At 38.9% G+C, this 107,529-nt stretch overlaps 3 protein-coding genes across 4 annotated transcripts; 1 reads left to right on the top strand and 2 right to left on the bottom strand.

Annotated features, from left to right (window-relative positions):
• Positions 1-2,314: 2,314 nt before the first annotated feature.
• LOC137282448 (NFX1-type zinc finger-containing protein 1-like) lies at positions 2,315-15,683 on the bottom strand. Its single transcript, XM_067814197.1, has 5 exons — positions 15,620-15,683; positions 12,643-12,703; positions 6,977-12,182; positions 5,362-6,817; positions 2,315-2,546 (listed from the first exon to the last, which is right to left on the bottom strand). Exons 2-5 carry the CDS (start codon positions 12,678-12,680, stop codon positions 2,449-2,451), a joined length of 6,798 nt encoding a protein of 2,265 aa, XP_067670298.1. The 5' UTR covers positions 12,681-12,703; positions 15,620-15,683; the 3' UTR covers positions 2,315-2,448.
• Positions 15,684-21,944: 6,261 nt separating this feature from the next.
• LOC137281494 (NFX1-type zinc finger-containing protein 1-like) lies at positions 21,945-31,235 on the bottom strand. 2 transcript variants are annotated; one of them, XM_067812753.1, is made up of 5 exons: positions 31,131-31,226; positions 29,155-29,216; positions 28,231-28,295; positions 22,499-27,993; positions 21,945-22,294 (listed from the first exon to the last, which is right to left on the bottom strand). In XM_067812753.1, the coding sequence occupies exons 3-5, from the start codon at positions 28,272-28,274 to the stop codon at positions 22,191-22,193; spliced, it is 5,643 nt and encodes a 1,880-aa protein (XP_067668854.1). In that variant the 5' UTR covers positions 28,275-28,295; positions 29,155-29,216; positions 31,131-31,226; the 3' UTR covers positions 21,945-22,190. The 2 variants fall into 2 exon arrangements, with proteins under 2 accessions (XP_067668854.1, XP_067668853.1); XM_067812752.1 differs by lacking the exon at positions 29,155-29,216 and having other exon boundaries at positions 31,131-31,235.
• A 5,941-nt stretch (positions 31,236-37,176) lies between these two features.
• Positions 37,177-97,914, top strand: LOC137281493 (LHFPL tetraspan subfamily member 6 protein-like). The gene is made up of 3 exons (XM_067812751.1): positions 37,177-38,211; positions 93,316-93,414; positions 94,883-97,914. Exons 1-3 carry the CDS (start codon positions 37,821-37,823, stop codon positions 95,008-95,010), a joined length of 618 nt encoding a protein of 205 aa, XP_067668852.1. The 5' UTR covers positions 37,177-37,820; the 3' UTR covers positions 95,011-97,914.
• The last annotated feature ends 9,615 nt before the right edge of the window (positions 97,915-107,529 follow it).

Below are 107,529 nucleotides of genomic sequence, written 5' to 3'. Positions count from 1 at the left end.
ATAATATATAATATATACGTAATATACATAATATACCTTTTGGTGTCAAAATCAGTGCAAATATACACATAGCAACATATTGTTTTAAGTGTGCAAGTAAGTTAAAATGTTACATTGTGTCGACAATATTACGGCAATGTAGCGACGAAAATTAGATAATGATTCAAAAATTATCTGTTGACAGAAGACAGTAACACAGGTGGGTATATCACAGTTCCAAAATAAAACCAAACAGACCATATTTAAAACATGAAGACAGTAGGTTCAACAGATTCATTCTTACCAATTAAAACCAGGCTACTAGCAAAAAGTTTGACCTCCTTACAGAGGATGAGGGGGACGTATTTAAGTGTGTGATAGCCAACATAAATCTCTCTATGTACATTAACAAATACAATAAACATTTATCCTAAAAGCACATCCTAAAATACATCAAACTATTTGTCAGAACGTGTAACGAGGCGTATGCTGAATGTGTTCAAGTATAATGAATTTGAAATTACTGGTTTGAAAAATATCCAATCAAAATATGGGACATGAACTAAGATAATGAGGCATATATGTTACGAAAATAACCTAATTACATCTGTTGTATGAAGACTCAGTGTCCTAATGAACACTACTTTCCACAAATATTACCTATGTTATTGGTTTCAATTACATATCCACAGTCACGGGGATTGTAGCACTAACTTTTCCCAAGGAGGCTAGGGAACATAAATGTACCCTATCTCACTGTCCTCAGATTGAGATATTCATGATAACACTGAGTAGGCTCTATGTTATAAACGAATATATTATATGGGCTCGGAACTTTTCCCAAGGAGGCTAGGGAACATAAATGTACCCTATCTCACTGATAAACAGTCCTCACACTGAGATATTCATGATAACATTGAGTAGGCTCTGTGCTATATACGAATAGATTATATGGGCTCGGAAAGTGATTCAGATTCTCGTCGCAGACGTTTATTACTTTCGTGAAATCCACTGGCTTGACAGTGGTGGCAAACCCAGAAGAAAGTCCATGTTCAACCGCCATAACATACATGTACACAGAGGACAAAACAATGTTGTTACACATCTTGTGTGAACTCGAGAAGGCTATCCAGATGAAAATACAACAGGGTGCATGATTTCAGTCAGTCTTGTCCTCTGATCAAAACAGCTACATTTTAGAGATCAGGGAGCTTTACATGAACATTAAAGGTCACATGCAACCAAAAACTCAAACATAATTAAAACACAATTATTACTTATTCATGGTATATAACATACATTGCTGTATGTAAAAATTCAAATAAACAAAATTATAAGCGTACAATCTCGATTCAAAAGTGCAATATTTTGTACTTGGGCTTACTTCCCTCGAAAAGAAGCCAGTGGGAGACCGAACCCAGTCACAGCGGGTGGATGGGCACTCAAGTGTAACGATGGCTTCCGATTGGCTGGTTCATTTGCCGATACGCTGAGGGCTCATTGTGTGTACAGAAAGATGATCTGTTTGAGGGGCATTTTAGAATTATGGCGAGTCACAAGAGCGTAATATTCTTTACGGATAACAACTTCATTTATTGTACTTGATTCACCGTTTCAGTATGGATTCATATACAGTTGTCAAACAAAATCATGTAACTAGAAGAAGGTGTTATCCATAAAGAATGTATATAGAGATTTTGGGTTTTGTAAGTACATGGTCTCTGAATTTCCGTTCGATCCAATCAAAAATCATATCAGTAGAGATGGTGAACTCTTTACTGGAAACTGTCACTGTCCAAGTAAAAACAGGACTTGAAATTGACAAAAGTTTGCACCAGTTTCCATCCGATCTAGTCATTGGAGAAAAATGGATGTAGTTTGTTTGCACACTACAGACATAAAACATGTCATGTGTATAAGTATCACACCTGCCTAATTGCATAATGTGGCAGAGACAGGACTCGGATGCAGGAGTCAAAAATCAATTTATTTTGTTTATGGCGTATAGTTCAAATACCATGTGGTCAGTGATTGAAGCCGTGTATGTTGTCTTAGCAGACAGCAGGCAGACACATAGGTGTCAATAAACCAGACACTGAGCTTTCTCTGTGACACAGACTGCTTACCACAATCAACAAGTTGTTTTTACGTGACGACTAGATTATTTAAACAACCAAGATTAGACTGCTGCTCAAGACCTCATACTCCGGGCATACATACTGTTTCAAGTTCCGTGAAACTATTCACTGCGCATGCGTTATGGGCGCAGCGTAGCACAGCTGTTGAAACCACTGCACATACAGAGTCGGTACCTCTCCATCTCTGTTCTCTCGCCAGTTCTTGCAACATCACATAGGAACTGCCACGTGCAAGTGAAGTAGAAAACAGTTCCATATTCACAACACGTATGTTGATGTTTGGTTTCGCACCAGCCTCTTCATAGTATAAGTCACATAATGATAATAATAATCAATTCATCTTCAAAATATTCTGTGATGCCTTCTGATTACACCGGGGGCAGAAACGCTTGGAGCCATACCGACTTTCACCTATTGAATAGACATGCCCTGTAATTGCAAGAATAGTCACTGAATAATAAAACATGACTCCATACTACTCTATGAAAACATCTACCCTTGTAGAACAGTGCAATGCACTGACATTCCAGAAAATAATATATCCAGTAGAACGTTTCTCGTCCTACGAGACTATATGACCTAAAGGACAAGGTATGATAAGGGTGGTTTTTGGCCCACTAACAGAATTGGCTGAAAACATGTTATTTGTTTAGAGACAAGTTAGCTTTGCATAAAAATGCTATATTTTATATGTTCTGAGGTGTAATTTTACTGCAGTGGGGGCCCAGAATGGGTTTTATCAGTTCCCATGAAAAATAACACAAAGTCTGAAATATCAGTGTGCCATAATGGCTTATTTACAACTGTCATTTTATTTACATACAAATTACCGCAGTTTTACGACAGGTAGTCATGCTGAAAAACATATCAATGTCAATCATACTGTTTTAACCACAAGGGGCCCAATTAGGGTTGCAAAACACTGTTAATTCAATTACTTGCCAATTGTGTCCCCAAAACTCAGTCATTATTCACAGCATTCTTTGCAAATGTAATCCATGGGTTCATTGTACAACATGTAAGCATGATGACAAACATGTTGTACTAAGAATCACAGGGGCCTGATTTGGGTAAAGCTACATTTTGGGCACAGTTTCATTCCAGCTAGTAAGTGTTACAAGTCAGCATTTACAACCAGTTTTAGCAAATATACAGTTATCATCTCAATCATCATATGTTAATACAATAGCCAACCATGTTGCACTAAAAATCACAGGTCTTGACCTCAAAGGGGACCATTTCAGGTGAAATTTCATTGTAAGTGCAGGTTCATATCAACACCATGCAAGTGTTAAAGTCAGTATTCAAAAGACTTCACAGAGTAATTATTCACTACTTATCCACTTTAAAGATAAAAAACATCCACTATTACTTTTCATTCACACAGTCATCAATCTCAGTATGTGATTCACTCTCAAGAACTGCAGTATTCAAAAGTGTATAAACCTAAAGTAGATCAAAATATCTAAAATATGAATTTAAAATATTGGGAACAAAGGCAACTAGACTGACTTGAAAAGGTGAATGGTCAGTGTGTCTCAAGAAAAGATTTACATGATGTTAATTAAAGCTTATTTCACCAGTGTTGTAACATAGATTACCAAACTTATGAAAACAAATTACAATATTTGGATTTGATGCGAAACAGTTTAATTAAACATTGTAGACTTGATAAACAAACTTTGAAAAAAAGAAAGAAAAGTTACATGGATTTGAACTTGCATGTCTGATAACAAAAAAGTCCACTGTTGCAACCATTAGGCTACATAATCCTTTGCCTCCCAGTGTGAATTTAAGCTTAGATATTACACTTTACAACTATGTATGACTTGACGTCTGCTTGTGTTCATCATCTGCTAGACCTTGATACAGTGTTCTTATTCTAGCTAAAAAATCCTTTTCATACAGTTAAGTGTAGTCATTTTGGTTAAATCTAATATGTCATTGAAAACATCAAGGTACATAAGGTCTTGGAAAATCCATATGTTTATATATGGCAATCCTGTTGAATGACAGTGTTATTTTGACAGTAACAGGGGACTCAAAGGTGTTTGATACACAGATGATAGAAAAACTATGATCAAATTCTTACATAATAACAAAGATTCTCACCTTTACAGTACTGCTTGATCATATTTTGAAAATCTTCATACATCTTCTTACTTTTCTAGCACAGACCAACAACCCAAAACCAATGTTTACCTCTCATAAACCAGCCTTGTGAGTGCCTTATGATATTGAAAATTTTAATAAAGATGTTTGATATGTGTATTTTAGATAACAAAACCATTCAAAATATAATGCATCATGGCACAGATGTGTAAATGTGATGGATTGTTTTTAAAGATGTTAGTTTATGTCAATGTTTATTTTTTGAGATGTTGTATGGGGCAATTTCATAAACCGCAAAAATGTACTTTTTTAAAGATTTTGATGTGAGCAAAAGCGTGACCCACCACAATTTTTTAGGTGTGCATTCTAATTTACTCTCTTCATATGTGGTGAAAAAATTGGGATGGGTCACGCTTTTGCTCACACTTTTCTACCACTCTGAAAATCAGAAAATGTAGGTTTCTAGAAGATATTGTAAAATATGTTAACTTTGAGGTCTTCAAAGAGGAAAACTAACAACACTAAAAACATAAAAATGCAATTGGAGGTAACTTCAACAATTAGTTTAGCTCCTTTTATGCTAAAATTATTGTGTTGTAAAATTTTGATAATCATGACATGTTGTGGGCCAATAATGGCCTCTATCATACCTTGTCCTTTAGTTGATGTTTCTCGAACAGATACATAATATTAGTCATGCATGTTCAATTTTCATCGACTTTACATCATTTGCCTTCATACTATAGATGATGCTTTTACCAACAAGCAAACAAGAACATATAATCTAAGATCACTAACGTAAACTATGATCAGTGGACACCAATCATGACCTGTTTGATTATGTGTCATAATATCTAACATGGTTCCAGGTTCTGGGTGACTAATTGTAGATCCATGCAATAAAGACCAAACATCATTCCTGCTCTCCCCCTCATCTGTTCAAAACAAAATGGAGATGTCCAGGCGCGTTATAAAAGCTACGGAAGCAATCTCGTATATAATAACGCAAATGGAATGATATGCATGGGTAATTTGTTACAGAAATATCAAGGTGTAATTAACAGAAAATCAGTTGTTATGAAAAAAAAACAATTTACTTATTTCGTTTTAAGATCTCAAACTTTATACTTACCATGGCAACAGGACAGCCAGTGACCAGATGCAATTCCAGTTGTTGGCGTAATCATCACCTTTGTGTTGTCAATCTCCTCTGAGAAGTTGATGTTTACGATACCCCAAAGTCTGTCAAATATTCTTTCAACCCTGAGTTGTTTTTCACCTGAGTACGATTTGCCAGAAACAAGGATGTCTTTCAGAATCAGCATGTAACCATGTATGTCACTGTCTTTAGATTTGGCACCGAGAAGAAATTCTAAGTCCAACATGTGAATAATCATTTTGTGTCTAAGCAGTTCTTTCTGAGCATCTGATTCCTCTTGCCTGCTGAAGGCTTGTCTTCGTATCAACAGCCATTTGCGGAATAGTTCAGTCTCCTTAATGGTCAGATCGATACAGTCAGCCACGCCTTCTAAACCGACAAAACGATCATATTCATCGGTAATCTTTGTAAGCTCATCTAAGAGAGTAAACTGGTTTTGTAGTGCAGTGAGACCTGCCACAGTGTTGGTAAATCCTTGACGCAGCATCATTTCTTTTGTATTTCCCTCGCATTCTTCATCCTTCAGCACTTCAATCATCATCCTTTCTTCTGTGTCCAGAACCATTTCTGCCTGTCCATTGCACTGCCTTTTGACAACATCCACTTTTCTGAGTATGGAATTGATTACATTGCCATACCTCATATTGTATCTGATTACTGTCTTACATTGCGGGCATTCCTTCAGTTTGATTTGGTCTGATGTAGATTCCATAAGCCTGTCTAGGCTAGTAATTTCCACAATATGCCCGCAGTCTTCCAGGAAAATGAATCTTGCATTCGGCTTTCCGCTCACACTGCTTACTACAGCAGCGTTGCAAAATCTGCACTGTTTTGGGCATGGTTCGCCACACAAGCCAATACACTGGTGTTCACAGGGTAGTTTCTTCTTGCATGGTTCATTGCAGGGTGGTCTGTTACAAGGCTCATAGCAGAGCGAAGTGCATTTGAAATGTTCACATTTCCATTCACAGGGAGCACTGCATGGTTCACAAATTTCACCACAAAATTTAGGACACCTTTTGTGAGGACAGCGATTTTCACATGCCATCCTACAAGGAGGACAGTGTGAACACTTAGAGCCACAATCATGGCCACAGATCAGTATTTCCTTGCACATCTTCTGGCATGGTACATGAAGCCTTCCTTCATGACACCTGTAGCAGTTACCTTCACAACTGTGTCCACAGTCAAGGGTCTCACCACATCTGACGTTACATTCTTCCGTGTCTTTGTTAATGCATAAGACCTCCTTCTCATGTCCACATCTAAATGTCTTCTTAATTGTTGTTGTGCACCGATGTGCTTTCCCACAAGCTTCTCCACATATGTGCCCACAGTCAAGACGCGTTTCGCAATTTGCATGACACGGGAATTCTTGTGGATCCTGGAAACATGGGACGGTCTGCTCGTGGCCACAAGATGGGATGATCTTTTGAACAGGCACCACACATGGTTCACACTTTTCGTGACACAGTCGTGGACATGGATGACCTTTGCTGCACAGTTTCTCACAGTCATTCTTACACGAGAATGTGCTCGGATCCTGGAAACATGGAACTATCTGTTCATGGCCACAAGATGGGATGACCTTTTGAACAGGCACCACACATGGTTCACATTTCTCATGACACAGTCGAGGACATGAATGACCTTTGCTGCACAGTTTCTCACAAACATTTATACAGGAGAATGTGTTTGGATCCTGGAAACATGGGACGATCTGCTCGTGGCCACAAGACGGGACGATCTTTTGAAGTGGCACCACACATGGTCCACATTTCTCGTGGCATGGTTGTGGGCATGGATGCCCTTTACTGCAAAGTATCTTAGTACAAGACCTCATACAAAGGTATTCCTTGTGTTCAGGGTCATAGGGATGGCAATATTTTGAACAAACATGACCACATTTAAGTTTAAACGCACATGGCTTAAGGCAACCTCCATCAGGAGCCTTTTTAAAATCGTTTGGACATTTAACCCTGATTCCGGTTCCTCCCTGATGGTTTTGGCAATACAAGTGCAAGATAGGTCCAACCTGCTTCTTTTTGTTCAAATCTTCCAAGATATCTTTCCAGAGTAAACTCTGCGTAGCAAGCATCTCAAAGTTGCCTATAACAAAGAGCCCCATTCTTGCGCGAGACAAAGCTACACAGATGCGGTTTTCGATTTTCAGAAATCCCACACTTCCTTCAGGATTGCTTCTGACAAGAGACAACAGAACTATATCATTTTCTTCACCTTGGTAGTTGTCAACAACTGTCAGCTTCACATCTGGGAAATTACCCTTCCTCATTAACTTCCTTATTTTGTGCTGCTGTCCTGCATATGTTGTAAGGACGGTGATTTGTGAATGGTCATATCCTTGCTTTAACAGGTAACTACACAAAGCAACAACATAGACTGCTTCATATTCATTGGAATGGCTAATCATATGTTCATCAGTCTCTTCTTGATTTCTGTGATCTATGAAGAACATGTTGGTAGAAATACCCTTCACGTTTTCGTAATCAAACACAGATGGATGATCCTCAAGTTTGGGATAAATGTGGCGCAACAATGATGATATCTCTGGTCTCATTCTGTGTTGAAGAGAGAGAGTGTCACAGTGAATCCCATTTGACACCATCCTCTCAAACAAGGACAAATCAAGGTGGTACCGTTTTGCCAAGTTGTAAACGGTTGGGTTTGGCCTCAGTTGTTTGTGGTCTCCAATGAGTATCAGATGTTCACACTTCTTGCTCAAAGTACTGATGATGTGTCCCTCAAGAACCTCAGCTGCTTCCTCTACTATGATGATTCTAGGCCCAATCTTGGCAAGCATTCGTCGATGCCGAGCTGCTGCTGTTGTTGTCATGCCAATCACTGAGGCATCTTGCAATAACTGGCTGTCCTCCTCCTCTTGTAATTCCTTTAACTCTGTCAAATCATTGTTGTACCACTCTTCATAGATCCGAATTCTTCTTTCGAGCCTTTCGCAAAATGTGAACACCCAATATCTGTACAGTCGCCACCTGTCACGCATAGACAGACTCCATGGTTCACCAGTTCGTTCTGCTTCATCTTCTGCCATTCGCTCAGATGACCTAAGTTGTCCTAGGATGCGTTGTTTCACATTTTTTCTTTTGCATTTGAGAAACTGGAAGCCATAGATGGTCACATTCGAAGCAGACGAACTTTTACGTTCTGACGTACCAAAAGGAACATTGTTGTCTTTTTGATGATTATCCTTTGAACTCTCTTCAAAGGATGGCCCAATATTTGCAAAACCACCGGTTTCATATATTTCTGTCTTCTCTGTCTCATCTGCTGCGTTCCCATCTTCTGACACGTCTTTTTTGTCCATTTTTCCTTCAGCTGAAAATACATCATGGGGCAAATGTGCAGTAGCTTCAATTTTTCCCACTCCAAGCCATTCTTGCATAACACATGCAGGTAATTCCACTTCATGGCCAAGTTCCAATTCAAGGTCTGTGAGTTTGCTCTTCATCCCATTCAGCAACTTGTCATAAGACATATGCATGTATGGACAAAGAATGTCCTCATGTAATACTGTCTCTCTTGCATTCTTCAGTTTCACATATGCATCCTCTAGCACTACTTGAAACCATTCTATGGCTTTTCTGCGTTCCCATCTGACACGCTTCATGTTTTTGCTTCGTTCTTTCAACCTTATAACGTTTAGTGAGTAGTCTTCAAGGCATTCTTTTGAAATCCTACTGCCAACTCTGATGACCCCTTCTCTTTGAAAGCTAATGATTCCTTCAAGGAATTGATCCAAAGCATGATTTGTATAGCACACAATCAACATGGGCTTCTTCCATTGATGGCTATTACGGAGCAGAGCTTTGGCAATCTTCAGACCTATAAAAGTTTTGCCTGTTCCTGGTGGACCTTGTATGATTGAAAATTCTTTGGTCAAGGCTTTCCTCAAAGATTCATACTGTGGCGGATTCAAAAGGAGAGTGTCTGCAGTAGGCCAATCTTCGTCTTTCAAAATGTTCACAACTGTAGCAGATTCATAAGGAAAATTGTCCATATGTTCAGACAAAGCTTTTACTCTCAGTGATTGCAAGTCATATAATGATGATCCAGTACATCTTGTTAGGTGTCTTGGCGAATCCTGACTGGTGTCACAGTGAATTATATACTTTTCAAAAGGAAGTTCCCCCTCTTGAATCTCTTGCAAAGCTTTGAGCACATGGCGATAGGCTTCGAAGAAAGCAGTTGTTTCAACCATGGTATATTTCTTGTCATATCCTATTTGACCAAATTCAATTGATACATCTACGATCCCTGATCTTAGAAGTTTGGAATCTCTGTCAGTAATAGTGGCAAGGATAAATGTCTCAAAGTTATCTGGCAGCAGGCACACTAACGAACCATAGATGAGATTCTTGGAGTCTTCCCACACCATCTCCTGCAGACCGTTTACATCAAAGTGCAGTCTGTGCAATATTCCACTGGCTGAATAAACTTTGCTACAAATTTGTACGCCATGATATGCTCGGACGTCATTTATCCTCTGTCCTTGTTTTAACTTGGTGTTTCCAGCAACAGCCCCAATACCATCCCTCAATGGACCGACAAAATCTTCTTTGAGGAGTCGAAACTGGACATCCAGATAATGGTCAAGATTCTTGTAACCACCAATGGTTTTGTTCTTTCTAAGGAATATTTCCTCCTTACCATAGATATCACTGGTACTTGGTAGAATGGATAAAGCTCTAAAATCATCAGGCGGTTCTCTCTCTATATCCTCTTTTTTAACTGTCACTGATTTCTGAAGAGCTGAATATTTCATTTTCTGGAGTTCACTCAAGTTAGAAACAATTTCGTCATCAACGATATTGGATTTTCCTTGCAGCTTTTGGGTTACCAATATCAACTGTTCTTCCAAGCCAAGTACCTTTACTTTCATAAAGGCATGTGGCAGTCGAATGTACAATTCACAAAGAATGGTTGTCAGATCCTTTAGGAAGCATCGACTTTTGTCTTCTTCTGTTAGATGTGTATCAAGTAGCACCAAAATATGTGAAACATGTTCATAGAAGTTAGACTCGTGTACAGCTAGTAGCAGTTTACTGACATTGCTGGACTCAGTTCTGCATTGGATGCCCTGTGCTATGAGACTTACAAATGTATACACAGCATCAGGTTGAAGAGTAGGTCGATCCATCAAACTATGTATTCTTGAATTCAATAACAACAGAATAGTAGAAGGATCCTTATCTGTCAGTTCTTTGAGCTGGGACAAAACCAGACCAGCGGAGTTTTCATATCTTTGGATACTTGTTCCTTTTACATTTTTTTCACGCTGTCCTTTTTCTCTGTCTGTGGGAATTTCCCCTTTCATATCTACTCCCTCAGAACATCGATCTCTCCCATTGCCTGTTCTTGTAGACCCAGGTGTGTATTGTCTTGCTTGTCCGCATGAGTGTACTTCCCGTGCTTTGAAGCCAATATGCTGTTTGATATTTGGTCCCTCAGGACACCGATCCCTCCAATTTCGTGTTCTTGCCGAATCGACTGGGCCTTGTTGGCTATGTCCATCTGAGTTTGTTTCCCGGGGCTCAAAGCCAATATGCTGTTGGTTATTTGGTCGGCCAGGACACCGATCCCTCCAGTTGTCTGTACTTGTAGCATCAACTGGGCCTTGTTGGCTATTTCCATCTGAATTTCCTTCCCGAGTTTTAAAGCCTATATGCTGCTTGTTATTTGGTCCGCCAGGACACCGATCCCTCCAGTTGTCTGTACTTGTAGCATCAGCTGGGCCTTGTTGGCTATTTCCATCTGAATTTGCTTCCCGAGTTTTAAAGCCTATGTGCTTCTTGTTATTAGGTCCGCCAGGACACCGATCCCTCCAGTTGTCTGTACTTGTAGCATCAACTGGGCCTTGTTGGCTATTTCCATCTGAATTTGCTTCCCGAGTTTTAAAGCCTATATGCTTCTTGTTATTAGGTCCGCCAGGACACCGATCCCTCCAGTTGTCTGTACTTGTAGCATCAGCTGGGCCTTGTTGGCTATTTCCATCTGAATTTGCTTCCCGGGTTTTAAAGCCTATGTGCTTCTTGTTATTAGGTCCGCCAGGACACCGATTCCTCCAGTTGTCTGTACTTGTAGCATCAACTGGGCCTTGTTGGCTATTTCCATCTGAATTTGCTTCCCGGGTTTTAAAGCCTATATGCTTCTTGTTATTTAGACCGCCAGGACACCGATTCCTCCAGTTGTCTGTACTTGTAGCATCAACTGGGCCTTGTTGGCTATTTCCATCTGAATTTACTTCCCGGGTTTTAAAGCCTATATGCTGCATCTTATTTGGTCCGCCAGGACACCGATCCCTCCAGTTGTCTGTACTTGTAGAATCAACTGTGCCTTGGTTTCCATCTGTGGGTCTGTCAAGCTTTTTGAAACCCACATCTTGTTCAGTATCTGCTCCCTGGTATTGTCGAACTCTCCAATTGTTTGCCCTTACGTAGTTGCCTCCAACTTTCCCTGTGTTTCCGTCTAAAGGTGTTTTCTTGAAACCATTCTGATTGCTGTGTGGACTACGAGAATCTCTGTCTCTCCAATCGCTTAGACTCTTGCATTCTGTATTCCCCCGACCCGTGTGGTTATCTCTGTGCAATTCCAAGTCTTTGAAACCGGCATGACGTTGGATACCTGCTTCACCGCTCCAAGTGCCTGTTCTATCAAACTGTCTGCCTCTTTCGTTCAAATCTCCTTCTGCTCTTCTGACACTCTGATTTTTATCTTCACATGTTCCCCCTCCTTTATCTGGTTGTGCTGCGACACACCTAATTGTTAAAAAGGGACATATGTAAACGTATTTCTGGAAAATGGCGTTTAGAATATTGTGTAATGGCGTATTTCGGCTATGTCAGGACGGACTGAATCTTGATCAATAATCCATGGGGTGATGTGAAGACACGGAGGTCAGAAACAAAGTGATTTTTATGCTGCTTTTGGCAATAGTCCAGCAATAGCATGGCGGAGAACACCAGATATGGACTTCAAACATCGAACCAGGGGTTTCAGCATTAACGGTTAAAACACCTGCAGTCCCCATCCCATTAATAAACATCAACTGGGTGTGTTAGGCCTGTTAAAACACATTTTTCAAACGTTTTCGAAAATTTGCACCGGGGTAATTCCATGAGATCCAAACACATCAGTTAAGCTGAAATACTTTTTATACGTAAATACAGGCAATACACAAATTCAGAAATGCTTTACAGAAAACGCTTTTTATTTTACCTTCCATCAGTTATCGCATCCCCAGTCTCCCTTTCCATCACTTTCCGTTCCTCCTGTGAATCTAGTGTATAAAGGATATGTATATTATGTTTGTATCAGATAATTATAGTCAGTCTGAAACGTGTCACATTTCCCTAAGACAAATCGAGAAAACAAAGAATGATAACTATAAAACAAAACCACCCATTTTCCACATTTCGTATTAACTACAATCAAACCATAAACCTACCTTATCAATTATTTTAACGTCTTCTTGAGCAGAGACATATGCTAGTTTACATTGTAGCATAACGTGGTGACAGCTTTACAAACAAAAGTATGAATTACTAGCGTATCGTTGGAATTTGTTTCTTTTCAATGTCATACATTCTTAAAAGATAGTATTTTTTCAAAACAAATAGAAACAGAGGAAAACACCAGCTTCGGTCGCCAAATCTGAAAGACAGCAGATGTTTCAGAGTCTTATCCATGATGTCAAATACCATTGATATATATGACCTAGTACCTGGTACTAGTTATGATAAAGCATAAAACCATCGATGGTTACAGGAATCTTGACCAATATCTGGATCTCCAAATCTGAAATACAACTGATGGTTTTAGAGATCTATCCGTAATACCAAATGCCATTGACATATATGCTAAAGGACATGTTCCTGAGGAAGAACAAAACCATCGGTGGTTGCAAGAACCTTGACAATTTCCTGGATGTACAGTTTCCACTCCTCAAAGAAGAGGACAACAGCTTTGACCATCATTTGTTTAGCAAGAGTTTGAAGTTCCCTTTTCTTTTATGTCTAGGTCGCCACCATATCGCAGAGAGATTTAAGTTATGAGAAGGTATACGAAACTTAATAATATAATATTCACCAACTAAGCTACATGCGTATTATTCACAGTTGGATCAATACGATACAACCCATCCATAACTGGTAATGCTCTCGCATGGCAACGATATCAAAGGACATAACAATGGGCGATCGTTTGGTTGCGAGTCGGTGGACTCTCCTTTTAAAATGACGGTTCAACGTCTCGTTTCCGGTCTGGTTCCCGACTCAATGTGCGCTGCGACAACTTGATACATGTAAAGACAGAACCCAGCTTACGCGTTGCCTTGGTCACCTTCACTAACAAAAAATATCTTTTACGACGAAAAGCCACTAACTTACACGTTTTGCTCTGCTTTTTGTTGAGAAAAGCATCGTTCGTTTAAATTTCCAAATGCTGAACGAATTGACAGGATAGAAGATAACGGGGAAAACGACATGAAAAATTAGTATATTATCACCGAATTTCCGACGACAGAACACGAAGCCGTGCCAGTCTCGGGTGCCGTGACATCTATGAAATAATGAAAATTCTTACGAATAGTTCCTATACTACCACCGATCTTAATATAAAATAATTCGGAGATGCACCTCCATCGCATGAGTATCCCCTGAAAGTTCTTTATCGAGAATTTTTTTATTATTACAAATCCCTGACAACTGAAGAAATTCCGTATAGAATGCAAAAGTTAGTAAGAAACACATAAATTTGGTTTAGAGCATCAGTTCCTCACTCATCTGAATCCATTTTGGTTTTAAATTTCGGTTCTGACACTGCCGCACATTTTTATGTATACGTATACAAGTGCCATACACGTAAGCAAGTAGTCGGTTGCATCAGAAACACCAGTCATCATAGCTTGAAATAAAATATTTACCCCTTGTGAAATATGTCCATCAGTCAGTGTTGTGAGTCATTTTATATATGTCAATTTATTGATTCATTTCTTACAAGAGTTTTCATCACTTAAAGCTCTTAATATAACTAGTCATTTACAGAGACTTAAAAATTCCGGCCATGTGTATGGTAGAATTACATTACATATGTGTTTCTTGATTTGATAACATTAAATGGACAAAATTTATTTCCCATGACAGATCATGTACCATCTAACTTTACTTATCTAACTTTCTGATTTTCATTCAACAGTCCTTAAAGAAAACTTTATATTATGTCTGTTTGTTAGGAATTAACCCAGAAAATGTTTCCGATGACATACATTTAAATTAAATCCCACAAACTATTCTATGAAGTTATGTTTATGAATTTATTCATATTGTTACAAATTTAACACATAATATGTACAATGACTGAATAAAGTCGTTTATTACTATAAGGGTAACGCTATTTTTCAGGGCATTATCATTTGCAGAAGCCCGAGGTGTTTCATTAACTGCCCGAGGAGCTAAAATGAATAAAAACAGCGGCATCGGTTTAGAAGCATTTACTGCCAACAACAAAACGACGGAGGTCACTGACACACATTTTACAAATATAGACATGTCATAGAACAACACAGATGACGTCACTATTGTGAGTGACGACATTTGACCTTGACCTTTGCTCATACTACCAGCCGCCATTGTTTTCAGTGATCAACAACGTAAGACTTCAAGTCGATATTTTCATTGCTGTATGTTGTCATTTATGGTACAATTGTTATGGCTGGCACAGGCCCCCACAATGTAGCCGCAGTTTCTATCAATTTGTGTTGGAAGTAATAAACAGAATACAAAAGTCGCTTCCATGAAATACCAGTTTCATTAAACTCATGAAAGATTTTGTATCGAACTTGCTTACGCTCGTGTGATACCAAATCATTTACACGTTTAACAAAAATGGTATTACACGGAGGGACGTATCGTATGTGTAATGTAACATGCACCAACATACCACTAACTGATAGAATTACAACATTACAGTGCATATTTAATATAAAGCAGGAAAAGCTATTGGCGAGCGGACGCTTTAACCACCAGATTACGCAGGGTCTATCTGGCTGTAGTAGCCTATACACTAACTCACAGATTCAAAATCAGAATCAGGAAGCTTGCAGTGACACTAGCTTTGTTATTTAGAAACTAGCACAAGCAAAGCGAGGACAAATAAAAGTGATATACACGGTTAAGTCTGCGACCAGTCCACATACCTGTTTCACAACATGTTCTATTCTGTTGCTCTTGTCAACAGACTTTTGACACCACTCTTGTTATCAGGGTAAATTTCCTGGAATTCCTATGACGTCATCTCACTATCCAGGAATTACAGCTACTTTCTGTTTAAGTCAAGCAATCTGTGTTTTCTTCAGGGGCGGTGCAGGAGCCTAGTGGTTAAAGCGTTGGAGACTTGGGTTCGATTCTCCACATGGGTACAGCGTGTGAAGTCCACGATATTTCTGGAATTTTGCTAAGAACGGTTTAAAACCAAACTCATTCGCTGACTATCCTGCATAATGCATCGTGTTTCCAAAAATAGAAACAGAAACTGCAGCCTGTTTTCGAGGACTTCGTGTGAGCGTCTTGTGAAGTGAGTGAGTGAGTGAGTGTTGGCAATATCACTGCCATGTAGACCTTCACGGAAATAGCAAGAGTAACAGTGCCATATAAGCATCATCCAAAGTCATTCGTTTAGTGTTTAGAGTATGCTTTTACAATGTTTAGCTATATTCGCGCAACATCACGCGGGGGCGGGGGCACCAAAATGGGCACTACACACTGCACCCATCTGGAGGATCGAAATCGTGGCTACTGCTTGACGAGCGAGCGATTTACCCACTAGCACGCCCCATTGCCTCGCCCTACAGCTAAACAGCTTCACAGGACAACGGTACAATGTGAATGGATTTGCTGTAAGCCGCACAGTTATCATGAGAAGAAAAAGCAAAGGCAGTCTGCTTTCATGTCGTCTTTGTGTCAGTCATAGCCGGATAATGCAATAAATATGTATTGGAGGAATCTAACAGTGAGAGGGAAATCGAATCGAAAGTGAATCAAGACTGAGACTTGACTGACACGGTGGAATCTGTCTAATCCGGCACTCACCGGGACTGAAGAAATCATCCGTTTCAGACAATGTGCTGGATTGTAGAGCTGATGTTAAATGTACAAGTCAGGGAAGGGACTTAGATTTTGTGCCGGTTTAGACAACCTGCTGGAAAAGACGGATGCCGGTGTTGACAGCTTCCACTGTACTGGGTTAATGAGTGGTTTCATTTTACGGATCTTCGAAAGGTGTTCCTGTATAAGAATCTTCATTACAACGACAAATATGTACGCCATGAAAAATGGGAAAGCTATTTCGATGAAACGTGTGTAACATTACTACTGTCATTCAGATTGCGTCTCCAGTTGTAATAAAACAAATCAAATAAAACCTTTTTTGAACTAGGCCCCGCAAGACATAAAACTCGGAATTACCACTTACCGAATATAGTTCAGTATGCTTTTTAATGAACAGTAGAATCGCCCTTAACCCGTTATATATCTATTCGTCGCTGTCCTTCTTGTAACTTATGTTAAATATGGACATTCTATTTGTCCAGAAATACGGATAAATTGACATATTCTGGCGACTTGTATTAATCATAGTGTGACTGTGCAATATACGCACATGTATATGTATGCTACTTGTGTTTGAAAGCTCTCTCTCTCTCTCTCTCTCTCTCTCGAGAGAGAGAGAGAGAGAGAGAGAGAGAGAGAGAGAGTGTTTTTATATTGTACCGTTACATATGATGATCTAGTTTATCGCTGCATACTACTTTCTGTGATACATCTGTTATTTTACAGTCCTTTGATCACTGGTTGATAAATTTACATGATGATGTAAGAATACAGCATATGCAAAAGGTTTGAAGGCAAGGTATGCCTCAGATTTTGCCGCTGTGACTCTCACTCAAATTTGAAACACAGATATGCATGGAAGCGTACCAGTACTACATATTATTGTTATATGTACGCAACAGAAACGTTCAGTACTAAAATCCGCACACACCAGTTTGGATTAAGCAAATTTGAACCGCTGGTTACGATGTGGCATCTATATGAAAGTGATCTGGTTTGGCATACCCAACGACTCCGCCCCTCTATCCCCCATTCCTCATGCCCCCTGTTGTTACAAGCTACTACTTAATGCCTCTGGTGTCGTACCGGGAAGGTTAAAATTTATTTTTCAGATGTCCCTGTAAGGCTAAAATGTATAGTTCGGTTTCCTGGGAGAGGTAATTAGGGATGTACCACCAAAGCTGTCTGTCTGGCTGTTCTGTCAGCTGTACCCACTCCCCTGTAGCTGCATGAACTGTTTCTATTAATGAACTCATTTTGCCAGGTATTGGTTATGAATAGCTGACTACCGGTACTTGGTATAGATAACAGAGTATCGCGGATTAGTGATAATTTTTTATCAGAAGATGATCAGTGTTGCTAATAAATGACAAATCAAATATGAATCTGCTCTACTTCAAAATTTCTCACCCCCTGTTCAGCGAACTATCATTCTCTCTTATTGCCCGAAATACCGGTAGTCTCCAATCAAATCGCAGCGGACCACTAAAAAGGACACATAAGCGGCATAAAGTAATGGCATGAATCTTTGCACAAATAGGTGACCATAGTTATATGTTCACTTAATTTATTCACAACTACTCTGATAATTGCAGATAAAAAAAGCAAATAAATGTTTTAGACTAAAATTCGACAAACTGTTGACCTTTCACAAAGTACAGTTTTTCACAATCTTGTATCTACGTCTGTAAACAAGCGTGAAGTAATCAGAAAGGGTTAAAAAGAAGACATCTTGCAGTATTAACACCAGTGACATTTCTTTGTCTTAACAATAGAATTCTAAATGTAAAAACACGTTTATCATCATGGTTTTGAAGAGTGCAAAATTGTCAACCTGACCTCTGCCATTACAAACAATTGCATTAAAACACTGTTATTCGTACATAGGTTTTGTGAGTATTCCTTTGTGTAGGTTTCTCACGTAGAAGAAAACACGCCCTAAGTATAACTTCTTTAAGTGGCATTTTAGAAGTTGGTATGATGAGGATGAAGACTTTTATGGATAATCAACTTCTTTCTAGCAGTGGATGTGACGTTTCAGTGTAGATTCTAACACCGTTATCTTTTGCTTGATAACGGTGTTAGAATCTACACTGAAACGCTCGATAACGGTGTTAGCATCTACACTGAAACGCTCGATAGCGGTGTTAGCATGTTCATTAAACGCTTGATAACGGTGCTGGCATCTACACAGAAACGTTTGATAAGGGTGTTAGCATCTTCACTGAAACGCTTGATAACGGTGTTAGCATCTACACTGAAACGCTCGATAACAGTGTTAGCATCTACACTGAAACGCTCGATAACGGTGTTCGCATCTACACTGAAACGCTCGATAACGGTGTTAGCATCTACACTGAAACGCTTGACAACGGTGTTAGCATCTACACTGAAACGCTCGATAACAGTGTTAGCATCTACACTGAAACGCTCGATAACGGTGTTAGCATCTACACTGAAACGCTTGATAACAGTGTTAGCATCTACACTGAAACGCTCGATAACGGTGTTAGCATCTACACTGAAACGCTTGATAACGGTGTTAGCATCTTCACTGAAACGCTTGATAACAGTGTTAGCATCTACACTGAAACGCTTGATAACAGTGTTAGCATCTTCACTGAAACGCTCGATAACGGTGTTAGCATCTACACTGAAACGCTTGATAACGGTGTTAGCATCTTCACTGAAACGCTCAATAACAGTGTTAGCATCTACACTGAAACGCTCGATAACGGTGTTAGCATCTACACTGAAACGCTTGATAACAGTGTTAGCATCTACACTGAAACGCTCGATAGCGGTGTTAGCATCTACACTGAAACGCTTGATAACGGTGTTAGCATCTTCACTGAAACGCTTGATAATGGTGTTAGCATCTACACTGAAACGCTTGATAACAGTGTTAGCATCTACACTGAAATGCTTGATAACGGTGCTAGCATCTACACTGAAACGCTTGATAACGGTGTTAGCATCTTCACTGAAACGCTTGATAACAGTGTTAGCATCTACACTGAAACGCTCGATAACGGTGTTAGCATCTACACTGAAACGCTCGATAACGGTGTTAGCATCTTCACTGAAACGCTCGATAACGGCGTTAGCATCTGCACTGAAACGCTTGATAACAGTGTTAGCATCTTCACTGAAACGCTTGATAATGGTGTTAGCATCTACACTGAAACGCTTGATAACGGTGTTAGCATCTACACTGAAACGCTCGATAACGGTGTTAGCATCTACACTGAAACGCTTGATAACGGTGTTAGCATCTTCACTGAAACGCTTGATAACGGTGTTAGCATCTACACTGAAACGCTTGATAACAGTGTTAGCATCTACACTGAAATGCTCGATAACGGTGTTAGCATCTACACTGAAACGCTTGATAACGGTGTTAGCATCTTCACTGAAACGCTGGATAACAGTGTTAGCATCTACACTGAAACGCTCGATAACGGTGTTAGCATCTACACTGAAACGCTTGATAACGGTGTTAGCATCTACACTGAAACGCTCGATAACGACGTTAGCATCTACACTGAAACACTTGATAACGGTGTTAGCATCTTCACTGAAACGCTTGATAATGGTGTTAGCATCTACACTGAAACGCTTGATAACGGTGTTAGCATCTACACTGAAACGCTTGATAACGGTGTTAGCATCTACACTGAAACGCTCGATAACAGTGTTAGCATCTACACTGAAACGCTTGATAACGGTGTTAGCATCTACACTGAAACGCTTGATAACAGTGTTAGCATCTACACTGAAACGCTTGATAACAGCGTTAGCATCTACACTGAAACGCTTGATAACGGTGTTAGCATCTACACTGAAACGCTCGATAACGGTGTTAGCATCTACACTGAAACGCTCGATAACGGTGCTGGCATCTACACAGAAACGTTTGATAACGGTGTTAGCATCTACACTGAAACGCTCGATAATGGTGTAAGCATCTTCACTGAACGCTTGATAACGGTGCTGGCATCTACACAGAAACGTTTGATAACGGTGTTAGCATCTACACTGAAACGCTCGATAACGGTGTTGGCATCTTCACTGAAACGCTTGATAACGGTGTTAGCATCTTCACTGAAACGATTGATAACGGTGCTGGCATCTACACTGAAACGTTTGATAAAGGTGTTAGCATCTACATTGAAACGCTCGATAACGGTGTTAGCATCTACACTGAAACGCTTGATAACGGTGTTAGCATCTTCACTGAAACGATTGATAACGGTGTTAGCATCTACACTGAAACGCTTGATAACGGTGTTAGCATCTACACTGAAACGCTTGATAACAGTGTTAGCATCTACACTGAAACGCTTGATAACGGTGCTGGCATCTACACTGAAACGATTGATAACGGTGTTAGCATCTACACTGAAACGCTTGATAACAGTGTTAGCATCTACACTGAAACGCTTGATAACGGTGTTAGCATCTACACCGAAACGTCTCATCCTCTGCAGGAAAGAAGTTGTCTATCCATATAAGTCTTCATCCAGGTCCATTGTATGTCTGTTAATGTAATGGTTGAATTCCACTATAGACAAAACTAACATGACAGTCTTTCTTCAACCAGTTTTCTCAGTCATTATAACAATAGTAAGACTATTTTAAACACAGCAAAGTATATCAGTATGCTGGATGTTAAAATGCGTCTTGGAGCACTAGCTAAATTATACAAAATAGTACCAGTGCATAATGACAATAAAATAGCATTTATAAAGTGAGATCAGATTAATAATGTATTTCGTACATTCCAAGAACTGCTTCATTGAACGCACCTACACATGTACAGGCACTTTGCTACACATTGAAAGTGTAAGCAAGACATCATAAAAATACCATACATATTAAAGCACAAATAAGGAAATACATACTTGTGTTTCTTCGAGACCTAAATGAGATCATGTTAGTATTTTGTTGTAAACTTTCTAATACCATACTCATTGAATGCTCTGACACACTTCAAATATACGGGCATGTGGGTCAACATATCTGAGAGTACATAGCACATCTGATTAAAGTGTAAATAATAAAGTAAATATCTGCCTAAACCATCTAAAATTAAAGTTCTAAGCAATATCATGTAAATCATTTGTTTAAAAGAATACAATACTCTGAAATTTCAAGCACTGGCAATGTCCAAATACACAATTAAGTGGGTAAACATAAACATTAAAGTGTGTATATTACATCCAGAATGGGCATACGCATGTATTAAAAACGAACAATATACTTGTTTCAGTCTAAGACAAAATGAACAGTGGACACACAGCCACTGAATATTTCTTTCTACAGTCAAATAATGACGATGATAGTTATGTATTGTATATACACGAACACAGTAAACGTGAATTAGATTCATAGAGTTGAAATGTTTATCTTTCCTTTTCTTCATGCACAATCCAGTCTTTCGACAACAGCATTCTGAAAATGCTGCAGTACAATGTTCATCACAGTAGCAACGGAACACAGGTTCACACATTGTTTGTAACGGTGTTCATAACGTAGATGGCAGTGTAGTAAAGTCCTTAATAGTGGATCCATTCGTAATGTCTAGGTAGCATGTATCAGGACGCGCCATCAGCGTACGTGTGCTACTCATAACAAAGTTCTTCGTCATGCTGATGCTGATTATTTTCCCAGTGGAGTCATCATAAACATTCGCCGCTGTTTAATGTCTTTCATGGTCTTGCAGTCTGGACATACAGACTGATCTCCATTTGAATACACATGACCTAAACAGACATGAAAATAACTAAATAGGTCACGAAATTCCATATATGTCTGAAATGTAGTTATATGGATGCGGTTACTATTACGTAAATGTCAATATAGTCTTATATATAATAATGAGATTCTTAAAATCCAAAGATGTCAACCTGTACCGATATGGTGATGCTGATACCTTGCAAAATAAGGTCAATAAAGATAGTACACACCTTTCTTGCAGGAAAACCATTTTCCAGATGCTGGTCCTACATTGCCTACCAGCTTCACCTTTGTATGTGTCATCTGGTCTACCTTATCACTTGGCACGGCATCCCCCAGGATTTGAAACCGAGTTTTAACTCTGGTCTGCTTCTCCTCTGTGTACGGCTTTCCTGACAACAGAATGGCTTTTAGCATTGGCAAATAGATTCGCATCAATGCAGTCTGTCTTTCTTGGCCACAGGCAAGATATACCAAAAGTGCTCTGTGTCTGAGGAGTTCATTTATGGCATCGTATTGCTCTTGTTCACTGAAGACTTGTCTTGGGGTTATCAGCCATTTATAGAACATATCTGCCTCCTGTGAACCTGATTCATGGTCATTCATAAATGTGGTCCCTGTATATTTTTCGTATTCAGCAGAAACCTCTTTCAGTAAATCTAGTAGATGAAACTGGTTTTCCAGCGCAGAGAGACCCGCCACCGTGTTGGTGTAAGCTCGACTGAACATGACTGTCTTGATGCCATTCTCGTCGTTTCTTTCCTCATTCCCCACTTTGACCATGAGTCTTTGTTTCGTGTGTGGAACCTGGTCTTTGTTCTCATTGCAGATTTTTTTAACTACTTCAATATTTTTCAAAGTCTTCTTGATCACAGAACCATATCTCATATTGTGCCTGATCACTGTCTTGCAATGTGGGCAGACTTTCAGTTTGATCTCCGCTGAGTCTCGGTTCATATAGCGGTCAAGCACTGACACTTCTTCAATGTGACCACAGTCCTCAAGGAATACAAATCTTGCACCAGGCCTTGGATTTACTTTCATGATTTCATCTTTGTTGCAAATGCCACATTGTTTGGGGCATGGTTCTCCACACAAACCTATGCATGGGTGTTTACAAGGTAGTTTCTCCTTGCATGGCTCATTGCAAGGTGGTCTGTCACAAGGCTCGCTGCAGGACAGTGTACATCTGTAATGTTCACATTCCCATGTGCATTGCTGACTGCATGGATCACAGGGCTCCCCACAATATTTCGTGCATGTTGCGTGCTGACAGCGATTTTCACATGCTTTTCTGCATGGATTACATTGAGAACACCCAGATACACAGGTATGTTCACAGATCAGAGTACCTTTACACATCTTGCGGCATGGTATGTGCAGCCTTCCTTCATGGCATCGTGTACAGTCACCCTCACATTTATGTCCACATTTCAGAAGTTCAGGACATTTGGCCTCGCATTGTGCTAATGTTTTCCTCGCACAAAGGACGTCGCCTGTGTGCCCGCATCCGAATGTTTTTTTCACGACTGCTGTACACCCATGTTTCATGGAACAGGGGTTTCCACATGTGTGTCCACAATCAAGGGTTGTGTTACATTCGGCCTGGCAAGAAAATGTACTGGGATCCTTGAAACATGGAACCATCTGTTTGTGTTGACATTTTGGAATAATCTTTTCAACACGTATCATGCAATTTCCACATTCTTCGTGGCAGTACCGTGGGCACTGGTGACCATTCTTGCAGTGTTTTGTACATTGTTTCCGGCAAATATAATCTTTGTGTTCAGGGTCATAAGGATGACAAAGCAATGTGCACACGTGCCCACATTCAAGTCTGAACACACAAGGCTTCAGACAGCCTCCTTCTGGAGCTTTCTTGAAATCATCTGGGCTTTGAACACAGATTCCTGTTTCTGAGGGGTGGTTTTGACAATATAGGTTCAAGGCTGGGCCCACTTTACCATTCTTCCTCAGGTCTGCCAAGATGTCCTTCCATAATAAACTCTGTTGGGAAAGAAGATTAAAGTTGCCAATGACAAAGAGTCCAATTTTAGCTCTTGACAAAGCAACACATATACGGTTCTCTATTTTCAGAAACCCAACACTTCCTTCAGCGTTGCTTCTCACAAGAGATAAAAGGATAATGTCATTCTCTTCACCTTGGTAATTGTCAACAACTGTCAGTCTCAATCCTTGGAACTCCTGTTTTGGCATCAACTTCTTCAGTTTAAGCAGCTGACCCGAATAGGTTGTAAGGACAGTGATTCGTGATTTGTCATATCCCTGCTTCAGGAGATAACTGCAGAGAGCAACTATGTATGTTGCTTCATATGTATTAGAATGACTCATCATATCTGCATCATGCTCCTCTTGGTTGCTGTGATCTATGAAGAACATGTTGGCAGATATTCCCTTGACGTTCTCGTAGTGAAACACAGATGGGTGATCCTGAAGTTTTGGATATATATGGCGCATCACTGTGGATATTTCTGGCCTCATCCTGTGTTGAAGGGCGAGGGTATCACAATGGATTCCATTGTCGATCATTCTTTCGAACAATGATAAATCCAGGTTAAACTTTTTGGCCAGATTATACACCGTTGGGTTTGGCTTCAGTTGTTTGTGATCTCCAATGAGAATCAGTTGTTCACACTTCTTGCTTAAAGTGCTGATGATGTGTCCTTCGAGAACCTCAGCTGCTTCTTCTACCACAATGATACGTGGGCCAATTTCTGTAAGAGCTTGTTGATACCGTGCTGCTGCAGTAGTTGTCATGCCAATAACAGTTGCTTCTCGTAGAATCTGCATGTCTTCATTCACTTGCAGTTCTTTGTATTCTGCCACAACTTCTTTGTAGCTCTGTTCTCTTAGATGTATGTCCTTCTGTAACCTTTCACAAAATTTGTACACCCAGTGTCTGTAAAGCCTCCATCTGTCTTCCATGGTCAGCATCCATGGATCTCTAACACGACGTGCTTCCATTTCATGCATTCTCTGTGTGGATTTTAACTGCTTTAACATTCGACGTTTGATGTTTTTTCTTGCCTTTTTTGTGTATTGAAATCCTGTACCTGTTCCTACAGGCATTTGGTTTTTGTCAAACGAGGCAACATCTAACGCCACATACTGATTTCTTTGATTCTGGAGACCTCGGATCTTCTTTTGTTTAATTTCAAATTCATTGGTGGGGAAATCATCAGTATCCATGTCATAAACCTTGCGCTGTGCTTGAACAATCCCTGCCTCTTCTTGAACGTCAATCTCATCACCTTCTTCATCATCATATTCCAGTTGAAATACATCTTGCCTCTGATCTCCAAACGTTTCCATTGTAGCCTCCATGCTTCCAACTCCAAGCCATTCTACTATGAAGGACCTTGGAAACGGCAACTTCTGACGGGATTCAAATTCTTGTTGTCTGTGCATTCTCTTCATCATTGCTAATATTGTGTCATAATGACTTTTCATATATGGTTTCAATACGTCTTCATGCAAAACTGTCTTTTCAGCAGCCTCCAACTTCATTCCAACTTCCTCAATCTGATACTGAAGGTCAAGCATTCTGTTTTTTGTCTCCCACCGCCTTTTTCCAACATTTTTCATATCTCGATCCTTGTCCCTGTCTTTTCTCATCTTTTGTCTATGGGTCCTCAACGAGTAGCGTTCAAGTTCCTCGTTTGAAATTCTGCTGCCTACCCTGATGACACCGCCCTTGTAGAAACGAATTATCCCCTCTAGAAACTGATCCAAGGCATGGTTTGTGTAGCACACGACCAACATAGGTGTGGATTGTTGCTTTTTCCACATCTGGTCATTATGAAGAAGGGCTTTGACAATTTTCAACCCAACATAAGTCTTTCCAGTGCCCGGCGGTCCTTGTATGATCGAAAACTCTTTTGTCAAAGCTGTTTTCAGGGCCTGGAACTGTGACATATCAACATGGAGTGTCTCTGGAGAGGGCCAGTCCCTGTCTTCCAAGACATGAACACTTCTTCCACATCTTGCATCATGACTGAAGAAATAGCTCACTTCACGCCCTTGAGTACGTAGGTGTTTGTCTTCACGCAAATCAATTTTGTCATCTATCAGTGGGCGCAAATCAAACTTTGGTGATTTTCCCAGTATGTTTGCCTCACTGAGATACTTTGGAGGATTGACTGCATTTTCGCAAGCAACAATGTACTTTTCAAAAGGTAGGTCTCCCTCCTTTATGTTTTGTAATCCTCGTAGGACATGACGATAAGCTTCAAAGAAAGCTGTTGTTTCCACCATGACAAACTTTGTGTCAAAGTGTCTCTTGTCAAGATCTTCAGATGCTTCAAAAAGTACATCTACACATCCTTCTTTCAGCAGTTTAGGATCTCGTTCAGTGATGGTTGCAAACAAAAGCGTTTTAAAATTATCCTTTGATAGACAAAGTAAGGATCCATAAATGAGTCTCTTCGAATTTTCCCACCTAACACGTTGAAGGTTACTCACATCAAAGGATAATCTGTGAAGTAGACCATTGTTTGAGCACAAAGTTCTAACAATGTGCACATCGTGATACACTCTGATATCCTTCAAACGCTGCCCACGTTTGCCAGGTGCTTCTGCAACAAGATAGGCTTCTATGCCTTCTCTCAGGGGACAAATAAAATCCTCCCTCAGAAGTCGGAATTGTACATCAAGATAATGGTCTAGATCCCTGTAGCCGCCAACTGATTTGTTTTTTCTGAGGAATGGTTTCTCACTTGGATGGATGTCATCAGCATTTGGAAATATAGATACATCTCTGAAGTCATCAGGTGGGCCACCCTCTTTGTGGTCATCTCTCTCTGCCGCCCTGCTTCTTGATTGATCAAGCACAGTTTTCTTTAGTTCCTGGAGCGCGGTAATGTTCGACAGAATGTTGCGTGGAATGTCGTCAGATGTACTTTGCATTTTGTGAATTTCTTTTGTCAAGAGATCTTCAAAACCGAGAACTCTCATCTCCATGGCCGAGTGAGGTAGCCGAATGTAGAGTTTCTTCATAAATATTGCCAGGTCTCCAAGAAAGTTTTTTTTCTCTTCTTCCGTTACTGAAAACCCGCGAGCACCACTTCTCAAGACACCAGAAACATGTTCATAAAACTGAGACTCTCGAATAGAAAGTAAAATTCTATTGAAACTTTCAGGAGCAGTTGTGCAACGACATGCCTTGGCTAAAACACTCACAAAGGCATACACCTCACGTTGATTAAGCGATTCCCGTTTCAAGAAAAGGTCAATTCCTGAGTCCAATCCTAGCGTCATTACAATGGTTGAAGGGTCTTTTTCCCTGAGTTCTTCAAGTAGGGTTAAGTTCAGGCCATCTCTTCTGCCTCCTCGTCCTCTTCCTCTATAACCCCTGTTATGATGTCCTCTCTCTCCATCTCCAAAGATTCCTCTTCCTCTGAATCCCCCTCTCTGACGCCCTCGCTCTCCTCCTAAATGTGCTCCTCTTCCTCTAAAACCTCCACTGCTGTGACCTGTGCCTCTGTCATCATAGTATCTACCTCCTCTGCTGGATCCACCTCTTCCTCCTCCCTGCCTTGTTTCACTACTGACTGATCTGTTTGTTGACCATGCTCTGACTGGCCCTCTGTCCCTTTCGTCTTCATGTCTTTCTAGGACGTTATCGCTATCATCCCACGTCCGACATGGTTCTCGACGTGCGTGTTCTGTGTAATCTCGACGTTCGTCTCGACTTCTGGCAGAGTGTCTGAAAGATCACATTTTAATCCACTGTGGGTTGTATCTGAACTGCTTTTGTGCATTTTACATTCGGGTTTCAGTTACAGATAACCAATCATAACATGTAACGACAACACTTAGTGGATAACTTTTAAAGTGCCTGATATCAACGTTATTTTACACCATTTAACATAAAAAATTTAATTGATTTACTCGGAGTTTCAAGAATGATATAGTGGTGACAAAGTTAAAAATTAAATCTTACTCTGAGTTGTACAGAAATCCCGGTGTTGAGGAACGCCTGAACATAGCTTTGGGTTATTCCATCTCCTGGAAAACCAAGAGCAATTTACACTGCAGGCTTTGAACACACGAATATAAATTTATCAGTATTTTTTCTATTAAATACCTCCCACCAAGAGTTTAGATTCACTTAAAACGCCCATTATGTGTTACATCGTAGATGAACTTCTCCCTAACTTGGGGGAACTACTGCAAACCTTATACAGATGAACTTCTCCCTAACTTGGGGGAACTACTGCAAACCTTATACAGATGAATTGCATCGAACTGTGCTGAAAAGCATGTGCAAAATTAATATCGTGCGTGTGAACAGCTGCGTTATAGTGTAAGGATTTGTTACGAAGTCGCTAAATTAAACGGGTGCTGGGTGTCAAATAGACGGTTAACACCTGAGCCCTGAAAGGGTTCCAGGTCGTTTCACCTCAAGTAGTTTCACCCGGGTTATTTCAACCCATTTCCAATCTACGTCAATTCATCTCATATTCTGGGTTGTTTCACAGAACTCATTAATACATGGAGAATATAATTATTTTTTAATGTGATAATTATGATAAGGCAGTCGTTTTGCAACAATAAGAGAAGATGCTACCCTGTTTTTGTTGAGATGGCACATATGACTTGAGCTTATATATCATCTAATCTCATCTCATCGCGCTTTAAGCTTAAACGAACTTTAGAATAAGTCGACAGTGAGTTAGACATTACACTTGCATTTCTGGCGACTGCATGTCTGCAGATCTGCCTCAGTTGTCTCTGTCTGTCTACGCGCTAGTACACAGTGCTTTTATAGACCAATCCCTTATGTACTTCATGCTCATTAATAAATAATGTTTGATTGATATATTTATATATTTATTATATTTTGAGTAAATCTGTAAACTCTTACTATTCATTGAACTGACAATTACTTGTCTTTAGTGCTTGTACAGGACTTCACCCGATCCAGCACTGAAACAATTATTTAAACAATCTGAATAAATATAATGACAACCTCTAAATGAGGTGAAACTGAATGGGGTGAAAAAAAACCCGCGTGAAATAGCCTGCGGTGAAACTGTGCTGGGGTGAACGTGTTTGGAGTCGAAAACTCCATTACCTGTCCTCAATATTCCAAGAAATATGGATCTGCTTTCGTGAAAACAGTGTATGACTGGGTGTGATATTACGTCGATATTAGCAATATTACAGCTATATCACCAGGGAGGATCCCGGAAATTGTATCCTTGTGGGGAATCGAACCACGGTCTTCAGCGAGACGATCGGACGCTTTAACCATTAGGCTACCCAGCCGCACCTCCTTGAGCCCCAGAATCAGATCAGTACCACAGGAATATCGTTCTCCCACCATAACGTGATATTTATATTTATAGTTATCGTCGTAAGAGTGTGTGTGCTGGGTGAGTGAGTTCAGATTTACGCCTCAGCAGTATTCCAGTTATATGGCCTGTAAATAATCGAGTCTGGACAAGACAATCCAGTGATCAACAGCATGAGCATCCATCTGCGCAATTGGGAACGATGACATGTGTCAAGCAAGTCAGCGAGCCTGACCACCCGATCCCGTTAATCCTATTTTAAGCATGGGGTACTGAAGATCAATTCTAATCCGGAATATCACGGGTCACCTTCGTCAGAAAAAAAATCAGACAAGAAGGACCGATCTAAGGGTGTTCCTTGTGAACGTATGGCAAAATACGTCGAGTCCAAACTTGATTGTTCAACACACACATTTTAGCAGGGAAACAGGTCGAACAGTGACGGTAAATCTGCAGCATTTCATGATGAGGCAATTTCAGACAAAGGGGGAAATGGTTTCCTCTCGGAACCCTCGTACGTTTTAAAAATCATTCTGTGCGTAAGAACATAAGTCTATTTTTTCGTTTTTGTTTTTGTTTTTGTACAAAGTCTAAAACTACCATAAACCCTAAATCTGACCTCGAAATAATTCTAATGAATAAAATGCATTTCAACCCAGTGAATGGCCATTAAGGTTATAAATGACATTATTAATATCTTAAGATGAATTGATCAAATTCTGATTTGTCAGTAGCCAAGGCATACGAAACCATGAGGGCGGATTTGTTAGGGTGTACGAAAAGTAATTCTGATCTTCACCTGTCCTTTAACACAAACTCAACTGCTATCATTTTATCATTAAGTCATCACGAGTTATGTCCCTTTATAACACTGTTGACTTTGATCAAACATACTCTAAAGAGTGTCGGTTTGGTTAAGTTCAATGGAATCATGTTTTGTTTTTCAAAGATATAAGCCAAATAAAGAGCAATTACTATCATCACTGGAAGCCATTTTTTACCCACCCATGTAATCTCTTGTAACAAAAAGACAAAATTTACAACAAAAAAATATCTGCATCATTTCAGACGCATCTATCAAAATACATCCTACAGATCCCTACATGTATCAAAATACATCCTACAGATCCCTACATGTATCAAAATACATCCTACAGATCCCTATACCTATCAAAATACATCCTACAGATCCCTATACCTATCAAAATACATCCTACAGATCCCTACATGTATCAAAATACATCCTACAGATTCCTATACCTATCAAAATACATCTTACATATTCCTACATCTATCAAAATACATCCTGCATATTCCTACATCTATCACATTTTGTCAGAAAAGAATGTTGATAAGTTGTTTTCTGCTATGCTGAATTCGTATTTGTAAATGAGAATAAAGAACTGAATTGAACATCCGACATGACACCAGGCGTTTGTAAGACGGGTGACCATCTCTCTCCAGCAGAACAAGACTATTCTAGCCCGATGTGAAATGAACAGTGAAGTTCTATGTTGGATAGTATTTTGTACACCTTAGTACCTACCTGCAACGCGTCCGACTAGACTTGTCCCCAGAGAGTGAAACGATTAAACATCCTGCTCACCCTTATCAATACCACTGCCTGTCTGCGAGAACTGACGGTGCTTCTGGGAAATTAAACTGACGTAATGTAAAAAGTGAAGTGTGCAAAACTAGCTACTTTCGGTTTTGCTTTGCCAGTTGTACAGCTTTAAATAAGTCGGGTTTTCATTGTGGTGTTTGATGGGTGTATGACGTGTGGGTGTATGGACTTTTATAAGGCGTGGGACTTGTTAGAAGCTGTAAGAGATGATACATGTGGGTCGTCGCAACCCAGAGACAGAATCTCAAGACTTTTGTCGCAACAACATTTAGAGTTGCACAATAAAATACAACACACAGTAGACCTCACGACACAAAACAACACACAGTACACTACGACTGCTTTGTTCTCGGGTGTAGTATAACCAACCAAAATATTGGTTATACTACGGGACTTCTTTCTTCTGTTCGTCTGCTTCTTAAAGAGACACGGACATGCAGAAGTTCAAATTAACCTTTATTTCGGAAATTACAATTATGCAACCTTGACATTGACCGTAACTTCCAAAGACTCGGCGTCACACGTGGTCGTCGTGGACGTCGCCCTCGCACAGCCTTGATGACCCGTTTACTTCCATTGCTCAGAATGTTGCTCACCAGCTCATCTTGTTGCTCGTCAACACTTTTATACTCCCCGACTGTATCGCTTAGAACTGTGACCAGTGGTTTGTGCGGTCAACTGCTCATCCACCCTGTTGTCTAGAGAAGAAAGAAAATACATTTAGAAAATGTACGTTATCAACTACATATTAGCAGAAATATTGAAAGAATTAATTTCAACTTTATTTTGTATCTTTTCGCTACAAATCCAATAAATACTGTTGAAAATACTAGAACGAATTTTTCGCTACGCTTAAAATAACTGGATTACTGTGGTGGTGGTGGTGGTGGTGGTGGTGGTGGTGGTGCTTGCACGGGGTTCAGCAAATTTGTTAAAGTCTTCCGCTAATATAGTGGTGGTGTCATCGCTTTTGAACATATCCTGCAGGATGGTCGCTTACAAAATGTACATGCTTCTGTATAAAACCCACCACCACCCTACGAGCCATAAATGTATGAACGGTCCCTACGGCTATTGAAGTACGGGGAAATGTTCCGGATAATTGTTGTCCATTATTATTAATTAACACATTTCACATATATTATTTACCTAGACATCTATCGGGCTTGAGTGCAATCTTCATAATCATATTGTCATCTTCACAGTCGGCAGAATCGACAACATCGTCGCCATCTGATGATCATGCCAACGTGGTCGACTGCACACGAGCCACACGACTAATGCTGATGCTCACGCACGTGATAATTGTGCACGGACGATAGGTTCGGCACGTGACTACGTGTCTGTGCCGTATTACCTCTGGTGTGCCACCATGCAAAACACGAAACATAGCAGAAACTAAATCCCACACTGGCGCTGAATAACAAGAAGGACACACAACATTACATACTGTTGTAATATGATGAGGACGAAACTCCTATACTTAGATTTTATTTTAAGTCAAAACAAAGAAATTCAGAGAACACCTCCGAGACATATTATCATGTGTTTAATATAGAAACTACGGTTCATTTAACACCTGCGCAAGCATTGTGACAAAAATGAGTACGTATTAACATTAACTTTCATTGCTATTTTTCACCTTCACGATGTGTTATTTCTTCATTGTCGTAGTGTAAGTTATACGACTCGTATGTGCAGTTTAATCCACGAACTGGTTGGTTATACTACGAGCCGCGAAGCGTAGTATAACCAACCAGTTCGTGGATTAAACTGCACATAGGAGTCGTATAGCCTATACCCTCATCTCAGTACGCAACACTACACGTCACTACACACACACTACCCACCACTACACAACACACACTAACCCTCATAAAACAACTAGCATTGTGTCAATCTTTATTTCAGAATGAAACTCCACAGGCCTGTAGAACAATAATTATTCGTGTATGGGTAATATAACATTCTTTTCTGAGAATACAAACTTTGTGAATACACGTGGACAAACCTTCTAAATGTACAGTACTGGTACTGGAATTGTTCAGCAACGATATAAACTTTTGTGTTTCATAATTACATTTCTTCATGTATGCTGGGCAATGTGCGTGCGTGCGAGCGAGCGCGCGCGCGCGCGCGCGCGTGTGTGTGTGTGTGTGTGTGTGTGCGCGCGTGCGCGTGCGCGTGTGTAACCAGTGGGATTGAATACGTGCAGTTTGTGGCCGGAGCTCACACATGGCATCTTCCCTTATGACAGACCGCTTAAAACAAAACATTTTATGGTTGACTGCACACGTTTTAATTGATAATAATAATGCTATGTACCCAGAGAAAAAAAGGAAAATATTAGGTATTAACTATAGTTTTATTAATTCCTGTAATGAACAATGATATCTGAAATCAAGACATATATTTATCAACAAATATATAGTCTGGTTCATAATTATTGAGAATTTTTCTTCTTACTTTGAGCTATCCTAATACCTCAACTGATTCACTGATACTTAAAACTAAGTAATGGTATAAGGGAGGTAACTCATCTTGGCCTACTGAGTATAGTACAATTAGAGTTACCTCCCCTGAATTTGTAGCAGACGTCATTTTCCTCAGCACTGTCAACAATGTCTGCTGAAGATAAAAGAAGGTTGATTTTTGAGTTGTGTAATCAAGGAATTGATGATGTAAATACATTGGCAGAGAGAACAGGAACTCCTCTTTCTACTGTGTATAGGATTAGGAAGAATTTTAAAGAGGAAAAGGATTTGGGGCACCAGAAAGGAGCAGGGAGACCCAGAAAATTGGACTTCTCAGATCGCGTCCGGCTGGGAATTTTAGCGTCTAAAAAGCAAAGGGCAAGCATCTCCAACATCAGGTATGAAATGATAGAAAGGGGATCAACAGTTGTATCAAAATCTACAGTTAGAAGAAATTTGATTGATCTTGGATGGGAGAAAGAGACTAGAATTCCTTCTCCTCTCATGAAACAAGAACATAAAGACAGGCGTGTTGAGTGGTGTTTGGCACATGAAATCTTTGACTGGGAAAATGTGATTTTTACTGATGAAAGCTCAATATGGGTATATCCCAATAATGTGAAAATATGGACAAAGTCTGCGTCAGCACCGTTGTATCAACGACCTAAATACAGCCCAAAGTTTCATGTATGGGGAGGGATATCCTTATTAGGAACGACCCCGCTGTGTGTGTTCGAGGGAAATCTGACAAGTCAACGCTACACTAACATATTAGATAATTTTCTCCTTCCAAGTGCACATGTGTTTTATGGAAATGACTGGATTTTGCAGCAAGATAATGATCCTAAACACACCGCAAAACATGCCAAGCAGTGGTTTCAGGAGAAAAATGTGACTGCATTACCATTTCCTGCATATAGTCCTGACTTAAATCCCATTGAGAACATTTGGGGGATGATGAAGGAATGTGTGAATCAAAAGGGGTTGACAAAAATTGAAGACATGAAGAGAGAAGTGGTCCGATACTGGGACAGCATAACTCACGAGACACTAACCTCTCTGATAGGAAGTATGCCTACCCGTCTTAGACTGTGCCGTGAAGCTCAAGGAGACTTGATAAAATATTAAATTGTTACCTACACAACATGAAAAGGTCAGTTCACTTTCACAATACATTCAATTTTATCTGATTTGTTCTCGTTTAATAATATGAAATGCTTTAGCTATTCTCAATAATTTTGAACCATACTGTATGTACATGGTCAAAATATGCGAAACTTATTTCTGCTGCGATATTGCGGAATTATTGCTAAAGCGACTTAATACTAAACTCTTTCCCTCACTCACTGACTTAATGGGACGGAATGCGTGCAGTCTGTGACTAGAGCACACATAATTACACCTCCAGGTCAAGAGAAAACATCTATTTCCGACCCGCTATGTCAAGTCGTGTCAAAATGACCTGGTACGTTGCAAGTAGCTCCAGTCACTTGACCTTGTGGCTAGGGGTGTATTTCAGGTCAGGTTAGCTTGTTTGCCCACAAATCATCGCAATTTAATTAATTAAAATGTTGACAGATTGGTTTCGTTGCTTTTATTTGGTTGGTTGGTTGGTTGGTTTGTTGGTCGGTCGTTCGGTTGGTTCATTCATCCATTCATTCAATCATTGATTCGTTCATCAATTCTAAGCTTTAAAAAATCCTTGACATTTCTTGTAAATGTCAGATTTTAGCGCTATTTCGTAATGACCAACCCAAAGACTAAACACCAAGGAGTGCCCTGTAGATTCATTCATTCATTCATTCAATCAATCAATCAATCAATAGTCTGGCCATGGCTGTACTGAAGGCTAAGCCCATGGATGTATACACATTCTATTCGGTAGAGAGACAAGACATTAGTGTAGATAAGAGAACAGCACAATATTAAAACACTAGTCTCTTAGAGAGACAGTGAGTTAATTTTATTAAAATTTATAAGACATTACCTTTACATCAATTATTTATTGTCTTAGAGGCTTATGCAAGTCTAGGAGTAGCTTATCCTGTCTTTTATTGCAGTATATACAAATATGACCATTGAATTTCAGTAGAGAGAGAAACACTCCTCTCCACGAGAGCCTGATGGCCAATCTGAAGCTGCGGTTCAGGGGAGCTAATGCAGTCATTACTGAACTCCACAGCGACGAGGGGTTCAGAGAGTCACTCTCTCTTTGAGCTGGCGTTATCAGCTGTGATCGGCTTCGTCGGTATAAACAAAGAGTAATAAAATGAAAAACGGATACTTGCACGAGCGGAAGTTAATTAATCAGCATGATATACACTAAACAAATGTCCATTTACAGAAATAGTCACTATGATATATGCACAATGATATCTCTGAAATAATCGATATACATGTACAAAGCTCCAGCTTCAAATTCTGGACAGAAAAAAATGCTCAATGCTGGAAAAGAAATACGATATTCAATTAAAGTCATAATGTCATGCAAGAAGCTTTCAATGTCCGCTGTGCAGACAGAATGTATAATTAATGAAGCTGACCGACTTAACTAAAGGCATGGTTATGGGCAATTACTAATGCAAATGCGACCTTTTTATGACATCCTCAACCTCGTGACATCCATACCCACCCACCCCCCCACCCCCCCCCCCCCCCCCCCCCCGTGTCGCTTCCTTCAAATGTCAGGTCAATGTGCACATTGGACCTACCATGTCATATTATCGGGTCGGACGAGAACTTACTTACTTACTTACTTTATTTATTTGTTTGTTTGTTTGTTTGTTTGTTTGTTTGTTTGTTTGTTTGTTTGTTTATTTATTTATTTATTTATTTATTTATTTATTTATTTATTTAGTGTGTAACTGCTTTGGGAGTCTCGCTGTTTGGACTGACACATTTCATCGTGTTCCATCTAAGTAGTTCGAATCTCACGAATTTCGGGGTGTCATTCACTGGATTGTCTGGTCCAGACTCGATTATTTACAGACAGCTGTTAGAATTTGTTTTGTGCAGCGTAGAGACATCGGATTTGTTCGTAAATGCTTTATCTCAATCATCTATTTCGAACATTAAACAGAAATATTTCTTTAAAAATAAACTTTCAGCCTCGCAAACACACATACTCTCATCTGCCAATTTGTACAATCATATATCTATCTATTACCCTTGCAATCTTGTAATATACGGAGCACTTTTATTATGTTCAATATCTTCTTAATGTATGATTCAGTATCAGGTTATCAAAAAAGATTTGAAAGAAAATTAATGTTTGCAACTATCATTTACACCGTTGACATGTGATTGTCCTTTTCTATAAAAGCCAGATTTTCAAGACGAGTGTCTTAGGCCCGTCATTATATCCTGCAAAGAGAAGACCCGCTTCAGACAAGCCAAGCAAGCGCTTGCTCCACGTGTGTCTGTTTACAAACTGACTTATTAATAGATCCAGCGTTGCGATTGGTCAATAGCTTAACCTCCTTCCTGGATGCGGTAGTTGTATGCTCGATTGGGGCAAGCGAGGTGAATGAGAAGCGGTGGTTGTGTTTGCGTGTGGAGCGACACAACGACCTACAGCAGTCACGCTTCTGTATCTGCTGTGAGTGTTGACAGTTACCCTGGAAGAACGTGGACTCTGGACATATTTATCATCACGTTATTTACATTTTGCATGGGAATCACTATGTGCATGCGCAAAGGAGCCTACGCACGTTCAGATGACTGCAGCCTGGGAGACATCGGACAACTCTAGTATAACGGTAAAATAATAGTCTTTGGTTATTCCGTCGTCACCGAGAAAACACGCCGTTTGTGTTACTAAGAAATCTATTTGTGGTTGAATTTCTTTAAATTGGAAGCTGGAAAATCGCATCGATCAACATTTTTGCCGTTCCGGAAAATTGCCAAGGAATTTCTTTCAAGACGTTGTGACAGGCAATACAACTAAGTGTGAAATGTTCCTTTTTTTCTGACCGAATTTCAAATATTCGCACTCTGTTCGTAATGTGGGAAAAGTCACATCCTTGAGTGCTTAGAATTCCAATCTGCTTACAGAAACTGGAGGCTTGGCAGTCAGACAGCAGAGGAAAACATCTAAGAAAACGAAGTTTATAATTTTATTTAAACCCGTAGAAGAAGCATGTCCAAATTATCGGGTTTGTCGTGTGTGGGTATATTCTGGGCGGTTCTGTCACTCCTGGCCACCGTGGCTGCAAGTGTGGGATTCTACATGCCGTACTGGCTTCATGGAGCTTTCAGTGATTCCACGCCTATATATTTTGGAGTATTTCGCAGATGCAACTATCCTAAACTGGACGATGGCGGTCATCTGGTGATTGTGCGAGAGTGTGGCAGATACACAACTTTCTGGGATATACCGAGTGTGTTTTGGCAAATCGCCACCGTTTCGGTGGGCGTGGGGTGCGGTCTGGGGCTCCTGGTCTCCATGACCGGGGTGATGTCGGTGTGCGTCAGGGACGTCATCACCCCCGTGGTCGGCAAGGTGGCTTCGGCGATGCAGCTCTGTGCAGGTGAGACTTGTAGCCTGTTAACACGATTACTCATATCTTATTCATTGAATGATAATGGTATGTTGTATTCTAAACGTTTCCGTGATTAGGGTGTTGTTGCTGGCAGTGTAAACACATCCGAAGGAAAACGTTGATGATGATGATGATGATGATGATGATGATGTTGATGATGATGATGTTGATGATGATGATGCGTATGGATCTGCCCATTACCAGTTTCAATAATCATAGTTATGATCATGACAAATATGGTTCTTTACAGGTTCAGGTTTGTACTTATTATTTTCTGTACTAGTTCATAAGTATCATAACAAAAACATTACAAAGTTCAGTTTTATTATACTCTATCACTGCATCATACAGCTAAGTTCCTGCTTGGGTGTTAAGCACAATGTCAACATCTGCCCTTCCATGTTGCTATGAATGAATAGAGATATTCCCATGGTGCAATAATTCACTGCAACATTGTGTTTATTTATCCACCCTTCCCCATGGGATATAAGCAAATCTCAACACAATCAGCTGGCAGCCTCACAGAATATCACAGATAACTGCAATATAGATAAACTGTTAAGTAGTAAGTCCTTGCATTGAAAATCCCTGTAGCCTCAAGCCATTCTCACAACTGATAATTAAGCTTATTTCACATCACAGCCTTACCCTTCAGCTTAATACAGTCTTTGTAATCTGGTGTCACTGATACACTAGACATAACAAACAGTTTAATTAAGCTGAGGTGTAATTTAGAGTCTGTCCCCTAGCTACATCACCCCACTCCCCTCCTGGACAGAACCTTACATAACACAGCCAAGATGCTGTACAAAACAGTTATGGTTGCAGAGACTGTTGTCTCTTCATTATGCTGGCGTGTATCCACAGAGTGATGATTGTAAACAAGACTAAGACATTGTCAATTTGCATGAAGCCATGACTCACAAAGACAGCAGCTGACATATGGCCTTGCCTTGAAATGGGAGATCAAGAACATTATAGTGTGTTGTTGTGACATTGTCAATTTCAGGTTTTACTCAGTTGTGAAATTAACAACACTGAAATTGATTTGCTATGACCACATTTTGATGTGGATATGCATGTTTAGTATTCAAAAACTGTAATTAATTTACAATGTTTGTGGGTTTTTTTATTTATGTATATTTAAAAGATTTCTTTACATTAGCAATAAAGTTGGTAATTTAATAGGGTGCATATTTACTCTGTAGTAAATATATGATAAATATTTACACTTCCAAATTTTCTGACAATGTTTGTAAATTAATTCAAGTCAAGACTACTTGTCTTGAGTTTTCAAATGTAAGATGCAATTTGTTAAATCAAGAAGTTGAATCACTCTGACTCATTTCATTTTGATTGAAATTGATGTTATTAGAAGTGAACACTAAACAAATTTCTTATTGATTTCGTAACCTAGCAACCAAATAAATTATCCATGGAGTGCAAGGCTTTGTTTTTTTTGCATTGGTCTAGAATTCCAATTTCTTCTGGCACCATTTCCAGGAAGAGTATGTGCACTAAAATAGAAAAAAATATAATTGAAGTCAGTAGGAAGTGAATAAGCTTTTTGAGAACTTTGGATCATGAATAATGAATTATATACTGAAAACTGGTTCAGCCCTTTTTGAAATTCAAAGCTGACATGTTTTGCATGTGTTGTAGACAAGATAATGATTTAACATGCAACTACTACTTATTCTCCTTTCTGATACACCTGTCCATTTTTTTTTTAAAATGAAACAACCAACAACAAAAATAACATGTTTAAAAAAGTTAAGATTTGAAATAATTACGAAAATACCAATCATAACTAATAAGACAATGCAAGTATTCCAGTTGAATATTGTTGTTCACTGTCTTCATATCCTTTTTTCTGGAGCTTTTTCATAACTATCAGTTGCCTGAATCATGAAATGCTACAGATTTTGAAATAATCTGTTATTCTGTGGAATAAGTTTTAAATGTAATATCTTATAAATTCTCTCTCTCTCTCATAGCCCCCCCCCCCCCCCCCCCCCACATATGTGCTATATGGAGTAAACATGCATAGTCATTGGGTCTGTGGTCAGCTGTTAGACTAACTATTAACCAGTAAGCTGTCCTTCATTTTGACAGCTGTCACGCTGATCTTTCAATCAGCTGATTATGTACATGACATAATGTATTCCTGAATGCAGTCACTTACCAACAAGTGCTTGTTACATAATAGATGTCAATGACTGCTTGTTACAGTGCTGCCACTCGGTGGTGACCTAATCATGAAATGTACATGGTGCTAGGTGAAATTTACATAGATATATAGGATATGCTCAGCACAAAACATAAGAAAATATTGCAGAACCAAAGCTTGGAGTCTAACAAAGATAATAACCAAACCATTCAATATTTCATGCACTACAACCTCTGGCATATTTCCAAATTTGAAGTTCATTCAAATTTAATTAAGTGACACTATCTCTCCCTCCAAATTACCATATGTTTAGATAAAACATTTAATGCCTGGTGGGTCTGTGTGGAAAAGATGCATTATGCGTAAAAGCACAGATAATCTCAAAACATATTACTTTACATATCAAAATTTAATGATACAAAATTGTGACACATGAAAATCTAAGGTTTACAAAATATTTATAGCGTCAATTCAATATTGCAGGTGTGTGTCAGATGTACCTTTTAAGTAGTAACTTAGTTTTATAAGAAAGTGTAACATTGTTTATTATTACATACATCAGGTATGCAACTGTTTTAACAAACAATCCCTTAATTCAGGTGAAGAAATAGAGCTTTTCTCTAATATATATATGGATTCCAATTATAGACAAAAGTACAAAATAGGGTAACATCTGAAATTGACAATGGCCCTCTATACATATCAGGTATGAGATCTTTGTAACAAACAGTTCCTAATTTTAGGTGAAGAATTAAAGCTCTCTCTTGCAAAATATGTTGTCTCCAATAGTGTCTGGCAGACTAAGGAAATAATGCATATATCACGTCTATATATCCTGTCAAATGTCACTGAGACGACTAGGCTGTGCTATCAACATGATCTATACTCAAGGACTTGTAGGCTGGATCTTGTATCACCAGCAATTGACAATGTCCTGGTCATATCACGGTTTATCTTGTCAGGTCTGGGTGGATGGGTGTCGTCAATGAACCAGTTCACTCAGTGACACTGAAATATAGCCAAAATTGATTTGAAATGTACGACACAGGACCTCAGTGTTTCACAAGATTCTGCCTGCATATATCATCATGTGGTTAATATCCCTGATCTATTGATTGCTGTGTTGATATTAGCATTGCAGTGGTAAGAAAGCCTTGAAGATATATGGGACTGGCTGATAGATGTCAAAGTGTCACCAGTGATATTGACATGAAATAGACATGATATTTACCAAATACACACCAGACAATGTGCAATAAGGACTTATGATAAGCTTCTTATTATCAGTCTCCCTTCCATTGGGGATTAGGTTGAGATCTTAGCAGATAAAATATGACATATATCCGCCAAGTTTCCTTTCGTGTTTCCAAGAATTTGAAACATGCATTTGAAATCCATGTGAGACAGAATACTGGCAATCCGTGACATGTCAAAATAGATGATAAACTTGTGAGGGTTAAAGGCCAGTCCAGGGCCAGTAAGCGGGGCTGTCCTTCTTTATATAGACTGACTCAAGTGGAAATAGATCACACCAGCTGATCCGGAGCTAAGCATCACCATGTCAATCTGCGGGGATGTCAATTTTCTAGCTGATGTGATGTTTGCAATGTGAAATATGTACACTCTGTGTGTCACCCTTCACCTGTCAGGCACGGAAACATACACCAAAATGTACACAATGTACATGCTACAGGCTAGATCTTTTGTTACAGTAAATGAAATTGATATGATGGTTATCAAAATATACTCACTTTTACTATTTAGTGCATACTTTACCTAAACTTTGTCTGCAGTTATACAATTTAGAACGTGTCAAAGTTGCTAAAGTAAAGCCCTCAGATCATATGTCAAACATGCTTTTGTAATTCCAGTTGAACACTGTTGAGTCAAATGCTGTTTAATTCAAATCCTGACCTTGATGTTTCAAACTCTCTTAGTGCTAAGATAGGTATAAGTTAAAGTTAATGTATAGCACTTAGCACTAAGAGAGCGTCTATAATCTAGGCCCAGGTCCTTGCAACATGATGATTTAGTCCCAGTTATTGGTAGTGTAATAGCAAGGGTAAGTGGTCCCTTAATCCATTAGATAGTCTGCTTCACAGTCTCTGAACCACATTATTTTCCCTAAATGAATAGCCCTCCTAATCTGTCTCACAGTCTTTAAACCACATTATTTTCTCTACTGTCTAGCCCTGCTAGTCTGTCTCACAGTCTCTGAACCACATTATTTTCCCAACTTACTAACACCTTCTAATCTCTCTCACAGCCTTTGAACAACATTATTTTCTCTACTGTTTAGCCCTCCTAGTCTGCTTCACCGGCTCTGAACCAGATTATTTTCCTTACTACTTAGTCCTCCTAATCTGTCTCGCAGTCTCTGAACCACATTATTTTCTCTACTGTCTAGCCCTTCTAGTCTGTTTCACAGTCTCTGAACCACATTATTTTCCCTACTGCCAACTCCTTCTAATTTGACTCACAGTCCCTGAGCCACTTTATTTTTCCTCTATTTTTTTGTAGCCCTGCTAGTCTGTCTCACAGTCTCTGAACCACATTATTTTGCCAACTTACTAACCCTTCTAATCTCTCTCACAGCCTTTGAACAGCATTATTTTCTCTACTGTTTAGCCCTCCTAGTCTGCTTCACCGACTCTGAACCACATTATATTTTCCTTACTACTTAGTCCTCCTAATCTGTCTCACTGTCTCTGAACCACATTATTTTCCCTACTGCCAACTCCTTCTAATTTGACTCACAGTCCCTGAGCCACTTTATTTTTCCTCTATTTTTTGTAGCCATGTTAGTATGTCTCATGGTCTCTGAACTACATCAGTTTCCTAACTGTCTATCCCTCTCTCCAATACTTAAAAGCTTGATATGAAACGAGTCTATAGATTCCCTCAGGTTCGGAATTTCCCATCTGACGGGGGCTCCTTTTCAATTTAAATGAGTTTATTTGTTGCCAACAATATATATTTTCAGAGACTAAACATTAGTCTATCTGTATTATAATAAACAAAGTCCATACTCTGGTGCATTATTCATTTCATGGAAAATGACAGGTCAAATGTTTTTGATGCGATGGTATTTAAGTTGAAGGGTGTGTGACATGTATTGTCGGTCGTATCTGATAACGGTTGCTTCCTTCTGTGGAACGTGTCATAACCTAACTTTTGAAAAATGACCACGAAATGTAGATATCTCTATCCCTTGTACTAATAGAACATAAGTGCAACCCTTTGTAATTCTCCTTGAAATGTAAAGATGTTTCTATTCCTTGTACTAACAGAACATATGTACAACCCTTTGTAACTCTCCTTGAAATGTGAAGCTCAACTGAAGACTGTGTATTCACATGAAACATAAGAAATGCTAGATCCTACTTTTAGTTTTAACCCTGAAAAACATCAGTGAAAATGTACTTTTCCATGAAAATTATTCTGCCATTTTTCTTGCTTTCATGAGACAGTGTGAAATAAAATGTTCACGAAATCGACTTGCACAGATTCTAATTTGTTTGCAATTCAGACCAAAGCGTTAAGCTTTTCATCCCAATAAATCAATCCAAGGTCACTTTATTGTGCAAAAAGTGTCATGCAGTCATCTGATTAGCGTGGAACTGTTAAAGAACATTTTACCACCTTTGTGCTTCTGTGAAATCAAATTTGGGACATTTTACTCAGGAACATTTTCCTTCATTTTTAAGTCACGTTTTATCTTCATTTTGTATTAAGCCAGTCAAACTGTTTCTTTGATCTTCTGCTAAAGCATGGACATTCCATTCACTTTCAAGGAATTAAACTTCTCAACTGTCAACAAGAAGACATGTCACGCCATTTATTTCCCGCCTTTTTTTGTATAAAATACAAAACCAAGCCCATTCCTGCCAGTCATGATGTGGGCGTGAGAAAACCTTGTCTGAAAAATGTTTAAATAAATGTTTCAGCCAAAATGTTTTATAATTAAAAGATATGCTTGTGTTTGTTTTTGAAGGGTTTGTTTCAAAATCTTAACTTTCACTGGGGATAGGCAGTGTGACAGTATCTTGTAATGTCTTTTTGATTTGTCCTGTGGGATCCCAGACAGGTTCTCTGTATACAGTTCCAACAACTAATATGCCTAGCCAGGAAGATATCATTCTAAGAGAGTATCACAGAGGTGGGCGATGCAGATGTGACCTGTGGAAAATATATACACTTGCTTAAATTCCTGATAAAGCATAATAACTCAAGTGTTGTTTTGTTTGTTAGTTGTTTAGAACTGCACACAGCAAATATTCCAGCAAGGTGGTTAATGTCTATAAATAATCGAGTCTGTTACAGACAATCCAGTGATCAACAGTATGAGCATTGATCTACACAATTGTGATCAGGTATCATGTGTCAACCGACCAACCAAGTTCTTTAGACACCTCTTACGACAAATATGGGTTGGCAGAGACTATTAAAACAGAATCACTGTGAGATGAGAGGTTCTGAAGCTAAAGAAAATGTAGGGTGTTGGGGCTTCTGTATTAGTAGGGATGGGAGTATGTTAGAAGGGAGGGATGTCAGAAATATGGGTCAGAGATTTCACACTCAGACAGACAGAATATGGACCTACCAAAGAAAACATTCCCACTGTGCAGAAAAAAGCTGAATATTCCAAATTAATCGTGGAAATAGCATCATCATCATGTTATGTCAGTACTGAAATAGTGAAAAAGGTAACTATAAATTGCTAAAACTAAATAAGAAACAAAGAGCTTGCAACTTCAGTTTTACACATGGGCAGTCGAAGAGGAAGTCTCGAACGCATGTTGACATGTTACATTCCCTTTTTGAAGTATTTCTGTTGTGTCGTTTGGCTTTTGTCATCATACTTGTGCACAGACTTGTTTAGTTTACTTTCCAGTGGCAGGAAATGATTGACAGAAATCAACATGAGGCAATTAATGTGCATGTACAGTAGAGGTCAAAGTTTACTGATATAAAAATGCTGCAGTTTGAAAGTCTTTCATTACTGTTTTTACTGTTTCTTAACGAGGTAAAATGTTTATGTTGCTATTTTATGATTAATATTGACCTGTCTGCATTTTTCTGTGCAGTGAGAAAGTTTTCTTTGGTTGAAATAGGTAGAACTGAATTTGATAAGGCTCACTGACAGATCATCCACTGTTTCAAATCTCCATAGACCTTATTGCCACTATGAGTTCTTAAGGAAGCGAGGTGGCATCTCATTCCCTCCAGGCTCTGACTTTCTACAGAGTTTATCTTGCTCTAGAGGACAATAATATGGAGAATTCTTTCCATTAGAATGGAGATTTGATGCACTGAATAATAGAGGATTCAGTATATACATAGCTGGTTATAAATCAGTATATAGAAGGTGTGGGGTGGCATCTAGCTGAATGTGTGTCATTGTTTATGACTATGTAGAATCTGGTGTGTGTTCTACCATATATTAGAAAAAAATTGGTATCAATGCTGATTACATGCATATATGTGAGATATGATACAGACTGATATTTATGATAATGATGATTATGGTATTTCATATATGGAAGATATCTTCAGCGTATTTCACTGCAGTGAGTTAGTATTTAGTGTTTATTTATTAATAATTCATGATAAACAGTTCATACATTAAAGTTGAGTAAATTTATAACATATAAACTTAGAGTGTGTCACACAAATCATTCTATACTGGGAGGGTGTTACACAAATCATTCTATACTGGGAGGGTGTTACACAAATCATTCTACACTGGGAGGGTGTCACACAAATCATTCTATATTGGGAGGTTGTCACACAAATCATTCTATACTGTGAGGGTGTTACACAAATCTTTCTATACTGGGAGGGTGTCATGGAAATCATTCTGTTCTACGAGGGTGTCACAGAACTCATTCTGTTCTAAGAAGGTTTCGCAGAAATCATTCTATACTACGAGGGTGTCACGGAAATCATTTTGTTATTGTCTGTATTACTATATATGTTATAATGAAAATATCGAACAGCAGTATATGAAAAGAGGTTGTAGATTACAAGCCGCTGAAGATAGGGCATCATGCTATTGTCCATTGGGACTTTGTTACTTTTGCTACCTGGATAGACCCAAGTTGAATTTAGATAACTACTTCAGGTGTTTTTTCGATTTTTGTGCAAATCGGCTATACATTAAAAGAATATATATTCTATGATTAAGATCACAGAGAATGAAATGGTACTTGTGTTGTAGCCTTATGCGAAAAGTGCTTATTGATCAAATGAAAACTTTTAAAAGGCTGCTGGGTGGTACTGAATCCAGTCTGACTGGCAATACAGCTGAACTAAGGCAATAGGCTGTGTTGTGTTTAAAATTTTTAAGCAATCTCAATATCCTTGAGGTCATTGTTAGGGGATAATTAAATGATGCGTCTCTATTTCAACTCTTATTTTAAACGCCCAAGCATCAGCTATTTGAGTCTTTTTGTGTGGAAAATGAACTATTTCTTCATCATAAAGTCTTTTTCAAGAGATGACAAGGCGGCTATTTTTCAGAATCTGAATATTTTAGTTCAAACCAAGTTAATATGTCGTTTTATATTTTCTTTGTCTTGACTTCAAGCTTAGAGGTAGAAATAAACCTTTGAAAATACCACATACAGGCACACCTATTTTAAATGACGTCAATTTGCATTGTTCTGTCCAAAATTATGAATAACATGAAGATGATGATACTGTGACAAAAAATGACTTTCAGTCAAACATCATTTTCATGTTTTTTCTACTTTTTCAATGACAAGTATTTGGCGATCCAATGAAAAGAGAAACTATAATGCCAATTATAACAGTCATTTGATCGAGTGCCGAGAAGGCAATGTGTAATGATTAGAGGTCTGACAATGCAGAAAATTCACGATACGATACATATCGCGATGTCTTGGAAAGATACGATACGATTCAATACACATCACATTATGTTATCTTCAGTTATTTTCTTTAGAAATGTACATTTTGATATCAAGTAACAGTGTAAATACTGACATGACCGTCAATTTCTAGTGAGGTCAATGATCCATATCACGATGCACAAAAAGTATTGATATATTTATCGTTCGATAAAGTATCATGATTATCGATACTACGATATATCGTCACAGCTCTAGTAATGATATACTTTGTGCCTTAATGAAAAGACTATTAGCCTTTCTGTTTTTTTCTCTAAGGTAATACTGTTACAAAGAAGATAATGTGAAACATACAATATTCCAATGTAATTCAAGCAACAATAGTTATGTTACAGTCATTTCTGACACATAACATTTGTCTGATGACCATCTTAATGTAACCTGCTTCTTTTTAAATTTGAATCATTCAGCTAGTTTCAAGTGATTATTTGCAGTGTGAGGTGTATTGTTGAAATCTGAAGTGAATTTTTTAAGTTCGAGTTGAGCTACTTGTACTGTTTAATGGAGAGAGTTAGAATGGCTTTATGATGCTTTAGCAATATTCCAGCAATATCAAGGGTGGGGGCACCAGACATAGGCTTTACACATTGTACCCATGTGATGAATCGAGCACCCGGTCTTTGGTTACTCCTCCACCTCCAACTCGGCAGTATGTGACTGAAGGTGATACAGTGTATCACTACATGCAGACCACGGTCCACTGACCCGATAATATCTTCCTTTGACATCACATATTTCTGCTACATCTGGCTCTCCCATACTCTGTCATTATTCCCCTTTCATATCTTACCTTTCACATCAACTCTCCAAACCGGGCACGCCCTCTGCTACATAATGCTATGGTTTCCTTGTTCATGTACCATTATTCTTTAAAGTCTTTGTCAAGTCAACATTATTCTGCTGTGGACTGAGGTAGAATAGGTCTTCAGTAACTTTAGCTCGTCAAAAAGGTGACTTACGCTTGTTGTAAGAGGTGACTAATGGGATTGGAGGGTACACATGACACATGATGTTCATGCTTTTAATCACTGGAATGCTTGGACTCGATTATTTACTGACCACTGCAATTTAGCTGGAATATTGCTGAGAGCAGCATAAAATTGGTTTGCTAGAATGCCAAACAATTTGGTCTTTCTTTAGTGCGATTCCATATGATGACGTCAGTTATCAAGGTGTTAAAAGTCTGTCCACAAAGTTTGGTATCTCTTCTAACACAAGGGGTGATGGAATACCCTTGTGGTTAAGGGTGTTCGTTCATCACGTTGAAGACTTGGGTTCGATTCCCCAAAGCGTTAAGTCTATTTCTGGTGTTCCCCTGCTGTGATATTGCTGAAATATTTCTAAAGGCCACCTGAAACTAAACTCACCTATTCACACATGAAGATGGTTTATAATATAAACACATGTTAGTAGCGTGTCACATTTTGTTGCATTTTGATATTGATATTTAATAGGGCCAGTGAAGTATAGTATGGCTAGAAACATTTTTGCTTAACTATCCCTATCAGACACTGGTATGCAAAACAGGATCGTTTTCATCGCTTAATCATACATGCATACAAACTTCATATTGCTATGTGTACTGTTGATACCTACAGGATTAAGTAAAGGTTACATATATATTCTGCCAGGTATAATGTTTTTTTGTTAATTTCAGTAGATTTCACAGTTGACTGATCAGCTGTCAAAGCAGTCACCTGGTTGATGGCTCACAATACAACTGAACATCATTCATAAATGTAGTACTAGTGAATAGCATCTGTATGTGAACTGAGATTGAGTTTGTAGATGGGTTTGCCCTACGTAGGTATGAGGTTAGCAGGTACAACTAGTTAAATAGGAACATTTATAATAGCTACCAAATGTTGATACCTTGTTGCCATGGCTATACAGTTTCGAATAATTTTTGTTATGAAAATACAATTACTTAACTCTGGAAGTATATGAGTTGGATTCCAAAATAATGCACTTGTAAATGCCTTGGCACTGGCATTGAGTTTGATATTTTGATTCCATTGGTCTTATTTGAGTTTGAGACAATGATACTTTTTCAAACTGATATTTTAATTTCATCGGTTCTATTTGAGTTTGAGACAATGATATTTTTTCAAACTGATATTTTAATTTCATCGGTTCTATTTGAGTTTGAGACAATGATACTTTTTCAAACTGATATTTTAATTTCATCGGTTCTATTTGAGTTTGAGACAATGATACTTTTTCAAACTGATATTTTAATTTCATCGGTTCTATTTGAGTTTGAGACAATGATACTTTTTCAAACTGATATTTTGATTTCATCGGTTTTTATTTGAGTTTGAGACAATGATACTTTTTCAAAGTGATATTTTGATTTCGTAGGTTTTATTTTCATAATTTCAGATTTGAACATTGGATTGTAAAGTGGCATATAATGCAGCAATTTGTTTTAAGTATTTACTGTTTTTGTTCTTTGTATATCCAGTTGTCAGTATCAGCTTAGGCAGTCTAGTGGTTGATGATGATATTAACATCCATACTTAGATATGGTAAAACACAATGACCTGAGTGATCAATACTCACCACCCCAAATCACAGCGTTTAACCTAGCTCCTGGAGTCCTGGGAACTCAGGTGAAAGTGTTTGGTGGCATTGATTTCCAAAATTGAAAGTTCATCAATCTGCATGAAGTCAGTGATCATGGATGCTTTTCATTTGATAATGATTATACTTCAATATGTGTTACTATCAATGTCATTAGAATAATGATTGTAAACCGATAATATTTATATTTTAATATTGGATATCATTACGAAATCATAACGTTCCTTCCCAGAAAAATTACATTGCATACCCAAAGATGCACTGGATTTTAGCTTGGGATACTTCATCCAATTTCTGCATCCTGTAAAACCCTGCTTACAAACAGCAAAGGATGCTGGAAACCCATTCTAACCTGGAAAATCAATGGGGTCAGATACCAGAAGGTTCTGTAGAACCTAATTTTGGTATATCCTACTGTTTCTGTTGAATATTGCTCCAAGCAGCATAAAGCCTTAAGCTCACTCTTTGATAAGGTGATCTCTACACCGAATCCATCCAAATAGACTTGCACAAGTCTTTAAGGTAATAGTTAATAGTCTGAATGATAATTTCTAAAAAATATAAGCATCCCTCAAACAGACTGCTTAGCAGCCTTTATAGTACTGTCCACTTATATAAACGTATAGAATTACTATACAGTAATACACCCACACCAGTTACTAGCTTTAAGTACCACATTGGAACAAGGGTCCAGTCCAAAGTGCCCTTCCTATCCTTACTCCTTACTATTCAATCATGAGCTTTGGGTCATTTTCATCAGGCGTCGTTCAACTACTTTTATCTGTCCGTTATTGATTCCATTGTCATAAAATTGAACAAACAGATAGCCACTTCTTAAATGACAATCAATTCAATTACAGAAACTATGTCATCCTATTTTAAAACTGATATAAAACTTTATGTGAGAAATGAAATAGTTTGTAATGTGTTCAGTTCCCTTGTGTGCTTCTGGATGGATTCCAGGCTAGCTGTGTGTTGATTGACATGATATTGACGCAACAAAATTTACAAACACAGCAGGGGAACTGTCATTAATGATGCAGAAAACAATGCTCTTGTCAATAACTGAATGCATTCTATTCATTTTATTGAAAGCTCACTGTAACCAGCAGTCTGAGATGGGATGTGCCCATGAAACTTTAATGTCGTCCATTTCCGTATTGAAATTGACATGCAATGTACATCAGGGACTGTCAAATGCTCCTATCATAGCTTCCACAATGTGTACAAACTTGCTGATCATGCTGATGAGGAGCATTCAAGCCTGGACACGGCTTATAGGCCAACCATATCATTAATGACATATCAGCTTGATAACATGATATCATTAATATTTACTTTGATGTGCAATCGTTAGTGATTACATTGATGCACTGATATGAACAAGGTTTGATTAGATTGATATTGGCGTCTCTGCTGCAACAGAGAAATTTATGTATTGACAGATTTTCTCTTTGAATATGAACCATAATCCTCTTAATACTTGCCTGTGGCTCTGCGGAGGATAAGCCATGCCTTCATGATTAGTTTGTTTAGACTGATTTGCTGTTTCTGTAGGCTCTAAATAATACAGAGGTTTTGATAGTTGCGGACAACAAGAATGAGTGTCATTTCTTCTCTTTGTCACTCATATCCTGTTATTTGAATATGGCATTCTTTTTCACTTTGACTTCATATGGGTGCAATTAGACATGGTCCTGAATCACATGTTCACCCTACAACTATGTGGATCATTAAGTATTTTTGGAATAATTGTTGAGAAAATGAGTTTAGTCTTCACTGCAAAAGCATGTGTGAAATATTTTCTATTTATTTTCTATTGATTAGCATATTATTTCTTACTACAAGGTCAGATTCCAGAATTTTGAAAGTAGGGAGTAGGAGTTGGGGAATCAGGGGTTCAGGGATTCAAATGCACACAATAAAAATATTCAATGTGGTTCTTTTCCCTCACTCCATCGTAAGTCACACCCATGTACGAATATTTCGCTAAACTGGACTTGCTCTGAAGTATGTTATGTCCTTTGAACATCCTTTCAAAGTGAGTGAGTGACTGAGTTTGGTTTTACTCCGCTTTTTGCAATAATCGGGCAAAATCATGGCAGAGGACACCAGAAGTGAGCTTCACATATTGTACCCATGTAGGGAATCGAACCTGGGTCTTCAGTGTGACGAACGAACACTTTAACCACTAGTCTACGACACCGTCCCTCTTTTTGAAGTGATACACATAATATGTGAAAATGTTTCGACTTCATCATGAACTTCATTTTTGGTAATATGTGGTACACATTGTTTTGGAGTATATTCTTACTAGCATACTGATAATGCTGATAAAGGGAAAATACTGATGAACATCTTGTTCCTTAAATGTCACAGCTCCAGAGAAGTGTGCCATCCAAACATTTTCCCTTATAAAGTGTAAGTCGCCAATCTGATTTAATTTACACATTCTGAAATATTTTTGAGAATTATTTTGTGTCTAAGACTTTATGTAACAGTTCTTTCGACAAAAGTGACAAGTTTTGCTTTGTAACCATGGTGACTCATTGCCATATGTGACATAATTAGCTTGGGACATTATGAAGGAGTTAATGATGTGTTATATGTTTAAGACATAGAATAGTAACCAGTTAAGAGGCTGCAGCCAGAGGATTTATACACATACCCCATGACACACATCCCATTCCCACTCACTCACTCACTCACTCACTCACTCACTCACTCACTCACTCACTCACTCACTCGGTTCATTATGTGTATTTGCCTGAGATTTTTGTCTCACCGTATCTAATTCTGATTAACTGATTCTGATTAGTAATGAGACTGGACTGATCAGTGAACACTGTCCATTGTTTAACCATGATTACATGAAGATTTAAGCCATTCAAACTGATCCACAACAAGCAGTCATTCTATAGTCAGGCGCTATAATTCCGATCAACCATGATTGTTTCCTAGAGGCATTCTCTCTCCATAAACATGTGGTATACAGAGTAATCCCTGATGGTGGAACACGACCTCTTGACCACTGGTCAGTCTATGGACAAAAGGTTAGCAGGAAACAAGAAAAGGACCTGTGAGGGAGCCTGAGGTTAATGGTTAATAGTCAGGATTAGCTGTGTTACTGGGCAGGGATTCTGTCAGGTTTCAGGTTCCTATAGCCTAGTCCTGACTATGCAGAGAGAGAGAGAGAGAGAGAGAGAGAGAGAGAGAGAGAGAGAGAGAGAGAGAGAGAGAGAGAGAGAGAGAGAGAGAGAGAGAGAGAGAGAGAGAGAGAGAGAGAGAGAGAGAGAGAGAGAGAGAGAGAGAGAGAGAGAGAGAGAGAGAGAGAGAGAGAGAGAGAGCACACAAGGGTTACACGAATATACAGTATGAGGAATCTCAAGTCGCAAGGCACCTAAAGCTGAGGTGGGATAAGAATGAAGAGGGCATGATTGCTTAATTAAATATTTACTCTGGGGTCTGTCAGCGAACATGCAAGGTGTAATAACATTGATGGTAGGTGTTCTGTTAGTTGAGGGGAGTTGGAGTAGCCTAGTGGTTAAAGTGTTCGCTCATCACACTGAAGACCTGGGTTCGATCTATCACATAGGTACAATGAAGGAAGCCCATTTCTGGTGCCCCATGCTTTGGTATTGCTGAAATATTGCTCATTAAGTTATGTCATTTTCATGATCAGAACTGTCACACTGTTCTGAATGCCTTTTACTGAAGAATTGAGCATACAGAGTAACAAATATTTTGCGATGCACAGTACCATTTACAATAAGTTGAAGGACAATAACTCTCTCCAGTGTAAATTTTGTGTTGGAGAAAAGTACCTTACCCAGTTTAAGGTACTGGGTACATTTTCGTATGTTGACTTTGTTTTTGAGTACGTTTATTTGTGCAGAAACGTACCAGGGTACATGTCTATAAACCCCTTCAGCATCATTCAGAGATGTACTCAAAGCCCTTCCAGGACACAATCTCTGAGCCCCATGGGTCTGATATAGACATCTCAGCAGTGACAGTTCTATCAGTAAGAGATAGGGTCTTTGCTGGAGTCTCTGTTTGAGTGACAGCTATGAACAAGCATCCTGATTACCACACAACCACAGTCTGAGTCAATAGCCCTTGGTCATCTCAGAGATAGCAGGCTTTTGGTACCAATGTCTATGTCATTCCCTGAACCACATTATTTTCCATTCTGCTGAACCTGTCTGCAGTGCTAAAACTTAAATGAAGCAAGTTGAAATTTTCTCAGGTTCAAGCTCCCATGACACTGGGGCTGCCTTTTAATTAAAAGGATTCTTTTTGTTTCTATCAAACTTATATATATATATTCAGCAACTAAGTTAGTTTAGGTTTATGCACTCTCTTCCCACAGAGGTAATGAAAGTCGTATCGTACCATATAACCTCGGTTCTAATATGGCCTAATGGTGCGAGTGCATGATTCGTGATTGATTGCAATCTGATTTAAATTAGTTGTGAGATCAGCAACTTTGTTTCAAAAGTGATCGTTTGCAACGTCTCAGTAATTTCCGAATGCCTAGGGAAAAATACAGCCTCTTGCGTAAACATTTCTTTACAGACAGAACCCACTGACAATGGACAAGCTAGCCACTAATTATAAAAGTCTTGTGTGTCACTTCAAAATAAGTCATTGGGAGAAGAGAGATATTTGTGGCCCCACTTTCTAATTGTTAGTTTCTGATTTTCAGTTAAACATGAAATACCATATCTGTGCTTCACATATTGATCAACTAACTCCAAGGCAGCTGCCACGTTGGATCTAAGTTGAAGTAACACATGCTCTGAGGGAAGAGAAAGAAGGGAGATAACTTGTGTTTTGATTTTTTTTTTTTTTATGGCCATATCAGACCAAAGGTCAGATGGGAAGATATGACTTATGTAAACTCTGTGGGAAGAGAATGAATGAGAGAGTGAACAAGTTGAGTTTTACACAGCACTCAGCAATATTCCAGCTATTTGACGGTGGTCTGTAAATAATCAAGTCTCAAGTCCAGTGATCAACGACATGAGCATCAACCTGCACAATTGGGAACTGATGACATGTGTCAACCAAGTCAGTGAGTCTGACAACCCGATCCCGTTACTAGCCTCTTACGAAGAGCATAGTTGCCTTTTATGGCAAGCATAGGTTACTGAAGATCAGTTGTATAACTTGGCTCTGCACAGGTCAGATGAGAACGCTGCTTTAAGCAATATTCCAGCTATATCATGGTGGACCTCACACACTGTACCCGTGTGAAGAATCGAACCTTCGAGTGACAACCTTAACCACAAAGTGATTGAGTGAGTTGAGTTTCACACTGCACTCAGCAATAACCACTCCTCAGACACTAACCAAGTCTGTCCCACAGTCCCTGAACCACATTATTTTGCCTAATGCCAAGTCTTCTCTGCAGTGCTAAAGCCTTAAATGAAGCAAGTCTAGATTTCTTTAGGTCTCCTGAATTTCTGGTCTCTCTGGGTGGCTTTTTCAGTTAAAACGGGTTGTTTGTTATTATTAAAATTATATATATTCAGAGACTAAGCCTTAGTCTATGACTAACCATTATTTGAAAACCATGTACATGCTCTAAAAGGCATATGTGACTGTTCTACCTGAGTTACTGCTACCTCATACAACCACCTGTAAATGATTGAAATGAACATGCTAAATACCTGTTCCTATTACAGCTACTCAGGCTGTCCCAGTGATGTCTGTGTTCAGGCTATTGAAAGTGACATGCTAAGTACACAACATTACAACCTTACTTTCATCCGACTCTGAGTCATGGCTGCAGACTCCTCAAACATCTCTTATTGCAATAGACATGCTAAGTGCACCACCTGTCAATTTCCCAGTCCATCTCTGTGGGTCATCACAGTCTCCGAATAGTTGATATTGACATGCTAAGTACATTGTACAGCAATTATGGAACCAGCTACCACAAGCCCTCTTTGAGATCCCTCTGGCATTGGTTGATATGAACATGCTAAGTACATCACACATCACTGTCAGCACTCAACCACCAGGGAGCTTTGAGATGTAGTTAGTACATTCATTACAGTCAGAGAAAAGAAATCAACGAGACCAGTGGTAATGCATTTGATATTAACATGCTGGTCAGAATAAAAAGGTATGTGTTGGACAAGTGTCTGGTACAGACTGTTCTTTTGTCCCAGAAATAAAATAATATGTTTTTTCAGAATGTATTTATCTGAGTTGAACTTGAAGAGATGAAATATGTTCTTAAGATAGTAGTGTAATTTCATTTTTAAGTGTTTTAAGAGATATATCAGCATCAATCCATGTTGATATGATAATTATGAATGTTTTGAGAGTGATTCACACCACTTGCACATCCATATCACCTGGATCATGCTTGTTTGGACAGCAGTTGCTCTTGAAAGATTATTGGTGTATGGTATGAAATTTGCCTGTGTACAATTTTGATTTTCAAACAAAACAAAATGGCTTACAAACAAACACAAATAACTGCAAGATGATTGTCTAACTTTATGACCAACAGTGATTTATCACCCATGTTAAAAACCGTCAGAATCAAGAATGAACAATGCAAATGTATCATGTGCTATTTTCCTGTGCATGTGCATCCCATGCATTGTGTTTGGGGTGTTGATAAAGAGAAATGGTGGTGCATTCATGTGATGTCAATTAATTATTCTAGATATTATCTGTACTCCTGTTTTGCTGTATTCCCTTGGGTGATTGAGACAATGTTACAGTAAGTCACTTGTGTCTGTTATCTTGAGTTCGTATAATCAGCTGTATATCTTGTGTTACAGTTAGCATACATGCTGTCTCACGCTGATGATGTTAATCATGAATCTGAAATAATACGCATTCACTCACATGTTCCTGCATTTTCTCGAGAAATCGGGGCCTGATCTCAACAGTATTGAGACAAAGGGGCAAGGAATAGCCCAGAAACATTGTGAAAGCAATAAAGAAGCAGTTGACATCCACAACATTTTGTCATATATTAGAATACCAACTTCTAAATGTCTCTCAAGAACCTCAACAGCATTGAGGTCAAGACCATTATCAGATATCAGAACCTGCTTCACATATACAGAACAAATTAGCAGATGCATTGAAATTTAGCAGTACCAATCTACTAAGTCTACAGTTCTACTACTAAAACAGACACATCTTTGGGTGGTCTCTTATCAAGTTTGTTAGGCATCCTTTACTCCAAGAGTAGTTAAATAACCCTCCCTGTACTGATGAAAAGGCAGGTACTGTATTCCATTTCAGTGCTGACTGATAAAGACATTGCATGTCAATTTCATCCCCTCTAATTGGACATAGCTCCAGGCTGCCTGCAGTGATATGCGCAACACTTCTTGCTCATATATTTCACAGGATAATCTTTAACCTCTGGGTTTCAGACTACAGACCTTTCACAGATTGCATTATCAGGGAGGTTCCAATTGTGTTTACTGATCAACACAAGAGTGATTGTCAGGGTGTTCGTTTCAAAAATGCATAGCTGCGGAGGAAGATATTTCAAGATGTGTGTGTGGGAAAGTGTGGTTTTTTTTAACACAGGAACAGAGGGCATGTTGTGTGTGAGACACTTGAACTATGCCAAGAAAGCTATTTATTAGTTTTATCAAGAATGAAACATGTGAGGTCAACATTTTGCAATCGACACCATAACAAATCTGTAACAATGTCCTTAATATCAAGGAAAATGCACACACATGTCAAGGGAAGATATTTGTTGTTTTGTAAATGTTGTGGTTCCCACACCTCTTTACAGTTTAGGGTAGGTAGGAATTTTTTTGTTTTTGTACATATTTGCTAAACTCAAAAATCACACTGATAACACATTTATCTATGTGTAACTGTTTATTCAATCAAAGCAATGATGCAGTCATCATATCAACTGTCTCTATCAGAATGACCGATATCAGTTGGTGCCGGATGGGTGGGGGGAAATAGTGGTATCTGAAAGCATATTTTATTCATTCCACTTAAAAGAAATAGGGTCAGCTCCAGAATTCAAGGGTCTGTCGGGTGACCAGAACCACAACATATTTTAGGCCTGAGTGGTAATGAAATCAAGTTTATGTTCACTCTAACACACATCCTAGCTCTTTGAGATATATTGAAAACTTCATAGTCATATTGAAACCAACAATACAATAAAAGAATATATACCTTAACAACTCCCCGACAACATAGCTGACTGAGATATATTGGAGACTTTCTAGCCAGATTGCAATGAACAATACAGTTATCAACAAATATATGTCTTGACAATATCATAGCTCACCGAGATGTCTTGGAGATGTCATTGTAAATACTGACATGAACAATACAATTATAAAAAAAAGAAAAAAATATTTACCTTAACAGCAAACAAACATCATTGTTCACTGAAATATACTGGCGATTTCACTGTCCTACTGAAGGGAAGAATACCATTATAAAAAAGAACATATATATATATATATGAACACCTATCGAACACCACAGGTTACTGAGATCTGTGACAGACTTATCTGAACATGTACATTTACTACTTGACATTCAACAAACTTTGCGAGTCACTGAGATCTTTTGCAGACTCAGTTGTCACAGTGAAATGAACAAGTTTTGTACTTACAAACAAGTACATGTGCACCAAAACACAACATAAATGTCACACTTCACTGAGATCTGTGACATAATTAGAATCATGAAATGAACAGTGCCATGAGTGGAGAGTACATGTACACTCTAACAAATATCCCAGCTCACTGAGATCTGTTAGATGCTTAACGGTTATGGTGAAATTATCAAGGTTCACTTCAAAGTACTGAGAAATGTACACCTCTTTTCTAACAGGTCCTAGAGACAGACTGGAAACTTGTCCTGAAATTAACAAGTTTCACTGGCATGTACAGAGAAATATATAGGCAGTTTGGACATATATCACTGGAAGCTTTATTTTGAAACTGTAATGAATACGTTTTGTTTTGCCGGTAAGTAAGTGAGCTCTACACAAGCAAGTATCAGAGCTTTAATTGGCCCATTCATGGTGCTGGTGACAAGGGTTGAAAGGTCACCTGTGCTGTCAACATCGATAAAAGATTACCTATCCACATTCAGGGCCCTAGTTGAAATGAATGGGCACTCCAGTCAGCTGATCAGAAGCTGTCATTTCCTTTTGAGTGCTTTCACAATGTTGTTGCTAACTACATCAGATTTATAATGATGAATGTTTCAGTAAGTAAAGAAAAAAGACAATCAACAGGTTTAGCAACCACATTAAAAGGAGCTGTAAGAAAAGATTCACACCGTGGTGACTCAGGACTGTTTGTAGATCTGAATGAATCATACCATTCAATGTGGGAGACATTGTTTGGAGACATAATCGTCTTGTAATGTCTCCTAATGGTACTTTTATTGAAGCAAGTTGTCCCTGAACACAATGTCCTGTGTTATTGTGTCTGTTATGGCATTGCATATATGTAGACACCTATTCTGCATTCACTAAACAAGGTACAAAATATCCTTGACCTGAGAAGCCAGTTTGTGGGACCTGTTTAGAAAGGTACAGATAGTATTTTAGCTGTGCAACTAGTGTATGAGCCCAAACGTGATACAAAACATTTATTTATTTATCCGTTTGTTTGTTTGTCTGTCCGTCTGTCTGTCGTGGTAAGTGAGAGGGTGAGTGACTGAGTCTTGTTTTATGTCACATTCAGCAATATTCCACCCACGCATTCATTCACTCACTCACTCTGTAATATCATGAATTCATGTGTTAGTGAGCGAATAAGTTTTTGCACTTTTAGCAATATTCCTGCAATATTAAGGGATATATTTCTGCAAGGGACACCAGAAATGAGCTTCGCACATTGTAACAATGTGCGTAATCAAACGTGAGTAACTGGTGTGACAAGTAATCGCTACCCTTACCTCTCTAAAAACAGGCACAGACAAAATGCACCATCTTCTGCTTGAGACAAAAAGGTGTGGTGCATTTCTTTAGTTTATGAGTATAGGTAATCTCTCTCAGGTCATTCTTCTGGTGATCACCTCAGTAACACGATTCACCTTTCTTCTGGTGTTCCCATCACATGTCAGATAATGTCGCCCCTGGTTCAGAGCAGGATGCGTTCCAGGATCAGCACCTACTGAGATGCAGAACACAGAACCATACTTAAAAAGAATCAAGATCTCCATATGCCCCTGTAATCTCTTATACTGCTTGATAAGGAAAGTGGAAGTCATTTGCCATTTCCAAAATGTCACTTTTTCCGAGGATGGCGCTGATATGCAGTAAGTCAAGTGCTGCAATTTTCAACAAATTGATATCATTACAAGCATTTTTTTGTGATCACCAGCCGACCATCTAAGTCCAAGTGCTGGTTGGATTGTTAAATTTCTGTCTAGATGTGTCAAGATTTAGTAGCAAAATGTATGACATATGTTGCCAGTGAATTTCTAGTACAAAAGACCATTTATCATTAATTAAATTAATATACTTTGTTGACGTATTTTCTGGAAACTATCGCTATGGTCATGTGTGAAAGGGCCTGGTGGGGTAGCCTAATGGTTAAGGTATTAGCTTATCCAGTAGAAGCCACAGGTTTGATTCCTCACATGGGTACAGTTAGTGACACCTATTTCTGGTGTCCAATATTGCTAAGCCTCGTGGTGTAAAACTAAACGCGACTCACCCATCTATGAATGAGAGATGTTAAACTGATGTCGTTGTTTTGATGAAGTTAATGTGCATATGTAATGTAAGTGCTGTTTAGTCACGGCTGACAGACGATTCTCGTTTGTTAAATGCTGGGAGTAGCAGCAGTCAGTGTACCCGATGAATCCTGGCGCCGAACTGCAGGTTATTTAAGTGTGGAAATCAAGTACAGGGCTGATACTCAAGAGATAAGTTTTCCACTGCGCCAAATAAATCCAAATACAGATATCTGTATCCTAAAAAAATGTTTTGATTCACAATCATGCAGAATTAACATTAATTATTTTGAGTTGAAGTTTCCTGAAGAACTGGCCTCTGTGCATTTACACTTCAGCCCAAATGCTCCTTAAAGCATCACTCTTGCCTCTCATTGGCAGGGAAGTCTAGCTGAGGATATTTCTTGTTTTCCTTGAGATTCATGTGCAAGCCAGCGTTTGTTTTAAATAAATAAATCTCTCCATCTCTATCTTTCCCTCTTCATATCCAAACTTTGTGGGCCTTCATTCTCATTTGGAAGTTCTTGTCCCACCGGAAAATATGACATGGTCGATCCAATGTGCAGATTGACCTGACATTTGAAGGTAGAAAGGGGGGTTATGCATGTCACGAGGCTGAGGGTGTCATAAAAAAACACACACATATATTGAGTGTGTTTTTATAGACAAAGACACATAGCTTAACACATCTTGTCACATTTTGATGCTTCATGCCAATGTCAGGTTACACTGCTCTGTCTAGCCTGTTCAGTGTTTACACTGGACTGTCAAAATAACCCACCTAAATTTAAAATAGGCTATTATCAATATGGGCAGGATTTAAAATTTGTTTAGTATTCTTTTAAACATCATTCCATGTGTACTGTAACCATGATAGAAATGCCATTAAAAAAGCATGCAGATTTCCAGTAACCCTTGTTCTTGTTACAGGATCAGATGGTAAAGCTTGCTGACTTGGTTGGCACATGTCATCATATCTAGTTGTGTAGACTGATGCATATTCTCTTGGTCACTGGATTGTCTGGTCCACATTTGATTATTTACAGATTGCTGAAATAGTGCAGAGTAAAACTATCCTCACTCACACACTCTTACATAAAGGGCCATTCCTAACTGAAAAGAAAGAAATTCGATTCAAAACTGTGATTTGGAGGTATTAGAATGTTATTCATGTATGCAATATGTTTTCATTGAATACATTTTTTGAGAAGCTGGTCTAATTTATGTTAAGTGCTCTTATTTTACATGACTGCATTATAGTTTTAATGGGCTACTGTCAGTATATGAAACTCTTAGGTGAGTGCATGAATATTGTATTTTTATGCCAGCATCAGCACTATTTTAGTGTATGGTCGAAGTAACCTGTCAACATTCATTCCTTGCCTGCCGATCAAAGGATTGACCGTACAAGTAATTCTCTGAATCTGATGCTTCATCAGAACTAGCCTGGGTCTTCTGATTGCTCATAAAGAGCATCTCAAGATCAAAAAGTTCAGAATTGTCTTGCGAGCATTGGATTCTTGGGTCCTCTTTTGAGTCGGAATCACCGCTGAGTACATATGCACTTAAATAGAAGTATTTCCATCGCTTCGTCCAATTGGAACTGGAATTAGTGGTTTGAGGTTTCTATGAAGAGCAAGATCACTGCACAGTGTCAAATCCTCAATTTAGATGACAAAACTGTAATCATTTAATCCTTTGAATACATTAACTGTTATTTATTGCTTGACCTTATTCCAGTTTGGATGATAAATATTCAAAATACGATGGAAAACATTACAGCATGTAAAACACTTGAATTTTATCAAATCAAATGCTTTGATAAAAACAACAGTTTGGATTAGAATTTAAAAAAATCTTTGACAAATGGCCAGAAATACCTTTTTATTTAGATCCGTAATTTTGAAGGATAAGAAAAACGAATTTGAATTAGAAATGCAATGATTTTATTGGTATTATCTGGAGAGCAGCGCTGGTAAGCCCACCCTTATTCCCAGATGTCAGACTGCTGATGAAAAAAAATACTTCCTATTTAGAAGATATTGATTTTAGGTCTACTCGCCATCAGTTTGAAATGGACATGACGTGAATTGTGTCTTTGAAGGGTAAAATCACCTCCAGTTATATGTGAAGTAATTAATGGCATTACTAGCCCACAAAGACGACTCCAACCCAAAACCATGGGTTTGTTCTTCAAATTGGCAGAATCAAGTTGCAGGATTCTATAAGTTGAAAAATGCTTTTTAGCACTTTTGATGTGCGATTTCTTTCAGGATCATTCGAGAAAAAATGGGACAATTGAGGTGAAGAGAGGCTGAGCTTATGGGTTGTCTCTTTGCAAGGCCTCCAGGGTTTGATTGATTTTTTTAAAAAGTTGAAATTCATTTGATGAGATTTGGGCAATTATCGGCATCACTGGTTTATTCATATCTGTCATCCAGCATTGAAGTGAATCGTCTTTGTTACTCCATCTGTGAAGTGGAATTGGGTATGGAATTTGGTGCAGTGTCCAAGGTTACGTCTGGTCAATCCCAGCATCCTCAGGAGAGATAGAGAGCTATTTGAGATATTATTTGATAGGCATTCCTTTGGATTTGATAGGTGACATAATTTACAGATAACAGCTGGAATTAAAGGAGTCATTATTGATAAAATTTGGGTACTTCATAGGAAGGACCTTTTTTAATATATTTTCTAAGGGACAAGGTATTAAGAAAACCACATTAGGTTTGGAATAGTCACAGGTCTGAAAATAAACTCTGATGTAAGTAAACAGTTGTGTGATAATGGTCGGTTTGATGAGCACAGATTTATCCACTAGGCTAATTCATCCCCTTTCAGAATAGTGGAATGAAGATAAAACACGATGATGATGATGATGATGATGATGATGATGATGATGGCGACAAGGAGGAGGAGGATCATAGGATCATGTTATGATGAGAAAAAAATGAAATGAATTTCTTGCCATGAATTTTTTGGTGGATGAGCTGTGTAAGACTTCAGGCTAAGCCAGCGAGCTTGGATGAGCCAGGATTGAGCCCACTTGGGAATGGGTGTAAAAACCTTACAGTCAACTTTGTGTGCAGATTCTTTCCATGTTGTCACAACCCCTAGTGTACCGTACACATCCCTATGCACTTAAAAGTACCCACAAATTTGTTTTTAAGTTACCAGATGTTGGCCACTTGAATACGCACAAACACCTAGTTGTAGCAACTAAGACAATGTGCTGTAACTATGTATGGGGACCTCAAAAGGAGGGCTGAGTTGTAAGCTCCCCACTGAAATATGGTGCGCCGCTGAGGTTGACATTAAGTGCCTTGAGCATGCATGAAGGTGGAAGGGACTATAGTTAGGAGATAAACATCATGTGTTGGCCGGAGGTTTCAAATGAAATATTCCCGTGCTTCAAATACTCAATAACACCCGGAAATTGGCCAACACATGATGTTTATGGACATTGTAAACAAAAAAGTAAACCAAAGGGGTTTTACTGTCTGCACTCATTTACATGGAGTAGGGGTACAGCAATGAAGTGTCATCAGCTGGCCGTATCAGCTGGTTCCCATGGTAGCATCTTTACGTCACAATATGATTTGAATTACATCACCGCTGTTGATGACACAACAAAACAATTGTTTGCGTGTCAATACGCAGTGAATAGTCTTGCAGTTTCCGGGAATCTAATACTATTTGATCATGTTTTTCAACCAATCAGATTACAGAACACAGTAACTTTTGGTTTACAATGCCTTATTAATACCCATATGATAATTAAAAAAAATGGGACAAATGGGGTCAGGTGTGCTGACTTGTTTGAGTCATTGTATCCCAGTTGCATAGATCAATGTTCATACTATTGATCACTGGATTGTCTGCTCCAGACTCAATTATGTACGAACCGCCACCCATATAGCTGTAATATTGCTAAGTGTGGCGTAAAACTAAACTCACTCACTCACTTGCTCGCAAACTCCAGTTTCACCAAGGAGTGAATATACATGGAGACAAAGCAGCACCATAGAGAAGCGAAACTTTCTCTCCCATCAGATCCCAGCCTGCGTCCTGGAACCATTACTTGTTCATATCCACATGTACATCTGTAGTGGTGCTTGGCACATTACCACATTCCTGGAGGCTCAGATGGCCATCAGTCCAGTAATTGTGTAAATTTCACACGTCACAAACTGAAATATGCATCTCTCTCCTTTGGGACATCAAGTAGGTGTCTTTTTCTCTTTTGTGCACTCCAGGAATGGGGGTTGGCACATTTCCATGAATTTTTGTGGTAAATGACATTCACTGAACTGAAGTTCTTTTCATTATGTTCTATTTTTTAATTATTTTTAATTTATTTTTTTTATTAGAATTTTAGCAGGAGACCCCTTGTTAATTCAGTATTTCAAAATGTTGACAATTTCCATCAAGTACATGTTTCACATGTGTGTGATACATAGCATGTACATTTCATGGATGACAGTGTCAGAAAGCAGTAATGCATTAAGGTTTGAAGATGTACATCTAGGTCATTTTATATCCCTGAAAGATTCATTATGAGACATTTCTAAGAGATAATTCTATTATAAGAGGTAATGAATGACCAGCATATTTCACATTTCATATTTTTTCCTATCAATTTGCACACTTTTCCCATAACATTTGACATGTTGCAGAGGGCCATGTTTCATAACCTTCCTTCATCCGATTTAATAACCATCAATATTTAATCAGCTGTTCTCTTTATTCAATATTTCATGCACGCAATTGTGAAACAGGGGACAAATTAATCTCGAATATCAGGAAATGAAACCAGTTAGCATTGGCAAAATGGTATTCAATGGCAGTTAATTATCCAAGCTAGATAGACAGACATATTTATGTGATATTCTTGCATATTTTTTGGGAGCACCTGATACATAATACTGGTTATGTCATGCCTGTTAGCCTGCCTTGCAGTTCGGCCAAAGCAAATTGAAGCAAACACTATTAGTCATAGAAAAATCAATAGCTTTATCCCCAGAGAAACACAGAGTAACTGGTTCCAGGCAGGGCTGAGGTGAAGCTACTGTAGTCTCTCTAATAAATTTCACAGTTTTTAGAAAAAAAATATATGTCATATTTTGAAACCGTGAAACAGCTGATGTAAAGAAGAATACTTTAATAGAAGGTGATTAATATTGATGACATCTTCTAGTTTATTGTACGCCACAGTGTTTCTGGGCTAGTCCTCGCCCTTAGTAATGATTCTCAAGGAATAACTCTAAAACGTGACATACAATAAACAAGCAGTTTTAATCCATACTATTTGGTTTTCACTTCAGTACCAACTTCAAAATGCCTCTCTAGAACCCAAGGAATACTTTATAGGGACCATTATCTGTAACACCATTATCTGTGTAGAGCCTAACACCATTCTCTATATAGAGCTTAACACTATTATTGGTGTAGAGCCTAGCATCATTATCAAGTAAATAGCTAGGATCTACACCTAAATATCATGTCTACTGCAATAAAGAAGTTGTCTGTGTTCCTCTTTTTAAAAAGAGTTGGTCTTCATCATGCCAGCTTCTATATGCCACTGAAAGAAGTTATAATGCAGTCAACATTAACACTGCATAAATTTATAATAAGATGTCAGGGGTTCTCTTGAAATGAATTGTTTACACCATTGTTTACCAATATTTAAAGTTTATTATCTCATATAGGAAATGAATATCCATGAATTCAGTGACTGGAAATGAACATATTGCATGTTGTATGCATACAAATTCAGAACTAATGCAAATGGTGTTCACTGGGTTACAAGCTGTGGGATATAAAACATGGACAGACTCATATGAAATGCAAAAAGGTATTGCCGTTTCTTGTGACTAGCATTTTATCTCAACTAAGGATGATAACTGAACTCTATTGATTTTCTTAAAACCCTGTGCGTAAGAGGCTTAAAGCTGATGATAATGCGTACTGTCATAGCCTGAAAACCAATATGAATGTCATATTTTACCCCTCCTAACACCTCCAACCCCCACCTCCCCTAAAAACTTGAATGAGTATTTTTTTTTACAAAACTGTTCCTGAGAATCTACATGAAACCGATTCTCTGTGAATGTGTTTGTTTCTGTTTTATTTGTTTGTTTGTTTGTTTGTTTGTTTGTTCAACAAAAGGTTATGAAATTCAAGCTTATGAAATAACAGCTAATTCTCAGCAGCATAGAAGTAATCCAGTGTGAACCAGACAAATGATTGATATCCTGAGCACCTTCCCAGACCTTCACTATTTTAATGCAAGCATCAAATCATGTTCTACTGCAGGATCAGATATTACGGGTTGTATGGTAGGAACTCCACCAATGAGGACCCAGTTATCAGATACAGACAATACTCTTCCATAATACTCCTACTCCACATTGACAGATCTGTGGCCTCAGAACCTTATGTAATAACAGTAAGTTAACTCTGTTCTCGCTGTAAATAGCCAAATAGACGGCGCCACTATCGATCTCCTTCCACTCAAGTTTGATTATTGACTTAGCGAAAGCTTCTGTGTGTGTACAATGTCTAAGACACCATTAGGAGATTAATAATTTTCAACTTTTTCCATTTGTTTCATGGCAGTTGTTTTTGGTTAGAATTGTGGGTATTTGTGTTATTTCTTATTCTGTTAAAGGTCACATAGGAATATATGCAGGCTATGTGTCATAAAGAGGGTTTATTTTGAAAAGTTTTACTGTCTAAAAATATATTAACTCATTTCTTTATGAGATTGAACTCCACATTTCCTGTGTTGACATTCTTAGCAAGGGCAGACAATTTTACCACAATTCATTACGTGCATAAATAGAGCTTTTAAACTGAGCATTAGATTGTGGTCTCATTATTAAAAATGTATGTTTTTTGACCTCTATTTAAAATTAGTTAATAATTTGGTGAAAATAATTGTCTTTATCAAATGTTAGCCAGGTTGACCACATTTTGACCTTTACGTAGTGTGTATAGTTGTTATATGTATCTCTAATTGATCAAATGTAGATGTATATTAGCTTAACTTTTGAAAATGAAATGAATTAAAGTGAAATAAAATAAAAAATTAAAAAAATGACCACATTTGTTCAGCGACTGTATTTTTTTAATAAGTGTGAATAATCATGAAATCAATATAGAAGGTGTTTTGTTTTAATAAATAGTATTAGAGGTCAGTTCCTTTACATGTATATTATTTTATCCGAAGAATTCTGTCTGTCTAACAAAGACAAAAGTCATCCAATAAATCCATTATCAAGGCACCTAACATTGTGATATTTCAGTGTTTGGAATGGAATTACTCTTGTGTATTGATTCGTTTCATCTTCAGCCTTGACTGGAGTGCAGTCAGCGTAAAAATAGTTATTCTTCCCGTTGTCAATTGACCCCATGCGGAGAGTAAATATTAGCAAAGGTCATTGTTAGCCGGAATCTGTAGAGGATAATTGACCATTGGTCAATGGAGTCATGGGGCTCATTTACCCCTTCTTCAAAGGCATTGTTGGACATGTGCTCCTCAAGTGGTCAGCTGGAGTGGAAGCGCTTGCCAGGTGGATCTAGAGACTGAATAAACATTTGGTGTGTCCTGAGCTGCATTATGTCCTGGCACACAGAGAGATCATAAGTTTTTGTAAATTACAGGGGTAGATTTAGCGGTGTGTACCCTCTGCTCGTTAAATTTCTGCATAGGTAGTTTATTGTATTGTGGCGAGGACAGTCAGAGATTGTGCACCACTACATCCCATCCCTCCCTCCCCCCCACCTCTCTAAACGTTCTTTAGATTGATGTGAACATGCTTAGAAAATTTGTTGAAATATTTACAAAAATATTAATTCCACATTCATGGAGCAGGGCAAGCAAAACATTAGTTTTGTGAGGAGAGTCCAGATAGGGACTGAATCATCAGATTGTTGGGAGAAGTTTTCAGACAGATAGCAGTTAATATTGCCTTGGAACTTACCCATTTCAGCATCATCAATATCGAAAAATGTATAGGTTAGTTGTCCTTGATCCTGGAGACATCTAGGCTTTATTCATTTAGGGCCTTGGCGTTGCTGCTGGGCTAGGCTATACATAAAGGTATCTGGTTCAGGGGCTTTGAGACAGACTTATAGCTGCAGGTTTGTTAGTACATGGAATTTCTCAGTATCCCCTGTATAAGTTCAGAAAATGCTCCACAGTATTATGAGAATAGAAATTTATTTACCATTTTACTTTTGTGTCATACCAAAATTTTGAAATGTATCATTTTCATAGCAGGGGGTGACTTGTCTGTGTAATTTGGAAGTTGTTAAATTGATGGTGGGTACATGTATAAGAAGACACATGAAGTATGTCAACTGATGGATCTGGACTACACAAGATTGATCTTCCTGCTTATCCTTGGACTCAGCCATCAATGTGACACTGATGAAGCTGTTGCCAGTCAGTTTGTTCCTCAGTGTTCAAGCTGGACACATTCCAGATTACAGTTCCTTGCATCTGATGGCTTGGCAGAAAAGATCTGGTACTGATCTGATGTTGAATGTCTCTGACTGCTGGAGAGTTGAGTCAACCATGCTGTGGCCATGACAACCAATGCTGAATTGGAGAGCAGGAAAGTTTTAGTGAGCTTCATCATGCTGCTTTAATATAACGTCATGGTTTGTTGACTCTGATGGTGTCATGATAAGACTCTGATATATTTTATTGTTGTTTAACACCAAACTCAGCAACATTCCAGCCATATGTCATCTGTCTGGACCAGGCAATCCAGTGTTCAATAGCATGAGTACTGATCTAATAATTTGGGATATGATAATACACAGCAAGCCTGCTGGCTGCTTCTTATGACAAGCATGGGATGCTCTGGGACGATTCTAATCCAGATCCTCATGGGTGATAATGATATTAGAAAGTATTTATGTTTCATTTCACACAGACTGAACAAACTAGCTTAATTTCCTTTCACATCCAAGGTTCCAAATTAATGCTTTGAGGAAGCACATAGACAATTTAAAATCCTTCTTAGCTACCTTAAAGGAAACCACAGTAGCAACAACTTGCTACCTGGTATTTTTTTTTAATGAATCCTGACTTACGTTCATCGATTAGCCGTCATTTTCAATGGATAGATCTCCACTTGACTGAGATGTATACTGCAGACAGATATGCTTGAAGATTTGATGAAAATCAAACTTGCAGACCCACAGACTCTTAGAGAATTTGATCCAACAGACCACTAGTAAACATGTGGTTGGGGAGTAGAGAGAGGATCAGGAGACCTAATACACTTCCAGGTGGCTAAAGACAGTAATGGGACTGGGAGGGAGGGGTTAACAGCAATAGGAAAGAATGCTGCTACCAGGAAAGGGATTTTGTTACCTATTTTTATACCAGATAGCAAGTACTTGCTGCAATCTAAAAAAGTTGATGTTGAACTGACATCTATTCTTTATGAATAAGAACTGATGGCTTGGAAGCTACTACTGCGACGTCACACATATGGTCAAGACCATGTAAAAATCAGCACTCATGTTTATTGAAAAATACAAAATCAAGAAAAGCCTTTAAGATGGCGGCTGAGTAAATTAAGAAATTTAGTGACAAGAATGTGAGATGATATGGGGGAGTGAGGCTGATTTCAAGACATCACAAAGATCATACGTCCGACTTGCTTCTATGGGAGAGCAGTACTCACATCACAAATATGGTAGTGTCATCTCCAGAATATGACATTTCATATGAAAGATCTTTGTCATGTCTAATGGTGTCTGGAAATGAAGTACTAGTGACGGTCAGTGGAAACATGGTCCTACATAGGGCCAGCGCCTGCATGCATGGGTTTGTACAGTGATTACTAAGATGCTCAGCACTAAAGGTAAAGTTACTGAGCACCCCTCTCGAACCGATTCCAGGAAACCAGTCAGGTTCTTCACTAACTGCCAGGAAAAGCTAATGGATGCTACTGAAATGGAATGGATTTTCTGATTCTGCAATTTGAAATTGTGCACTGAACTTGTACAAGTGTGCTCTGTTATGTGTAAAATTGTTTGGACTTGAAAGAGTATCGGTGTATCAACACTTTTGATCAGTAAAACACTCTGTTTAAAAAACAAATGTGTTTTAAATTCGTCTGAGATTTATGGAAAACTGGATATCCACATTAACTGTGAAGAAAAGCAGGGCAATTAATTTGGAATAACCACATTGTCGTGTAGTTCCTAATTTGCTACAGCTATGAAACATCATGATTTGCTACATTGAGAGACAAATTCAGCCTGGCTGAAAGGTTGTGCCTCCAACGAACAAAGTCAAAGCATCAGACTACTATGATTCCTCCACAGCAGAAATGTTCTGTAGAACTATAGATCGGTTCCATATTCCTGTTGGATTCCAGTATTTCCTTTACATGATAACACGATACAGTAATATTGACCCCTTCATCAGAGAAGTTTCATATAGCCTGTTACTAAATTAGTTCATCCTAGAGACAGGGTTATGTACAGGGTAAGCCTCATCTGAAAGCCTGCTCAGTATGTACTTGCTCCAATACTGGTCAGCAGGTCACTGTACGTGCAGAGAGAGGCAATTAAGGCTGAAGAATCTTCATCCAGGCCTGACTGGCAGGTGTATACTAAGAAATCTCAGATTGTAGGGCTGGGTAAATGGCCATTCTGTGAGGGCACGTGTAGTCGTTATTAATAATAATAATAACAATAACAATTGTTAACATTTATGTTTATGTCCAACCACTAAATAAAAAAGGTTCTTCATTTTCAATGATTTTAGCTATGTAATGTGGACTTGAACCTTTTAACCCTTCAGTACAAAAAACATTATTGATGAACCATCCTAGTGATCAATAGCATTGATCTGTGCAATCGGATACAGTGACATGGTCAACCAAGTCAGCGAACCTGATCATCTGATCCCGTCTAGTCACATCCCACAAGCATACTTTGCTGAACACCAATTCCAGGTTTGCATTAAATATTTATGTACCATCAAAGCGGCATTTGAGTAAGCACTCGCTAACTTATCAGTGTTCAGATGGTAGTCAAGTACATTACTCATTAACGTATTAAAATTGTTATCATGTGTAGAACTCATTAAAGTTCCATGATCGCAGCTGATAAGAAAGCACATCCCAACATGGCTAGAGCTAAAGATTTCGGAAAATATATGTTACGCATTGTCCTGATTACCTATCAGAGCCTTGTGTGAATCAATAGTGGAACTGCCTTGAGTTTCAATTGATCAGGACTTCTCTAGATGCCTAACAGTTTCGTAAACTGATGGCGCAGTTCGTTGGGGCATCATCAGTGAAACAGTAGTACCCTGACTGCAGACTGTGAAATCATTAAATTTGATCCTGTGGCTATAAATAAAGGGTATCTTCCCTCTGATTTTAATCTTTACTTTTAATATGGTTTTATGTGTGTTTTATTATACATTAGTGAAAGATGTATTAGGTATACAACGTTCTTGATGCACAGGGGTTTTGTCAGCTGCTGGTTCTGGGCCCTAGGGACCCTGATCAGAACTGACTGCTGAGGTCTATGCTTATATCTCTGTTCCAGTTTAGACCAGTTCTAGGAACTGTTCTTTCTACATATTAATTCTAGTATTCAATGATCTGAGATGATTTGTTTTCCCTATGAACTGCCATGTAAATTGATCATAAGATTATATTGCTAATCTTTCAAAATGAATTGCCTCTTGAACAATACTAAATACCTCATGTAACGTTTTTAGCTGGGATGAATTTCAGAAATGAATGGCGCTCAGAACCCAATGCTTTTCTTCTCTGCATAAATTTCTGTGAATGATGATTCCAGTGATTTTCTTGCTCAGTGTGAATGTCATTGTACAATGGGCCAAAAAAACACATGCCTCTCCTTCTCTTCAAATTTCCGAGTAGGATGACCCATAGAAATTTGTGTTGTTGACTCTTTTCCATGGTAGAATGGTTGGTAATTGACCCTGTGTGCTTTCTCAGTTTTTGTTTCCTCATAGAACTCCAGGATAAAAAGTCACCAAAATCCTTTGCCTTTGTCAATGCTATTTAGTTGTTGTGCCATTTTGTTATTGTGTGATGATGCAAGCATATGCTCATGGTGTTAATCACTGGTTTCGCAAAGGCATTTGCTTGTTTACAATGAATGTTACATTTTGATAATATTGCTGACTGTATCTGACGCTTGGGTGTTTGCACACTGTGAAACATTTTATGATGACGAGCTTACAGATGTTCTGGAACAACTTTACTCAGGATGGGGATGGGCCTGTAGTGAAAGCATTAGCTTGTTCCACCAAAGACCTGGGTTTGATTTCCCATATCATGGTACCATTGTATGTGTGCATGCCATATTACTCTGTCCCACCCAAAAAAGAAATGAACAAACAAGCAAAGTGCTTGCATAGTGTTATTGATATTTGTCCATGTTGAATGATATTCATTTAGAATTAAAGAACCTGTAAAGTGTGCACCTTTAATTCATCCACACAGCTCGTCATGAACATTTCGAAAGTACAAGTAAGTTCTCAAATCAACACAAAGATAACATCAGAATAGTTATTCTGGAAGTCAGCCAATACTTACCACAAGACGAACGCTGTTCGTTCATCCAGGATTTTGTTATGAATTTATCATAGTTAAAAGGAAGGAAGATGGGATTGTACTGCAATTGAAATAATATTGCATCATTAATCACATGGTATGGATCAGAGAGTAGGTTAAGGAAACAACATTCTGCATGTGTGTTAATAGTTAATGTACAATCACCAAGTATAGTGGCTTTCCTGCACCAGATTTAGACATTACAAGATAATGCCATTAGTGTCTTGTGTTTGCTCAAGGCCTATACATTTCTGTTGCTGTAGATCTGAGGGTCATGAATCTTCATGAGTGATAACCCACTGTGTGATCACATTGTTGACTTGGTTTGAAAGATTTAGTAATGGTCTGGTAGGGTAGGTGACATTCTGAAATGCTTTTTCTGAAGAGTGCTCTCATTCATGTAACTGAGCCTTTTTCATTAAGGGTGGTTATGTTTGGATAGAGTGATATCATTCTCAAGAAGGGGTAATATTCTGTGGTAGTACTGTAACACTGAACTGTAGGTACCCATGTCTAATGGAGCTGGCAACATTGACATAGAGATGATTGTTTCATATTAGGGTTTGCAGTGTGGCAGGGATGGGTGCTTTGTGATAGGGTTGCAATGTTGCAGGGATGGTTGCCTTGTAGGAGTTGCAGTTTTGCAGGGATGGTTACCTTGTAGGAGTTGCAGTTTTGCAGGGATGGTTGCCTTGTAGGAGTTGCAAGGTTGGAAGATGGTTGTCTTGTTGTAAAAGGTGCAATGTTGTAGGGATTTCTGCTTTCTGTTAGGGGTTGCTCTGTTGCAACGATGTCGCGGTGGTTGAGCGGGCTAGGCGGCTGACTTTGTGTGCTGGCAGTTAGGTGTCTGACTCTGAGGTTGTGGGTTAGAATCCCGGAGAGGACTCAACCCAAAAAAGTATTAGAATTTTTACTTTACTAAGAAAGTGAAATCCTAAATATGACATATGTTGCAATTACCACAGAGCAAAAAACCTTGTCTAATGATTCAGCAAGAGATGCAGCTGGACAATGATGGTTCTTCAGGGACCAGAGAAGCAATGAGTGTGAGCTTACATTCCAGGCCACTGATGTTGATATTGGTCCCAAGGCTTGTTGACAAATGCCTGTCCACTTCTCATGACAACCATGACCAGTGACTAAGTGTCACTGTTGAATCATCAGTCACTGGGTCAAGGTGAAACTGACATGGCGTGACATCTGTAGATTGACATGGCTGTTATGTTTCGTCTGTGTGTAAGGTCACAATATACTGATGATATATTTTACACAGGTGAAAACCTGGTGGGACTGCCCTACACTCAGTGGTGTAGACAGTAGGGTAGGACTGGCATTTGAATCACCAGTTGGGTTGGACAAACTGTGTTTGAAGATTGTGTTTTACCTCACTTGCGTAGCATTTGGAAGCTCATTTGGAAGCCAGTGTCATATGTTGAAATTAGTGTTTACTGAATAGGGTGTTATTACATAATGGTGTAATGTACAAAGAAATACAGTAGGTACGATCCCTAGTCTCATACAAAACAATTTTTGAAGATTGTCCTTTAAGGTATTAAGGCACTGAAACGAGAATTGATCAGCTAGAAGTTATTGTCAAAATTAGTGTAGCATGCTGAGTGGAGTGACTGTATGGTCGGAGTTGTATAGAATGACTAGGTTTGATCTCTAGTGTCAGACAAAAAAATAGTCAAAGACTTCTTACCCACACTTGTGAGGCATTAAGCCACTGAATCGAGAACCTGTCAGTTTGAGTTGGTGTAATGTGTCGGAATTATTCAGAGTATCACCTTCATTTTGAACCTATGCATTAAAAAATATTGAAGTTTTTCCAAGGTTGAAGCTGACTGGCAGGTCATGACCTATTTGTGAGATTGGTCATAGTCTCTGTGCACTTTTTACTGAAGTATTGATTTCATGTCTGATTGATCTAGAATTGATCACAAAAAGTTAGCAAACAGAAAAAGTTTTGTGTCTACAATATGAGTCATGCAGCTTGGTTCCACACTGGTTAAAACCATGGAAGGTGGTAGGAGGCGGCGTGGGGGGTGGGGGTTAGTGGTAGGAAAGTGGTGAGATCTTGCTTAACTGATTTTTGGAACAGGTGTGTCCTTTATGACTCAACCAGACTAAATTATGAAAAAGTGAGTTGAGCCAGCTCTAGTCAACTATTTGCAGTAGGACTATAGTAATTGAGGAAACATGTGGCATAATAAAAGATTGCACGATAAGTTAGTCTACTGATGCATGTTGTGGTGGTGGCATAGGTCAGTGGTAAAGCGTTCTTTTGTCAACCTTATGACTTTGGTTTGAATCCCACTGTGTGGCAAGTACGTTTCTGGGATATTGTTGGAATGTTGATACAAGCAGCATGAAACCGTTTGGCCCTGCTCACTGACTCAAACTTTCACTGACTGACTGACTGAATAGCCTAAAGTGACGGCTAAAGTGCTGGCTTGTCACAAACTTAAAAGTCTTAAGTGCTATTCCCCACCTTGGTACAACTTGAGAAAGCCCATTTCTGCTGCTCCTTGCCATCATATATCAGGGCCAGTGCTGGAAGAGGTGTAGAAACTCACTCACTCACTCACTCACTCACTCACTCACTCACTCACTCACTCACTCACTCACTCACTCACTCACTCACTCACTCATTTGTATCTGTCTGTACCAACAGTCACTGACCCACCAAGACAGTGATCCGACTTTGATCAGTGAATGGTCAACCACAAGCTGACCACCCAACTGGCTGACCTCACATGACCATTGTTGAGAGGCTGAGGCAGGTGACCACCCTAAACTAACAACTAGGAATTGTCCAGTGCCAGGCCCTTGTCCACCTGAGGCCACACTTGATGAGGGTTAATGATTGACAGACCCATTGCAGTTGTCACTGACCACTTGACCTGTGTATACATGTATTGCTCGGATTGTAATGACTGGATTAGAAACTAACACTAGTCAGATAACCTGTGTCAGTCTATCCTCTGTGCAGTCAGTTTTGGGTTTCTGTGAGATTCCACACTACATGTATTTGGAGGAGAGGGTTGGCTGGTTTGATCATTTGATCCTTTGTTGGTTTGTTGTTTAACTCTGCTCTCAGCAATATATGGCATCTGTCTGTAGATAATAGAGTCTGGACCAGACAATCCAGTGATCAACAGCATGAACATCAATCTACACAAATGGGACACAATGACATGTGTCAACCAGATCAGCAGGCATTAAACAAAGAACCGGCCAAGCGTATCCGCAAATGAACCAGTGGCCAATGAAAAGGCTTCCTTACACTTGAGTGCACACCCACCGGGTCGGTACAGTATCGCGACTGCTTCGTTTCAAGGGTGGTAAATCCAAGTACAAAATATTGCACTTTTGATTTGTGATATAATTTTGTTTATTTGTTTTGTCAACAGTGGATTTTATATGTCATCAATACATGATAAGTGTGTTTTAAGGATGTTGATTTTTTTGGTTGCATGTGGCCTTTAACAGTAAAAGATAAGACGAATCACAACTATTTGTGATATTTTGTATACAATCATACATTACTGAAACAAAAAGGGGATCATATATATTCAGTAACTGGGCATTAGTCACAAGATCAAAATCAAACCAAAATATGAATTACTAAAATGAAATGCTTTGTTTTGAAACAAGAAACACCTGAGGCATTCAACACAAAATACTTAAGAAATACAGCCACTGGCTTGGGATATACATTTGTAAATATTGAATGTTTGTAATGGGAACAGTATCTACTGTTAGTTCTAATGTTCAAGTGTAGCACAGGTGTTTGGTGAATTAAAGCCTGTAAGTATCATGTGACAAGCCATGTCTATTGATCTTGATCAAGACTATTGTACACAGCATTGATATCACCTTACACAGAATACTGTGTTGTCAAACTATTGCAGCAACAGTGTAGCTAAGATAGCTGAATGTTGACCTGGAGACATTGTTTGGTGGACTGACGGTGGTGACTCATTGACTCGAGTTGTTGAAGATGACTTGGTTTGTATTATAAAGATAATAATGCTCACAATGACAACAGGAACAGTAATAACGATATGTAAAGTAGTAATTACGGATATTATGTTTAGTGGCACTGTTTATGGTGCACATTGTATATCAATGTAGCAGTAAATATTCTTAGACACACCAAATGTGACAAATGTGGGGTTGTAGGGCATTTGACAATGGAATAATCGGGCAGTGGATTGTTGGACAATGGACAGTGGGGCAATGGACTGTGTGGCTATGAATTGTGGTTCAGTGGACTGTGGGCAATGGACTGTTGGCAATGGACTGTGTGGCTATGAATTGTGGTTCAGTGGACTGTGGGGCAATGGATTATTGGGCAATGGACTGTTGGCAATGGACTGTGCTGCAGTGGACTGTGGGGCAATGGACTGTGTAGCTATGGATTGTGGGGCAATGGACTACTGGGTAGTGGGCTGTGGGGCAGTGAACCGTGGGGCAAGGGACTATTGGGCAATGGACTGTTGGCAAATTGGACAGTGCTGCAATGGGCTGTAGGGCAATGGACTGTGTAGCTATGGATTGTGGGGCAAGGGATTATTTGTCAAGGGACTGTAGGTTAATCATGACAATGGACTGTGTGGCTATAGACTTTTTGGGCAATGGACTGTAGGGTATTGGACAGTGGGGCAATGGGCTACTGGGTTGTGGGCTGTGAGGCAGTGAACTGTGGGGCAAGGGACTATTGGGCAATGGACTGTGTGGCTATAGACTTTTTGGGCAATGGACTGTAGGGTATTGGACAGTGGGGCAATGGGCTACTGGGTTGTGGGCTGTGGGGCAGTGAACTGTGGGACAAGGGACTATTGGGCAATGGACTGTGTGGCTATAGAGTAGTAAAGTAGTAATTACGGATATTATGTTTAGTGGCACTGTTTATGGTACACATTGTATATCAATGTAGCAGTAGATATTCTTAGACACACCAAATGTGACAAATGTGGGGTTGTAGGGCATTTGACAATGGAATAATCGGGCAGTGGATTGTTGGACAATGGACAGTGGGGCAATGGACTGTGTGGCTATGAATTGTGGTTCAGTGGACTGTGGGCAATGGACTGTTGGCAAATTGGACTGTGCTGCAATGGGCTGTGGGGCAGTGGACTGTGTAGCTATGGATTGTGGGGCAATGGACTATTTGTCAAGGGACTGTAGGTTAATCATGACAGTGGGGCAATGGACTACTGGGTAGTGGGCTGTGGGGCAGTGAACTGTGGTGCAAGGGACTATTGGGCAAGGGACTGTGTGGCTATAGACTTTTGGGCAATGGACTGTAGGGTATTGGACAGTGGGGCAATGGACTATGTGGCAATTGACATTTGGGCAGTGGACATTGTGGGGAAATGGACTGTGTGGCTATGGAGTGGGGGGCAATTGATTATTGCACAGTGGACAGTGGGGCAATGGACAGTGGTTTTATGGACTGTGTGGTGACAGACTATTGGGCAGTGGACTGTGGGGCAATGGACTGTGTGGCTATGGACTGTATGGCTATGAACTGTTCGGCAACGGACTGTGGGGCAATGGACTATGTGGCTATGGACTGTGTGGTTATGAACTATTCGGCATTGGACTATGGGGCAATGGACTGTGTGGCTATGGACTGTGTGGTTATGAACTATTCGGCATCGGACTATGGGGCAATGGACTGTGTGGCTATGGACTGTGTGGTTATGAACTATTCGGCATCGGACTATGGGGCAATGGACTGTGTGGCTATGGACTGTTGGGCAATAGACTGAGGTAACTGAAGTGTGGGGTAATGGACTGTTGGGCAAAAAACTGTACAGTAATTGACTGTGGTGTATGACAACAGAGTGTAGGCAACAGACTCTGGAGTTCTGATAATGGAGCAACACACTCTGAGGAAATGGATTCTGGGGCATTGTTTTAACTGAATTCAACCAACTCCATTTCAAGAGAGAAAAAATGATAGATAATTCAGTTAGTATTCTTCAGAAAAAGTCTATTTGATTAAAATTCCTAAAAAAATCTAATAGATCACATTGTATCTGAGATTGATGAGAAAAGTAAGCAAGCTGATTAAATGTCTGCATTTTTGCATGTTGCAACTTTGCACTGGAGGTTAAGTGAATAAACCAGTTAACATTATCAGTTTAATTTAGTTAGCCCAGGGAAGTGGCTCTGTTGCCAGAACCCCTGTCAATGAAGCAGAACATCATTCAATCTGACTCACTTGAAATACGATAAGTGGATTTGCAAGTCCCCTCTACCTGATTAGAGTTGACTTGAAAATCTAACAGTCCGTTGCGGAGTTAAAAACTCACATACTTCCCAAATAATAAAGTAGATCTAACAGAACAAATTAATGAGACTTGTTTGAGGACTTTCTTTTTTTGAAAATTCACATTTAAAACATGATCAGTTATGGTTTTGTTTTTGTAGAAAAAAATGTATTTGAAAGCAATGTTTGAAGTGCAGTTGTACGCTTGCAGATAGTTTTCATTTCTGTGTCTCATACCACACTTTTCTGAAAATAAATTGTGCATTTCTCAAAATAATCCTATCATCCCTCAGGGAAGATTTATTCCCAAATAAATTATGTATTTAGTTTACAATATTGAATTATAAAGTTTGGATGAATCAATGCAACCTTGCATTAAATCGACTCTTGTGCCCTCTACTAGGCGAACATTATTTTAAGCAAACACCATGATAGTTAGTTATATCCCTTGGAGTGATTGAAACCAGTTTGTCAAACTCCGACAGCATCGTGTAGAACTGAGTTTTCAATGTACAGAGCAATTGTTTCCTTTCATTATATTGAAAGCTGTTCGCCTCATCATTTCAATTATCAATTTTAAGCAGATAATAAGGTCTTTATTTCAACAGTAGGAAGTTAAAGCATAAGCCCGAACATATTTAATACTGGCTAAATATTGTTAAAAATGTTAGATTTTGTGATTAAAATGCAAAATGCAACTCTTTGACTGTCTGTTTTTTTGTTAAGATTTTGTTAATACATGTTTTTACATATAAACTTTTACATATAACTATTCCCGAACAAACTATCAATGTTGATATCTGTCAAGTAAAAACTGGTTAGTGACAACATTAGTGATGTCATGGCTTGCAGTTTGCCATTATGCTCAGATCTTTGTCATGACATAAATAAAAGCAGTCAACCTGTAACAGACTTGATTAAAAACTGATCTTCCCAACATATGGTGATGTAAAACATGAATCGTCAATAACAAGAAATAAGTAATCAATTGAACATGAACATAAATATTGACATTATTGATCACAGAGAGCCTTTTGTTGTAAGTTCCCCAAAAGTATTTTACATGTACTGCAGAAAATACCAACCCAAACCCCAAATATGTCCTTAATTACCCTCTTTAGGGGAATTGATAAGTTAATCTGAAAACCTACCCCCATCTTGTGTGGCCTTTTGAAGTGTTTATAAATACACAGCCAGGTTGGTGGTGGTCGCATTGGGTCATGGAGATTTGGTTTAAGTGGAAGAATGTTTATAGATCTCAAGGAGAGAAGCTGTATACAGAATAGATAGCTGAAAGTGTCCTTCTGAGTACACATGCTTGATCTGTAAATATCACCCAGACCAGTTTTTCAAGAGTTGTCCTTATACACTTGTCCAGTGATGAAATAATAATAATATATGCTATATTGAAGACTATGGCTTGACCAAAGAAAATTTCAAAAGTTAGTGATCAAAGTGTGGCCTGAAATGTGAAATCAAAGAGTTAACTCCATTCAGATTTAAAATCAAAGTTTTATTTCAGTGTAGATGTATTGTAAGGGAAACATATTTTATATTTTTTATTGTAGTCAGTATTGTCCAGACATTCACAGCGCCATAATACGAGGGCTGGTCAAAAAGTTCTAAACCTAACACAGAGAACAAATGGTTTGGTCAGATTTTAGTATTTTATTTTTCGACATAATCACCCTTGATTGCAATGGACCTCCCATATCGGTGTTTCAGTGGCTCAATTCCATGTGCATAGAACTCTTCTGGAAGTCCTGTCAAACACTCGTTTACAGCAGAATAGAGCTTGTCATTACTGGCAGAGTGTTTTCCACGAAGATGTTCCTTCAATATTGGACCAGGTCAGGTGAATATGGAGGGTGAGGAAGTTCTTCAAAGCCACGTTGATGTACTGAAGACTTTGGCAGTCGAGAAGTGTGAGACGAAGCATTGTCATGTAAAACCAGAACTCTTGCCCTCAACAAACCACAGTGCTTTTCTTTGGTAGATGCTCTGAATCTGTGGAGTAGATCAGCATAGTAGGCACCAGCGATAGTCTTGTGACTCTCCAGGTAGTCAATATGGATAATTCCCTTCGCTTCCCAGAACACTGACCTTGAAGACTTGAACTTCTTGGGTGGAAGAGAAGTGGGGTGGTGCCACTCAATGGATTGACGTTTTGACTCCGGATCATAACGATGAATCCATGTTTCATCCCCTGTTACTTTTAAAATTTTGAAAATCATGCTCCACCACTTCAAGATTTTCCTTTGCAATATCACTTCCTGTTTTCTTCAAATCAGCATTGAGAAACTTTGGGACTCATGACGCAGATACTTTGTTCATGCCCAAATGATCATGGATAATAGTTTGCATGGATCCATGGCTTAGACCCATTTCTCATTCAACTTCAGCGATAGTCACATGTCTGTCTGCAAGAATACATTTCTCCACAGCTTCTACTGTTTCTTCATTAATGGCTGTAGAGGGACGTCCACACCGTGGCTCACCATCCAGACTTGTTCTACCAGACTTGAACAAAGCAGCCCATCTCTTAATTGTGGTGTATGAATGACAGTCATCTCCATACACCTTCAACATACATGCATGCACTTCTGATGGCTGAATGCCTTCCAGTGTCAAAAACTTTATAACAGCACATTGTTCCATCTCTCACGTGGAAGCAGTTATGTATATCCCAGGCTTCAAGGACATGTTGCTTTCAAACTAGTTGATCTATTTGAGTAAAATAACTGGAAATGCTGATGAAGAACATTCTCCAACAGCACTCCCAAGATCAGTTGGTGTCACCAGTCTAGAAGTTCTGTAGGCTTAGAATGTTTTCACCAGCCCTCATTAGGATGTTTTTGACTCAATAAAGATGACAGCTTACACTTGAATGGGTAGTGGGTTCACTCAATGCCTGACCTCACCATCTGATCTCCTTGTTTTTTCTTTCTTTCCTTGTTTTTCTCCATGAGCCAATCATGGAGATGTTTGCATGATAGATGAACTGTTTCCTAATCAGAATATAGAAAAAAAATTGTCCCAGAAAAACAGTCGAAGACAACTCTGTCGTCTGGCATTAACTATGATGAAATGTAGCTTTGAGAAGTGTTTTCTCATATGAAACACAGGCCTGCAGCATATAGATGCAGTAAAAAGTTCTCCTGTATTGTATTGTTTTATTGTTTTTAGTACAAAATTGTAAGTGGTAACTTCCTGGTATCAATGACATTAAACATTATTAGACAAATATGAACAAGTGATAAGCATTAAGATACAACATCAAGTAATTTCACAAGAAATTGTGAAAATATATTTCTTTCAATAAAACTCCTGATTACCTTTAAACCTTTAAACAACAAGTAACCTGGCTTGCACTTATCCAATATACACAGATCTTTCACATTATGTAAATGAAAGGTGACCTGGCTCAGATTTCTACACGTCTGACTGAAGTACTGGTGTGAATTAAAACATGAAACTTCAATAACCAGAAATGACTAAACTATGTTTGAATGATATTATATGTCAAAACCCCACAATATTCTCTGTGAACAGTACGTGAACACCATATTGGCATTATTGATGAAGAAATAACCTACTTCTCGTCACAGTATTTTGTTGTAAGTTCCTAAGTATCATACATTTCCACATCAACAAAAGTATGGTTTCCTAACAACACATTTTATGTGATAAGTCAGGCTGATAAGTACTTTGCAAACAAACACCTCCACCCCCAAATCAGTGTAGCTATCTTACTGACCTTTGCTGGAAAGTTGAGTTTACATAGTGATCTTGTAAATGACCAATGTTTATTTCACATGTGTTTTCCTGGCCCTGTGATGATGGTGCTTGATTTCACTGATAAACATGTACATTTCATGCCCTGAACACATCCTCTACCCAGTCCCCAAGGCAGGCTCTGATGTGGACCATGTGCTTCCGGTTGTGTAGCCATTGTTCATTTCACCTCAGGGTCAGGTACAGGCTGTAATATACATCACATGAAATAAACAACACCATGCTGGCAATTTGCAACAGTATGTGGGAAATGTACACACAGTTTAATGCTAGATTGCCAACATTGCTAGTGTGTATAGTGTGACTTTGCTGTGTGAAAATGGTCATTCCATGCATGCACTTCAAAATTTATTTGCATATTTTGTTTGTGAAAAAATATGTATTAGAACAGATTACAGGGATTTGTGTTATGTACATAAAAAATATGTATTAGAACAAATTACGGGGATTTGCATTAAGTGCATTATAAGGAAGTTGATGTTGAACATGACACTATTCATCATTGTTCTAAGTAGAGAGTATGAAATGTACATCACGTCATGAATCTGTACATCACATGGAATGAAATGAACATGATACTGATACCAAAGGAGTTATCCGAAGTGAAATTGAAAAATTAGAAGCAGTTTTAAATGACATTTTTGAAAATGACATAAATATCACTGAACCAATTTTGAAATTATCTTTGGTTAATGTAAATGCAACATGATACTTGATATTAGTGATTAGATGTAAGATAAATGTAGGACCTTTTTCCTGGTTGGCGTTGTTGTGATCTTTGATTGGCACTTGCTCTTTGACCTTTGCTGCTTCCCTTTGATTTTGTCTGGCATACTAATTGAGTGTCAGATGGACTTTGTATGAAAGGTCATCATGATAGATACAGTGGGTTAAATTGCAGGAAAAAATGTTAACATACTATAATATTGAAATTGGCCCAAATCATAAACATTTGATTGACAGATGTAAGTTATATGTGATGGATATTGTCATGGTGAAAGAAGAATGAGTGGCAGCTGACAGTTAACTGCTGTCATATAGATTTCAAGACCTTTTAACATGTTTGTTCATATTACTATTGTTGTCAAGTCATTAAGTTTAAAATGCTAATTTTGCAGTGATTTTTTATGTTTATGATATGATTCCTTGGAAGTGTTTAAGTCTCATTACTGAACATACCACCTTTTGGAGGATTCAGTTTCACATTTTTTTCTGGTTGTGATCATTGGTTAAAGTTCGTCACCATCATCACTGACATGGATTTCATTGCCCATACCTCCTTATGGGTTTCATTGCTGATACCTGCCCATGGGTTTCATTGCTGATACCTGCCCATGGGTTTCATTGCTGATACCCACTCATGGGTTTCATTGCTGATACCCGCTCATGGGTTTCATTGCTGATACCTGCTCATGGATTTCATTGCCGATAAATACTGATGAGTTTCATTGCTGAAACCTACTCATGGGTTTCATTGCTGTTACCTGCCTATGGGTTTCAATGCTGATACCTGCTCATGGGTTTCATTGCCAATACCTAAATGATGAGTTTCATTGTTGATACCTGCCCATGGGTTTCACTGTTGATACCTGCTCATCAATGCCCCTATATATACTGCAAAAAATTGCTGATAGCTCCTTATGGGTTTCATTGCTGATACCTGCTCATGGGTTTCATTGCCAATACCTGCCCATGGGTTTCATTGCTGATAGCTGCCCATGGGTTTCATTGCTGACAGCTGCCCATGGGTTTCATTGCTGTTACCTGCCCATGGGTTTCATTGCTGACAGCTGCTCAATTATTGGGTTTCATTGCTGTTACCTGCCTATGGGTTTCATTGCTGACAGCTGCTCATGGGTTTCATTGCTGTTACCTGCCTATGGGTTTCATTGCTGACAGCTGCTCAATTATTGGGTTTCATTGCTGTTACCTGCCTATGGGTTTCATTGCTGACAGCTGCCCATGGGTTTCATTGCTGTTACCTGCCTATGGGTTTCATTGCTGACAGCTGCTCAATTATTGGGTTTCATTGCTGTTACCTGCCTATGGGTTTCATTGCTGACAGCTGCTCATGGGTTTCATTGCTGTTACCTGCCTATGGATTTCATTGCTGATAGCTGCTCATGAGTTTCATTGCTGATACCTGCTTATGGGTTTCATTGTTGATATCTGCCATGGGTTTCATTGCCGCTACCTACTCATGAGTTTCATAGTTGATACCTGCTCATCAATTCCACCATCTATCTCCAAAAACGTTTTCACTGCCTATACCTGCATAATGTGTAACTCTCAGAGTTCATATGACTGATATTAAATGCTAGCAAGCGTTGATTAGATTCCAGTTTTCTTCTGGAACCACCACTCTGTATGGATACATTTCTGAAGCAGTGGAGTTTTCCTCAATGGTAAATGCATGAAAAAGACTGACCAAATAATACATTGAATCCTGCAAATTCTTTCTGACCAATGTTAATCACTAATTCTTTGGTTTGGTTTCATTTTCCTGTCCATATTTTGCCATCTGGACGCATTCAGTTGTGGAGACATATTTAACATACATGATAACATCATTCCTGTAGATGTAATTGAGAGTAACGTGATAATGATGCATATGTTGGTATTTTACATTGTCAGTTAGACTGTTGGTTTTCTGATCTGTGTTAGACACTGGGCAGTGTTCAAATAATATTCTTGCTTTGAAGCATTGTATGATATAAAAAGGTCAGAAAACACATTAAAATTTTACATCAAAGTCACCCACTTACTCCACTTATTTTTAAGAATAGGCTGAAAATTGGTGAAATGAAAAATATAAAAAGACAACAGAAAATGGGATTTAGTGTGTAAATCTTGCTGAGGTCACATTCAGGTTCTAATGGCAGAAGTACTGACAGATAAACCAAAGATTAAAAGAATTCCTGCAAATGTTTGTCTTTGTTGCAAAGAAAAGAAATACAAGCTTGCAGATAGCATTTGCCCCAGAGACAAAGCAAAGCTACACAAAACCAGTACTGAAATGTATCAGTGTCTTGTAGGCATCAATCAAGTCTGGCTGACATAAACAACATGTTCATATCAGTCAGCTGTCTCTCCAGGCAATGTACATAAATTCACACATTCCACAAGAGTTGATGCTGATCTGGACGACTGATGCTGATCTGGAGGACGCAAAAAGTGCAATTAAGTAGCAATAACAAAAAAATCAACCACAGTCAGGTAGTCTGGCTCACAGTCACTCACTCCTATTAGTTCTTCTTGTTCCTAGCCCTTTGTGCAATACTAAAGCCCTAAATGAAGGCTTTCCTCGGATTTTTGTTCTGAATGAACCTGGTCACTTAGGCTCCTTTTCAAATTAAAAGAAACTGTTTCGTTCTGCCAAAATTATATATATTCAGAGGTGATATCATAGATGCATCTAAATGCTTAATATGTCTTTTCAATCGCCCTGAAAATAGATTTTTATTACAATAGGACTTTTGTACCTTTTTTCTGGTACTTTTTACTTGGACTTTCTTCCAAAATTTTTTTCCTACAATCCTGAGCATTAGCCTAACAGTCAGCAGACGTTATTCAGGACACTTCTTATGACAAGTTGTAATATGGAATGTTCTGTTAATATTCAAACTAAAAGTTCTCTACCAGTGAGTCAAGACTCATCTTCAGAAGAAACAGTGTCTTTAGTCTGTGAAAAGACACAGACTCTACTAATTCAATTACTGAAGCCAGTCACAGGTACTTTGTGTATGATGAATGTGACCTGTCCCATGTGGCTGTCATGTTAATCACAGGCAGCCTTTGATGTCTGGGTTGAGTGACAGCTATGTGCATGTGATTGACATGGTCAATATCAGTGTAGAGGGTTATAGGAGAAGGAATGTTGATAGCTCACCAACACATGTGGTCTGCTTACTTCTATTTACTGTGGTATTCTCCCATGTCAATAGCCTGTGTCAACTATGTCATACTTGACATGGTCATACAGTGGATGACAGGTCATGTATGACTGGTGTATGAGGGAAAGGAGAGGTGTTGGTTACAGTTACTGTCACCAGATGGTCATCTGCAGATTCTTGAGCGTCATCATTTATTTGACCTCTCACATAAACATCAATGTCTTTATTGGCTGAGCCCACTTTCAGTATTTTCAGTGCACCCCATGTACTAGTGTGTCGTACAGACCCTGAAGTATATATATCCAAGAAAGCCCACGCAAGTCTAGAAAATGTGGCAAGTCTAGAGGAAGAAAGTCTCAGGGCTCCATTTCATTATAATATTTTTTTCACTATGAACGTTTTTTCCGTAAAATATGTTAATTTCAGAAACTAGCTGTTAGTCTACCCATGTAGGTGTATTGTAATACATCCTGCTGCCAATAGCAATTCATTTGGTACTTCAAGGTAGTTATCTTAAATAACATTGCATGATGCATGGAAATTACCGTTGTTTTACGAATGGAAGGGAGATATCTCTAAATCTGTTTTTCTTGTGTAGTCCGCTATATCAAACGTTTAAGTGTAATCCCTGTAAATATTAAGAAGTGGAATTACATCGCGGTTACTTTACTAAGACAGTACCTGTGGGAAAAATCACCAAGATGCGAGATTCGATTTGTTTGATTCACACATTGGCTGAAGTGTATGAGCCGATACCCAAACTTCAAACACTTCAAAATTAACTTTGTTTATGTTCCCTGAGCCTCAACCCATGGTCCCCTCGAGACCAGTGATCAATTCATAGTCAATAAGTTTAGTCTTGGTTCATGAACAAAAACTTTATGAAGTAAAACACAACTTCATAACGTGTAAAATAACTTTATGCAGTTGACAAAGCCTTCAGCAGTCTGTAAATAATTTAGTCTGGACCAAACAATCCAGTGATGAAGGATTTAGTGCAAGGAACTCTTGTGTGACCAGTGTACCCTCAGATAAGGTACTAGTTGACAAAGCCTTCAGCAGTCTGTAAATAATTTAGTCTGGACCAAACAATCCAGTGATGAAGGATTTAGTGCAAGGAACTCTTGTGTGACCAGTGTACCCTCAGATAAGGTACTAGTTGACAAAGCCTTCAGCAGTCTGTAAATAATTTAGTCTGGACCAAACAATCCAGTGATGAAGGATTTAGTGCAAGGAACTCTTGTGTGACCAGTGTACCCTCAGATAAGGTACTAGTTGACAAAGCCTTCAGCAGTCTGTAAATAATTTAGTCTGGACCAAACAATCCAGTGATGAAGGATTTAGTGCCAGGAACTCTTGTGTGACCAGTGTACCCTCAGATAAGGTACTAGTTGACAAAGCCATCAGCAGTCTGTAAATAATTTAGTCTGGACCAAACAATCCAGTGATGAAGGATTTAGTGCCAGGAACTCTTGTGTGACCAGTGTACCCTCAGATAAGGTACTAGTTGACAAAGCCTTCAGCAGTCTGTAAATAATTTAGTCTGGACCAAACAATCCAGTGATGAAGGATTTAGTGCAAGGAACTCTTGTGTGACCAGTGTACCCTCAGATAAGGTACTAGTTGACAAAGCCATCAGCAGTCTGTAAATAATTTAGTCTGGACCAAACAATCCAGTGATGAAGGATTTAGTGCCAGGAACTCTTGTGTGACCAGTGTACCCTCAGATAAGGTACTAGTTGACAAAGCCATCAGCAGTCTGTAAATAATTTAGTCTGGACCAAACAATCCAGTGATGAAGGATTTAGTGCCAGGAACTCTTGTGTGACCAGTGTACCCTCAGATAAGGTACTAGTTGACAAAGCCTTCAGCAGTCTGTAAATAATTTAGTCTGGACCAAACAATCCAGTGATGAAGGATTTAGTGCAAGGAACTCTTGTGTGACCAGTGTACCCTCAGATAAGGTACTAGTTGACAAAGCCTTCAGCAGTCTGTAAATAATTTAGTCTGGACCAAACAATCCAGTGATGAAGGATTTAGTGCCAGGAACTCTTGTGTGACCAGTGTACCCTCAGATAAGGTACTAGTTGACAAAGCCTTCAGCAGTCTGTAAATAATTTAGTCTGGACCAAACAATCCAGTGATGAAGGATTTAGTGCAAGGAACTCTTGTGTGACCAGTGTACCCTCAGATAAGGTACTAGTTGACAAAGCCTTCAGCAGTCTGTAAATAATTTAGTCTGGACCAAACAATCCAGTGATGAAGGATTTAGTGCAAGGAACTCTTGTGTGACCAGTGTACCCTCAGATAAGGTACTAGTTGACAAAGCCTTCAGCAGTCTGTAAATAATTTAGTCTGGACCAAACAATCCAGTGATGAAGGATTTAGTGCAAGGAACTCTTGTGTGACCAGTGTACCCTCAGATAAGGTACTAGTTGACAAAGCCTTCAGCAGTCTGTAAATAATTTAGTCTGGACCAAACAATCCAGTGATGAAGGATTTAGTGCCAGGAACTCTTGTGTGACCAGTGTACCCTCAGATAAGGTACTAGTTGACAAAGCCTTCAGCAGTCTGTAAATAATTTAGTCTGGACCAAACAATCCAGTGATGAAGGATTTAGTGCAAGGAACTCTTGTGTGACCAGTGTACCCTCAGATAAGGTACTAGTTGACAAAGCCTTCAGCAGTCTGTAAATAATTTAGTCTGGACCAAACAATCCAGTGATGAAGGATTTAGTGCCAGGAACTCTTGTGTGACCAGTGTACCCTCAGATAAGGTTACAATAACTGGCACTGCCCGGTTATCAGTGTGATGCACGGAGTTCTGGCATGTTCGGATTAAAAACTGTAAGACACTTCCGGTTTGATAAATGGCTGACAGCCGAACCTCGCTATCTCTCTCTTCCTTTCTTCGTGGGCTTTACACCCCCACGCTATATTGAAACACTAGTTGACAAAGCATGCTATGTTAATGCAAGACTGACTTTTTGCCTGTTTCTAAAAAAATCGGTAACACCATTTCTGTGAACTACTTAGCAGCCAGCACAGGATGGGGGTTACATCCAGAGTTATCTCCCTTGAGATATGCTTGATTTAGTCGGTTAAGCTGTGTTTGATAGCTGATCAGAATTAAGATACCGACTAGACTAAATACAGTGGATTGAGAAATCATTCAGGCACAGGTCTATATAAACACTCACAAACTCACTTGAGTTTGTATTTGGTGATGCCTCAGGTTAAATTGAGTGGATTCAGGGATCGCCTAGATACAGCTCTCAGTAGAACACTTTGTCTTCCTAGCTTATGTTTGTCTGTGTATCTGGTGATGAGGATGAATCCAATGGATTCAAGGATGACACTGATACCGGTGTCTACAGGGAAGGCACGCTCAGGGATATTTATATCTGTCTAGACTTAGTGATGGAAACCTGTATAAGAAAACCAATGCCATGTCACCCATTAAGTGGCCATGACACAAATGCTGCCCTATGCCACCCTTTAACAACAGGAACCTACAAAAAGGTCAAGATGCCATTACACATTTTTTGGACTTGATTTGCGGGTTAAATATCTTAAAGCAATGATAATTCAAATTCATTTTTGCCTTTAACATTTATGAAAAGAAACAGTTGCCTGTGAGATATTAGCGGGGTTACTGACTACATGTTACAAATTTGCAGTAATGCTTTTCCATGAAAAGCTTTATAAACACTTAAAATAATGCTGATTCTATAATACTTGTGACTTGAAATCAAGGAATCAATCATGTCAGTGAAAATGGACTTTTTCCTTAAATATATTAACTGTACATGGAATAGAAATAGTTTAGTCTTACACCACTTTTAGCAATATTCCAGCAACATCATGGCTGGGAATGCCAGACATGGGCTTCACACATTGCAACCCATGTGGGAATCAAACTCAGGTCTTCAGCATGACAAGCAAACGCTTTAACTACCAGGCCACCCCACAGCCCTTTTGTCAAAAGAAAGAGAACTGGTTATAAAATTGCTTATGAGTTGAGATTGCCATGGAAAGCAACTGGTGTGCTCAGTAAAAGTGTATGTCTGTTCTATACTTATGTTTAAATCTCATAAATCAGTGTTAGGTGAAATACATTATCCAGATATTCCTACATTTTGTGGTTATCTGCTCTGATAACACTATCAGCTGTTTTGGTTTTATGGATGTATTATCTAAAAGCCTGGCTGTCTGTTTAGAAACAGCTAGATAACTGATGCTGGTATTTAAAAACAAGAATTCCTGTTCACAGGTGCACTGAATAATTAATGCTGCTAAACTTACAGGTATTAAAATTTTTGGTAGTTAATAATTGTTATCATCAGGCGTGTTGGGTAGTCCAATGTTGAAAGTATCTACTTGTCATGCCACAGACCCAGGTTCGATTCCCCACATGGGTACAAAATGTGAAGCCCATTTCTTGTGTCCCCCGCTGTGGTATTGCTGAAATATTGCTGCAAGTGGTGTAAAACCACACTCAGTCATTCCCTGCAATCATCAACATCATCATCATGATCATCATCATCATCATTGAGTCCTGTGGTAAATATATGGGATAAATGTCTGTATTGATGAAGACACATTATTTTGATAAGAAAGAGCTTCCCAGTGCATGTTCAGCAATATACATTTTAGTCTTTACTTTGGGTCTTTTTCCGTCATCTTTTTCCATGTTTGACTATTTTAAGAACAATAGTTTTTCCCAGTCTAAGTAAACTTCGCCCCAGTGTATTTCGTTACACTCCACCACTAAGTCTAACAAAACCTAGTAGAAGGTCGCGTCAAGTAACCTTTGAGCAACCAATGATGGTCCAATCAAATGCCAGACGGTTAAATAGATTTAACCAATCAGACAACGGCTACTATTTAGGGATCGGAGGTACTTTCAAAATATTCAGGTCACCGACACAAATCTCTCCACAAACAAAAATCAGCATATAACACAGTTATTTGACCTGCAGTATATACGCTTTGGGATTTCTGTTGACATGGTTACCATTAGCTAATATTTCTGCAAGAAAACATCCTTGAATATTGTCAAAAACACTATTTTCAGTGACTGTTTACTCACCGTTGTCATTGCAGTACATACCCCGTGTGCATCACCCAGAAGCATTCGTACGCTAAATAGCATTCGGAATCGTTCGGTAATGAACGTTTTCGAGATAAAAAGTTCACAAGGGATGTGCAAATGTGCACTTTCGTGATTTGGTAAGCTGTCTTCTGATTGGTCAATCTCAAAGGTTACCTGACGCCACCTCCCATAATGTTTTGTTAGACTCAGTGGTGGAGTGTAACGAAAAGTACTGAGGATAAGTTTACTTAGACTGTAGTTTTTCCAGAATTGATGTCAGTGTTTTCTTCCTGCAAAGCAGGACCAGCTAGCAGTATTTCATATACCTAAACCAACTCATAATTATTTCCTTGGGTTAGTAATGGGATATTTTCCTGTTATGTAAATCCATGAGCCTAAAATAAGATTTAAAACCTTATCGTTTAGAGTGACATCCCTTTGCAAAAGCACATGGCAAACTTCAGTATGTGTTATGTTTGTTGTGCATGTTGGTAGTGCAGTTACTGTGTAGAAATTTCATGTTTACATGGAGTTCTACTAGAGGTAAGATACTCAATACCCATACAGGCAATCTAAATCCATAGGACTAACACCTTGTCACAATAAAATAGGACAACATAGGACATAAACGGAACAGTAAGGTATGTAAATGTGAACAAGGGGGACAGTCATTCAAGTTAAGGTCTAAGACAGTTCTTGAATGATTGTCTGAAGTCCAGCTGTTTTGTATTATTCTGTTTATATGAATGTTCATTCCATTTTATCATGTCTCAGAATCACTTTCTTTAGTTACAAGCATTTCTTGACTTTAAGCCCAGGGCTTGATTATGGGTTTTTTATTTGTGATCGAGGAGGGTCATTTTCCATTATTAAGCCCAGGGGTTAAGTACAAAACATCCTGGTATGGATTATGTGAGTCTCAGCATATCACGTTTCATGTTGACTATGAAAGAAAATGCCAAGTCTAAGTTACTTCATTGTTACATCCCGCTTCTTGTTACAGGCTTGTTGATTGGCGGAGGGCTAGCTATCTACCCATATGGTTGGGACAATGTGGAAGTCCACCAGGCATGTAATGGAATGTCTGGTCACTATAATCTAGGTGAGTCTTCTTCTGCTTTCTCTTACAGCGAGTGAGTTTTTCTTTACGCCACTTTTAGCAATATTCCTGCAATATCACAGTGTTGAACACCAGAAATGTGAATCAAATCCGGGACGGCATGTCACGAGCGAATTCTTTAACCACTAGGCTACACTACCAGCCAAGAATTTTTGGGTGAGTGAGGTTTTTTGCCAGCTTTATCTGTTTCAGCATTATCGTATCAGAGAGCGTCAGAAATGGGCTTGATGAAGAGAGGTGATTTTAAAACCACAAAGCCACCACATGCGCCAAGTGGTAGGGTTGCCTAGTGGTTAAAGTGTTCAATCGTCTCGCAATATCACAGTTCACCAGAAATGTGAATCAGACCCGGGTCGGCATGACGAGTGAATGCTTAGTGATGCCTAGTTGTTAAAGTGTTGACTCGTCACGCCAAAGATACTAGGGCCTCCAGGGTTTGATTCCTGACATGAGTATAATATGGGACGTCCATTTCTTGCGTTTCTGCCATCAGCTTGGCGGTACTGTGAGTGAGTGAGTGAGTGAGTGAGTGAGTGAGTGAGTGAGTGAGTGAGTGAGTGAGTTTTACACTGCTTTTAGCAATATTCCTGCACTATCATGGCGGGGGACACCAGAAAAAGGGTTTCACACGCTGTATCCATGTGAGGGCTGAATGCAGTGAAAACATCAGGAATAGAAGTAGACTAACAACTTGTCTCTGAAATAAACATATTTTGCAGAAAAAAGTACATAGTAAACAAAAAAGTAAAATGTAATGGGGCCCTGACACTTTCTTCGCTGAAGCTGTGAAAAAACTAGTCTTGCCGTGTTTTCTAGACTTGCTTGTGTTTTCTTGGATACGTTGGCTTCAGGGTCTGTGTGACAGTCTGTTCTGAATGTTGACGAAGTTGATGCGAAGTTGAGAACAAAAATATGAATTAGTTTATGAAGTGTATAAATGAGAGTGGGACTACCAAAAACATGAATTGAGTGACTTTATGCAGTGATGCCATCTCTCAATACAGCTAATGAAGGTCTAGAATGTGGCAGGTTTAGGATTCAGCAGTTTCAGTCTCTTATCTGTGATATTTTATGAAGATATTCTAGGAACTATTTTAATCTGTAAATTTTGTTGATTCCAGAGATTAGATGTTGATGGTATGGATCCATTTGGCTTTAGGAAAACTGAAACAAATACATTATGAAGAATGAGGAATATCTTTACGGATATACAACTTCAATATTCTGTATAGTTGACATTTTGATATAGATTCCAATGCTGTTGTCAAGTAAGTGGCATCTATGTCAAAATGTTGCCTATACAGAACAAAGAAGTTGTATATTCATAAAAATTAGTTCTTATTCTTCATCCACCCAACTTTTAGAATGCCAGTCTATGAAGTCAAAGTTATTATGCTTCAACTTTGATGAAATTGATGCAGGAGTATTCTTATGTGTTCTTGCATTCCAGGGAGTTGTACGTTATCGTGGGCATTCTACCTGACGGGATGTGGAGCCGGGTTGACTATCATTTGTTGCATGATGGCGTGTCATGCTCATCGCAAGAAAGACACTCACGCGGTCACATACCACGTGTAACTGACAACAGAAGGCGTAACCTGATGACACCTGATGACTTTTGCAAGAAAGACACTCACATGGTCACATACCACGTGTAACTGACAACAGAAGGCATAACGTGATGACAGAAGGTGTAACTGACATCTGTCACTGACTGTAATACATTTCACCAATTCAGCGTGACAATCAGCTGTTACCAAGAATCAAACGCCTGGCACCTGTCAACTGAGATGTTGATGTGCCACCTGTCAGCCTTGAGCATTGTACATTTCATGCAACAGACATGACATTGACATCTAGTGATGATGAACCAATTGCGGAATCTCAATATCTGAATGTTTTTGTGTTTGGAACTGACATTCTCTAGTAGCACAAGATCTGAAGACCAATCTACATGAGGTGTGAAATATACCATCTTTTTTCATTTATTCACTTAAACAATTGATACCATGCACAGCCTACATGTCACCATGCATGTTCGACAATAGCTGGACAAATTTGGCGTGATGACTGCACAAGAAATGACACTTATTACAATATTAGATTGATGTTGTCAATCACTTATGCCTCATCCATCACTGCATCTGTGTGACATCTTCCAGCTCAGTGATGAAATATATAAAATAGTCAAAGGGAGACAACACTCAAAACTTTCAGTTTGCCTGTGGATATGAGGGAAGATACTGACATTGATTGATTTCAGGAAACATGATGAATATTTAATTGATTTTGTTGTGCATACCAGTACTTACAGAGAAAATACCTCAATTCTCAACAAATGTTTGACATTAATGGATTGGTCATGAATTATGTTAGTTGAATCGGATTGTGTTTAAATAGTGATAATGTTCCATATAAATAATTCAGCATATGAATACATTCTAATCAACATTGCTCACAGTATTTTCAGATGGCTGGTTCTGTGTATTGTGAATTGAAAATAACACATATTTCTAATTAATGCTGAAGTATTTCTAGTTGCTGATGAAGTATTTCAAGTTAATGATGAAGTATTTCTAGTTGATGATGAAGTATTTCTAGTTAATGCTGAAGTATTTCAGTTTCATATTAGTCATAATATCCTGATGTAAAATAGCATTTGAATGTATGAAAATAATTTATGTTTCTTAAAAACATGAATTTATGAACCATTGTGATCTTTGTTGAAATTAATGAAATAAAGATAGGAATGCTTTTTGCATCCAATGATGAATAGGATAGTGGTCTAAGCGAGGTAATTCAAAAGTAATGAAGCGTTCCAAGCTTATTTTTTAAGATCAGTTTGTTTACATTTTGACTACCAAACCAGTTTCCTCAAAGCAAGATCATTTCTACACACTATGGCTTGTTTTGCACTTCAACCTAACACATGAATGCATGTTCACACATGAATTTCATGTCTCAGAAGTGGACTTTTGTATATAAACACAGTGTGAGTCTAGTCAGAGTTTGGTGTGATTCATGTGAAGAACTGGTTTTCTTCAGATTACACAGTGATGGGGTCTCTTTCACAGACTGTAATCATTGTTGTGAGGATAATTGTATTGCTAGAAATATCATAGCATTGTTATGAATACCATACCATTTTTGTGAACATTGATGTTAATACCATAGCATCGTTGTGAATACCATACCATTGTTGTGAACATCATATCATTGTTGCAAACACTGTTGTGAATATCATAGCATTGTTGCAGACATACCATGCCTTTGTTGTGAACATCATAGCATTGTTGTGAACATCATAGCATTGTTGTAAACATCATAGCATTTTTGCAAAATTTCATAATGCACTGTTGTGCATTGTAATTGTAATTGTATTGTTGTGAAAACTGATAGGGAAGGTTGTGAATATCATACCATTATTGTGAACATTATAGCATTGTTGACAATGCTATACCATTGTTGTGAACATCATACCATTGTTGTGAACATCATAGCATTGTTGTGATTTTCATATCAGACTGTAGCTTTGTGGTAATCCATTTAAAACATTCATGATTGGATCATCCTCTTGTCTGTGTTGTTAAGTGTACAATATGGATTGGGTGATCACAATGGAGAGTAGATGCTGTGACTTGTTTCCTGGGAGATCAGTCAGTCACACTGTTAGTCATAGTTTTGTTGATATAGAGCTGTGTAAATGGTGCATGTTCTGTCAAACAACAGTTGTTTCCCTTAGGTTGCAGAATCTAGTTCTCATGGGTTTGATTTCCAATTTGGCCCTCATTGTTTACTGATTGCCTGCACCGAGTTTGAAGGGATTAAACAGATTAGCATCCCAAATCCACCACTGATATCCCATAGCAACAAAAATGGCAGATTTTTTAATTTTTTTGTGTTTCTCATCACCAGACCAACCCTTCTAAATTATTGCTATTGATCACAGGATTGTCTGGTTCAGACTCCTTTATTCACAAACCTCTCCCACAAGTAGCTGTAATACTGCTGAGTACAGCATAAAACTACTGACTCTTTCACTCATACCTCACCCAATTACTATCACTCACTCACTCCTGTCTGAAGTACTGTTATTAGCTCTCCCCTGGGGTAGCATCACTCATTCCTCACTCCAGTCTAATTCACTAAATCCTCACTGGAGCACTCTCTCACTCTCTCATTCAAAACTATAGGACATCACTCACTTCTCTGTCTAACACCATCACTTACTCACTCCTAACCAAGTACTATCACTGTCAATGAAACAATTCAGTTCAGTATTGACTGTTGCAGTATCGAAGTATTCCCCATAGTCCATGTATATAAACTGATGCTGTGTTTGATGTCAATGTTTGTGTCATGGTAATGTCTCCACGACGACGTGCTATTAATGTCTCCATAACAACGTGCTGTTGTATAACATCTATATCATCACACTTGTGAATTTGTGTCTTCATCAATAAACTGATCATAAAGCACCAAGGTTGTCAGAGTTATTTCCCTTGAATCGCCCATCAAGACGCTGGTAAGGAAGCATGAGGTGACAATTACACTGAGTTGCAGATAGCCCACGTATATCCGTAAGTTACGCAAATATTAAATTGAAAACTCAATTCCTATTGGGTCAGTCACGTACAAGAATGTTTGAAGTTTCATAAATGCTCAATAAATTTGATCTTTCATGTATACAGCCAGAAATGTCAATGCTTAGCCTAGTACCAATGGATAGATAAAATCACTAAAGTATATTGACAGGTTCTATTTCAGGGCATGAACTTGTCAGATTGCACTCTTTCGTATCGTTTCTCACATTAGAGATCAAATATAAATAACAAGCACTAGCATTTGAACGTTACACTCTTAAAATTAATGGAAAATGGCAAAATTCCCAACTGACTTGAGAGGCTGGTATAATTTATTTGGTTACTCAAAGGAAAATTAGGATACTCGGTTGAGATGAAAATAATGTCATTTATAAAAAGTAAATTTCACTCCAGTTTAAAGGAAAGCCAAGAGAAAAACAGGAAATGAGGTGGAACTAGTCATTAAATATGTTTCCGTGAAGTATCTTCAAACAGTTTGCAGAAAAGATAGAAACTGTGGAGTGTATTTGTAGATGCATTGAATAGTGTTGGCAGTTGGTTGAAATCTCACAATTGATAGCATTATTTTTTCAGATCTTCCTACCCAGGTTGTTATTGCTGATATATATAACATGATGCAACTTACTACTTTAAAGTGATTACCAATACAGCACGATCATCAAGTTTCTGGAAACTTCAAGAAATTTTCAGTCATGACATTTCAGTTAATGAATTGAGTATTCAGACCTTGATAATTTCAGAGATATGTTCAATGAAACAATTTTCAAAGAGTAGAACAGTAGTTCCAAAATCGTTTGTGTTCGATTATGAGAAAAAGTGGTCACGGCGCCAAATCATCGATTATTTCAATTAATAGGAACAACGTCAGTATTGAATCAATATCTAGAGAATGTGAACTTCGGTAATGTAAAACCACTCAAAGATATTGAATCAGTTAAATAAAATGTCTGTAGATAAGTGTTTAAAGACGCATCGATCACGCACACGCACACGCACGAGCGACTATCACCATGGCAACATGTTCGAGCACATACACCGTTTATAGAGAAATATGTCAGTGGTAACATCGCTGGTTTAGAATTGGTGATGATGTGGCCTTGCGGTTAAAAACTTCCACAAATTTCTAGGGTTCGCTTGGGTAGTCCAAACAAATATGTTGAACATAATTTACACTGAAAACACTTACGGACAAATTGCCCGTTGATCACGCCTTTAAACAGCTTGATTTATGTCATTACTTAGTATACATACATAAAGGATATTATATGAGTTCTTATCATTAGATAAGTCGTAAAAGTGAGGAAAATAAACCCAAATCTACTTTCAAGCACGGACTGGCTACCCGCCGTCTTCGCATGTAGAACGCAACGTAACAGAAGAACCATGACGTCACGGCATTGTTCATGACGTCACGACACCATGACAAAGTGATATTTTGCCCTAGGGCATTGTATGAAAAATATGAACCCCGATATATTTGCCCTCGGAGGTAATAAATGTCGATATATCTCGTGCTCTATCTGACATTTACATTACTGACATTTATCATTCGCCGTGTATTCGCTGTCTGGCCGAGAACAGGGCGTTGATTGGCATCCACCAAACACTTAGGAAACGATTCGTTTCACAGAAAAAGGATGCCCATATGTAGACTCCTCCAGTTTTTCTACAAAAGTATACCCGTGGCAGTCAAAGTTAGACTTGGTATTCAGTAACCCGTGCTTGTCGTATGAGGTGACTAACGGCATCAGGTGGTCAGACTCGACATGGTTTACACATGTCATCCCAGTCGCGTATATCGATGCTCATGCTGTTGATCACTGGCTTATACGACCAGACACGATTATTTTCAGACCGTCGCCACATATACAGCGAGAATATTGCTGAGTGCGGCATTAAACATCATTAAACGACCTGCCAAGGAAGTAACGAAAGCGATCATAAAATGATATAATGATAGACAGGAGTTGCCTCCCTTCCCTTACTACTCAAAGGCAACTACACCATGTACGGGTAACACCACTCAGGATCACATAGAACTGATCTAAAGCACAGCTATTTGTCGTTCGAGTCGACTACACGGATCAGGTACCCATACACCTTTTCACCGTTGTGGAATCATCGTCTCTCGGCTGGGATATTGGTGAGACTTACAAACAAACTTGTAAAAAGTCAGATTCTCGTTTTTTTCACAGACATGTTCTTTCGAATCAGATGGAGCCGACGTACTTCTTATACCTTTACTATTCTGATAAACCTCAATACTTATCGCTAAAGAAAACAGGAAACAACAAAACAGACAAAAAGCAAAACAACAGCATAATAACCGCATGTGCTTAGAGCCTTCGAAGCACGTGAACATGCGATCAAATCTTTTGAAATTTTGCATGAAGCACGTGCTGCCAGTACAATTCGGTGTTGTAGGGTATTGTCGCCTGTTATGGACCAAAATAAAACCAAACCCGTCATGCTCGAATACAAATGGCGCTTAAATAATGCTCATCTATGTTGCTGTTGCAACATCTCAACATGTGTTCGTGAGTGTTCGGTAACAGCTTGTACCAAGTCAATTTTATTTTCGTGTAAACCGATGAGTAGCAAAACTCTATATTTAGGTAGTATTGAGGGTTTTCACAAAGTTTTACATATAAAACAAATCATTAGTAAATCTGGATCTTTTTCTTATAATGATAGCTACGTCCCCGGTGGCAACCTCTAAACGCCCTAATCATAACGATTATACATCATGTACAACCAACTGCAGACGTGTTGTAACACAGCGTTTGTCCAACTCCGGCTTCTAGTAGCACATGATCAGATCTTTGTTCACCAGAGAGAAACGTCACTTCAGATGTGTTTAAGTCATGTCGCGGAGCCACGACGAATAATTTTGAACGCGCCTGAGGAAAATACTGAACGGCCGAGTCGCAGTCAATGATATGTGGGACTTTGAAGTGAGCTGTATGCGTGTTATCCTTTAAATTGCAATAATTAGACGCCGCATTTACCCTTTTCAGAACTGAACTTTACGACATTTCTGACATACGAGCGTCAGTCATTTCCAAACATCATACTGGTTTCAGTAGAATAGCCTCCCCCGGGACTGCCAATCACTCGCTTGCCACAAAGTCGTTCGTACTCTCCTCAGGTTTCTTGAAACTGATTTGACAGGTGTTTTTGACATGACAAATTCTAGCATGTACTTTCACGTGTGTATGAATGTCTGTTCAAGAAAAAAAGGTCTAAGTAACATGGTGACAAAATGACACGGTAAATACGTTTCGGCCCTCTTGAGAAACGAAATTATCAACTGAATGGCTAATTTGTTTCAAGCAATCTGACACTGTCGATGACAAGTCAAGGGTTTTTCCTTGCAGGGCACGAGTAAATGTCAAATACCTGCTGCAGCAGCTGATGCTGTTTTGGGTTAAGTCATTCATTAGTTGCTGGATGTAGCGACATGAAATAAGTTACATATCCTCAAGTCTCTCAATCTGAGCAGTCTCTTAAAATCAACATGGAAAACAACTGCGGTTATCTCCCTTTACCCACTCTTCCTAGATCCGTACGCGTCCACTCACTCTGTCTGCTGGAGGTAACTCAACACCATATGTTGTGCCACAGACTTGGCAACGTTACATTTTTTATCGAAAATCTTATAGGCAGTCAAGAGTCATTCCATGTACACATGGATACAGTCTGGCCAGTAGTACACAGCGGTCTTGGATAACCTGGCCTAGGAGCCCCCGAACTGCCACCTCGGCTCCCACAGCCCCAACAAAAAAGCAGAGATTTTGTGCAAAACTAGCTCTGGACGACAAAGAGTGTCACTACAAATTCCACTGGTTAGAGATTTTGTAGGTGCCTATGGAAACAGAACAAATGCCAGAGACCAAGCTATCGCGTGAAGTCTATGCCGAGATCCGATGGTTTGTCCCTTCGGTGAAGCGAAGAGAAATACCACAATGGCAAACACGACCTGGCGGCACTCGTGCATGCTAATGCGGTTCAGTGGTCAGGTTGGTGCTCAACCTATCCTAGTTTGTCTGTATTTATCTGTCATATTTACATCTTTAAAGTATTTCGAGATACGAACGGGCGATGAAAAAACAATTGCAAAACATTCCATTCTTAACAGAATACCTGTTGTTTTCTCGATTGTTGTATAACGCCACGCTCAGCAAATATTTCGACATCACAACGGCGATAAGTAAGGAAACGGGTTTACGCCATACAAACCTTTGATCAACATCATGAGCATCTGAAGTTAGTGAACCCGATACCGTTATTCGGCAAGCATCTCGGATCTGCATTAACAAAAACATGCATGTCGTTGTTTACAATGGGACACCTATTGGTGACGTCTCCAAGTTTTGACAATCCATACAGAACATTTGTACACATGTCTGGTCGACTATTACGGGCATGTTGGGAAAGACAACCACGTACAGGTAAAACAGCAACGTTACGACTAACAGGATCGGGTGGTCAGGCTCGCTGACTTGGTGGACACATGTCATCGGTTCCCATTTGCGCAGCTCGATGCTCATGCTGTTGATCACTGGATTGTCTGCTCCAGACTCGGTTATTTACAGACCGCCGCCATAAAGCTGGAATATTGCTGAGAGCGGCGTAAACTCACTCACTCACTCTGAAATCACTTAAAAAGTAATTTACAACAAATATCTTCATCATTACTTACTGGTCAAGACTGAACCAGAGTGGGATACTTTATTCAGCATTTAAATAAGATATGGATCTGATCTCCCTGATTTAGTCAGTTTAACATTTACAATATGTATTGACGTATTCTTTCCTGGGTGAAGCAGATTTCATATTTTGAAATTATTCACACAATACATTCCTTACATATTTAATAAATGTCTGTATCAAATTGATTCTTGAAAAAAAGATGGTGACTAGTGTTACCCCAGTAACGTGTATAATTCAGAAATACCATACACATGCCTGGAATATCTAATAAATGAAATATGATTAAACGGTTTCTGATGAAAGAACGTCTTTTGTTATAGACAGTAAGTAGACAAAATGGTGTATGTGTTCCTTCAGATTAGACCTCTTGAATCTACATTTGTATGAAGGATGAACTAACAAACGAAACTCTCTAACAGATGTACCTAGAGTTAACAACTTGTCAGTGAATCAAAGCGGTTGACACAGGGAAGGCATGTTCGGATGGTATCAGGCTCTTCCTTGTTCAAAGTCACTTTTTGTGGCTGGTATAACAAGTGAAGGTCGTAATCAAGCCGTCTTCAGAAGTGGCTGCTGTGTCTGCACCGAGTGAGTGAGTGAATGAGTGAGTGAATGATTGAGTATTTAACGTCACATGGGCAATATTTCAGCCATATAGTGGCGAGAACACTGAAATTGAACACTTAACACTGAAAAGGAATGTATGTGTATTAACCTGTCGACAAAGGACAGTAAAACAACTAGTATATCACAATTAGCATTAAAACTAGCTTGGAAAGTTAAAACTAATATTATATGGACAATACAGTTACTGCATAAAAACAGGCTATAGATCGCCACAACTGAAGGTAGATCACCATACTAGGGACCATGGGAACTTACAGTACCTTTGCTACTTGCATGGACACTATGAATTCACAAAAAGCTGAGAAATCAGGTTTTTCAGGTTTTCCAACCATTAATGCGTTTGTTTCGTTGTGGTTGTGACTAAACGTAGAATAATAATGCTCATGCTGTTGATCACTGCCTTGTTTTTCCCAGACTCGATTATTTACATACAGTTGTCTCATAGCTGGAATATTGCAGTCTGTGGTGTGAAACTCAACTCACTCACTCACTTCATCTTAAACGCAGTTATGCGAGGTGTGCAGTCGATAAACTCATAAAAGATCGTCGTCATAATTGCGATTAGTAATTATTAGCTTTAAGTGTAAACACACAGACACGCGCACAAACGCACTCACGAACACACGCTGAACGGTTGAGTGATGTATGACGACAAAGTCTGGCAACGCACCAATGGAAAGTAGCAATACCTTGAACTTCCATCCCCTATCAAGGTGACACCCTCTAATGTAAATGCAATACAACTGCAGGAGGCAGTTAGCCTAACTCAGTCGTTATCCTCTGATCTGTATCAACGAGCACAAGCACATATATCATGAGTTTAAATACCAGCTTCACGTGTCCAGGATGCCAACCCGAGTTACAATAAATCCTTTCTTTTATTCACTAAGTTTTTCTCGTGGAACACGCTGTCAAAACTGTCTAGGAAATGGGAAACCTTGTTTACCTATCTCGCAGTAAGTATTTTTTTTAAATATTGGAAGACATTTGCCGTTAACAAGGTTAGTTCTGTGCCATTTGCATTCTTGTCAGACCAATCTTTTTTATTCCATTTGTCCTACGACGCTCCATTCCAGCGCATGCCACCTTCGCTTAGAACCAGGGAGTGCCTATAAGAGCCATGTACCGGTGTCAGGAGCTTACACATTGTCATTTTCTGGATTTGGTTGCCTTGGACATCGTATCCTATGGCCTTTCTATATCACCCTCCCCTTTTCCCACAAAAAATGATACATTTTGTGTATGAACGTATTGTAATTTTGTACGACCCTATCTCACTCCTCCACCCTTGCGAAGAACCTGTCATTTATCACCACGGATAAGAGCTAGCCAGAATTACACACTTTGAAGTCACAGGTGATACAATATAGGCACAAAACCATGACAAGTACTGTATTGTTCCCTGTGTAACATTCCAAGGCAAACCATCTTTGCTCCGACTATCACCTAACCCATATTAGTACATATATAAATATATGCCAAATGTGGAGTATTTCACAGCTGACAATATGACAAGCGTGGCTGCTCGGGTCCTTTTTCTTTCAAATTCAAACGTTCCAGGTACGCTTACCATAGACAATTCAAGTATGGTGATCGTGTGTAACATTCCTACAAACTGAAAATGTCTTAATGAAAAAACATTTTAATGAATGCAGATATGGATATAATAACTTTCAATATATTTTTCCCTATGCATGCATTTTATTTAATGCATCAATTTCAGTATTATACAAAAGCACAACAATTAGGAAAGTCCAAACATATTTTTATTGCAATTTCAGGCTCTCATTGTATCACTGTATTACGAATAGGCAAAGATAAGTTCAAACAAGAAGATCAAACCATCCAACTCCGGTTTGCGTCTACTGTGGTATGATCCAATGTTTTGAAAAGTGATTGATGGTTTCGATCACAGTGCAATCAGAAATTCGACGGATAGGTAGGCGACTTTAAAATTTATGAATGATCCGCAATCACCCCGCGGATGAGGATAGCTAAGGATGATCAGACTTTGCTGGTCAGAGATGATACGTTATAGGCACTCAGTGCATCACCTAAAACGACATCGTTGCATCGATTGTTCTGAAACAAAAACGAGGAAGCCGACTATGTTTAGCTAACCCATGTAGCCACGAGGCAAATACGTGGGCGCTGTAATTCATTTACACGTTTAACTACACAAGGACCGTTTCTTCAGTCGTTTATACTGGGATGAACGTCGTGTTTCTAACATCGAGCCATCATTTTTTAGCACCCGTAGCTTTCCACAATTACGGTGACATCATGGGTAATGATAGTGTCTTGTTGCTCGAGCAGTGCAGAATCGTTTGAATTTGATTGCAAGCGTTAAATCTACAGAGTAATTGTATCTTAATTTCTGTGGCCCTGTGTAGTGACTGTTTTATGAGCCTGGCTGTGCGTGCTTTGTTCAACTCAACATGAACCACTGCAAGTAAGTGATATGCACTACGCTCAGTTTGTGTGAGGGCGGTAAAGTCATCCAAACTGGAACACATAAACACTAGAATGTATTTACCTGATGAATGAACAAGAATTAGCTCTGAAACGTTGTGTAGAGCATAGAAAGAAGTTGTTATCCATAAAACGTGTCGTGTATTCATAGCCCATATTCTAGCTCTTAGTGAGTGAATGAGTGGGTGAGTGAGTGTGAGTTTAGTTTTTCCAGATATATGGCGGCGGTCTGTAAATAATCGAGTCTGGGCCAGACAATCCGATGACATGCGTGAACCAAATCAGCGAGCTTGACCACCCTATCCCGTTAGTCGTCTCTTACCGCATGATCGCCTTTCATGGCAGGCATGGTTTGCTGAAGACCTATTCTACCCCGGACCTTCGCTTGTCAACAGGATCCTGCAAGTGAAAAAGAGCTCATTACATTATCTCGTTTACATGAATCTTTATCTCAAGTAATTCATTAAGAACATATCATCCTGGTGGTGTCCATTGATTCGTGGGTCTTGGTCCTTTCCTCAAGCATCAAACAGTGATACCTTAAATATTTTCCAAAGGTGTACTGAACCCGTTCTCCCCAACTCATACATTTATTGTGATCATCACCTATCGCTCACCTGAATACTACTAATATAGATGCAACCTAGCTGTTAGATGGTGGATTAGAGTGAGTGCCATTTGACATATACGTACACAAGAAGGGTTCAGTGAGCTTCTTAAGTCAGAACTGGCTGATTGCTTGCAGTTAAATCCCAACTATGCGTGATGCTTAAAGTATCAATCACGGTTTTGTTTGCTGCCTACTGACCACAGCCCCACATGTCTTCGTGTAGATGAGATGGTCCTTTCCTCCACCATCATACAGTGACATACCATAATTTTTGTCCAAAGCAGCAATCAACCCTCACTCATATAACATTCACTGTGGTCAACATGTACACCTGCTGCTTGCCCAAGTACTACTGTTATACACGCACCTTGGTGGATGATGGATAGGAGGGGATCCCATTCGACTCATGCTTGGATGAGACTCATGGCTACTAAGGAAATGTTGCAGAGGGAGTTGATTGACTGTGAGCCATCGTATGACTGCTCTGTGTGATGTTGCTCTAAATATCAAATGTGACTGGATTCTTGGCGGCAAATTTGCCACCGCCCATAAACTCTCGTTTTCTCCATGCCCTATGTCCTCGCAGCTGTCAGAAGGGAATATACATTCCAACACAAAACTCAATTACACGAAAGGTTGAAAATCTTTTATTGCATCTTCAACAGAGATGGACCCAGAGACAAGGATGCCACCTACTCGTAAACGTCTGATGCCAAACTGAGACGTCATTTACTTTCCTACGTACCCTTTACCGTTGGTGTTATGAAACGTCCACACCTTTCATACAGACAGCTCCGTGGGATCTGTCTCCTTGAAGTTAGATAACCTCTTTTTAAAGACGAAAAATCCATCACGAGGAACTCGGTGTCCAAATCCAAGCTTCAGAAAGCAAGATTGGACCATCAACATTTCATGTCTGGTCTAGTAGGCTGACGCAAGGTAAAGCAGGTTTTATTTCTAAAATCAAGATAAAGTAAAATCGATTGGAGTACGCATCGTCGGTATCCTACAAAGTTATGTTTTCAATATAACCATGTTGACAATGAATTGTTCACCTTGGGTATCTGAATG

This window comes from Haliotis asinina, chromosome 4 (assembly GCF_037392515.1).
Source record: "Haliotis asinina isolate JCU_RB_2024 chromosome 4, JCU_Hal_asi_v2, whole genome shotgun sequence".
Lineage (NCBI taxonomy): Eukaryota > Metazoa > Mollusca > Gastropoda > Lepetellida > Haliotidae > Haliotis > Haliotis asinina.
This window is presented reverse-complemented; position numbering and strand designations above follow the sequence as displayed.

Coding starts and splice junctions, on each gene's coding strand:
- LOC137281493 (XM_067812751.1), top strand. CDS start 37,821: ATGTCCAAATTATCGGGTTTGTCGTGTGTGGGTATATTCTGGGCGGTT. Junction 38,212..93,315: donor GGCGATGCAGCTCTGTGCAG/GTGAGACTTGTA, acceptor TTCTTGTTACAG/GCTTGTTGATTGGCGGAGGG. Junction 93,415..94,882: donor GTCTGGTCACTATAATCTAG/GTGAGTCTTCTT, acceptor CTTGCATTCCAG/GGAGTTGTACGTTATCGTGG.
- LOC137282448 (XM_067814197.1), bottom strand. CDS start 12,680: ATGGAAAGGGAGACTGGGGATGCGATAACTGATGGAAG. Junction 12,183..12,642: donor GATGCGATAACTGATGGAAG/GTAAAATAAAAA, acceptor TTTAACAATTAG/GTGTGTCGCAGCACAACCAG. Junction 2,547..5,361: donor CTGGCTGTCCTGTTGCCATG/GTAAGTATAAAG, acceptor TTGCAATTACAG/GGCATGTCTATTCAATAGGT.
- LOC137281494 (XM_067812752.1), bottom strand. CDS start 28,274: ATGTTCAGGCGTTCCTCAACACCGGGATTTCTGTACAACTCAGA. Junction 27,994..28,230: donor GGATTTCTGTACAACTCAGA/GTAAGATTTAAT, acceptor GTGATCTTTCAG/ACACTCTGCCAGAAGTCGAG. Junction 22,295..22,498: donor ATGGTTTTCCTGCAAGAAAG/GTGTGTACTATC, acceptor ATGTCTGTTTAG/GTCATGTGTATTCAAATGGA.